The 144,179-nt window shown below is 39.1% G+C and overlaps 1 protein-coding gene and 1 non-coding gene across 2 annotated transcripts; one reads left to right on the top strand and one right to left on the bottom strand.

The window, feature by feature from the left end:
• Positions 1-12,700: 12,700 nt before the first annotated feature.
• Positions 12,701-62,139, bottom strand: LOC128579264 (p53 apoptosis effector related to PMP-22-like). Its single transcript, XM_053581435.1, has 4 exons — positions 62,075-62,139; positions 60,411-60,555; positions 59,165-59,411; positions 12,701-13,484 (listed from the first exon to the last, which is right to left on the bottom strand). The coding sequence occupies exons 1-4, from the start codon at positions 62,137-62,139 to the stop codon at positions 12,841-12,843; spliced, it is 1,101 nt and encodes a 366-aa protein (XP_053437410.1). The 3' UTR covers positions 12,701-12,840.
• On the top strand, positions 45,830-45,936 carry LOC128579291 (U6 spliceosomal RNA). The gene has a single exon (XR_008378117.1). It is a non-coding gene; the product is annotated as a U6 spliceosomal RNA (small nuclear RNA).
• Positions 62,140-144,179: the final 82,040 nt, after the last annotated feature.

Genomic DNA, 144,179 nt, shown 5'->3' on the forward strand with positions numbered 1-144,179 from the left:
ATTTGTACTAATACTGTATTTTGCAAGTATCAGCTGTGTTCTAGTGACTTGACTTGTTCTAGAATGCAAAGAAACAAAGCATAACTTTTGCCATCAAAAATAATTACTACCCTAGAGGTGAGAGGTAAATAGATGAGAAAACAGGTGGTTATACGACCAGGTACTGACTACTAGCATATCAAGAAATTTTGATTTAGGAAAAATGACTTCTTTTTTTAAAGTAAGTAATAAATACTATTGAAAAAATACTAGAATCAAGAAAACTAGATTCTAGCACTATTTATTCCACCATTTCTTCACCTCAGTTTTTCACCTATAATATGAAGTAACTGGACTAGATAGACGGTTTCTGTTAAGTCCTTACAGCTCTAATATTTTATGTGTCCTATTAAATTACTCCTGAAATAATTCATCTATCTATCCCTGTCCATCTAGATAATGTAAATATTGCTGAATCAAAGAGAAATCTGTGTACTTAAAAGGATTAAACTATTCCTGAACAATAACAGAAATTTCTTATTCAATTAAGATATTCTGTGTGTGTTTTTGTGTTTGTTGATTCTGTTACTTTGTTCCTGCTTTTCTTTACATGGAGTGTCATTAATCTGGATGTTCTATAGTATGAATGTAGATGGCATTTGGCCCATTGTCTCACAGAACACAGCTGGGTGCTAATGGTCTGATTAGCAGGCCCTTATGTGTACTAATGGTGTAATAGAACTGGGGTGTTTGACTACTGAAGGAAGCTCATTTTAAACATTATGAGACTAACTCAAAATACATGTATTTGTTCACATAAATACCCTCATACGCCTTCTAACATATTAGAATTTGTTCAATAATATCAGTGGGAATGGCTGGAAGATGGAACTAATAAAATGAAAAGGGAGGGCCGGGTGCGGCGGCTCATGCCTGTAATCCTGGGACTCTGGGAGGGCTGGGCACGGTGGCTCATGCCTGTAATCCTAGGACTCTTGGAGGCTGAGGCAGGTGGATACCTTGAAATCAGGAGTTCAAGACCAACCTGAGCCAGAGCAAGACCCTGTCTCTACTAAAAATAGAAAACTAGCAGGCGTTGTGGTGGGCACCAGTAGTCCCAGCTACTCAGGAGGCTGAGGCAAGAGGATCACTCGAACCCAGATTTGTGTGAGCTGTGACACCACAGCACTCTACCCAGGGCAACAGTGTGAGACTCTGTGTCAACTAAAAAAAAAAGAAAAGCGAAAATGGAGGTACCATTTTACAAAAACCACTTTTAAGATCACTGATAATCTAGCTGGCCGTTGTGGCGGGCACCTGTAGTCCCAGCTGCTCGGGAGGCTGAGGCAAGAGAATCACCTAAGCCCAGGAGCTGGAGGTTGCTGTGAGCCGTGTGACGCCAAGGCATTCTACCAAGGGCAGTAAAGTGAGACTCTGTCTCTACAAAAAAATAAATAAATAAAAATCACTGATAATCTCCTTTTTTCCCCTAATCCAGTGTTTTCCCCCCAATCCTTTTCTTCTCTATAAACACCATCTTAGATGCATAGTATTTTACCAGTACAAAGAGCGTCCCCAGCTCGTCTGATACTATCTTCATTCCTATGCCAGTTAGTATCTTCTCTGCATCATAACTATTGGTTACGTAATCGATAAGACTATGAATTTTTTGAGTCCAATAACTATGTTTTTTTCCTTTCTAGTCCACCATATAACCATACTAGAGGCTCAATAAAAGTTGTTAAATCAGAAAGTTGATGTAGGATTACAAGGAAAAATTCTAGAACTATGCTTACTCTTCTAAAGAAATATCTGCAATTAAACAATCAAAAACATTATTCATCCCCCCTTCCCCGCCACTTGTTCACAGCAACCTGAAACTGTTGAGCTTAAGCCATTCTCTGGCCTCAGCAGCCGGAGTAACGGGCTTGTTTTTTTATACCATGTTGCCTGATGTAGTGATTTTTGTCAGACTATTTGAATTTTCTACTCCTGACTGTAGCTCGTGTTTGAGTGATTTAAGTATTATCTACACACCCCTTTAATTAAGGTTTAGAGTGTATGCTAGTTTTTTTTTTTTTTTTAAAGAACATCTCAAAGGATGTTCAGGGTTTCATTTTGCTGATAACTTGACCTAGTTCATCACTGGTTGAAAATTCATTGTTTAAGAATCTGACAATTTTGTATGCACATGAGCATTCTAAATGTTCTCTACATTAACTTGAAACTAAAAATAAATGACAGAACAAAGAATATTATAACCATTGCCTTACATACCATAATGAATTAAAAAAAGGATGATTTTTTTTTCTTTTGTATATACAATGACCAAGATGACATTACCTGTGAGGGTCTGACATTTCTCTTCAAAATTTGGTTCTTGATTATATAAATTTAAGACAAGAAAAATGTCCTTCTGAATAAAAAGTAATTTATACATTCCAGCATCTTGAACTGGAGGAATATATACAAAAAATAGTTCAATATCCGTGAGACTTTTCATGTGCAGCGTCAGTCAGAAAGAGACTGCTCCCTCATCATGGTTTTATTCACACCCTCTCAGGATTCCAAACATAGAGACAATTTCACTCTATGAGTATAGAATCTGTTGTCTCAGCAATTATGTTAGTCTCGTTTTTTCTTCTCTCTTTCTAAGCAATTCAGAAGTTTTTGAGAATATTCTGAAACTCCATTGAATTCATTATCTATTTTTTATGTGCTCCATAGAAAACCAGAAGTGATTCAGTCATTCATTCAATGACTATTTTCTTAAAGGCTCTTTTGTGACAGGCAGGGATTTGGGGACTATGAATCCAGCATCCCAGCAGACAATCCCCAGCTCATATTAGGCTTACACTCTAGTGGATTGAATTTAAGACTAAGGTTGAAACAATATTTATTTCATTAAGGGTACACAAATTTACTAAGCAAATTTCTACTTGATAAATGTGATAGCACTTTAAAAACAGTGTATAGAGGATAAATGTTAACCTGCAAGATAAATATTTCAATGAGCCTGCAGATCATCCAACAAAAAGCAACAAAAATGATAAATATAAATTATCCCAAAATTTGGGTATTATGTTTCTTTTACAAACTATCCACTCAGCTTACTCTGATGCTAAAGCAGATAAAGATAAAATTTTCTTCTTCTATAGTAAATTATCAAATCTTTTCTTTGAATGTCCCCTGGTCAAAGTAGCAATTGAAAAAATTGCATACGATTTAGTGTTTACAGTAAGCAACATGCTTAAGTTAATCAGTCACTGTATAAACGAAAAGGCCTTGAATTGGGAATCCCACAATCTATTTCTAGACTTAATTCTGCCATATGTACTTCTTACCCGTTAAACACTTTCTTAGTCTATGAAATCAAAGTTAGACCAATTAGTTTTTTTTTCACGTGTGTGTCATTTGCAAAATTGCAAAACTATAGGTTTGAGTTTTGAAACTGTATGAAAGATTCAGATCAGGAATACCTACTGTCAATAACTAAACACAATCTCCCCTCCCTGCCTCTCTCCCACTTGACACTCACCATAGCCACACACACTATCTGTTAGTTATTCTTTCATACTTTTATACTTTGCCACAGCCAAAAACTAAATTAAATGCATAATAAAGTATACTGGGAAAATACTCTGCTGCAGAAAGACTTAACTTACAATAATTTACATGGTAGAACATGAATTTGAATGTGAAGTTTCTCAGGTAACCAGAGAGTTTAGGTCAGGTTACAGCCATTCCTTTTACTCAACATGTACTTTAATGAATATAATTACAGAACAAAAAGGTTTATAGAGTTTTCAGATACTTTTATAGTAGGGATTCTTTAAAAATTAAAGAATGATTTATAATAGAAAACACAACTTGTCTGTGTTTTGTTTAGAAGAAGGTTAAAAGAAGATTGTCCTTTATTCTGTAACTACCACGATGAGAACATTGGAATATGGGTAACTCTCCTTTAAAGTGGACACGTTATTCTAAAGTGCATGCATGATTTGATTTAACTTTTTTTTTTTTTTTTTTCAGTTTTTGGCCAGGGCTGGGTTTGAACTCGCCACCTCCAGCATATGGGGCCAGTGCCCTACTCCTTGAGCTACAGGTGCCACCCGATTTTATTTAACTTTATATGCACTAAAAACCTTAAGAATACCTTTTTGTCTTTAAAAAATAAAATAACTAATCTGAATCAAACAGGAGATGAATTAAGAGTGAAAGTGGCATACTCTTAATTTCCTCTTTCTTATAATTTTTCTATTTACTTTAGGGGAAAAGAAAAAAATTGTTTCCTCGACATGAGACTTAAGAATTCTAAGTCAATTGTGTAAATACATAAGATGAAGGTGAAAGTTCCAAAAGATATTATTTAAATACATTTTTAAAATTTCTTATTTTTTTATCGTTTGGGATTAATTGAGAGTACAAAGAATTAGGTTATACTGATTGCATTTGTTAGATAAAGTCTTTCTTAAATTGTGTGCCGCCCCCAAGAGGTGTGCCATGCATCGTGCCCGCCATCCTCCTCCTTCCTTCCCTCTCCCCACTTGCTCATTCCCCTACCTCCCCGTTTTAGCTCATCTGCTGCCTTCATATTACAATTAAGTACACTGGATCCTTGCTTCTTCATTCTTGTGATACTTTACTAAGAAGAATGTGTTCCACCTCCGTCCAGGTTAATACAAAAGATGTAAAGTCTCCATCTTTTTTTAGTGGCTGAACAGTATTCCATAATATACACAGACCACAGCTTGTGAATCCATTATTATGTTGGTGGGCATTTAGGCTATTTCCACATTTTATCAATTGTAAATCGAGCTGCGATGAACAGTCTAGTGCAAATATCCTTATGATAAATGGATTTTCTTCTTCTGAGTAGATGCCTGGTAATGGGATTGCAGGATCAAATGGGAGGTCTAGTTTGGATTTTTTGAGGATTCTCTATACTTCCTTCCAAAAAGTTTGTATTAGTTTGCAGTCCCACCAGCAGGGTAAAAGTGTTCCCTTCTCTCCACATCCATGCCAGCATCTGCAACTTTGGGACCTTGTGATGTGGGTTAGGTGATATCTATGGGTAGTTTTGATTTGCATTTCTCTGATGATTAGGGCTGATGAGCATTTTTTCGTGTGTCTGTTAGCCATTCGTCTGTTTTCTTTACAGAAGGTTCTATTCATGTCTCTTGCCCAGTGATGTATGAGATTGTTGGGTCTTTTCTTGTTGATTAATTTGAGTTCTCTAGTTGATTAAGTTTCAAGCTTTCATCCAATTCGTACTATGCAAATATCTTTTCCCATTCTAAAGGTTGTTTGCATGGTTTTTATTTCCTTAGCTATACAGAAGGTTTTCAGTTTAATTAAGTCCCATTTGTTTATTTTTGTTGTTGTTGCAATTGGCACAGAAGTCTTGTTCATAAAATCTTTCCCCAGGCCTACATCTTCGAGTGTTTTCCCCACACTTTCTTCAAGGATTTTTGTTGTTTCATGCCTTAGATTTAAATCTTTAATCCATCTTGAGTCAATTTTTGTAAGTGATAAGATGTGTGGGTCCAGTTTCAGTCTTTTACATGTGGTTATCCAGTTCTCTCAACACCATTTGTTGAATAGGGATTCTTTTCCCCAGTGTATGTTCTTGTTGGTTTTCAAAGATCGGGTGGGTGTAAGAGGTTAGTTTCATCTCATGGTTTTCTATTTGGTTTTCTATTCTCATGGTTTTTATTTTCAAATGTCAAAGTCTCCAATTTTGTGCCACTATAATGTTGTTCTGATCACTATGGTCTAGTATAGCCAAAAGTCTGGTTGGGTGATACCCCTGGGTTTGTTATTATTACTAAGAATTGCCTTAGCTATACAGGGTTTATTCTGATTCCATACAAAATGAAGAATTCTTTTTACCAAATTTTGAAAGGATGATGATGGTATTTTAACAAGGATTGCATAGAACCTGTAGATTGCTTTGGAAAGTATAGACATTTTAACAGTGTTGATTCTTCCCAACCATGAGCATGGTACGTTTTTCGATTTGTTAATATCTATTCCTATTTCTTTTCTTAAGGTTTCATAATTTCCTTTATAGAGGTCCTTCACCTCTTTTGTTAGGTATACTCATAGGTATTCCATTTTATTTGAAACTACTCTGAGGGGAATTGTGTCTTTGATTAGCTTCTCATCTTGGATGTTATTAGCATATACAAAGGCTACTGATTTGTGGACATTGATTTTATATCCTGAGAAACTGCTATATTTTTTATTACTTCTAGGAGTGTTGTGCTTGAGTCTTTGGGGTTCTCTAAGTATAAGATTATATTGTTGGGAAAGAAGGAGAGTTTGACCTTCTCTGCATCCATTTTGATGCCCTTCTTTCCTTCTCTTGCTCAACTGTGTTGGCTAGAACTTCCATCACTATGTGAATAGTAGTGGTGATAGAGAACAATCTTGTCTGGTTCCAGTTCTAAGAGGAAAAACTTTCAGTTTTACTCCATTTAATATAATATTAGCTGTGGGTTTATCATAGATTGCTTTGATCAGATTCAGAAATGTGCCACTTATGCCTATATTCTTAAGTGTTCTAATTAGAAAAGGATGCTAAATTTTGTTGAATGCTTCTTCTGCATCTATTGAGATGATCATATGGGTCTTTGTTTTTGTTGTCGATATGGCAAATTACATTTATGGACTTGCACATGCTGAACCAGCCTTGCATCTCTGGGATGAAACCTACTTGATCATGATGAATGATTTTTTTAATGTGTGGCTGTAATATATTGGCTAGGATTTTATAGAGAATTTTTTCATCTATATTCATGAGTGAAATAGGTCGGAAATTCTAATTTTTAGTTTGGTCTTTTCCTGATTTTGATATCAGGATAATGTTTGCTTCATAGAATGTGTTGGGAAAGATTCCTTCCAATTTTTTTTGAATGGTCTCTGAGGTATGGGTATAAGTTCTTCTTTCAATGTTTGATAACATTCTGGTATGAAGTCGTTTGGCCCAGGGCATTGTTTTGTTGGGAGATTTTTTTATTGTTTCTTCCATCTCAGTTCAGTTCTCAAAATCTGTCTGTTCAAGAGATCTATTTCTTTTTGATTAACTCTAGGGAGAGGGTGTGATTTCAGGTATAGTTCCATTTTCTCCACATTGTCAAATTTCTGGGCATAGACTTTCTTGTTCTCAGAGATCATCTCTTGTATCTCAAGCATCTGTTGTCATGTCACTTTTATCATTTCTGATTGGGGTTATTGGAGATTTCACTTTTCTGTTTCTAGTTAATCTGGCCAAAGGTTTATCTATTTTATTGACTTTTTTGAAAAAACAACTTTTTGTTTCATTAGTTTTCTGAATGGTTCTTTTGTTTTCAATTTCATTCCTGTATGATTTAATTTGGTTATTTCTTTTCTTCTGCTAGGTTTGGGATTAGATTTTTCTTCTTTTTCCAATTCCATAAATGATTCTTGAATTTCTTGATGCATTCCCTTTCTGCTTTTCAAATGTAGATATCTAATGTGATTAACTTACCTCTTAAGTCTGCTTTTGCTGTTTTCCATAGGTTTTGGTAACTTGTATCTTCATTGTTGTTATGTTGGAGGAATTTAACAAGTTTCTCTTTTATCTCTTCCTGAACCCAACTATATTGGGCATAAAGTTGTTTAATTTCCAAGTCTTTGTGTAGGGATGAACATTTTTGCTGGAGTTAAGTTTTACCTTTATTGTCTTGTGGTCTGAGAAGAGGTTTGATTGAGGTTTGATTTGTATCCTAGGAAGTGGTTGATTTTGGAGTATATATCATGGGCTGACAAAAAAAATGTATATTACTTAGCTTTGGGATGGTGTATTCTGCATATGTCTATTAATCCCATTTGTTCTTGGGTCACACCTTAAGTCCTTTGCATCTTTGCTTACTTTCTGTTTTAGAGGATATGCTCAGTTTTGTAAGAGGGATGTTAAAGTACCCGACTATTACGGTGTTATGGGATATAATACTGCTCAGGCCCATCAAGGTCTGTTTCATAAATCTGGGAGCACTTAAGTTGGGTGCATAAACATTTAAAATTGAAATGTCTTCTTGTATTGTTCCTTTGACCAGTATAAAGTATTCATCTTTATCTTTCTTAAAATTAGTTGCTTTTAAATCCACTTTTATCTGAAAATAAGTGTGAAACCCCTCCTTTCTTCGGATTTCCATTTGCTTGAAAACTGTTTTACATCCCTTAACCCTCAGTTTTTATTTGTTCTTCAAGGCTAGGTGTATCTCCTGGAGACTTTTTTTATCTAATCAGCCAGCCTATGCCTCTTTAGTAGTGAATTCAGTCCATTGACATTTTGAAGAGAATGGATAAGTGAGGTGGAATGCTATTCATCTTATTTTGTGTGGTTTTTTCCTTTGTGCCATTTGGATACTAAGTGTTGACCTTTAGCTTCTGGATGTTTACTTTTCTGATGGTCAATTGTGATGTTCAGTATTGACAATATGTCTAAGTATTTCCGGTAAAGCTGCTCTTGTGGCAAATTTCCTTGGTGCTTGTATATCTGCAAAAGAGTTGATTTCTCCATCAATTTTGAAGCTTAGTTTAGCAGGATATAGAATTCTGGGCTGAATTTTTGTTGTTGTTTAAGAATATTGAAGGTGGATGGCCATGCTCTTCTGGCTTGGAAGGTTTAAGTCGAAAAGTCTGCTTGTATCCTATTGGCTCTGCCCTGGTAGGTCAGATGGAGCTTACACCTGCTGCTTGCAGAATTTTTTTCTTTCATCTGGACATCAGACAGGTTCATTCCATTATGTCTTGGAGAAGTTCTGCTTGAGTTGACCTAGGATTCAAAATCCATCTGAAAGGACTGTGTTGGGTTCTTTAGTAAAATTTGACTTTTCATTTATGATAGTCTCCAGTATTGCTTCCGTTCCTATGGGACAAACTTCTTGCCCTTTAGGATTCCATATAATATGTATGTTTGAGCACTTCCTGGAGTCTCATAGTTCTCCAAGCACCTATTCTGCTTTCTCTCTCTTCTGCATCTTTAACTGCCTGGATGAACTCAAAATTTTATCCTTTATCCCTGAGGTTCTTTATTTACATGGTCTAACCTATATTTGATACTTTCTATTGCATCTTTACATTCCATCATTGTCTCCTTCATTTCCTTAAGCTCCACCATACCTTTTCTATATTCTACATTTCTCTCATCTGACTTTTGGTTCTGTCTTTCCATTTTCTCCTCCACTCCTTTTATTGTCTCCATCGTCTACATTTTAAATTCCATTTCTGTCAAGTTCATTAATTCTTGATGGGTGGAGTCTTCCACAATAGCTGCCTCATGGTCCCTTGGGGGAGTTCCTTTATTTTGTTTGTTCATGTTGCCTGAATTTTTCTGTTGGTTCCTCCTCATGTTTCCTTCTTCTTATTCACCTCCTTGTTTTCCTTTTTTCCTTCTCACTGCCTCCTTTGCTTCAAACAGAAGTCCTTGCTCTTGATGACAGTATGTTGCAATATGTTGTCAGGACACCAGGTGGCACTGCAGTTTTTTCGGTGACAGAGAGCACAGCTCGCAAACTCTATGGTCTATATTCCAAACTTAGTTGCCCTTGGTGGTGATCATCTGATTGTTTCCTCAGCATTCAGACCCTGCCAGGTTGGGATCTTAAAGCTCACAAGAATCCTTTAGGGGCAGGTCTCACGTGAGCCCCTGACACCAGTTCCTGTGGGGTGTGGGAATCCCTCAGCCTGTCCCAAGAGTGGAGTTCTGATCCTGGGAGGCAGAATTAAGATGGCTATGCTTTATTACCTTGCTAAGACCTTCTTACAACCTTCCCACAACAGAAGCCCTCTAGCCTCTGAGACCTTCTCAGTATGGCTGCCTTGCCAACCACCAAATCTATGGCAAGTCTACTCCAGCTGATATTCAAATCTGGTTGCTGTATGCTGTTTGAGTCCGCCCACTCTTCCAAGCTTTCCACTCAATGTGCAACTTCCTCCAACAATTGAAAGCTTCAATAAGGCTTCTTCCCATCCCAGACCACTGCAGGGGCCAGGCAATCCCAGCCAATAGCAAACACTTGCCTAATCGATCAGATTTTCACAGCTCCAGATCATACGCTATATCCAGCTCACCACCTCCTCACTGTGTTCCTGAGCTATGACTGGGTAAATTCCCTGCACCATGTATGGCTGGGGTCTCTCTTTTTCCCCAGTCATTCCAGGACAACTCCGCTGAATGAGCCCTCTTGTCCACTATCTTGCTGCAAATATATTTTAGATGAGATCATAACATGCATCACAGTCCTTTTAAATAAATGAATATCATGTTACCCAGTAAGTAGGTGAGTATGAGGGTCTTTAGAGCAATTTAGAAACTAATTATGTATTGAAGATCCCTTTCCCCATATGAATATTATTATTTTGTGGACGGTCTAAAAAATCCAAATCAGAAATGCTCATTTTAACCTGAAGTTATGTGATACATTGTTCTTTTTTCTAACTCATGAAGTCATCAGTGGGATCATACCATGCTGTCTGAATGCTGGAAGGTCATGATGTATAGATGTTGATGAGCATCTGTAAGGTTTTCTTCCTCAGTAAGGAGGGAGATGGAAGTCAAGTGTTAAAAGTCTAGGAAGCTCTCATGTCTTGCCCCCATAAAGTGTGACACACACCAAGGCCCCACCCCCCTCCCTCCATCCCTCTTTACCTAACAATTGCAATCAGTGTAACCTGGATTATTGTACCCTCAATGAATCACCAACAATAAAAAAAAAAGTCTAGGAAGCTCTTTCATAAATCACAATACCACATTAAAGTATAAAACTAATCATATCAACTAAATTTATGTTTCATGGAAGAAGCTGTTAAAGAAAACTGCAATTACTTTTTCCCAGTTCATATTGTTTTATTGGTGAGATTGTATTGCCATGATTTTACTTATTTACCTTTCAGAGTCTTGGGCATCATCGTGTGGAGCCAGGAGCCAGTATCTTGGTTATGACACATGCTGAACACGGGTTAGTTACTCACACGTTCTTCCAGAGTATTTGCCATATTGACCAAATGGACCGAGAACACATGCTTAAGGCAGTTAATTCATCTTTAACATTATTTCTATATACAGTTCTCAGCATATATAAATAACACCAGCATAGATTATTTTGAATTCTAGGAAATTATATTTACTTTTTCCTAAAATTTATAAAGAGATATTTTTAGATGTTATGTTTCATTTATTATAAAGATTGTTTTTTTAATATTTCCTATATGATATCACTTTTTAAAAAAATAAAGTAATTGTGTGTCCTAAATAGATAAATATTGTTGCTATATTTTGTTTAGTAGGACCTAGAAATGAGACTCATAAGAGCTATATATTTTCTTTTTTTTTTTTTATTGGTATACCTGGTTTATTGGGAAAAATGCATAAGGAAAAATTCAATTGTGTATTCCACAACTTACAAAATAGTAATTTGATATATAAAATGAGTTAGTTTTCATTATGTAAGTATAAATGTTAAAAAAAATACACAAATCATATATATGTCACTCAGAGAAACTCACATCCCTGAATTCTCCTGTTGCATGTTTTACAAAAGACATTTTATATCTGTTTACCCAGGAAGACCAGGCATTTTTTTTTTGGAGATAGAGTCTCACTATGTCACCCTCAGTAGAGTGCTGTGGCATCACAGCTCACAGCAACCTCCAACTCTTGGGCTTAAGCAATTCTCTTGCTTCAGTCTCCGAAGTAGCTGGGACTGGAAGACCAGGTTTTTAATTACATGTAGTTTCTGCTTATAGCTGCCATCTATCAGAAGTGGTGTCTACATGATGAGGGCCCAGTTAAACCTGATATTTCAACAAATCAAGCCACTTCTTCAGACGGTTTTAATGATACTTCAGTGATAGGAATGGCTGCCCTAATGCTTTACTATACAATCTAATCAGAGCTATCAGTCATGATGTATTACACCCCGTCCATCTTTCAATCAAGTCAATGCTGGTTCTGCACATATAGACACAAAACAGTACAGATCTATTAATAACAGCATTTGCCCACACCTTAACCCCATAAAGAAATTTGAAAGAGAAAATTTCATCTTAACATTTCACCATTACAAAGGCCTTACTATTGCCACAGGCTTTGACTATGAAACAATACTTTCCTAGATGACATATCAGAACAACATGAAGCTTAGCAAAAACATAATTATTCAGAATATTAACTATAATTGTCACCAATTGATATGCATTTAGGAAACTATTTTGCTTCTTTAAATAGTGAAAGGCTTAAACACACACACTTTTTTTGCAGTTCTTTTAGAATGTTTGGTCACTGACACTTTTTACCAATTACATCAGTCTTCTTCTTACCCCTACTACACCCAGTCCATTCTATGTGGAAATGAACAGAAACTTGATCAGATTATTAAATCTTGGAACACTTCCCATTTTCCCCTTATCAAATGGTAAGTTTCGTGTTCGTATTCTCTTACAAGTGCAATATAAATGTTATGGAGAGGGCGGCACCTGTGGCTTAAGGAGTAGGGTGCCGGTCCCATATGCCGGAGGTGGCGGGTTCAAACCTAGCTCCGGCCAAAAACCAAAAAAAAAAAAAAATAAATGTTATGGAGAGATATAAAGAAATGTCAGCATAGCACGAGTAGTTAGTGAAAAGAAATATCTCGTTTAACTCCACACATATATAAAATGTGAATGTGAAAATGTAACACTAATTAATATTTACTCCTAAATTATTTTAGCATTTCTGACTATTTACTTTTATGAACACTGCCAAAACATAGATACAAAGTAGGCTGGAGGAAACAGTTTCGTTCTCTGGAAACCATTTGACAGCGATGATTTTCTTCCGCTCCGGCTCCCATGTTAGGCGGGTGGGTAGAAGTACCTGGGCTTGGCGTTGCCCAGAAAGTCGTCTTGGTAGTTGGGGAGGCAGCAAAAGAAGAAGGAGCAACCGATCAGGATAATGGTGGCTGCCCACCCAAAGCCGTAGGCCCAGTTATAGATGTAGGTGACAGCCGGGTTGGCGTGAAGGTTAAAGGTCTGCGTGTACTTCACAGGGTAAATTATCAGTGAGATGATCTGGAACACAGCAGCCAGGGCCAGCAGGCCTCCGATCACTCTCAGGAAGACAAGCATCTGGGGTCCACAGACGGCAAAGAAGGACAAGATGAAGCAGATCACCAGGATGATAAAGCCACAGAAGAGCGTGGCGGCGGCTGCTCTTCCCCATGCGAAGTCCATCAGGCTCTGGCAGCCATTGTCGTAGGACCCGCTGCCGCCGCCCTCATGGAAGCATCTCCACCACAGCGAGGACGTCTGGATGTGGTCGCTGGATTGCAGCCAGCCGCGGCCAGACAGCGCGAGGATGTCGAAGGCGATGGCGCTGAGCAGGAGCAGCGGCAGGATCCACCTGCAGCGCTCGCAGGCCAGGCCGCAGCGCAGCACGTCAACGGTGGCCGCGCGCAGCGGAGGAGCGCGCTGGGCACGGGCGGCGCGGAGAGTCAGAGCTATATATTTTCAAAAGGCCCACTTCATAACTACCTTGCCTGTTGTGCACTGCAATTGATGTTGTACTCATATGAAGCCAGTAACCTATTGTTTATTATAGACCCATTTTGTCATTTTGATGGTACAGATTCCAAGTATGGCAATCTTTTCTCTCTCTGCTTCACTGGCTACATGACTTCCCTCGGCTAAGACCATATTCAAACATACGCTTGAATTTCATAAGTTATGACAGCCTGAGGACTGAATGGGAATCCTATTAGCTGACCTAGGAGATTAGGGAATGATAAATCCTGATGAGCACTCACCGTGCATAGCTTACTATATTAAACAGTTTTCTCTTTAACATACTCAGAAAAAATTCAAGTAAACATAATTTAAATGCATTAAATCATATTGATAAATTGATTGAACATAAAAGCTTTTTCTTATAAAACCACACATACTCTACCCCAATAATTGTACCATCTGCTTAAACTCACTGCATAAACCTTAAAACGACTCAGCGAGACATCTTGGGATCAATCAGCTATTTACTGTAGGGAAGAAGGAAACATCACAGATGATTTTTAGAAATATTATACACATGATTATGCTCAAGGCCAATAGCAATAAGATGAGCTGAATATTAACTGTTAGAACACAAGGGGGCAGAAGAAAAAAATGTAAGTGGAAGAAATTTAAGAGTATAAATCAAGTAAACCTTAACAAAGAGTACATTTTGATCAAAAGGGATAAATTTTCAGTTATCAGATGAATTAAGTTCTGAGTATCTAACATTCAGCATTAGGCCTATAGTTAATTATACGGTATTTTTTACTTGAAATTTGTTAAAACAACATATTTTAAGTGACCTTAGAACACAAAGGCAACACACAGAAAAAATCATAATTAGGGGAGGTGATGGATGTGCTAATTAATTTGACTGTGGTACTCAGTGCACCATATGAATGCATATCATGTCATCACATTGTATACCTTCTATACATTTTTATTTGTCAAATATTCCAAAATACAAGAATTCAATCCTGAATATCATGGATTATGAAATTCTTCTGTTTGGCTTAACCTCGCCTCTACATTCCATACTTGTGTATCTAATGACCAAGACATCTAATGGATATTTCAGACCCCATATATGCAAAACTAGCCACTGTCTTTCCACCACAAAGTTGTTCCTCCTGCCCTCCACTTCTCAGAATATGGAAGCTCCTCTTTCAGCGAATAAGAATCTACACCCTAGAAACACCTTTGGCTCATCTAATCCATCCCATTAAGAAGTAATTCAGGTCAACTTTTAAACAAAAGTTTTATTGTTTAAAACTTTTCAACGCCTTTTCCACATTACTAGAAAAAAAAAAAAAAAAAGCCAGAGATCTTCCAGGTCCGCTCCACGTCATCTGCTCCTTCCCCTCTCTGTGGACAATCTCACCACACCTGGACAGGAAGTTGCTTTTTCTCAACCACATTATTTCATCTCCCTGTTTATTTTTCTTTCTCTCCACCTTGAACACTTTGCCTCCAGATACTGATATACCAATGTTCACTCTTTGGCCTCCAGTCCAGCTCTCAGTCTCTTATGTTAATCACGTCTTTACTCAAAAGCCTTTTCTGGTTATCCTAACTCAATTTGCTGCTCCTTATTCAAATTTTCTAGCTACCTTTCAAGATTTATTTTTCTTCTTAGCACCTATCACTATCAAACATACTTTATGTTTTAAGGCGATACCTTATGTATCGCCTCTCTTCTCACTAGAAGGTGAAGTACAAAAGAGAAAAGCATGTTTTTGTTGTTGTTTTAACCTTGTATTTGATGCTGGATACCATCCCTGGTACCTGGAACAGTATTTCTCATAGTAGAGTAGTCTATGAATATTTGTTGGATGAATGCTTAAAGAATACTCTTTCTTCCTGGGACAGCTCCCACTCATCTGCCTCAGTTACTTAGAAAGAGACCCCTGTTCTCAGACATACACGTTCACCCTAGCTTTGTAGGACTCCTAAGTTTTCAAAGGGCCTATAAAAATGTTTAAGTCATAAATTACATTCCTGCATTAACACTGTGAAAAGAAATCTGCAATGTCAAATTGATAAATATTTAAATAAGTGCCTACAAGGAACCACAGCAACTCAAATTACGCCATTGTATATACTTACAATGAAGAAGTTTAAATCACAGGAATGAAATAAATAATCTTAGCAAGTCTCAAATTGTAAAAATTATAAAACATCCTTTAATTATCTTTTTCATAAAGCAAGCAAAATGTTAATGTTGTGTGATGGTTAATTTCGTGTGTCAACTTGACTAGGCTAAGAGACACCCAGACAGCTGATGAACATAATGGGGGTGTTTCTGGAAGAGAAGAGGATTTGAATCGGTACACTCAGTAAAGAAGATTGGCCCTTACCAACGTTGGAAGGCACCGTTTAACCATTATGGCCCACAGAAAAGAAAGGCTGAGCTGGGACGTGCATCTTATGCTCCTCTTGGACATCAAGTCCCCTGGTTCTTGGCCTTTAGATTCAGACAGAATTACACCACCAGCTTTCCTGGTTCTCCAACTTGCAGAAAGCAGACCTTTGGACTTCTTGGCCTCTATAATCATGTGAACCAATTCATGAAATACATCTCATTTTTATACACATATAATATTTATATACACATGTACATATATACACATATATACATATTTACATATGCATTAAAGTTTCCCCTCATTAAAATGAGGGTCTCAATTTGCTGTCCCGATGTTTTCCACGCCTCCAAATTCTTAGCACAGTCCAACGCATGTCAACCATTTCCTTCTTATTTTCCACTCTAATAATAATGTGCTTCTTACTGTTTCCTGCATATGCTGACCCTCAGCACTTCTTGGGCAGCTGACTCATTGTCCTCCAGTCCAGCCCTTAGTTCATAGAACAAACTTAGTGCCCCTAAATATGCTATCGTCATAGAATCCTCATCTCAGCCTACACACAACACATGCTGTATTTTACCTCTCTTTCCAAATTCATCCCCTAACACTGTCCTTCCGATATTCTATGCTCTGTGCCCCAGTTTTCCTTCTGCAGTCTAACTAATTACAGCAGGAGAAACTTGGCCTTTTCTGGGGTTTCCTCCTAGAATGCCTTGTCCCTGGATCAGATCTTGGAATGACTGATTGTTAAGGCTGATGGATAAATGGGCCCGTAGTAGGGCAGTCTTTTCTGATGGCCTAATTTAACGTATGTTTTCCAGCTTCTTCTCTGGGTGTAACAATATTTTATTCACAGTACTTATTACTCTCTGATGGAACCTTTTCTGTTTTGTTTCTTTGCTCCCTACATACCTTCTTTTACCCCTATAGAAAGTATAATCACTACAAATTAGAGACGCTCCTGTTTACTATGTCCAGTCCCTGTCACAAGACCTGGCACCTAACGGGTGATGACAAGCCTTCTGAACTGTTGGGGATGTACTGCTGGTACACGGCGGGTTCACAGGGGCTCTACGGGAACTGATCGGTACACTCTTTCAGAACAGAAGTCTATGCCTTACTCCTCTCTATAGCTCTGATATCTGGCCTAGGGTAAATTACAATCAGCAGTTAATGATCTCTGTTTTGGGCAAAATATGAAGTATAGACAAATTTTCTGACCTAATACATTTAACAGATAGAGGGAAGAGAAAGAAGAAGGTAAGCTCTCCAAGCCATGTCCATTTCTCCAATCATTTCATTATTAGCAGTTGTGTCAGGGGAAAGTCCGCAGTGCAGAGAGGCAGGAAAGCAGGTGCCTCAAACTGTCAAGGGTGTGTGTGTCTGTGTGTATAGAGAGAAATGAACACAGTCCTCATGCTTAGAGAATTTCACAATAGTTATTGAAATGAATACCCTAAAGTGTTAGAAAATTAGTGTTTGAAATTTTTGTTTTAATGAATGTAACTTTTTCCCTTCATCTTCCTTTTATATTTTCTTTCTCCAACCCCACTTTCAATTTGATCCTCATCTTGGCAGAATCAGAGGCAATGAACAAGCAGTCACTTTGAATGTCTAAGTTACTCTCTTGGAGTGAGCTAAGCACTTAAAGAGATATATTAACTTTCAGGCCACTTGGGTACTATTCAGCATAATGGTTTAAAACACTAAATAATGTATAACATAATTGGAGAATGCCTTAGGCAGGCTCATTGTGTAGTAAACATAATAAAACAGTCTCTTTTTAGTATCAATTGGAAGTACATTATTTCCCCCATCATTAAGACATAGCAAATGAAGACAAAGATCACATCATTTGCATATTTCATATAGCTATGGTATATTTCACCTCATTTAGATTTTAATCACTCGGATGCTTCTTTATCAATTTTTTATTTATTAGCACCTTTAAAGGTATGAGGATTTGTTTGGTTCATCACTTTTATGGTGGATCCCATTTTAGCAACTCAGTGTTATAGTAAACAGCTATTCCTTTTATTAAAAAATAAAAAAAGTGTTTTATCAGAGAAGGCAAGTTAGACCGAGTATGTTTGATTATGAGAGAATCTGATTCTCTTGACCTTATTTTTAACAAGGCACTTTGGTTATTTGTTATCTCTTTCTTGTCAAGAGAGTCACTTCTCTGCCTCTGTCCTCTCAGCTCAAGCCATCTTTGGCTTATCCTTCCCTGAAGGAAATAAATGAAATAATCAGACTGAATTGGAATAATGTTTTAATATTACCAAACAGTGCTAAAATTACTAGCAGGATATAAGATTCTTGCCCCTGCAACCTCCTCTAACCCTTCAACTGCTTTCTTGAATTGTTTCTTTGCCTTTAACTCTGAGAACTAGATATCTTTGTTGAATGCTTCCCAGAATTTAACTGAAGACTTTAATTAAACGAAGATCCTTGGCTCAGTGTTTTAGTTTGTCCTTATTTGCTGATTTGTTCCTGGTAAAAGTCTACATTATCTATCTCAACTGAGAAGCTTAAGTCAGAGAAGGCAAGTAACAAGGACAAAGAGCGTGTCCCTAATGTACACGAGGGTGACCAAAGCCTTGCTTTCTTATTTTGCTAATTTTTGGAGGTACAAGGCTAGAAAATATTCCTGGGAGAAACTCAGGTCATTAAAAAAAGAAATCTGCCAGACGTAGTGGCTCACGCCTGTAATCCTAACACTCAGGGTGGACTGCCTGAGCTCACAGAGTTCAGGACCAGCCTGAGCAAGAGTGAGACCCCATCTCTATTAAAAAAAAAAAACAGAGAAACTCGCTGGGCATGGTGGCTCAAGCCTATAGTCCCAGCTTCTGTGGAGGCTGAGTCAAGAGGATTGCTCAAGCCCAAGGGTCTGAGGTTACTGTGAGCTATGAACATGCCATGGCTCTCTATCCAGGTGACACAGTGAGACTCCAGCTCAAAAAAAAAAAGTGAGAAGTTTATTAAAATACTAGTGGAAGGACCGTGATTTCAGAAATATTATGATCTACTTAATTAAAAAATACTCAGAAAGAGCTTAACTAAATAATGATATTTAATGTCCCACATACTGAGCCACATCTACCTGTCTCACTAGAGTCTCTCATCTTCTGCCCCAATTCAACTGTACTTTTCATTCACACTGGATTGTTGACCCTGGCTCTCTGACACCTCACCGTCTACTCCCCGTCCATCTGTCATGTCCACTAAGTGCAGATTTTTTGACCAACATTTCCTCCTACTTTGGGAAGCTTGCCAGCTTCCAAGGAGACAGCTCTTTCTCTCTTCAACTGAAGAGAAAATGATGGGTCGCCCCGGAGGGCTCTGAACTCGCTGGTGGAACCAGCAAATCAGATTGCTTTTTTTGACACAAGAACTGCATCCAGAATTCTTTGGCATTGCATGGTCATTGGAGAAGGTATGTAAGTACTTATGTATGTAAGTACTTACCAAACACATACATACGCTGAGTATGAAGAGAGAAAACAGTTCAGCAAGAAGGGCCAGCCTGAGTCAGCTTTCAACATTGCACACTGCACTTCACAAAATAGCCAGAAATGCCGCAGCAGCAGCTCATGTTTTATTTTACCAGAGGCACAAACAGGTCCTTTTCAAACTGTTACAGCCCCTGAGTTAAAGCTTCATGACTTGAGATAGCTTTAGGTAAACATCTGCTAATCGCTGTATTTATGCTGACTTGAATGTCATTGTTTGTATGATACCAACTTGTTAATGAGCTAGACATTTTAGTTGCTGTGTGCGTCCCCTGTTTTATTGCATTACGCAAAAATATGCATCTCAATAGCTGTGATTAAGGATAAAATATTAATGAATTGTCTTTTATGTGCTTTTCTCTGGTTTGGATTAATATTATCAGAGTTTCCTAGTTCTTACAAACCTACGACCTCATTTAAATCATTCACGATTTTAATAAGCAGAAAGATGTTCTAAATAAAACAAAATTAGACGTAACTGCTGACTAAATGTTCATATAGAACAATCAACATAAAAGGGTAGTCTGGATTTATGTACCAATGAATAAAACTCTAAGAGATTATATAAATATAATTTATTGTTTAATTTCATTCACTATGGCAAAAACTTTGGAAGTAAAACAAAAATAATACAAAGCCACATATCATCCAGAAACCCCTTCACTTCAGGTTTCTAAAATTGTATAAAATTATTACGGTTTTCAAAATTTTTGTTCAATCAGTAGTATATTCATTTAATGAATCATTTCTGTAGTCATTGATTCATTGACTAAGTCATAAATTTCCTAATTGTTCAAGAAACTATGGAGAATATAAAGATAAATTAAATGTGAATTTTCTCTTCAAGGATTATATAGTGAAAGTGATATTTTTATATATAAATATATCTTATACATATATGAACCTATAATTTGAGATAGGATTAGGTCATTGCCTGAAGAGAAGTAAAATTAAAATGCCATGGGACCCCAAAAAGAAGACAGAACTTCCAGCTAGTGAGAGAGGAGATTTTACAGGAATGCAAAATTTTAAAGCCATCGCAGAGAAGCACACACAGCTCAGAAATAGATCACAGTATATTCTGGAATGAATGGATCACTAAGGAGAGATTTTAATTCATTTGAAAAGCATGGTCTAATTTAGTAAATGTGTTTTACAATTGACGATCCATTAAAAGAAAATACATTGGATCACTGTCACACCCAATACCAGTTGATTAAAGATGCAACTATAAAACAATAAAAACCTTAGAAGACAATTTGAGAGATAATAAATAATAATATAAGGGATAACAACGATAAGAATAATGCAGATAATAAAAGGACTATTATATATTAGACACGGAAAGATTTCAAAATTAATACCAAGAGCTGACATCAAGGTAGGAAAATGGGCCAGAGAATAAGAATAGACAATTGACAGAGCAAATGAAAATCGCAGTAAATACATGGAAATATGATGAACCACCCAAGGGTGTGAGGAATCGCAAAGATATCCTAATCATAGATAGCCTTCTTTCCCCAACAGACAGGTATATGTTCAAAAGTGTGGTAATAATGTTTAATATCCCACATGTAATAGAGGATTTTCATGCACTGCTCAAAGAAATGACCATCACAAAACTTTTAGAAAGAAATGTGAACTTGTGGTCAAATTAAAAAGACACATACTACACTGTAATCTGTTTGTCTGTCTACTCAGACTGTGTCCCCTAAAGAAGGGAATATGATCTTCTTCATGTCCATATTCCTAAAAGCTAGCCAACATCCAATATACACTTGGTATACCTGTTTCTTGTTTGGTTGCTGACTCTACCATGACTTCGGGTGGTTCTTTTTTTTTTTTTTTGAAGACAGTTTCACTTTGTTGCTATTGGTAGAATGTCATGGACAGCTGACAGCAACCTCAAACTCTTGGGATTAAGCTATTCTCTTGCTTCAGCCTCCCAAGTAGCTGGGACTACAGGCGCCCGCCACAATGCCTGGCTATTTTTATTATCTTTTTAAATTTCAAATTTAGTTTAAATTTATGAGGAACAATGACAGGATTACAGACAATAGTTTTATAGATTATTGATATTCTATAACAAGAATAACGATAAATATGTGGCCATTGATTTTACAACTTCACAGTAATTTTCAACAATCATTCCTTAAGTTCCTATTCTTCACATGCAAAATATGCTACAACCAAACACAAATAGCACAATGTGTACAGTAAGCAGATTATTTAACAGCAATTAAGTTCTAAAGAGTCTACCAAAAATAATCGGAAAAATTCATTGAAAGTTGTCCTTAAGATTCTATTTACATTGTCATGAAGTGAAACCAAATGATATGTGGAAATTGACCATGAATTCAGACCAAAAAAATTCTGTCATAGAAGATTCAAGTCATGGCTGCATTTTCAGTGTAAGCCACCACTAAAGGTTTTTCTGACAAATGCAGAGACATACTCATTCCTCCATATTGAGGTCACTCATGATTGTCAATAATACAGTAAAACCTTATTATATAAGTTTGTTATTCAACTGTGTCTGCTTTAATCAATCAAAATCATGTTTAGTCTGGAAAGTACATCAGTATACTTGCGTAGAAATGAGAAGAAAGGATTAATGTTACCCACGTAACATCCTATTCCAATCTCTTGTCACGGGTCATACTGCCCTCGAAGGTAGAGATAATCCACCTTACTAAGTTCCATGTGCACTGTCGAGCCCAACCAAACTCATGTGTAGGTACTGACTCTACCATTTAACAAATAGCATTACTTTAGGTAACTCTCACCAACCCTGTAAACTAGAGTCATTGTTGACACCATATGGGTGAAAGCAATGAATGCTGCCTCTAGCACTTAATAGGTTCTTAGAGTTTTAATGTCTCATTTTCCATCTAAAACAGCACTGCCTATTTTTTGGTTTTGTTGCTTGGGAGGGTTTTTTATTGTTTGTTGCCCAACATGTTTACCAAATTTGTATCCAGATGACTTTGGACTGATTCAAGCAAGAAGACTTGTCATGATGACTTTCAGATGAAACCCATAGGTTCCCTAGGCAACTCTCCAAGAGGCTTCTCAAGCCGTGTGGGCAGTGAGAGCAGCTATGGAGTAAATGGATAAATAATCAGAGGGACCACTTTGAAAATGAACTTTATGGACACCCTGTGTTCTCTCATTGGATGAAAGAACTTCATAGCCATCCCTTACGTGCTGCCTGATGGAATCTTCAGGATCATATTTTGTTTCAATAAATTTTGCTTTAAAATGTGAAAATAAAAGAAAAAGACACATAGTAATGTTTCCATTCACATAGAAGAAAAATCACTACTTTGTACCAAGAAGTTCACTGGTGCTCCATTTTGGTAGCAAAACTATTAAAGAGAAATGAATGTTTGTTAATAGAGAAATGGTGAAGTAATTATGGTGTATTTTTGCTGCGAAAGATTATGAATTTATTTAAAAATGAGGTAAATCTCCATCAGCTGATAAGGAGGGCTGTCCAGGAGCTGTTAAGTTAGGAAAAACAAGATGAGCAGAGCATAGAGAAAGTACTGTTATTTTTCAATCCAAACAAAAACTTGAAATCTATGTGTGTGTTTGTGTGTGTCTGTGTATAATTATATGAAATGAAAGAATAAGGAAAAATGCATATTAGGAAGTTAAAATGAAATCCTAGAATATGTGTGAAAAAGAAAATGGTGAGAAAGGGAAAGAAAATGTGGAAGGTAAAAGAAAAATAACGTTTAATATGTTTGGGCTGAACCTCATTCAAGTACCTAGGTGAAAAACTAATAATTTATCAATAAAGGCAGTGAATCTAGGAGATATCCCAGTACAAATGGGGCTCACAGTGTGAGATCCACAGGAGAAGATCGACAGGTCTCTCTGCAGTAATCTCTTAGCCACACTGATGAAAGGTTATTACCAGTCCCCTAGGAAGGAAAAATTGAAAGCTGGTATCAGAATCTACACAGCCTTGATTTGTTTAGCTGCATGTAATGGGGCACAGTGAATGCTTCGCTATCTTTTTTTTTATTCTAATGTAAAAATTGAGCTGGCCTTAAAGAATTATTAATATTCTATATAAAAGGAGAAAGGGCATTTTTTTGTGATATAAAGTTGGCTTCCTTTGGTTCAAGGATAAGGATATGCCACAGAAAACAGAGACATTTCTGGAAAGACTCATTTGGAGCTTAATAGTGGAACAGAGTGGCTGGCTAAGCAGATGGGGTTTTCTCTTGTAGGCTATAGATTTCTGTGGATGATATAAATTAGTAGAAAAGCTACAAGATCAATCGGATCAGGGTTAGGAAACTAAGAGTAGTATTAATCAATTGAGAATTTTAATTTCAAATAATATCTTGTTTTTATTGAAACTTTCAGTGGATTTTTTTTATTTTTAAAAACACATAAAATTAGAAATTCTAACATAATAAATTAAAATATATTTATTGCCTTAATTTGCTTGAGTTGCTGTAAGAAAAAAAGAAACTTGAGTGTATGGCTTAAACAACGTACATTTATTTCTCACTGTTCAGGAGGCTGGGAGGGCTCCCTTTCCCCGTGATCTCACAGTGGAGAGACGCTCAAAAAGCATTGGCCAGAGGAATCCCCTTCATATAGTTTTTGTGTATTTTTTCCCATTGTAGTTTTTTTAAGTTTCTATGTTTTTCTATTTGCTTTCTGACACAATACACATCGCTGACTCATTTTGAGCATTTATTGACTTAGATCTGTAATCAGCCATTTTTCCAAGAAGCTGTTTCCTGTTTATCAGAAGTGGTATTAAGAAACCACAGCTTTTATCCCCATCGATTCTACTATGTCATCATTTCTAAGCTGCTTCAGTACACACAGCTAGATATATACATTGGAATGTATACATAAATATATATGCATATATATCCTACACACTGAAATAACTTACCCATTTGCTTTATCTTATTAGATGTAATAGATGTATAAATGCGATTGGACAAAAATCTCAAGACATTAATGCAGATATCTTGAACAATTTTTTTAAAATATCTTTTTTATTTATTTCGTTTTTTTTAGAGACAGAGTCTCACTTTATCGCCTTCATTAGAGTGCTGTGGCGTCACAGGTCACAGCAACCTCCAACTCCTGGGCTTAGGCGATTCTCTTGCCTCAGCCTCCCGAGTAGCTGGGACCATAGGCACCCACCACAATACCTGGCTATTTTTTTTGTTGCAGTTTGGCCGGGGCCAGGTTTGAACCCACCACCCTTGGTATATGGGGCCGGCGCCCTACCCACTGAGCCTCAGGTGCCACCCAACAAGATGTTTGGATGAAATTTATGACTTCTTTTTAGGATGAAAATACCTTTCAAGAAAAAAAGTCTAATTTAAAAAATCAACATACTACATGTAACACAAATGCCTTTATTGTTAATATGTCCTATTTTACCAAGAAATATAATTAATATGGCAATTGAATCAATATGCAACATCGTCAGTTATGCAAGCAGCATTTTAATTAAGAATGTGCCAATAGAGAACAGAAATGAAACCTGTAATGCATGAAAATTTGCTGAACACCCCACATACGTGTACTGAGCACAGCTGACTCTGCCTTTGACAATAAAGTTCTCAAGAAGTGAGCCCAAGGGGAAAAAATACGTCCATTTCACATTGCCCTTTATGTGTTCTAATCTTGGTTTAGACCTTTGTTCTTAATTACCAGTTAGATTTGCCCTTTACGTTTGCTCACTCAGGCTGAGGCAATGTGTCTGTTATTTGAAGACGGGATCCCAAACGCGGCCCTCGGTACTCTAACCTCGCTACTGGGTCTGGCAGTCGGTCTGCTCCTGCTTCTGCCCCTAAAGCCAGTTTCACTTCAGGGCTCTCGCCCCCACCCATCCAGCACTTGGCCCGCTTTGAAAACTGGTCCCAAAGTACCCACAGCATTTCAAATGTCAGGTGAGGTGGGAAATACTTTAAATTCTATTTCTATATTAAAAATATATAGATAACAGATACGCACCCATGGAAAGAGAGTGGGATGCTGGACAGTGAGGCGGGGGTGAGACGGGGAGAAGGAGGGGAAAATTAGTTAATGGGTTCGATGTGTGTTGTTTGGGTGACGGATACCCAGAAAGCCCTCTCTTAACCTTTGCATAATCTATTCATGTAACAAAATTGCACACACACCCCATAAATTTGTGCAAGTAAAAAATAAAGACATAACAAACTGATGTCTCAGTAGTACTTCACAGAAAAAGGGTTCATGTTTTAGCATCTCATCTTTCTGCCACTAGTTAATAGGAAAGATCATAATCCAAACATAAGAACCGTGCAATAATTCATTTTCTTGACCTTGGATTTGGTATTAAATAATGTAATAGATAACATCGGTATGATATTAACATGATGTCATAACACTGATAGGAATTTACAATACAGATAGTACAGTTTTGTCCCAGTTTTTAAAAAGAGAATAAATATATTGCAAACATTCATTAAACAAAATCACCAAACTACAGCAAGTATAGTACCTACAATTCTTCCTGATTTCTAAAGTTTTTTTAAGCCAATACTATCAGGAAAGTTGATGTTCTTTTTTTACACAATGATCTTCTCTTAAACAATTAAGCCCTGCCTTGATCTGAGAGTTTCATCTTTCAGAAATAGACTGCAAGTTCTTCGTCTCATCTTAGGTGGCATCTCATAGTACATTTGTGGTAAGTGATTGAAGGTGACAAATACCAAAATTTATGTGTAAGTTATGTAAAGTGTAATGAATGGCGTGCTGGCATATACAATGTTTTAAAAAATAGACTTTCTGTACATGGACATGTGTGATACAAATGAAAAGAACGAGGAGAAAGAAAAATATTAGTATAGACTGTAGGTGCTTAAGAAGCTTCAGACTTGGTCAACATATATGAATATTTCCCCATGTTCGTTGCATCTGTGATAGAACTATTATTCATTTTCCTACAGATGTACCATGTATTCATCAAATATTTTGATTGAGTTCCAGCTGTGTGCTAGGCACTAAATCCAGGGGACACAGCAGTGAACAAATAGGTGAAGATCCCTTACTAACAGAACCATAGGGGGCACTAATAATAAGCCTGATAAATCAGTTATACAGCTACACGGCAACAAAACCTACAGAGAAAAAGTGCAACAGAGCAAGGAGGATAGGGAGGACATGGCCATGTGACTCCACAGAGCATGGAGCTTAGTTATAGAGGGTCAGGAGGCACTTGAGGCAGTGCCCAGGGACCACACAACGCAGACACTGGAGGATCAGCATTCTTGGGAGAGAGAATGTCACATAAAGGACCTTAGGCTTGAGCTTGCCTACTCTGAGGAAGAATGAGACAATTATGCTAAGGGAAGAATCTGAAGAATGGAAAAACAAAAATCACAGGTACTGTCCAATACATCGGAACTATACACACACAGATGCACAGAGGGAAGTAAGTCATTGGAAGTTGAGCAAAAGTGTAGGGGCGGGGAGGAGAGGAGGAACAAAACCCACCTAACAGGTATGATGAACACTATTCAGGTGATGGACACGTTTATAGTCTTGATTTGAGCCATGTAACAAAAACATTGTGGTCCCTTAAAAAATTTTAAATTAAAAAAAATGGAATGAGGACACTAGTACAGCTAAAGGAAAGTGAGAGCAGGGAAAGACACTCAGAGATTAACAGCAGGTAGACTTTAGGAGGCTTTATGGGCTATTGTTTGGAATTTGACTCTTGTGCTGGATGGAAAAGAGTGACTTGGAGGGTTTGAAAGTAAGAAATGCAATTATGTGACTGAGGTTGGAATATAAGCACTCTAGCTACTGAATGAAAATTTGGCCTAGAGGAGCAAGAACAGCAAGAGGGGACCCAGTTAAGGTTGTTTGAATCCAGGTGAGAGTTGATGATATTTTCGTTCAGGGTGAATATAGTGGGGAAAGATTAGATTCCAGATGTGTTTTGAAGGGGGAGCCAACAAAATGTGTTGGTAGACTAGATAAGGGCATGAAGGAAAGATGAAAATCAAGGACGACTTGGAAATTTTTGGCCGGAGCCACTGGAAGTTTGGAGTTAGTGTGAAGCAACTGTGCAAGGAAGTGCAGTGTAGACGTGTTAGGTCTGAGGTGGCTGTTGAACATCCAACTGGAGGAAGGATATAAGCAGTGAAATTTCAAGTCTGAACTGAAGGACAGGCCTGGAGCAGAGATTCAAATTTAATTCATGATACCAATTCAAACCAGGATTCTGGATAAAATAAATAAGGGCGTGAGTACAGCTTTAAAGAGAGGAAGTTCAAGAATTGAACCCAGGCTGGGCTTTTCCTGTCATGTTTAAGTAGAATGAACACATAAGCAGGCGATTATAGTCTAGGAAGAAGAGCAAGGCAAAGAGAGAATTGTTGCTTGGCTCAATAACTACATTGCTGGGTGGAACTGAAGAACACATTATATTTGGAGCCTTGAGAATAAGTTGGGGGAAACTGCTGGTGGCTGGAGAGTGCCTCTTTATAAGCAAGGGGTGCAGGGGTGCTGCCCATGATGCGGTATAGGCCGTGTCTCTGGGAGTGAATGGGACAGATGAGATGAAAGGAGATGCACTTAGATGAATGGTTTACATATGAAGAACTGGGTATGTTTTGCATATTATAAGAAGCCTTGTTAAGAATGAAATTCTACAGTTTTAAGATACCAGAAAGTATTTGTTATCTGCCCCTTACAGACCTGACAGAAGAAGTATTTGGCATTACAGTAGTTCTCTAGATAACTTACATTCATAAATGAAATGTTGAGGATCAGAAAAAGTACAAATACACTGTATGTGGTCTGTGGGCCTTTCCAAGCCTGAGAAAGAGATAGTGATTCTGCCACTTTCCCTAGAAGACTCTTCTCCAGCTACGCTAAGCCAGTCATGGGAAGACACAGTGTTTTAAGAAGCACAGGCCTCTAAGTTAGAATAAGGTTCAAATCAAATGAAAAAATCATATGGTCTTTGTTTTTTTATTTTATTTCTGTGGTGAATTACACTTATGGATTTATGTATGTTGTACCAACCTTGCATCCTGTGATAGAACCCACTTGATTATGGTGCATAACTTTTTAAATGTGTTTCTGTATTCTGCTTTCTAGGATCTTATTGAATATTTTTGCATCAATATTCATTAATGATATTGGCCTATAGTTTCCTTTTTTGTTGGGTTCTTTCCTGGTCTTAAAATCAGGATGATGTTTGCTTCATAGAAGGTGTTGGGGAGGATTCCTTCCTTCTCTATGTTTTGGCACAAGTTATGTAATACATGAACTAATTCCTCTTTGAAGGTTTGGTAGAATTCTGGTGTGAAGCCATCTAGTCCAGGGCTTTTCTTTTCTGGGAGATTTTGTATTGTTGATGCAATTTCAGTGCTTGATATAGGTCTATTGAAAAATTCTGATTTTTTTCTGGTTGAATTTAGGAAGGTGCTACGTTTCCAGGTTTAGTCTATTTCTTCTACATTTTCAAATTTATGGGCATAGAGTTTTTTCTAGTAATCATTGAGAATCTTTTGTATTTCTGTGGTATCCATTGTTAGTTCCCCTTTTTCATTTCTGATTAGGTTTTAGAGATCTTATTTTTCTGTTTCTGTTTAGTCTTGCCAAGGGTTTATAAATTTTATTAATCTTTTCAAAGAACCAACTTCTTGTTTTGCTGATCTTCTGAAGGATTCTTTTGTTTTCAATTTCATTTAATTCTGCTCTGATTTTGTAATTTTCTTTTCTTCTGCTGGGTTTGGGCTTGGACTATTCTTCATTGTCTAGTTGTTTGAGATGGCCCATTAGGCTGCTGACTTGCTCTCTTTCTGTTTTCTTGATGAAGGCTTCTAATGGAATAAATTCCCCTCCTTTGCAGTATCCCACAGATTTTGAGAGTTTGTGTCTTCATTATCATTTTATTCCATTTTCTTTTTAATCTCATCCTTAGCCCAGCTGTCACTCACCATAAGGTTATTTAGTTTCCATGACTTTGTCTGAGGATGAAGATTTCTGTTGCTATTGAGTTCAACTTTTATCCCACAATGGTATGAGAAGATACAAGGAATAATTTCTATTCTTTTGAATTTGTCGAGGTTACACTTGTGTCCTAAGTTATGATCAATTTTTGAGGATAACCATGGGCTGATGAGAAGAATGTGTATTAAGTTTTGTTAGGATGAAATGTTCTGTGTATCTCTGTTAATTCCATTTGTTCTAATAAGGATAAAACACAAAAATAGTTTAGGAAGGAGGAGAAGGGAGAGGGAAAGAGGGAAGGCAATTAGATGGAGGAGAGAGGGCATCTGGAGAGTTCTCAACCAATGTGCACCAAGCAAGCGTATTCAGCATACCTCTGGGTGAAGAGCTCTTCTACAACTTGAACTTTACCTTGGAAGTGAGAACAGTATAACCTAAAAATTTGTACCCTCATATTAATTTGAAATTAATAATAAAGATTGAAATCACAGTTCTGAGGTTTTACTAGATGTGTAAATTTGGTCAAGTTATTAACTCCCTAATCCTCAGCTTCCTATGTGTACAAAAGGGAAAGAAATCTTACTTGAAGGATGGTTTTGGGAATAGCCTAAAATAACAAATGTGAAACCCTTAGCATCATGCCTAGAACAGTGTTTAGTATTGTTGTATTTTATCCCCAAATCCTCTTCAACATTCATGTTTCTATGGCTTTCCTGCTATTATTCTCTCTTGAGGACATGGTCTTTCTTTCTTGTATACAAAAACATCGTTGATCTGTTTTTCTAGACTGTTCCTACATTGGTTGGAAATCTGTGTCTTCCTCATGTCTAATTCATAACATCTCAGGCCTTGTTCACTGTGGTAACTTAATTAAGCCTTATTTGAGTGAGCTGGATAAATGGATGCAACACGCCTGCACTTGGGGAAAATAAGAGCTGCACTTGGGGAGAAATAAGAGCTGCACTCGCATGTTTCCTTGTACAAAAACGTGGCAAATATAGGCATATAGACATGAAGCTATGTTCTGAAGTTCTATAAAATTAATAAATGTTAGATTAAATAAAATTATGATCATCTCTTTTATGCATTAAGCAATTGATAAACACATTCCTCATGTCTAATTCATAACGTCTCAGGCCTTGTTCACTGTGGTAACTTAATTAAGCCTTATTTGAGTGAGCTGGATAAATGGATGCAACACGCCTGCACTTGGGGAGAAATAAGAGCTGCACTCGCATGTTTCCTTGTACAAAAACATGGCAAATATAGGCATATAGACATGAAGCTATGTTCTGAAGTTCTATAAAATTCATAAATGTTAGATTAAATAAAGTTATGATCATCTCTTTTATGCATTAAGCAATTGATAAACACACTAAATGTTGTTGTGACCCTTTGTGGCAAGCAGCAAGTGGAGATGAAGAATATTTAGGCCGTTTGAAACTGGATCTTATCAGTTATTGCCTTTTCAAAAAAGTAAATAGTTTGTCCTTGCACAAACTTCATAAGTGGCACACTCCTATTACAGACATGTGCTTATTCCAGTGACTCCAGAATCATATTTTAAAGCCTGAAGCTATACTTCTATAGTTTGTGACCAGAACTCACAGACACGGAAGCATGTGCCTCAACAATTAGCCCTCTAATTGTTTTTTGAAATACGTTCTTCTGTAACTTTTATGCTTAATGTGATTTTTGTTCCAGCTGCTTCAAACTTTTTTAAAGCACAGTTCTTTCCATTGGCAGTTAAGTTGTGCTGAAATGTTCTAATGATCCCGGGGTCAAGTACATTACAAAGAACTTTCCTGGATTTGAATTTTTTTACATACATCATAACTTTTAGAGTTTAGACCTCAGTGTAAACTGCAGGAAGATCTGCATTTGCATAAAAGGATTATGCACCATCTAAAGAATTAACTACAGGGAGGTTGATTTATCTGCCCTTCTGTCCAAAGAAACCTCTACTAACTCTATTTCTGTGGTGTACAACAATAATTAGTGTGCATAATGATTACTTTGAGGCACAGAAGTGTATTCTGAATTCTCAATATATATAAAATTGTTGTAGTACATATTCAGTATTGCTTATAATGTACTGCGCTGTAGTTCTTGGAAAATCACCAAATCCCATTCAAAGTATAAGCTACTGTTTTGTTAAGTTTTGTTAAGTACAAAATATAACATTCTGACTATGCCCAGGAAATGAGCTTTCCACCTTAGTTCAGTGACCTCCAATTTGCAAAGGTGCTGCAATCCAGTGACATACTCTGACCAGGAAATTCATTACGTTAGTTTAAAAAAAAAAACACAGGAAGCATAAAGGTATGGTATTAGGGATGAGAAAATGTTGCTGCACTAATATCAGTAAATATGGAGCAAAATATAGTCACATAGCCTGGACAACATGAAATAGGATTCAGCAGAAAGTGCAAAGTATTGAGCAGGGCAGCAAGAAGTGGAGGGGAGAATGGGTTTGCTACAGAGGAAAGGCACAGGGCAAAGAAAAACTCCTTTCGTGCGGGACCTATCAGGGGAGGGCAGGTTTCACATCCTGGAAGAAGCCTGGGATGGGATGACAAAGTCAATTCAGTCCAGTTGTCCAGCTGGAAATCTGACCAGAACAGGAAAAAATAGAGGCAGGGCACTAGGGGCACACTTCATCACAGTTTTACTCGGTTTGGGAATTCTTTATCTTCAGCTGAAAATGAATGAATGAAAAATATACAAAATAGCCAGAAACATTTCCACTGCTTGGACAACTTACTGTTAATAAAGATTTCATTGCAATATAGTCACCCTGTTTGAAAGAAATTATTCCCAGAAAACCAGATAATGAAGGAACACTCCATTCTTCTTTAAATTAATATGCATGAACAATTACTGAAGGGTGACAATATGTTTAATGGGTTGCAATTATCTTTGCTGGAAGATAAATGTTTTAGAATGTACATTGTAATATCATTTCTTTATTATCATTATTATTATTATTTGGTAGAAACACTAGTTAAGGAAATGGAGTCTTACGTGTAAAATAACGATCTTTGATATTGTTTCAAACTGGAAAGCTGACCTTTTATTTTGGAGAGTAATCTTTCTTGTTAATTAAGTTAACAGTTATGGTTTGATAGACATTCAAGTTATTCACCTACATGGATTAAATTTACCAGCAAAGTGTTGGATGTATTACATACTACACAGTATGTAATCAAATGTAAAATACATAATGTTATAATTAGAAGAGAACCTTTGAGAACATTCAACTAGGACAACCTTCTCATTTTACAGATGAGGAAAGGGAAGCCCAGAAAGACAAACTGATCCACCCAGAACCAAAAGGGCTCCTAATATCTGTTCAATAGCCCTTAGACTGAGCTATTCGATCATAAAGAAAAATGCCTTTGTAAATCAAGCAGGACATAAATCATTTTGTTATTTTACACCAAGACTTTATGCCAAGTTTTTTTTCTACATTATAGCAAAAAGGTGCTTAGGTGAAGAAATTGGCCTGGGAGAATACTTTATGAGGAGGACTGGCAATTGAAGCAACACCAAAAATACATTACTGGGATCTGATCAAACTAAAAAGCTTCTGCACAGCCAAGAACACAGTCAGTAAAGCAGACAGCCCTCAGAATGGGAGAGGATATTTACAGGTTATGCTTCTGACAAAGGTTTGATAACCAGAATCCATAGAGAACTCAAACTTATTAATAAGAAAAGAACAAGTAATCTCATTTCATTGTGGGCAAGGGACTTTAATAGAAGCTTCTCTGAAAAAGATAGGCACATGGCCTATAGACAAATGAAAAAATGCTCATCATCTTTAATCATCAGAGAAATTAGGAGGGACGAACGGAGGGGGGTGGGGCCTTGGTGTGTGTCACACTTTACGGGGGGAAAGACATGATTGCAAGAGGGACTTTACCTAACAATTGCAATCAGTATAACCTGGCTTATTGTACCCTCAATAAATCACCAACAATAAAAAAAAAAATTGTGAATCAAGGATCAAGATTTTTTTTTTTAATGTGATAAACCCAATATGTTAGCTGGCAACAAAGACCCTGTGGGCCAAGGCTGCTTTTCATTTTTATTTTTTATTTTATTATTATTATTTTTTTTTTTGTAGAGACAGAGTCTCACTTTATTGCCCTCGGTAGAGTGCCGTGGCCTCACACAGCTCACAGCAACCTCCAACTCCTAGGCTTAAGCGATTCTCTTGCCTCAGCCTCCCGAGCAGCTGGGACTATAGGCGCCCACCACAATGCCCAGCTATTTTTTGGTTGCAGTTTGGTGGGGGCCGGGTTTGAACCCACCACCCTCGGTATATGGAGCCGGCACCCTACCATCTGAGCCACAGGCGCCGCCCCAAGGCTGCTTTTTAAATTGCTGCTCTGGAAGTTCTAAGTACTGAGAGATTCTGGTCATATTTACTTGCTTTTTCTATGACTCCCTCATGGTTCATATTCTGAAGTGTCCTTGTGCAGTCCAGGTGGATGGTTATGTCACACAGTGACTGTCATTTCAGCTGTCACCTAGAGTTGACACGTCAGCAAAAAGAGGAGTCAGCCAGCAGAACAGTCTAGAACTCACCACTTGCTCATTGGGGAAAAAAATACAATAGGTGTGGTTTCCCTTTAATCAGTTTTGTTTTTACTAGCTTACATATTGTGTATCATGAGAATGCACATCTCAGAATTTGACACCTTTCTGAACTTTAAAATCCTTCCACACCTATAGTTTATTTTCACTGCGTATTTTATTACTTGTTTTGTTCACTTAATGCTGAAGGTAAGACAAGATTCTTCTATTTGAATGTCAAATAGAGGCAATGGAAGGTAAGGGCCGTGGACATGCCCGATGAGACAGCCCTCACCTTCAAGTTCCTGGAGTTAGATTTCTGTGCTGGAGAGGAGAGGATGCCATAGTAGCGTGTTTTCCTTCACAGGCACCTCAAATAAGACAGCCTGGTAGATTCATCCTCTTTGATTATTAATTTTCTTCTTTTATAGGATAGCTCTGCTTTGAGAATGGATTTCCATTCAATGGCTCTGCATAAACCATATACATGTAGTTCTGTACGAACATGTTACAACATGCATTTGAATCACACAAAGGCATTTTGGCCCATTGGATCATTTGAGATCTGTGCTAGAGGACGCAATTCCTCAGCACAGGAATCAACTCCACACCCTTGAAACAGAGACCTGGGAAGACACTAGCAAGAGCCAAATTCACAAGCAAGTCCTACTTTAGTAGTACCATTAGCTTTGAACGCAAGCAAAGTAGCAAAAGAGCTTTGATGCGTACTTCACCCTGATTGATTTTTGTCAGCTCTGCAAAAGCCTACACATTCCGCCTACTCCTAGACAGATTCACAGCCATCTGAAGGAGCTGGATGGTTCTATGCCCTTTACATATTAAGTTTAGAGTACTCATAATCCTTCAGTATAGACTAGAAGTAGGATTACTCACGTATATAAGAATTCAGATTATTCTTCTTATATGTCATTAGCCTAGATTCCACCCTAAGGCAGACTGCTTCTCTTATTTCTCATCACAATGTATCTGTCCCAAGCTATTTGTCCCTTTTATAAAGCAATGGAATTACAACCAGAAGAGTGTCAATGGAAAGAGTAATTTAGGTTTCAATGGCTTCCTGAAATGTGTCTGGTAGCAACAGACCTTTGCAAAAGGAGGAAGAGCTGGGACCTCTGCCTGCAAATGCCCCACGTCCTCCTGATTGTGAATAGCTGTGTTATGTGGTATCCTGGACTCAGGGTGTCAATGCGCACCACACACCATCTACTAATAATATAAATTATAACCGTGTCTGTTAAGTTTTTCCGACTTAGATGTTAAAGTTGTGACACTTCCTTTCTTTCCTTTAAATGTCTATGTGTTCTTGGTAGGGTTGCTGAAAGCTAATCCATTACCATGTTTTGGTGAAAGTCTTCCCCCACTCACAGACTTAGGTTTATGGCTGTCAGAGCAGTCACACAGGGATCACGCCCCGTATGCTCTTCCAAATTAATACCCATTATTCACAGCTCCCTCCTCCAGGGCTCTCAATGTTTGTCATTTTTTTTCTTTCTCTCTTTTTCCCTTCCCTTCCTTTCCTTTCTTTTTTCCTTTCTTGCTTTCTTGTTACTGAGAATGAAGCAACTAGAACTGGGGCTTTGGAGTGGGTGGGATGATTCTGATTTTTTCAGCTGAAGGCAAAATACATGCACCATATTTTAAAACATCCTAAAACAAGTGTGTGAATCAAGTTCCAAGCTAATTGTTTTCAAAGAGAAAGCACTTACATTTTTAAAATAATAATTTCAAACCAAAAACTGCCCCCCTATTCCCTGGTGGTCCTTATAAAAGACAACAAAAAGCTTTTAAAAGAGGAAAAAAATTCATACAAAGAAAAGAAAGGAAAATAGCACTATTTTGAAATCTAGAATGCAGAAAAACAAGAAACAGATCTTTGCTAAGAAAGTTGATTCCTACGTCGGCAGGAGAGAAGGTCAAAAACCAACTCAATTTGCGCAGTAGAACTCCAAACGCCCAGGAATTGGCAGCACAAGTAGCTGGAAGGATGAGGAAGGCGAATCTAAAGATAGAAGAATTGTCTGAAACTCTATTTGAGAAGCAGAAGGATCCCTAGATTCCCTCAGCCCCCCTTATCTTAGATACCACAGGGAGTGTATTCAGTACTCAAATACACCATGAGCCCCCAATGCTCTGCGATGTCATAGGACTTTTAACTCTACATGTTTTCCATGACAATAATAAAAATGGACTCCTCTTTTTTTTATTGCATATTTTTTCAAAGCATTTTACCATTTTTCGTCTAATTTCTCATCATAATTGTTTGTGGTAGGAAAGACAAAATGACTTCCTCTAGTAAGTATTTTTACTTTTTAAATTTAAAAAGTGTTTAATTATCATAGATACATAATAGCTGTGCCTATTTATGGGTTACACGTGGGGTTTAGACAGGGATACAACATGAAATGATCACATCAGTGTCGCTGGGGATCCACCACCTCAAGCATTTATCATTTCTTTGCATTGGTAACATTCTTCTTCCGCTTTTTATTTTCAAATATGAATAAATAAATATAATATGTTGTCAACTATGATCACCTATTTTGCTGCTGATGGCAGATCTCATCCCTTCCCTCCAGCTGCATTCCGGGCCCGTTAACCCTTCCCTCTTTCCTCTCCCTCTCACCTCAACTACCCTTTGCAGCCTCTGGTAACCAACATTCTACTCTTTATCTCCATGAGTCTGATTTCTTTTCTTTTCTTTTCTTTTTTTTTTTTTTTAGATAAGGAAGATACTGAGGTGAAATTATCAACTTACCTGTTGTAAAACCTGGGATAGGAGTATCCAAAGCCTTCAAGTCTCAACTACCTTGTGACTCAGAGTCCCCTGGACCTCTTCCCCCAGGGACTACTTTCCTAAGAAACTGACTTCCATCTTTCGTGTTCATAACAGTCCTTTGAGGATGTCAAGTAATATAATCCAGTCCTGAAAATTCTGATTGAAACTATGCTGAGGACCTGGAATATAAATTTTAACAAAATTTCAGGTGATTTTCATGCAGGTAGTGGCAGGGACCATTTTTTAAAAATACTTCATTAAATAATCTAATTGTCACTGAACACAAGGCAAGATATCGAGACCACATTAGCTGAGTCTCACCAAAAAGAAACAAGCAAGCAGTGAAATTACCCTAAATCAAAACCAACTGCACTTTCCCTCGATTGTACTCACATGGTACATCTTTGGTTGAACACAAGGAACAGCTCTGTATGTTTTGAAAGGCTCCGTAGAAAGTATTGTTTCTGCATAGGTAGGAACTATCAAATAAATGCTTTTCAGAGTTCAGGATATAAAAAAGAAAACAGTAACCAGTTTTTTTCCATGCTAGATAGTTACTGTTCGGATTAACCTGGAGCACTTATTTTAATCAGTGATTCTTATTTGAGCTATCTTTAATGATCTTATTACACTACACACACATCTTAAAATCATTTATCTTAAAGTCATTTGGGGTATAGGCAGCGTATAAATTATAAATAAATACACCCAAGAAAATGAAGTAAACAAATTCAAGCAGAAACAATTTTAACATGAAGAAAGGACAAGCAACTCAATGTTTGCAATGTAGATTTCTTTTCAAAACACAGTGCCGCACCCCCGGCATCTAGCCGGGGTGAAGTGGCGCTGTCCGCATTATAAAATGCGTGAGTAGGTGGTATGTGCTCCCCGGAGCGAAACCCCCAGCCCCCCTGGTTTGCGACAGCAGCGCATAAGTTGCCTAGCATGCCTTTGTTTGAACGTAATGACTCACGAGGTGCGGCATAAAAGCCTAAAAAAACCTTTGCTCTGAAACCTGTCTGTTCAGTTGAATGCCTGATTATTGCCTGATTGTCTTGAGAAACTAAGAATAAACACAGTGACTTACTGATCCACAATTAAACACAGCAAGTATGGCTGTGCCGGACTCAGTGGCTCCAAGAGAGCCTGCACAACAGCACGTCCCTACCATAAATGTCAGTGACTTGAGACAATGCAGGCACAGCAAACAAGATGTTTCAACATGACATGCACTATCACCGCCTGCAGTAAAACTTTACTTAGAAAAACATCTTACTTCACTAATTTTCATATGTAATACAAATCAATAAAGTAGTTTAATGTTTAACAAGCAATTAATTATGAATCAAAATATAGTTACTAATAAGAGTAAAAATACATAAAAATATATATAGAAGTAGTCAAGCATTATACATAAAAGAATATGTCCAGCTATTTTAAAAATAAGATCATAAGAAACTGAAAAGAGTTACAGAACTGAGAGAAGTTGCAAACCTTGACATTCCTAAGAGAGTAACCAGGTGTTACTGATAAAACCACCTCCCTCCGGAGAGCAAAACCTTGAAAAGATAAACCACCTCCCTCCGGAGAGCAAAACCTTGAAAACATGTAATGCATGATAAACCACATATGCAGGCACAAAGATAATTTACAAGCATAAGCAAAGTAATGATTACATTGTTTTAACCCTGGAAAGAAAATGTATAAATACCAGACTTAAAAATCAATAAAGTGCAGCTGCTTTGTGTGGCAGTCTGTCATTTCAACCTGCGTCGACCTTTCAATCAACCTGAGCCGTTCGCCCTGAGCACCCTCGGACTGAGGCCCATCGACTGGCGGTCCGCGACAACACAGTTTTTTTAGACACAGTTGGTAAGTACACCTGTCATACATGCACCCGAAAATGTAATTCAAAATGATAATGGACTGGAAGAGAAACACATTTTGGAAAAACCAAATTCATTTGTTAGAACCAGTTTTGCTTACACTCTGTCAAAATATCCAACTGTACCAACATGTGTACGTAACAGAATTAGTTGCTGTAATATTTGGGTTTGGGAACTTTCTAAAGGCTTGGAAACTTTGCAGAAGCACCGTTCAGACGTGCTACAGAGATGCTGAGGCAAAGGAACAGCAGCTGGTTAAATAAATCCTGTGACAAAGTTGCTGCCCTATATTTTCTGTCCTTTCCCCCCTAAAATACTTATTTAGCTTTCCCCCTTTTCAAGTTCTTCCCTGCCTTTTAACTTCATTTAATTGAACTCATGATTGCCTGATTCATAGTATATGCAATTACTTGTGCCTTATAAGTATTAGCTGTTGAATACTCCGGCAAACAAGAATGTAAGCCAAAATTTTCTAGGCTCTGCTATGGAAGAGCCTAGAATCTGAACCCAAGTAGTTTGACTTCAGCATCTATGACCACTCTTCTGACTGCTATCTATGTATCTATCTATCTATGTATCTATCTATGTATCTATCTATCAATCTATCTATCTATCTATCTAATCTATCTGTCTATATGTATGTAATTATATATATATACATGCTATATGATTATATATATATGGCTTAAAAAGGGCAATGCTTTAGCAGAAAAATCTGAATACTCCATCCATTAATTTTTTACCTTCTTTGGAAATTAGGACATCTATCTACTGTACCAGCCATTTCAAACAAAATTCCTAAAGAATCTTCTTGCAGTTATGGGACATCTATCTATAGACGCTAATTTTAGTTTGGAAAGAAAAGGAAAATGTTTCAAGATGTGTATATAATTCCTCACTGCTGTATTCTTTTTTTTATTTAATAAGAGCTTTGGGGGATAGGAGAAACTCTACATCAAACATACACGTCAATCATAAGAAGCATCCAGTTTGAGAAATACTAAAGTATTAAAAAGATGCAATCGTACCAAGAAATAATTAGTTCCTAACTTTTTATTTATTTGTTTATTTAGACAGAGTCTCACTTTGTTGCCGTGGGTAGAGTGCTGTAGCGTCACAGCAACCTCAAACTCTCGGGCTCAAGTGATCCTCCTGCTTCAGCCTCCCAAGTAGCTGGGACTACAGGCTTCTGTCCCAATGCCTGGCTGGTTTTTCTATTTTTAGTAGAGACAGGGTCCCCCTTTGATCAGTATCAGGTACCAGCCCCAACAACGCTATGATTCCCACTCAGTGGCTTGATCGAACCAGAGAACAAAGAAAATGAAAAAAACGAGAGACAGAGGAAAGTCTGAGGAGTTGAGCTGGGCCAGGAGACCCAGCTCAATGGGTCTAACACAGATGCAGCCTCTAGCCCCAGGCTAGCTCCAGTTTGTTTCACACACCATGGTTTTAATCTTAAATCTCATGAAGGAAAGGCAAACAATTATGATGTGGCTCTTGCTGTGCTTGCATTTCTCTAACTGAACTATTTCTTTAACTAACTATGTTAATTGAATGGATTTATCTTTTACTTTTATTGCTTTAAGGTATTTATGACCTTTAACACAAACAGAGTTGGACTAGTGAAAAGCAATCCGAGAGCAGGACGTCAGCGAAGACCCCAGTTAAGCCGCACGCAAATCACAGCAGTGACAATTCATACTCAAGAAGCTTGTTACTCAGACAGATGGAGGTTTCTGGTTCTATCAAGGTGACAGAGAAAACAGATATTTTTATCTCCTTTTCTGGTCCAGAGCAAATCTTGCCTTCTTTAACAAAGTTTAAACATTCTGCATATCTAACTTTAGGAACGCACTCCCTCTCTCAGATGGAGAATAGCCCACCTATCGGGCCAGTCTTGCCTGTTTAGAGACCTCTGCAGTCCAGAGCGCTGGGAAAGGGGTGAAAGTCCAGCAAGCTGCTCCTTAAGCTTTAAAGGTGCCAGGCCTCCAGTAGCAGGTTGGGCTGCGCTCAAGGTTCTTTTGAATACACTTCTCTACTGTTTCTGTTTTTCCTTTGCCCATCCTCTGCAATCATTTTCTTAATTCAATTCCTAGCCTACTTACAACTAATACTTGTATTTTGGTTTTAATTTTATAAAATCATTATTACTAGCAATGCAAGCACATCAAGATATGACTCTCTCCTTAAGTAATTCCACATGCACCTGCAGCTCAAGCTGGTCTTGAACTCCTGAGCTCAAGCAATCCACACTCCTTGGACTCCAGAGTGCTAGGATTATAGGTGTGAGCCACCAGCCTGGCCCCCTACTTATTTTTATAGAATTTTTTTCCTTCTATTTAATTAAGGGACTTGATGCATGGATAGCTTTTTAACTGTGTTACTTATTTGAAGAAGATAAGATAAAAGTAATACACAAGTTGATTTTGTTAGAACTTATTCATTCTTTTAACATAATTCTAAGGCTAGGCTATTCGGGATTAATATTTTATAAGACGTTATTTGTATTATTAATGTGTTTTAGGTAAAATGTTTATTCGAATAAATTATACTGCAATCCTCTCAATGTTCTTTTTTTTTTTTAACTGAATAAGGTAGGGAAATAAAGGTATTAAGAAATTACAAAGGCATCTTACCACAAGGTGGGAAATGTGAAACATACTTGTCTAGTTTTAATTCTCCCTAGGGAAACTTTTCTAACTTAAAAAAAACCTTTAATAATAATTTCTTTTTCTTTCTTTCTTTTCTTTCTTTCTTTCTTTCTTTCTTTTTTTTTTTTTTTTTTTTGAGACAGAGACTCAAGCTGTCACCCTGGGTAGAGTGCTGTCACATCATAGCTCACAGCAACCCCCAACTCCTGGGCACAAGTGATTCTCCTGCCTCCGCCTCCCAAGTAGCTGGGACTACAGGCACCTGCCACAATGCCTGGCTATTTTTTGTCAGCCGTCATTGTTGTTTGGTGGGCCCAGGCTGAATTCAAACCGGCCAGCTCAGGTGTATGTCGCTGGTGCCTTAGCTGCTTGAGCCACAAGTGCCGAGCCTTTCTTTCTTTTCTTTTTTAAAAAAATCTGCAATTTGGGTAGAACTTTATAAGGATAATTCATCTTTATTCCATACAGCGTCAGCTGCAGCAACTCTGTTAGGGCTAGAGGATCGACCTCCCTCTAAGAACACTCTCTCACAAGGCTGCCTAGTTGGTAGTGGCTGCTGAATCAGCCAGCACTGGTGACCAGGGTCTTTGATTCCTGTCCACCTAGCCTGTCTCTGGAGCTACTTAAACTTCTTCAGAGTGTGGTGTCTGGGTCTCAGGAGGTTCCAATAGCCCTGGAAAGCACATGTGAGACATTTTCTGCCCTATCCTCTAAGTCCCAAAGTGTCACCTCTGCAACATTGTGAGAGATAAGCAAGTCGCCATGGCCAGGACAGATTCTAGGGAAAAGAAAACAGACTCAGTATCCCAAAACATAAGCAGCAAAGAATTTGTAGCTATATTTTAATCAAGCATAGCAATACATAAATTAAACACAGTGTTTATAAAAATGCCAAGTTTTCATTTTCTTAAGCGCAAAGGTTAATGTTAAAATTACATTTAAAGAAATAAACATGGGAAAATAGCTAGAAAATCCTCAGGAAAAAAAATAACATGGGGTCAGGAGGGTAAGGCAAGAGGATCTTTTGAGCCAAAGAGTTTGAGGTTGCTATGAGCTATGACGCCACAGCATTGTACTGAGGACACAAAGTGAGACTCTTGTCTAAAAAAAAAATAATAATTAAAAAAACGAAAAAAGCAAAATAAAAACAAGAGGTGGTTATGGGTCCTGCAAAATAGAAAAACATACTTTATAGCCTCTGTAACTAAAGCCATATAATGTTGCTCTACTGGGACAAAATGGATTAACAGGAATAAATTTAAGGATGTGTGGCAATTCAATGCACAGTAAAAGAAGTATCTCAAATCATAGAGGAAGAGATAGATTTTTGTAGTAAATTCAACTCAATCAACTGGATGGACATTTCGAAAACAATCAAACTGGCTCTGCACCTAAAATCACTGACCACAATACATTCCAAATGCAATGGGAATTTAATGAAGATGAAAAGTAAACCACATAAGCACTAGAAGGAATTACAGTAGGTGAGCGGCTTCCTTTATAAACTGAGTGTGGGGAAAGTTTTCTAAATTATAACAACATTTGGAAACAATGAAACTTTATAAATTTAAATACAACCATAAAAACCACTTTGTGTTCTAGGATATACCAAAGGCAAAGAAAAAGGAAAATTCTACTATAAAATGCTTTCAATTTATGTCACAAAATACACTGTATCCCAGATATGTAAAGTGATCCTAAACATCAGCACAGAGAAGAGGTCCCAAGTCTTTAGACACAGTACAAGGTGATCACCTTCATCACCGCACAGATTCAGATCCACCTCACAACGTGATGCCATTCCTCATCTGTCACATTTGCAAATTTTTAGTTTGACAACATATACACAGGCAAGGCTGTGGGAAAACAGGTACAGATGGCTAGAGGGAGTGCAAAGTGTGCAATGTCACAGAGGTGAGACTGGAAAGACCTTCCATGACAAAAGAGATTCCCTCCTTCTAGAAATTTGCCCTAAAGATAAAACACACACACACACACATATACACATGCACACTCACACGTTTATATGTCTTAGTATATAAGGGGTATATAAACTTTTATGCATGTATGTATGCATATGCAAGTTTATTCACGTACCATTGTTTGCAAAATCAAACTAGTGAGAACAATCTATAGGATGCCATCTATAGGAAACTGATTTGAATAAAGAATGATGGAAGAGAAGTATGTAGCTGAAAATGAATGAAGAAGAGTCTGTAAACTGTGTTACACCCAAGATGTATTGTTAAGTAAAATAAGCAAGCTGCAAGGGTGCAGATAAACAGAGAGACAGGTACTGCACACTATGCCGCAGCTTATGTAAGAAAAGAGAAGAAATGAGTTGTATATATACACCTGTACATATGCATGCAAATAAAAATTTGCTTCTTTTTTGCAAAAAGAAATTTTAAAAATTATTTTCTTTCTATGCAGGTAAGTGAAAATGGAGCATGAAGGAGATTATTACGGGATGAAGATTTGAATATATGTTTTCACATAGTTTTTTTGGGGGCATATAAATATTTTACAAAAAATTAAAGGTGGGCTCAGCACCTGTAGTTCAATGGTTAGAGCGCTGGCCACATATACCAGGGCTGGACAGTTGGAACCCGGCCTAAGCACGGTAAACAACAATGACAACTACAACAACAACAACAAAATAGCCGGCTGCTGTGGTACCTTTAGCCCCAGCTAGTTGGGAGGCTGAGGCAAGAGAATTGTTTAAGCCCAAGAGTTTGAGGTTTCTGTGAGCCGTGATGCCACAGCACTCAACCAAGGGTAACAAGTAACTCTGTCTCAAAAAAAAAAAAAAAAAAAAAATTGAAGATGATGAAAAGAGGCCAATCCTAAAGCTCAATCTAGACATAAAGAAATGTGCTGCAGGCGGCGCCTGTGGCTCAGTGAGTAGGGCACTGGCCCCATATGCCGAGGGTGGCAGGTTCAAACCCAGCCCCAGCCAAACTGCAATAAAAAAAAAAAAATAGCCAGGCGTTGTGGCGCGCGCCTGTAGTCCCAGCTGCTCGGGAGGCTGAGGCAAGAGAATCGCGTAAGCCCAAGAGTTAGAGGTTGCTGTGAGCCGTGTGACGCCACGGCACTCTACCCGAGGGCGGTACAGTGAGACTCTGTCTCCACAAAAAAAAAAAAAAAAAGTATCTGTTATATAATTAAGTTAATAGTCTATTGATCGTCTTTGCTATTCTTAATATTTAATTTTTAAGAAATTAGAAATGGTGTCAGCTAATCTAACTAAGAATGAATCAACCCCTGTGTGGGAATATAGTCCATGTACAAGGAAATAATTGGAGCCTTCTGTCTAGAAACCAGATCAAATAAAACCAACAAGGTATTCTAAAGCCCAGGTATGTCCCTTCACTGTTATGATTAAATGGAAGAATAAGGAAAAAGATAAGGATTGTGGGTATCCCTTATCTATAGAATTGCTTATACAGTAATTACAGTTATTTGTATAGTGCTGCATAATATAGAAAGTACTATGACCTGACTTGGCGCTCATAGCACAGTAGTTACGGCCCCGGCCACATACACCAAGGCTGGCGAGTTCAAACCTGGCCCAGGCCAGCTAAACAACACCAACAACTGCAAGAAAAAAATAGCAAGGTGTTGTGGTGGGCACCTATAGTCCCAGCTACTTGGGAGGTTGAGGCAAGAGAATCACTTAAGCCCAAGAGTTTGAGGTTGCTGTGAGCTGTGATGCCACAGCCCTCTACCCAGAACAACTTAGTGAGACTCAAGAAAAAAAAAGTACTATGACCTCACTGAGAGAAGAAATTAAAATATTACATTTGACTTTTTAGAATAAAATTTAAAGTTGTTTCAGATCTCCAAAAGTTACTGTACCAAAGAAAATGAAGGTGCAGTTTAATCTGTCTCTAAGATTCTTCCCAGTTTTAAGACAGTAACTAACAATGTTTTATATATTGATTGACTATATATTTAAAACTTTAATTTGCAGTATTCTCTAACCTTTCTTCTTTTTTTTAATTGAGACGGAGTCTCATTATGTTGCCCTTGGTAGCATGCTGTAGCATCACAACTCACAACAACCTCCAACTCTTGGGCTCAAGTGATTCTCTTGCCTCAGCCTCCCTAGTAGTTGGGACTACAGTTATCTGCCACAACACCTGGCTATTTTTTTTTGTTGTTTGTTTGTTTAGCTGGCCCAGGCCAGTTGGAACCCACCAGCCCCAGGGCACGTGAGCTGGGTGCCATCTAACCCTGTCTTACAAGCATGCAGTTGGATGCTATGGTTAGTATGGAAGGCAAAGCCTATGGCATTTGTGCACGCATTACAGGCCGAAATGTCAGAAATAAACACAAAATAAGAGGGAGGGATTTTTCTACCTCCAGCCTCCCTTCTCCCCACCACCTAAGTGAGATGAACCTGAGGTTGATGACAAAAGACGTTTTCACATCTATAAACAAGCACAGAAAACTGTCTCCAATAAGAACAGCATGTTATACAGCAAGGTCATCCCAGAGGGAGGAAGAAAAGACCTTACAAAGGGTGCTCGCTTCGGCAGCACATATACTAAAATTGGAACGATACAGAGAAGATTAGCATGGCCCCTGCGCAAGGATGACACGCAAATTCGTGAAGCGTTCCATATTTTTAAGCATTAAAATGGAAAAAATTATAATGCAAAAAAAAAAAAAAAAAAAAAAAGACCTTACAAAGGACTGCAGGGCTCCATGAAACTTGGGAATCATGGCAGGCCGGGCCCTGTGTATATGATAGAAGGGGAGCACAGGAACGGACAGGAGAGGATCCAGCATTCACACCAGAGAGGAGATGCGGAGGGGAAAAGTTCAATGTGCAAATCCTGGCATCAGATGCAAGGTCAACATAAGCTTGTGGGAAAACAGCAAAAGAATTCAGATAATACATACAGATTTCCAGGAATGACTTATTTTGCTGAATGGGTGAAACATAAAACAGGAAAGTCTCACCTGGATGAAATATACAGTTGGCTGTTTGAACAACTTAAAGCCTAAGTCCTTGTAAGAAAAAAGCATACCAAATAAATGTTCCTTCCTAAAGATTAGGAAAAACTCAGACTATTACTCAGAAGATCAAGGGTAAAATAATAGTGGCTTTGGTTTCACACCAAAGGCTGAAATGAACTCATTTGCTACAAACAAACAAACAAACACCAGCAGTGGGAGAGAAGATGCACACAGCAAGCAGAACTCTGGCTCTCGGGCTGATAAGCTGGAAAACTACACATCTCAAATGTTTCTGTATGACATGTTCAGCAGAAAACCACGCCAGATTCCGCAAAAAATTCAAAATAAAACTACCATATGATCCAGCAGTACCACTTCTGGATATATATGTATATATATCCCCAAAGGAAATGAAGTCACTCTCTCAAGGAGACGTGCGCACAGCCAAGCTCACTGCAGCACAGACAGGAATCAGCCCAAGTGCTGCTGATGAATGATGGGTAAAGAAAGTGTGTCATGTACACACTCACACACACACACATACACACATGCCATGGAATACCATTTAGCCTTTAAAAAAAGAAAGAGATCCTGTCCTTTTGACATTTGCAACAACATAAATGAAACTGGCGAATATTATGCTAAGTGAAATAATCAGCCAGGCACAGAAAGACAAATACGACATAATATCACTCACATATGTAATCTCAAGACGTCAAGCTCACAGAAGAAGGGGTGGGATGGTGCTTGCCAGGGCTGGGGGCTAGAGGAGGGAAGGTGCTGGTCCAAGAGCACAGCCCTTCAGTTATGTTGAGGGATCGTTCTGGAGATCTACTGTTCAGCTTGGTGCCTACAGTTAGTAATACACTATAACCGTATTAAATTTTCCAGGAGAGATTTTTATGTTGAGACCAAGTCTCTCTCTGTCACCCAAGCTAGAATGGTGTGGCGTCACAGCTCACAGCAACCTCAGACTCCTGGGCTCAAGTGATTATCCTGCCTCAGCCTCCCCATTAAGCTGGGACTACAGGCACCACCACTACTCCCGGCTAATTTTTCTGTTTTTGGTAGAGATGGGGTCTCACGCATGCTCAGGCTCATCTGAGAGCAAACCTTCAATGTTCTTAGATGCCCTTCCATACCTAATGAAGAGGTAACTATAAGGGATGGACAAGTTTAGGTAACATGACGGTGGTAATCATTTCACATGCATGGAGGTACATCAGAACATCACATTGTACAACTTACAGGCCATGTACCCAGCCAGCCACGTATGTCTCTTATTTTTCATATTACATGGCTGGATACTTTCTCGACAGCCCCTGTATGTATAAGTTTTGTCAATTATACCTCACTAATTCTGGAAAAATAAAACAATTGAACCCAGAACCCATGGTAGATCCCTGTAAAGGATATAGGACAAGAAAAAAGACATGAGTCTACTTGTGAACCAGCCCTATGAAAATGTTTTTGTTTCCCAGTCAGCAATGTTTAAGAGACCCTAAGTGAAATTTACATTTCTCTCCTGCTAGGATAGTGTTGCCATTTCCAGTAACAGATAATTTTTAAAATAAAGAACAGATTATGAATCATCAGTACAGTCTTTGAAAATTATTCGAAAAGCCAATAGTTATAATGGTGAATTTTAAATCTCAAAAAAAAAAAGACATGACAAATTTATAAATCAAGAATCACAAAAGCAACTAATGAAATATCCTTGAATAGTGAAATCATTTTTTAAGGACCTGTTCTAGATTATCTGGGATATATGGCACACACCAGTATAACCGTGGAGGAAAATACGGCAGATATGAGTTCCAGAAATAATAAAAAAATGAGTGTTACCTATGAAAAAATATTTGCCAAAGTGCCTTATATAGAGAACAGACTATTTTAAAGGCTTTTTGGTATAATTTTGAAACATTGATGATAAGATTTCAGCCAAAAAGAAAGAAAATTCAAAGAGCCAGATGAAACAAATTTTATATAGTCCTATTCTACAAAGGCCTGAAAATAAAAATAAACTGCGCTTGACATATTCCTCTTGAACAAGCACCTTTCCTACGACCGTTTCTAGCTATTATCTTTTAAATCCAAAAATTGTCAAAATGCAGAGACTAAGATTTTATGCACATAAGGTCTGCGAACTAAGTTCACGAACCCACCCTAGAAAAAGTGCTGCATATGTCATTGCCTAATATCCTTATGGTCCCCTCCAAAGTGCTCCCCTTAGGACGCTGCACCCCGATGCCAGGACCTAGTCCACCCATTACAGCAATTTGCAACTCTTTCCTAGAGTGGCCATCAGAGGCATCATCACGTAGGTCTGACAATTAAGTTTGTAAACTTATGCTAGGAAAAAGTGCTTTGAAGGGAGGACTAGATGCTGGCATCAGAGCATAGCCTCCCAAGGGGAGTACTTTGAAGCTGACCCTAGTGATATGTAGCAATAAGGTATGTAGCAATTTTTCTAGAATGGGTTCATGAACATTATACATTTGAATATATTATGATATAGTTGCTTATAAAATTTTAATCACCAAATCTATGCTGCTAGTTACATGAAAAATTAAATATACTAAATTTCAAAGATGTTTCTATCATCCTTTCTAGAATAAAGAAGTACAAGGCTCTAACAGTAAGTTTATTTCTATTTTGTACTGATTGCCAGAAATATGGCACAAGTCAATTGATTTGTATCTATAGATTCCTTAAAGATTTCTTTTGTTGCATTAAGCATGCGGGGATTTCTCTAGTAGATTCAAATGAATAGTTCAGGCAAGTTGAATAAATACCCCTTCCCCTTATCATTTTCTTAGTTAATAATTTCTCAATGTTTTGTCAGTAACCAATACATAAATTTATTCCTTACTCTATTAACAGTGCATAGCAGGGATTTAATAAACACTGTTTATTGAATGTCAAAGCACTGTTGGAGCAAACACGTACTTGAGAGAAGGGAGAATCTGAAAGTTCCCAATTGTGCCACACTCCATGTACTTGAGAGAAGGGAGAGTCTGAAAGTTCCCAACCATGCCACACTCCATGTACTTGAGAGAAGGGAGAGTCTGAAAGTTCCCAACCGTGCCACACTCCTTTGGCACTTACACGGGAAAGGATGCAAAGACATGATGATTACATGTCCATGTAGCTCCATTTAGCCAAATTTACTTAAATCAGTTAGAAAGCTAAAATGCGTTTATTCAACTGCCATCTGAGCAAAAGTACCAGGGCAGTGGGACAATCACAAAACTCTTACACACATATCAAAACACATCATATGAATTTTAATTCAGACTGAAGGCATTTTCCCAAAATTATAAAATCCCTTCCCTTTTCCTTCTTCACCTTATATTACTGCCCATTTTTCCTGTAAATTTAAGAAGAGTGGTACATCTGTCAGGGGTATGCCAATTGCCTGATGACTCGAACTCTGCCTGCTAAATACTATTTAAACACAGTGCAGTAAATCCAGAAAGAGTTGATGACTCCCTAATCACAACTAGGGAAATGGCAAGTTGGTAGAATTAAAAGTATTTTACTCACTCCTTATTTATGTCTGTCTGACCAAACTGACATGGATGAAATCATTGACAATTAATGGAAAGTTCAAGAACGCTCCCATCATCCTCCTATAAACTATCTAGAAGCCCCCATGAAAAATATAAATAAATAAAGATAGAATTAAATGTGAAAAGAAATGGTGAAGCATTATCATCTTCTTATTAAAAAAAATATAGCAAACAACCTGTGAGCTATACATTAGTCTTTGGCATACTATCATTGGTTGCTTAATATCCTCTACATTCTATTAGAATTTATCAAGTTAATTGAAATAGCTTCTGCTTTTTCTTACTGTATGTAGTAACTGCCTTGCATTAGTGTTTTTTAAACCCTACACAGTACAGCTGGTTGTTTTAAATTATTCTCTGACAGATAAAACTAAGATACAGCAATATTACACCACAGCTAATTTATTTAAATGGGCATTCTACGTGTTCTTAAACATAAAGAAGAAAATGTCTCTTTAATGTCTCCTTAACTCACTGCAGGACGTGGGAGCAGGCATCTGCATGAGTTCAGCTTCTTGGAAACAGGGGAAAACAGCAACAGTGGCATGACAAGAAAACTTTAAAGACGGCATTTAAACTGTGGCGACAAATGAAACAAGCTCATGCTACATTAAATCCATGCATGAAGAATACTCATCCTCCTCACTAGAATTCTTGCCCAGTCAGTGAAATAGGCAGGAGAAATGCAGACAAACCTTAAACTGGTTACATATTACAATTTCCTTTTTTCCTATAAAAAAACTTGAAAATGTTGCCCACAGCCGTCCCCTGTCAGAGAGCCAGGGCCCTGCCCCTTGCCCAGAGGACCGCCTCTGAACTGTAAGCAAGTCCTTCACTGAAAAAGAAAAAAAAAGAACAAAAGCTATTACTGATCATTATTGCCAACCCTTTGGAGCCTTTTAAATAGATATCAATGGGACTTCAAGAAAATTTAAATATTTATAAGATTTTTAAAATTACTGATCAACTTGTCAGATGACACAATTGCAAAAGCCCACGATTTTGTTCAAAGCTCTGGCGTCTTACAACATCAGTTTAAGAACTGCCAGATTCATCTTCGTAAAACAGTTTTAATCATGCCTCTGTCTTATGCACAAATGTCTGGTAGCCTCCTTTGCCTACCAAATTAAATGTAAAGTCCTCACTGGTGTTTAGAGCCCTTCCTGATATCACCCAGGCAGTCCTTCCTTCACAGGCTCAGCCTCAACCACGTAACTGTCGTGGCTCTTTCCCGCCTCCACACTTCCCTTTTCTCTTGTTGACACACATTCTCTTTCCCCACATTCACCTCTCAAAGTCTTTATTATTCAAGATCATCTTAAATCCTAATGTTTTCTGATTTTCACTCTATCTTTTCTTTCTTTCTTTTTCTTTTTTTTTTTCTTTTTTGATAGAATATAACTCTTGTCAGCCTGGATACAGTGCGTGACATCATAGCTCACGGCAACCTCAAAAGCAATTCTGTTGCTTCAGCCTCCCTAGTAGCTGGGAAAGCAGGTATGCTCCACCATGCCTGGCTAGTTTTTCTATGTTTAGTAGAGACGGGGATCTCTCTCTTGCTCAGGCTGGTCTTCCAATTCCTGAGCTTAAGAGATCATCTTGCCTTGGCCTCCCAGAGTGCTAGGATTACAGGCGTGAGCCCCAGCACCTGGCCACTCTAACTTCATGCAAATGTACGTGAGATGTCATCCCTCCTCTCTTTAACTCTCCAAGTTTTGTTTTTCTTGTTCGTGGATGAGTCACGCTGCCTTAATTTACATTATCTATGTGCCTGTTCCAACACCCTTTTCCGTTAGACTGAGCTCCTTGAGGATAGTCAGAGGCTCTACTTCTGCCGGCATCCAGCAGTACTGTTGCCCGGCATGCCAGAAGGAGTTAAGACAGAACACATAGGAATGCGAGAATGATTTAAACTTTACTAAGATGAACCTTCACTGAGATTCAGGTAGAGGCCATCTTACAAGCAGCTGAGCAACATGGAAACAGCACGCAAGGTCAACAGCCAGGTGCAAATCCCGCATGGTGCACTTGCTGCTGAAGAGGGCTGAAGGGGCAGAGGAAGGGCACTGACTTGTTTTTTCTTTGCTCTCTCTTTTTTGTTTGTTTATTTGTTTCAGGAATCATGATAGCCCGGTTTTCCATTAAGTTTAGGTTCTCTGGGACTCAACACTCCCTCGAGGAAGGGGACACATTTAGAAGTTCTGTTAACTCTTTCGGCATCATCAGTGCAGTGAAGAAGTCATTTGTTCAATGATCTGGAAGGCCGTGAGCGCGTCCCTAAGGCCCACATCTGTTACTGGGCAGGAAATACAGCAACTTGTTGTATATACTAATTGGGTCCGTTAGTAATTTTGTTCTCTTTTATTTTTCATAAATGACGAAACAACAATTACTCCAGTTGAATCATATTGTGATTTATTTTCACAATTTGTGCCTCAAAGATACTTCTTCAAAATGCTAAAAGCCGTGGGTGTGGTATCTGCCCCATTAGACTACATAAGGTGAAATAACATGTTTCTGATGCAATCCTGGCCTTAGCATGACCAGCTGACAAGCATAAACTCGTATCCATCTTCCTAGGCTCTCACAGTTAGTTCTATGTTTCCCTCCCTTTTTTCCTGAGACTATTTTTTTCCTTCCAGCATGGAGCACAATCTGGGCCTTCTGTCATGCCCAAATATTCCCAGATGCTTCTGTTACTGCTTTAGATAATTCTCTGCTTCATGTCCCACCTCTGTCTTCTCAGTCTTTCTCTGAGGTTTACGTGGTTTCAATGATCTACATGTGTGAGTCTCTGGGAAAGTCCTCACCAATCCCATCTGTAATTCTCTAGTACGACTTGTGGTTTTGCTGCTTTCAAATTCTTCGGTCCATTCCACTTCCATGCAGAGAAACACAGCACTTGCTGGGAACAGTTAAATAGCTGGAAAAACAGGCTGAGTCTGTGTAATTGCCTTTGTATATGTTCCCCAATCTTGGCATGTCACAGAAAATTATACTCACACCGCCTACGGCAGTGAGTAGCCTTTTATTATTTGTTACTTTTTTTTTTTTTTCCCGAGGAGTATTATACATCCTATCACTTTCCCTTTTGGAAAACTACTACTACACACAGTTCAGAAATAACAATAATAGAGAAATTTTAGTGTAGAAGATGCATTATCTTTTTCCCTTCTTTAATAATAAAATGAAAATAGAATTTTTCTTTTTTTTTTTTTTTTGTGTGTGTGGTTTTTTGGCCAGGGCTGGGTTTGAACCCACCACCTCCAGCATGTGGGACTGGCGCCCTACTCCTTGAGCCACTTGTGCCACCCGAAAGTAGAATTTTTCAATGCATTTCTTTGAATTGATGAGGTTAATATTTTATTTGAACATCCTACAAAGGCATAAATAGGTTTTATATCTTTATACTGATATGAATAAAGAAAATAAAGGTAAATTCATTCATATGATCAATTTTTTCTGTAAATTTCACAAGCTTGTCTATCTGTGGAGTAGATTTGGAAATATGATTTATTAACAGCATAGTTTTCCTCCCAGCCTTCCTGGCTCCAATCTGTTTTCAGCCTCACCAATGTCTCCTTGCTCATCGTCCACCCTGTATGCAGTCACTTTGCAATCTGCTCATTTCTGCTTTGAAATGTCTCTCCAATCTATCATCTTTTCCATCATTCATCCCTCCTGTCAGCCCCCTTGCATATAAGCTGTAGCATCACTCCCTCTTGTCCATTCTCCTTCCATTTCTCCACCTTTCCCATTCCTCCTCACCATACTTCTTGTTATCATAACGGATTGCCCCCAAATCATTAATTCAGACTTGTTGATAGTAAAACCCCTCATTTTGGTCTTCTAGACCCTTTAACGTTTTACCACAATTAGTGTTTCTTCCAAATTCAATATTTTCTATAATCCAAGCAATTGGACATTTACTGTTCCCAGACTTTACTAGCCACAAAAGTTTAGTACAAAACTTTGCTGAACAAAAGCTCTACATCTCTACGTGGTGAAAATCTACCCCTCCTTTAGATACAACTGATCTAAACATTTCTCTTTTAAGAAATCTTATCCCCCCAAGCTAATGAGTTATTGCATTCTTATGAAGATCTATGATGTTTCTCTCCCCTCAATGATCTCTCTAGTCTTGTAGGATACATATTTGATTATTTGTAGTTCGCTTGCACATGGGAGTGTAGTATTTGCACATCTGTGTGTCTCTAATTTGTAAAGACTTGATTTGTAGTTCAGTACCTAGTATGGAGCCTGCCACACAGTACCTGCTCAGAAAACACATCAAATTCCATCAATATGTATGTTCTGACTTAGAAGTGTTCTCAAAAATTATGTCCATGTGCCTAGTCATTAATAAAAACCTACGTGGATTACGCCCCTGCCTGCTCTTTCTAGCAGCGCACATTTAACTAAGTGCTTCTGCTTCTTCACAGCCGGCAGTTTTGATTTTGCTGTCTGTGCACATACTTCTCGTCTCCAGCTGGCCCAGCCCTGGGTGGGCTGCAGAGCCGTTATGCTGTCGCTGCCCCGCTTCCCTGGGACCTGCCTCTGTCTTGTTCTGACATAGTTATCCCTCTCCCAAGTTCTATTTTTTTGCGCAGTTTTTGGCTGGGGCTGGGTTTGAACCCGCCACCTCCGGTATATGGAGCCAGTGCCCTGCTTCTTTGAGCCACAGGCACCACCCTCAAGTTCTATTTTTAAAAGATGACTCAGTAAAATGCATTAATATTTGTGGTATTATTTTCAAGAATTTGTCTTAAATCTGGCAGGTGGGAGATTAACAACTTGTTCATAGTTTATCCAGCCCTTGTGCGTTCTGCAGACTTTTTTCCTCTGCTGTCAATACTTTTTGCCTTTTCTCCAGCTTAATTTTTTATTATCCCGAGTCATGTTTAAAAAGGTTGGTTAGGGAAAGTAAGGGAAGCAGGTTGGCAAGGAAGAAGGAAGGTGCTGGGCAGAGACCCCCTGGAGAAGTGGTTCTCAACTTGTGGGGCGCGACCCCTTTATAACAATGAAAGTACATTGTGGCATTGGAAGGTTGAGAACCTCTGCTCTGTGCTGGGGTCCACCCTTTGCCCAGCCCTCCCCACAGCCAAGCAATCTTCAAACACTATCCACCTGCACAGCCATCTCTCACCTTCACGGCCCCTTTCCACCCCACGACTGTTGCTGTGGGAGGCCCTCATTGTCACTGGCACACATCATTGTAGAAAACTTCTGGTTAGTCCTTACCGTGCTTTATCACCATTCTTAGAGCTCATCATTTATTCTGCTGTCAGAAAGAATATTCTACAGTGCTTGTCCGATCATGCCAGGTATTTACTTAAATCTTCAATGACTTCCTGTCACCTAGAGAAAAAGTCCCAGCTCCTGTATGGTGGTGCTAGCGCTCCAGGCTCACCTGTCAAGTGAATTCTCTGATTCACAGGGTGTTTGCTACCTACCCCTCTCCAACTGGTTCTTAGACACCTCCTCCTTGGGGGGGGGAACCTCTCCTGCTTGATTCACAGTCTCTGTCAAGCATGATTACAAGGATAAAAGTGTCTTTCACCAGCTCCTATCCAAGAAAGAGCTGGCCATTCCCTCCCTGCGCAGCATCCTACTGCACAGACGAACTTATTCCCCTCATATCCCCTCTGGCATCTGTTGCACTTGGCAGCCAAGGGCACGGTCAGTGGAGCTTAACTGCTGAACTTTGAATTCTGCCTCTGCTTCTTTGTAACTGTGGAACTTTGTGCATTCCCCTCAGTAAAGTGGAAACACAAATAGTAACTATTTCCAGGGTTTATTTCAACTACATAAGTAAGTTTATAAAACAATGCCTGCCTGCAGTGGGCACTGCACAAGGAGTAGCTACTGCAGTAATTATTTCTATTTCCCTGGCTGGATTGTCCTATGGGTAGGCTCCATGTCTGGCTGTTTTTACCCTCCAGGTCCAGCACAGGTTCCAGAATTTATCAGGCCTACAGTAACTTTGGTGATAGGATGAAAAGAAACATTAAAACAAAAATAAGAGAATAAAAGACCTTTTATTTCCCCAAGTGACAACATGTGGCTTTCTTATTGTTCCCCTGTGATGCGAAAGGAACTGGCAAGGTACAAACACAAATGTTGGCAGTGTTTCACTTGAGAGCTTTCATCCAACTATCCAAAGTGCACAGTGTTTTAGTGGGGAGTTTTTATTCCACTACCTCTCAGAATTTGATGAGCCCCAGCAGGGCGGGCAGTCTGAAGAAAATGCCAGAAAACCAGGAAGCAAGACTGGCTGCATAAATTGTGGGGCCTAGTGCAAAATGAAAACGCAGGACCCCTTATTCAAAAATCACTGTGAATGTCCAGATTGTAGACCACGTGTTCAAGGGTGGAGCCATTCTGAGGCCGGGGGTGGGAGGTGTGGGGGTTGGTTTGACTGCACAGGTTTCCATCCCATGAAGGCAGCCCTGCCAGGAGGAGTCTGTGCCCCCATGGCCTCTGCAGTGTTTGGAGACACAGATCCAGGGCATCTCACTGCCAGATTTACCAAGAAGTTCTAGGTCTCTGAGGCTCAGACTATGGCTTTCCATCCCCAACTATCCAAGATTCAGCTTGTCCCATCCACTAGAAAATCTCTGGGATCTGAGCTGCCTATTTTGCAATCCCATTGCTGAGCATCTACCCAGAAGAAAAAAAATGCTTTTACCACAGGGACACTTGCACTGTTTATCGCGGCTCAATTTACAATGGCCAAGATGTGGAAACAACCTAGATGCCCACCAACCCCAGAATGGATTAACAAGCTGTGGTATGTGTATACCATGGAATACCATTCAGCCACTAAAAAAGATGGAGACTTTTACATCTTTTGTATTAACCTGGATGGATGTGGAACACATTATTCTTAGTAAAGCATCACAAGAATGGAGAAGCAAGAATCTTATGTACTCAATTCTGATACGAGGACAATTAAGGTCCTAGTACACCGTAGGGGGTGGGGGGTGGAGAGAGCTAAGAAAGAGAAGGAGGGAGTGGGGGGACAAGGAGTGTGGTTCACCTTTTGGGGGGTACAATTATAAGAGGGTCTTTATCTAACAAAAGTAATCAATGCAATCTAGTTCTGTGTACCCTCAATGAATCCCCAACAATAAAAAAAAAAAAAGACAAAGTTGTTCATTTATTAAACAAACTCTGCCTAAGATGCAGTCCATACAATTGGGATTTCTGGATTTTCTCAGGAAAGACCATAGTTGTTAATATCTAATAAAAGAAAAAAGAGCAAAATAATAGTGTGACCGCACGTGTGTATGCTAATGGTGATAGGAACCAACAAGGGCAAATCGTGAGGGATGAATCCCCAGCACTGGCCACTGGAGGAGCTGTTTCATGCTACATAAGAAAGTCTTGAAATAAATCCCATTAGACAGCTTCTCAGATCATCTAGTACTCCTGATCTGCCCCTCCAGAACTGTAACTACACTGCCTTAGAGAAAATGGTACAAGACATCCTACACATACCACAGAGGTAAGTGGTAGACAAATGGGAAAAAAGAAAATAATTAGAAAAGAGGATATATTTGTTAGGGGAAGTAAATTGGGGTTGAGCAAGAGAAAAAGGGAATTAAAATAGAAGGTGGGAAGGGACAATGAAGCTTCTGGCCTGGAAAAAGAGAATCACTCAGCGCTTCTGTTACACAGATGCATTAAAATAGAAGCTCAGTGTGGAGGCAGTAAGCCTGGAGGTAATGCACACAGGCAGAGAGCCAACAGGCTCGGCTGTTGGCAGCCACTTGGCCTCCGGTGCCGCTGCGACAGTGTCCAGGTTGTATCTGTCAGACACTGATCCACTGAACGCTGCTATTTCTTAGTTAAGGATCCTGATGTTGGCTTTGACATCTTCGTCGTTTGAGTGCCATAAGCCAATGGTGATTGCAGAGTAGAAAGGAACAGGATTTACTATGTGTGGCGAGGGATGATAGCGAGTGTAGTATTACTCAAACAAATGCTGGTGGTGGGCGATGAAGGCTCTTGCAAACAAATTGCATTGTCTCTTAGGCTATTTATGTTTTCAATGACTATTTATTGAATGTCTTGTGAGTGCTGGGCACATAGCCGTGAACAAGAGAAACGCTCTTCCTAGGCAGTTGGAGAGTAAATAACTAAGCACATAACTGAACAAGATAATTTCAAATGGAGATAAAAATGTGATTTAAAAAAGGAAAATGGGGAGAAGTAATTGAATAACTGTTGGGAAAGGACTATATTATATTAATAGAGTGGTCAGCAAAGGCTGCTCTGACAAGGTGGTAGCTTGCCAAGAGCTGAATTATAAAAGACACGCAAAGAGGCAAATATAACCCATTTAATGTAGTGGGAACAGCATGTGCAAAGGTCCTGAGGCTAGACAGAGATTGTCATTTTGGTAACCAAAAAGAAATCAGCAAGGCTAGAAAGGAGAAAGAAAGGAGAAATATATGGAAGGGGATGGTACCAGCAGAGAGAAGTCATGTAGGGAGTTGTAGGCCACAGTAAAGAGTTCTACATTTATCATTTATTTTAAAGGCAACAGGGAATCTCTGCGGGGATTACAAAAGGGGTGATATAATCTGATTTCAGACTTTAAAGTCAAATCTGAGCTTCTGTGTGTAGTATAGATTTCAGGAGCAAGATAGGGAATAGAAGCCCCGTTGTGAGGCTGTCTAGTGGTTCGGCCAGATGGGCGGAGGACATAGACTGGGCGTAGGACGTCTGGGGGGCAGTGGGAGGAGGACAGGAGGTGTCCGGACTCAGAAGGAAGCAATGCTGTGTCTGTGCAGCCCTGGGGGGTCACGTCCTGAGAGGAGGGTGGCAACCAGCTTCCCAAATAGGAAACACCTCGTCTGTTTGAAACCTTCTCCCTCGGCACCTTCAGTGTTCAGAACAGAACACTGAAAAAGTTACTTTCGAACCAAGTCTATATATGTAAGTTGCCATGGGTTGTCACAGTGGGGATTCTTATTTCCAGCCTACATCTTTTATTTCGTGAGCAAGATTCGTGTTTCTTTCAAAGTGCGGGCACTCAGCTTCCCCTGTTGCAGATACGGTCCCTCGTGAGTGAGCAGGGAGTGTCTCTGAAGCCTGGCCCAGTGAGGTTATTATGAGCAAATAACTGCCACCTAGGTAAAAATATCCACAAATAAAAACGTAAGAGGAGACTTATACACATGCACACAAGCAAACAAACATTTCAAGTGAGCATTTGAAGGGATGTTCATCTGGAGTAACTCAGTAAAGTGGCCTCACAGACTGCACCAGCCTTCGAAGGCACAGAGAGGCTACAGTGCTCGTCCTTGAGGACTCACTGTCAGAGTCCCTTTCTACTTCAGAAAATCTCTTAGCCACAGACAGATACCTTCCCTGCGCGTTCCCAGGCCGGCACTCACTGCTGCGATTTCGTTGGTGCCGCCTCCCACAGGAGGCAGTGGGATCCCTGCCCGCAGCTCCTGGATGCTCTCTCCATTTCAGCATCTCCAGGGCCTGCTGGGCCCCGCAGAGCAGACCTTCAACAGGAGGAGACAGGGCCCAGAGCAGCAGCCTGTACTCCAGCAGCTGTTGTGTCAGCAGCCAAAGGATTCCATTTCTACAGGTACGCGATAGGCTTTTTTTTAAAAAAACAGATAAACAGATGGACAGAAAGTTTTAAACCATTGACTCTTGGCAGAGACATTAAGATGGGCTCAGGCATAAGGTCGGATGTAATTATAATCTTGGTTATGCCTGGTATACAGGCATATTTTTTGTTCCATACACATTTAAAGATTTAATTAAATGTTTTATTATAGGGAACCACAGTGCCCAAAATCAGCATCACTACCTTTTTCATAATAGAAGCAGCTATTTCCTCATTTTGTTTTGAGATTTGAATACATATCAAGCTTACTTTTACTTGGTAATATCAATATGGTCATCAACAAAAATGTCCTGTTTCCTGTTATTAGAAGGGCATTATTGCAACGCAAGCTCGAGGCAGGCACATGTTTCCCCCAGACGGGCACTTTCTCTGATAGAAGGGACAGTAACACAGGGAAAACAGAGGCAGTGCCCTCCGCACTCAGAAAACAAAAGCAGGTATAGCAACATCAACACCAAAATCAGCATTAGTAAGAAAAAATAGGAAAAGCACTAATCGTCATAGTCAATATTTTCACCTAGTGACAGTCTGAAGCCCCAACAACAATTTCATGAAGTTTTACGTTTTCTTTCCTTGCCCTTTTGGTAAACCATTGGGTGAGGGGTGGGGGGTGTGGGGGGTGGGGGATGGGAGAACCTCAGAAAAAATATCTCCTCCCTGGCCTTTCAGAGTCATTTGGACTACAAAATACTGTAAGTGGTCATTAGAGAAAAAACGTCCTCCTCAGAATCCAAATTTATGAATATTTCAGTTTTCACTGAAATGGAGATAATTTCCTATATAAAACACTTCCTTTTTTTTTTAACAACAGCATCCCTTTTGCCTTTGAGGGAGGAAGGGAGTGAGGAAGGAGCAGAGGAAAACTAGAAGGGCGAGGAGAGGGAGGAAGAAGGGAGAGTGTGAGGGATGGAAGTTACCTGGTCCCTGCGGTGCCCAGGGGTGGGGGCCTGGGCGGCTGGGCTGGTGGGAGTCAGCGTGGGGAAACAGAGCCACTGAGGGGCTACCAGACCACCCAGAATAGAGCGGTCCGGAGTCCTCAGGATCTGCCTGGCTTGTAAGTTACTGCGTAGAGAAGCATGTCAGTTCTTTTAGATGAAAAGTTAGAGCTGCAAAGGAAGGCCTGGCCTGCTCATGGCCAGGGAGGGTGGTTAGCTGAGGAGGATGGTGAGTGGGAACTCAGTAGGAATGGAGAGTTAGAGCAGGCTACAGGCATTCCTCTCTCCAGAGACCCCCATGGGACAGATCTGCTCCAGGGGGCCCTAGAAGTCCAAGTCACAAAGCATATGTATGTTCTTAATCATTTTACCCAGGGCTCCCTCCTGCTTTCCTGGGAGCAGCTTTATTTGTAATTCCTGGGTGAGATTAGGTCATTTGTCCAGGGCTCATTCTGTCCATACTTATACCCTGCCCCTCTCCTCCACCTGTCACTTCCCAATTGAAGTCAGATGCTGAAAAGAAGATTTATAAGAAAAGCCCCAAAGCTTTTAGGGGAAAAGACAATGTGAGTTCCTTTGTGAGAGAAAAAGAAGAAAGGAAAGGTTTAGTATCATTTTTCTAAAACTAGAAGACAGGCTCGGTGCCTGTGATTCAAACGGCTAAGGCGCCAGCCACATACACTTGAACTGGTGGGTTCAAATCCAGCTTGGACCCGCCAAACAACAATGATGGCTGCAACCAATAAACAGCCAGGCTGGGGCTGTGCCTGTGGCTCAAAAGAGTAGGGTGTCGGCCCTATACACCAGAGGTGGTGGGTTCAAAAACTGCAAAAGAAAAAAAAAAAAAAAGCCAGGCATTGTGGCAGGGGCCTATAGTCCCAGCTACTTGGGAGCCAGAGGCAGGAGAATCGCTTGAGGCCAGGAGTTGGAGGTTGCTGTGAGCTGTGATGCCACACCACTCTACCCAGGGTGACAGCATGAGGCTCTGTCTCAAAATAAATAAATAAATACAAATAAAACTAGAAAACAATATATCCTAATTTTGACATAACTACTCCAAAGATATTTACCTCAATAAAAGGGGGGGAGAGGGAGAGAATACTGCATACTTCTTCCTCAATCCTGAAACGAGGAGCAGAAAATTAAGACCACTGTTGATAAATCAGATATTTTTCTACTTTTCAAAGTTATAATTAAGATTGCAATAACTTCAGATTCTTTTATTAAGATTGCTTTTGCTCAATGTTTAAATCTGTTTTTTGCACATTTTACAATGCCTTTTTTTTTTAGTGAAAAACACATTATAATTAAATTTCTCTAATGTTATCATTACATACATTCCAGATGAATAGGATTACAGTAAACTATTGGGTCTTAAAAATTATTCTTAACAAAAAACTTCCTTCCATTGCCTAAATATGACAAATGAAGCAGAAATGAAAAACAATGGTACTACAGTTTTAATTTGCTAGCATCTTAATTTTAAATAAAACCATGTATGCATATAAGCAACCATCTGGATAAAATGTTTAAATTCAATAAATCTATTTTAAAAAGGAATCATTTTTGTTGACACAAAGTCAAACACTTGTGAATTTAAAAGCTTCTAGACTAATGCCTAGTACCCTATCTCAACAGAAAAATACAGAAAAGCAAATTGAAGAAACTTCTCAAAAGAGGAGGGAGAATCCACATTTGTAGGAGGGGCCATCGTGGTGGAGGCAGGTGCCACAGGAATGGGGGGTCCCAAAACTCCTGACAGTCCGGTGACCCAGGCAAATTATTTAACCCCAATAAGTAATCATTTTGTCATCCCATACAATAGGCATAAGGATGACACCATGGTAAGATCATTCTGAGGATTCAGTTTGAAAAAAGTGGACCTGTCTTCTGTATCCCTCATGAATTTATGTTTATTGGACGATTGGCAACAGGAGGGAGGGCATGAGGCGGGATCTCACCCAATGCGCACATTGTATATAACACGCCCCCTGGGTGAAGGGCTCTTCTACAAATAGAACTTTACTCTGGAAGTGAGAACAACTAACCTAAAAATGTGTTCCCTTATATTAATTTGAAATAAAAAATAAATTTAAAAAAGAATTTATATTTATTGGGGATTTCAAAATGTTACCTTTACAGGCTGAATTGTGTCTGCCCCAAATTCATACATTAGCTTCCTAACTGAGCACCTGAGAATGTGACCTTATTTGGAAACAGGTTTGTAACAGATGTAATCAGTTCTGGCAAGGTCATCGGGGTGGGCCCCAATCCACTGTAACTGGTGTCCTTATGAAGAAGAGAGCTTTTGAGTACAGACACACACACAGGGGGAAAGTTGTATGGAGAGACTTGGAGAACACAGCCGTGTATAAGCCGTGGAGGGAGACGCAATTCTTCCTCACAGCCCTCAGAAAGAAGCAGGGCTGCCCACACCTTGATTTCAAGCTTACGGTCTCCAGAACTGTGAAACAAAAAGTTTCTGTTGTTTAAGCCAAGCAATCTGTGGTCCTTTGTTCTGAAAACCCAGAAAACTAACATGATGATCTAATCTGGAAGAATATTTCTGCAAATGTAATGAAGGTGAGATCATACTGAGCTGCGGTGGGCCTGTGTACACAAGCAGACCACGTGAAGCCGCAGACACTCACAGGCACCCACGCATAGGACGAAGCTAGGTGACAACAGGCAGAGACAGAGTGATGGGACTCCAGGACACAGAGCACACAGCCCGTCAACAACATGAGTCCATGCTCCTGCAGGGCCTCAAGCCCTTGATTTTAAATTTCTCTTCTCCAGACTTTGAGAGGATGAGTCTCTGTTGTTGTTAGCCAGTTTGAGGTCATCTGTTACTGCAGCCCGAGGCAACTCACGTGGAAAGGGTCACACTGTAAGTACTTAGTCCACTTAGAAAGGACTGTGTGAAGATTTATGATTAGAAATTATGCTTCCACCTCCAGGCCAGAGTTTAAGATTACCAAACCCTGAATGAGCTTGTGTAATTGCTACTAGGATATTGATAACCGCAGAGTGTGATTTTTGAATTTGGTCATGTCCTAAACTACTGCTGTGGGGATCAGAGGGAGAAGAGTTTTCATAGGAGAAATAGTAAGCCCAGGATACTACCAATGAAATCCACAATGGTAAGTAACACAGAAGTCAATTAAAGCAAGCATGTTAACCTCATAAGATGGTCTATGTGCGGAAACAACACCTAAGGAAAACTCACCCCCGACAAGGATGGGAGAAAACTACAAAGAATTTACTGTATAGCATAACTCTTAAATGTTTTCTACTTCAACCTCAGTTTCTATAAGAAAAAAAGTATCTATTCTCCAAAGCAATTGAACTGGACAGCTGTAATGGTCTTTCAATCATCTGCTTAGGGAGACTCTCCCTGCCTGTCAATCAACAATGGAACAATTGATGTTATTCTTTTAAAACTTTACAATCCTTTACTTCTACTTCATTTCAGAGCTCTCACTTAAGCTGGCTGGCCTTTAAAAGATTTATCTTTATCCTGTTGATGGCTACTAATTCAAATATGAAGCCAAATGTCTGGTTCAATCTAGTTCCCTACTCATCTTCAAACTGCATAAACAAACCACACATTCTAATTATTTCAGTGTGCAGTGGTTCTTCTACTAGCAAATTGGCCACCAAGTTTATTACCTATTTATGTGGAATACCACATATACAGGACTGTTAATGTTGCTCTTGTGCTGTTTTTGGTTTTGTTTTAGTTCCTCCATTCTAAACAGTCCTCTGAAAGGAAACAGTTTGTTGATCACCGAAAAATTATGAATATTTGTGTAAGATACTTTAACTACTTTGGTCCTCCATTTCTACACCTGTTACATGAGGATAAAAATCTCACAGGCTTGTTGTGTTATCAAATAAATTAATAAGGCCAATGCCTACACCATAGGAAGAGCTCAGCAGTGTTAATTCTGTCTCAATTTCCCTTAATATTACACGTCAATTAAAAAGAAACCATGGGACCAGGAATAGCGTCCCACCTCTGCTTCTCCCCATGTACATGTAAACTTAAGTCATCTACCCATATCATTTTGAATACCAACCCTGCAATGTTGTGTTAAATCCCATGGTTCTCGTGCACTTGAGGACGACGTTCCAGCAGTTCTACCATTCTGTGTCTATATTTTATATTGTTCCCTTTTAACTATGTGCAAATATTTCTTTCTTTCTTTCGTTTACCCTACAGTAACAAAATCAACATTTATTGTCCTCTCTCATATTTTTCTTTTAAAAGAGAAGGCTGGATCTCTTTCTCTCTTATTCTCTTCTTTTAAAAGAGAAAAGCTCCTTGCTAAGCAACTCCAAATCTCCATTAGACCAATTCCACTGTGTAAAGGCCACACCACCCACAAAAGAATTTGGCAGAGTTGATTACTGTGTCTACTTGCAGGCATTTTCTTAATTTACAGATAATACACACATCTTGGTTCTCCTCCAGTCCCATATGTCACTCTTTCTCTGTCTCCACTTCATTTCCTTTTCTTCCCAACTGCATAATGTTGAAATGGCCCATGGACTAATGCTTAGTGTCTTACTTCTCTATTTTCATTCACTTCCTACTTTTATTCAACCTCAAGATTTTAAATCCTTACCTTCTATATCAACGTGACTACCCCATTTATATCTTCACCTAGACCTCTCTCCTGAACTTAATTCAGGTGTTGGTCAGGAACCTGGTTCCCTGATATCTACCTTTGAATGCCTATGGGTCACCTTGAATTTGACATGCCCCATATTTGACACTTACCATCTTTGCACTCTGCTTCTTCTCAAACCCTTGCACATCCCTCCTTTTCCACTTAATTTGTGGCAATTCTGTTCTTCTAGGTATTCAGATGAAAAGTCTAGGTATCTTCTTTGGCTCTTCTTTTTCACACAACAACAAATTCACTGAAAAATGTGATTTTTCAAAATACACAGAGAATCTACCATGCGCATCGTCACCACCCCAGTCTGAGCCTGAACCATGCCCGGTTCTTGCACGAAGCACGGCAGCTTCCTGTTGCTCTCCTCATTTCTCCAAACTCTGAAAAGCTGCTCTCAATATGCCCACCAGAGTGTTTTGTAAAGAACGAAGTCAGATCATTTGGAATCTCCTTGTCTACCTCTCTGTCCCCCTTTCCAGATATGCTGTACCTCCACCTGCTCTTTAAATATTCTAGGCAGACTCCCACATTAATGCCTTTGCACTAAGTCTTTGCTTCACGGTTTTTCCAGATATCCAGCTAATACCCTTCAAGTTTTTGTTTAAATGAGACGACCATGAGCATCTTATTTTAAATTATCTTTGCTCTCTACAAAGGATGCTCTCGATCCTCCCTGTATCCTCTGGTTATTTTTCACCTTTGTGCACATTTCTAATTTAGCTGTTTATTGTGCTACTCATTTACATGCTGTCTCTACACGCTAGGATGTCTTCAGGAGGGCCGGCGATGTTCCATGGTCCTCTTTTGCTCATTGATGTCTCCCTTGAGCCAAGAGCATTTAATCGGCTCAAGTAAGCACTCAATAAATATTTGTCAAATGGATAAGTAAGTTAGAAATGTATAATTGAGTAGAAAGAATGAATGTACTGCAATGTAATCCCCTTTAAAAGTCTTAATCCATTGATGGCGATCCAAGTCATTACTATACATGTTTAATTAGGGAAAAAAAAATCACTCCCTCTGTGAAATGTAAACAACCAACCAAATAAACCTACCTCAAATTTGTGGAAAAGGCTCTGGAATTAATTCAACATCACCTCAGATAGAGGCTTTTACCTAGAGGATGCAAAGGTAAAATACTTTTGAAAACTAGAAAAGAAAGGCTCAAGGAACAAAGAATTGTACCAGAGACATCTATAAAGATTTAAATTTCTGTATAACAAAAATTGAGGTTAAGCAAAAAACAGGTGAATAATGTCTAACAACCACAGAAATAAAAGTTAATTCTATATTCATCTCAGAAGAGTTATGTAAATAAGAGTCAAAGTGCTGGAAAAATATAAGACTATATAACCCCAGAGTATCCAGAGCCAATCAATTTGTTTGTGGACTCTCTGGGTCCCTTGTTCCTACTACTGCTGTTTACTGCCTAATATTTGACCACTCCACTGTTTGTTAGCAACTCTCACAAGAGAGCAACCTAGAAAAACAGAGGGAATCTAAACAAGTAAAAGCTCCTCTTCGATAACAGCTGGGAGGAGCATGCCCAGATATTGGTCTGGACAGTGGGAAAGCAGGTGCAGCACTATTAAAGTCTTCACTAAAATGAGCATCAAGCACGTTAGGGGGAATTGGTTGCTATCATTGACTTAGTTCAACTCAAGTAAGATGAGCATGGACTTAGTCTAAAATATGGTCAACTGATAGAATCGAAAAAAATCATGACATCTTTGAATGTGCAAAAGAAAGAGTACAGAAAGAGTGGAGAGACCCGACTCTCTCCTACAGAAACCATCACAGAAGGTAATTCAGCATAATGGGACACGTCCAACAGAGGCAGGAACTGAGGCCAAACCTACCTCCACCACCTACAAGCTGCAGAAATGGGGTCAGAATACCCAATTTCTCAGAGCCTACTTTCTTACTTGTAAAATAGAGATAGCAATATCCCTTGCTCATAAAGTTGCTGTGATGATTAAATGGATCAATTATGCAAAACATCTATTATATAAAAGCAGACGCCTATCCTCCAGATCAAAATTCCAGTCTCTATCACAGTATCTGCCTACTTGTTCACGTGTTGGTAGTCATCTTGTTCTAAGAATTCATTCCTTTTTTTTTCTATTTTGTCAGGATGAAATCCTGAGGAAATATCTAGAGGGTAATAAACATCTGCTTAAAACTATCATGGAAAATATAAAAAGCTAGATTAAAACGTGCAACTGGGACCTGCTTTATCACCCTATTGATAAAAATGAGTTTCCCACTTCAATTGCAAAGGAAAATATTGTAAAAAGCTCTTATTTAAAAAATCATAACACAAGATTTCCTGGATAAGGGACAGACTTTTTTTTTTTTTTTTTTTTACAGTTTTTGGCCAAGGCCAGGTTTGAAACCGCCACCCCTGGTATAGGGGGCTGGTGCCCTACTCCTTGAGCCAGAGGTACCACCTGACTTTCTCTTTTTTTATACAGACCAAAATACAGAAAATTCTTAGTTACTTGATTGTAAGATCTATGGAAAGAGCGTTCTTTGTTTCTTTCATTACTGATCCCCTTGAATAGTACATGGTTTATAATTGGCAAATAGAAGGTAGTTCTAAATGAATACAGTGCGCACAGATTGCGGTATGTTTGGTACAGAAATGCAAATCCATCCTCTGCAGGTGACCGTACACACTTAAAAAAAAGTAGGTTAAATAACAGTAGGGCAGAGTTTTATTAGCATCTAGACAAAAGGCAAAGCAACTATTCTCACAGTTCTGAATCATTATTTACAAACTAGAATTATGGAGAACTCGTAGTACATATGAAATGTACATTAGTGTGTAAACAGGTACAAAATGACTAACAATTTCTTGGCCAAGATAATATGATTTCCTAAAATGGCCAGAATAGACACTTCATAGTAAAAAAGAAAAAAAGTTGAAAGTTGGGGGAAAAAATTCCTCTACTTTACTTAAAGGCTAAGCTACAGTTTTTGTTTACATTAAAAATACTATTGATATAAAAAATTAAATTTGATTTTTTTGTTATTTAGACTTTGGGATAATATACAAAAAGTTAATATATAAGCAGAACTTATTTAATAATAATAGGATATGTTAAATTCCCGAGGCCAAATAACATTTTAGAATGCTTAATTTATAATGCATAAGCACAGTAGATTTGAATGGTAGTCCAGGAAGTCTCAAGTGGATGTCTACAGATGTTGGCCCCAAATTATGAGTAAGTGCAGAGCTTGAGAGGGCAAGCAGCAAGCCCATGCTGTCTGCCAACTCGCTTATAAAGCACACAGAACAAGCAATGCAAAGAACAACAAAAAGGATTTTTCTAGGAAATTCTTTTCCCTCTACAGTTGTATAAGAAGAAAGGTCACTTTCTCATTTAAGAGCTTACCTTTTTGTGTATTTATCTTTTTCTTGATCATACTTATTTTAACATACTATGCTCTACTTACACATTATTCTATAGCATCTTTATTTATGATTTTGTGAATCAACATCTTTGTGATAAGAGTCAAAAGAAATTTATCTAATTATACGTACTTGAAAGGTGCATAGTAATAACTACTGCAGTATCTTACACTAGTTGAAGGCATGTAAATTATTGCAGTTGTTTTCTTTTGGGGAAAAATAAGAGACTTTTTTAAAGTTGTGTAAAACATCTTTGTTACCTCCATACTCATCTTAAGTATATTATGCTTTTAACTCAAATCATGGCATCAATAAAAAAATCAAGGTTAAATCTCATTCTACCAGTATTGTTTGAGAAAAGAGAGGAAAACAAAACAAAACTCAATTTACTTCAAATACTTCTGATCAATGATTAAGAATTTTGTCGTATGGAGTGTCTTCCTTGCAGCATAATCCTGGTAAATCAGAACAATTTAGACACCCCTTGCCAGGAGGTTACACAAGGATGCTGTAATGAAAACTGACTTCGTTCCCGCCAGGAGATCAGATGTGCATAGAGAGAGAATATGCAGCACTAGAATATTAATATGACTTCTGTATGAAGACCAGAAATTCCACAATGTTATGAATAAGGTCAAAATAACACTTAGATGATTTACTGCCTTAGAAAATCATACTCTGCTATGAGTGATTTACTGAAGTGTGGACAAGCTGCATTCAGAGGCAAGCTTGCAGCTGTCAGTGTCTACATGTGCTCAATCTGACTAGAAGATGATTTGAAGGTTGATTTAATTGTAGCTTCTGAATCATGCACTTCCCTATGTTTTAAATTGTTTAACATAAATATAAAAATGTTAAAGTAACTTTAAGACTGTAAATATTCAGTATAAAATCTGCAAAATCTCATTCTCTTCTGGAAGAGTCACTGAAAACGAATAGACTAGAAAAAAATCCTGTTGCTTAATAATGATACTTCCCCAATAGTTGTAACAAATTTACCCTTATGATGAAAAATTCATACGGTTTACAGGAGTCAAGAATGCACCAAAAAACTAGGTTTCTGACTGATGTAATCAGTTTTATGAGAAACACAACTCTATCTGTAGAAAAGAGTTCAGAGATCAGAGCAACCAGTTGGTAAGACAGCCTTGTTTTGGTTTCTCCTAGGAATCCTAACAGCCTAAATAACTTTCCCTCTATATCCGAGCAGAGATTCAAGTCTTACCAATTCCGCTAGCACTAGAACACAGGGCACCACCAATGACTTTCGCCAAAGTTATCTACTCAGCTAGAGCTCTCCTTACTCGTCTTTCTATCCCTTGAGAGACTTCATTATTCCCAGTATCACCTAACCATTCACTTTCCAGCACCAGCAAATCATCCTTGGGGAGAGTATCTTATTCTTCCTCTGCAAGCTTTTCCCCCCATTTTTTATATCCACTTTTATACATACCTCCTTTTCTACACATTTTCTTGCCGGGTTTTCTGGCACATTCCTTGGATATTCTTTTTACTGAAAAATGAATAGAAGACTAGAAAATAACATGGCGCTCCATCCCAGACCGCCGAGCATGCAACACGCTACCTAACTGCGCCGCTCTGGTGGCGGAGCGGACTGGCCCTGGCGGAGCCTGCACAGGCAACGGGGAAGTGTTAATGCATCTTCTCTGAAGTCATTCGGTAGGAAATGGAAATTAGGGACCCATTTCTACCTAACTACACCTGCTGTGGAGTAAAGAAAATGAGTAAGCACGGAAAAAAAAAAAAAAGAAAGAAAAATAAAAACCAGATACACTTTCAGAAGTTACTGTTCTAATAACAGTTATTCATGACTAACAATTAAACTGAAAAGCTTCTGTACAGCTAAGGAGACAACAACCAAAGCAAATAAACAACCTACACAATGGGTAAAGATATTTGCATAGTTTGAATCAGACAAAAGCTTAATAACTAAAATCTACAGAGAACTCTAATTAATGAACATATTAAGAGCCAATAATCCCTTAGATCACTAGGCAAAAGAGATGAATGGAACCTTTTCTAAAGAAGACTGATAATGAATAACAAACATTAAAAAATGCTCATTGTCTCGAATTATTAGAGAAATGCAAATCAAAACCACCCTGAGATACCACCTAATCCCAGCAAGAATGGCCCACATCATAAAATCTCAAAACTGCAGATGCCGATATGGATGTGGAGAGAAGGGAACACTTTTAGACTGCAGGTGGGACTGCAAACTAATACAACCTTTTTGAAAGAAAGTATGGAAAACCCTAGTATAGAACTCAAACTAGACCTCCCTTTTGATCCTGTACCACAGGGACACTTGCACTAGGCTGTTTACTGAAGCTCAATTTACAATCGCCAAAATGTGGAAACAGCCTAAATGCTCACCAACCCAGGAATGGATTAACAAGCTGTGGTATATGTACACCATGGAATACTATTCAGCCATTTAAAAAGATGGAGACTTTACATCTTTTGTGTTAACCTGGATGGAAGTGGAATACATTATTCTTAGTAAAGCATCACAAGAATGGAGAAGCATGAATCCTGTGTATTCAATTTTTATATGAGGACAATTAATGACCTAGTTAGAAGGTGGGGGGTGGGGAAGGGGAGAGCAGTGAAAGGGAAGGAGGGAGGGAGGGGCGGGGGGTCATGGTGTGTAACACACCTTTTGGGAGCAGGACGAAATTATAAGAAGGTCTTTATCTAACAAATGAAATCAATGTAACCTGGTTCTTTGTACCCTCGATAAATCTCCAACAATAAAAAAAAAAGAGTGAATAGCACATAAAAACTTGAAATGAAAAAAAAAAAGGCTTAGTTAAATTACTGAAATTTAAAATATGTATATGCCTAAAAATAGAGTCTCAAATTTCTGGCTGTTTATTGGTGCTTCCTTAGTGTATAGCATATCCTTAGTTTTCATGCAGTTACATCTCATTTACAACAATGCAGTACAATGGGTGTAATAGTTACCCCATTTTTACTTATAAAGAACTGATATTCAAAGTGGCTAAGTACACTGGCTGAAGTCTCTCAACTACTCAGTAGCAGAACCAGGAGCTGGTTGCCATCTGATGAAAACCATCTCATCTTTGGATCACTGCACATGATACAGCCCCCCAATTCACAATTATCCCTTTTTTAAAATATTATTTATTCTAAATTGAACTGAAAAAGTTCAGGGGACTTTTTCTTCAGGGGACAAAGTCTGAGTAAATACTTTGACAATTTCACTGAAGCAGAAAAATAAAAGTGATCTACTTCCAGCATGTCCAACTTGTAGCCAGTGGGCCACATGCAAATTACTTGAGATCTCTTTTGCTTATCTTTGGTGTTGGATATCGAGAAGATTATTCACACGGATCTTTTTGTTGCTCATTAGATTCCCTTAGTGTTTGTGTGTTTAATGTGTGGCCCCCCAAAATTCTTGTCCTTCCAATGAGTAGTAGAAAAAAAAAAGATTGGACACCTATTCTTATTGGAAGTTTAGATTGTATTTGCTACTTTTAAAATATCTTTTTTACTCCATTTATTGAAGCGATCAGCTGTTTATATGTGATTACACAGCTCATGTGAAATAATTATTTGTGTAATGATTTTTAGTAATCAAAAAAATCCTATAATAGTCTAAATATCTATTAATAGATACTGATAAATAAATCATGATATATTCACAAATTGAAATTCCATATGTCAGCAAATATAAGGGAACTAGTCCTAAAACATTAACATATATAAATCTCAAAATTTCTGAGCAAAACAAGTTTCAGAATAGGTACAGTAAATAATCTTTAAATAAAGCTTAAAGTATGTCAAACAATACTGTATATTCAAAGACACATAAATGCAGAATAATAGGGTATCATTTCTTGGTAAGGAAGAAAGTAAAATTAATTCCAAAAATTAATTCATTACTTGAAGCCTGGGATTGATAATTTGGAGTTTAGGCATTAAAAAGCTAGCAATTAACTACAGCAAGTTTGAAAAAAACCTTAGTATTTGACAGCATTTGGTGATAAACACACACAAACACACACACACGTTATTATTATGGGATTCTCTGTATTTTTCTGTATGCTTGAAATTTCTTAAAATAAATACATTATAATAAGGGGTCAGAGAACTCTTACTCAGTGGACCAGGCAGCATGAATCCACACAGGACCAGCCTCACCTGACTTTGCAGAGAGTGGGAATACTAGCTCATAAGTTCCTCCATTACTCTTCCCTTAAGTAAAAGCATGTACATCTCACAGAAAAAATAATAATGAATAAAGTTTAAAAGGGCTTCATAAATGGTAATGTATTATCTCATTCCCAACAGTTCTAAAAATAGCTAGTCCCTCAACTAGTTTTTTTCCTGAGTGACCCAGGAAAAAAGTAGAGAGCACCATCTGGGACATTAGATAAGGAGAGTGGGTGGCCATATTCATGCACTCTTTCAATCACTCCACAAACATTTATAGGCTATTTGCAACGTGTAAATTATTTACTAAATGTTATGGAGAGTTTAAAGACAAACATAATCTACTCATTGCTCTCAAGTATCTTACAATATTGTGAAGGAATAAGTAACATAAAAAGTGGCTTTCGGCTCAGTGCCTGTTGCACAGTGGTTAGGGCGCCAGCAGGATACACCAAGGCTGGCAGATTGGAGCCTGGCCCAGGACAGCTAAACAACAATGAAAACTGCAACAAAAAATAGCCAGGCATTGTGGTAGGTGCCTATAGTTCCAGCTACTCGGGAGGCTGAGGGAAGAGAATCACTTAAGCCCAAGAGTTTGAGGTTGCTGTGAGCTGTGACGCCATGGCGCTCTCACTCTATGGAGGGATGACATAGTGACAAAAAAAAAGAAGTGTCTCTTGGCAGGGTGGATGGCTTGAGGCCAGGAGTTGGAGACCAGAGTGAGAACATCGCTCAATAAATGCAAAATGAAGGTGGGAGTGGGACCTGCACGAAGTTTCTGACTTGCATCTTTGCACAGCCTTTTTATATGTCTTTTTAAAACAATATTACCTCTTTATTCTTTAGCTTTGGATTTATTGTTTGTTTTATTGTTGATCCCAACTCCTCCCAACTGAATTTCATATTTGAGGGAGAGGATTTTGTGTGTGTTTTTTAAACAATATCTTTATATCTGTCATAAAATCTACATGGAAATCCTTTACAGAGTGCAAGCCTGGGTATATCTCAGTTGGTCTGGACTGACTGCACGCTTACCTCCAGAGCTGCCTGGAGCTTGGTGATGACCCTTAGCTGATCCTACAAAACATGCAGCAGATTTTATAAAGTTACCAAGAACACTAAGCGAGGAAACACAGATCCAGCATTCCTAGAAAAGTACACATACATATGTACATATATAGACATATCTCACATAGATTATAATTTTAAACCCTTAAAACAACTCATCCTGGTAGATTTTATTTTCTCTCTTTTACAAAAGAAAACCTAAGGTTCTGAAGTGGTAAGTGCCTACGGCCACCATAGTAACAGGTGCCAGAGTTAGAAATCCAAACCCCTCCAACTGGTCCCTGTAAGCACTGCTACACCCTGCCACCACTACCTCCAACCTCTGTTCATAGACTTGGAACAAGAAGGCAGAGGGATGCTCTGTTGAGCATCAGTGGAGAATATGTTCATAGGGTGACTCAGTGTTTTTTTTCTGTATTGCTTATATCTATAGAATGACGGTGACAGTGCCATATGTATTAATTTTAGGATTACAAATAAACATCAGTGAATAGGCAAAGTTGCAAATATAGAAACCAAGAATAATGAATATTATTTGTATTAACTAAAGACAAATAATGTTTTTTACCTACAGCTCAATGAGTTGTTTCAAAGTCAGACCACACCACCATGTCAACCATGCTTATAACAATTGAATATAATAAATGAATTAAAGTAATAATAACAACAAATATGATAATTCAATTTAATAATTACTGGTTTCAATGGAATATGGAGGTTTTAAACAGCCAAGACTGGCCCTGTTGGAGGGATGCGCCTGTGTAACGGACTCACTCTAAGAGAACCCGACCAGCGGCAGATTTGAGCTTCCTGTACCAAGATGTTCCATACACACACTAGTGGTGGTTCAAGGTCTGGGGACTGAGGTGTCCTGTGTGACACAGCAGCAGTAGGGCAAAGAAGCTTGGGCAGTGGGAGGACAGAGTCTGAGATTTGGGGCTCCGGTTAATGTGAAGCCTTCTCCTGCTGTTGCCATGCTGAGTTCCTTGCCTGCAAAAAAGCTGTCCAATGAGTATATCTGAGATCTTTCAGCAACTGAATAGTTAAAGTAACTAATATATAATTAACTCACATAATAAGTACTTAAAATGGGATAAATAAGCAAATGAATGCAATTGTACAAAATGATGTTAGGCTTTAAAAGAAAAGTTGGGTCTACCTCCAGCTAGTGAATTAGAAAAAGTTCATAAATCAAGGGGAACTTGGGGCTTAAAAGAATAAATATAATTAGGAAAACCACTGATGATCACAGAGGGGATCTCGGACAAGGCTTGTTCTAGGGGCAGTATAAAGAATGTGCAGTGGCTATTGTGGGGTTCACCTTCCTGGGTGACATGCTCATGACAAAGGCCTGGGCTTGTTCCTCAGTGACAACAGCTCTAAAGGCCACTGCAGCTCCCCAGGGAAATGGGCAGAGGCAGGAGGTGATGGGGTCCCCTCACCTCTTGACAATTATGCTTCCCAATAGTGCTCCCCAACAAACTTCTTGCAGACAAACCTCTGCCATCTGTCCCCCAGTCCCCAAAGCCTGCCTTGTGACAGAAAGGACAGAAAGAGGCTTGTCTGAGGAGGGTTCAGTCTCGTTTGGCCAGAATACAGAGCAAATGAAGATGAACATTAGATAAGACTGGAAAGGCAGGCTAGAGTCACATCAAGCAAGCCCTTCATTAAGAGACTAAAGAGCTTTGATTTTCTTCACCAGATGATGAAAAGGCATTAAACATTCCTAGCAGGGGAAAAGTATTTTCAAATTTAGTCACAAGAAAATAAAACTGGCAATATTATGGAGCAGCAACCTCTAAAGCAGCATCACGAGATGATCAGACGCAATGAGAGAACTAAATAGTTGAACTTCTATTTACCAAATTTTTTACATAAAAACAAACGAGAAATTAAGCATTCCCAATATACACATAGAGTCCACGCCAGTGTCTTCACATTATTATGTCATATGCTTGCATGTGAGGACTTGTTGGGAAGGTCGATTGTTCTAGAACACATTATATTTTCCAACAGTATCGTTGTCAATGCTCATTTTCTTTTCTTTTCTTTTTTTTTTTTTTTGTTGCATTTTGGTCAGGGCTGGGTTTGAACCCCCCACCACCGGTATGTGGGGCCGGCACCCTGCTCACAGGGCACTGCCCTCAATGCTCATTTTCAATGTATAGCATTGTGCTATAGTTTGCATTACTGAACAACCAGATTTATAATTTTTTAATCTAGTTGTAATTAAAGTAACCTTTATAAAATGGACTACTGGATTAAGTTTTTCCCCCATAAAATACGTGTAGATGAAAGGAAATACAAGAAATACAGTTTTAAGTTAAGACAATAAAAGGACAGAAATGAAACTTTTCCAAATTTTAGTACAAGTTCCTCTGCAGCTATAAGATTAAAAACAAAGACTATGTAATCAGGTATAATAAAAAGTCAGACAAAAATATTTGAAAACAGCCATCTGGGCACAGTGGCTCACACCTCTAACCCTAGCACTCGGGGAGGCCAAGATGGGTGGATCACTTGAGGCCAGGAGTTGGAGACCAGCCTAAACAAAGTGAAACCCTGTCTCTAATAAAATTAGAAAACCTAGCCGGACATTGTTGTGGTGCGTGCCTGTAGTCTCAGTACTTGTGAGGCTGAGGCAAGAGAATCATTTGAGCCCAAGATTTTTGAGGTTGCTGTGAGCTATGATGCCGTAGCACTCTACCCAGGATGACAGAGTGAGACTTCGTCAAAAAGAAAGAAAGAAAAAAAGAAAGGAAGGAAGGAAAAAGAAAAGGAAGAAGAAAGGAGGAAGGAAGGAAAGAAAGAAAGAAAGAGAAAAAAATTGAAAACCTCAAGAAGATAACTTGAAGTATGAATTTACATTCATTTCATTAGCTGTGAACAGTGCCTGTGCTTTAAGATATTAATTAATGATTGAATAAAGGCATGAGAATTTACAAGACATTTAAAAATTCTGATTTTATCCTTCCTATCTTCTTACTATTTTTGTGTATGTTTTAAAGTCTGTTTATAGAAATATTTATGTAGGAATATATGTATATATTTTATACATTTTAGGGTTTGGTTATCAAAAGTATAGATTACATGATCACAAAGGTGTGGGAACCATTAATGTAGTAAATAGTTTGGTGAAAAAGAATCCAAATAAAGCTTTAACTCCATGTTCAGTTTAAAGTATTAACAGGATACGTCTACAATTATGTGAAAATGACAATGACAAGAACAACCATTATAGATCACCACCAATTTACCAAGTACTATTCAAAAACTTAGTCTTCATAAGAAACTTATTAAGCCAAATACTCTTACAAATAAGAAAAATGAGGATTAAGGTGGTTAGATAACTACCAAGCCACAAAGCCAGCAAAAGGAAGAGCTAAAAAACAAACCCAGGACTAACTCACTCCAGGGAACATGCCCTGAACCCTGTTCTTTATGATACAGAACATTTCACTTTTATCCTCAATGAGACCAATTCAGTGAAGTCATATGCTCAGTGGGAGGATTGGAGGAGAAGGAAAAACTCAAGATAACAACAGGTGAAAAATAGAAAGGCTCTGCTCAGCTTTCTCGGCAAGTTAACAGGCACGATCTGCAGCACCTTCAACAGCACTGAAACTTTCCCCAGCATTCACTAGCCTGTGGCAGACAGCAAAGTAACAGAAGTCAGGATTGGGGTAAGAAAGGCAAGGATGGTTGAAGTGCAAGGAGCAAAATTTACAAGAAATGGTACCTTTTGTGCTGAATAGATAAGTTAAATCTGAGTATGGAGTTATGCAGTGTCAGAAAAGTGCAAGAAGGAAGAAAACAAGAATGAATTTGGAACCAAGGCCAAAAAGGGTCTATTCTGTGAAAGGAATATCAAGGTTCAAGACTGTCCCATACAGAAGTTCAAGGGATGCCAGGCCCATGCTAAGGCCTTATGGACATATAGCTCTGGAGAACTAATGTTGTGACAAGGGCCTTCTGCCATGAGCATCATCAAGTGATGACTGGACTAATGGTGAGCACCGAGTGAGTTTGTGCAGGGCTAGATGCCCAGCTGTTTGCATCACCTCCTTTAATTGTCTCTAAACACCACCAAGGTGGAGCTCTCATCCTCTCCTTGTAACAAATAGTTAAATGGAAGTCACAACATTCCTCAGTAAAACAAGAGCACAGTTTACAGATGCTGCAAATCAAAGGAAATAAGGCAAAAGCTGCCTCCTTGTCACTTCTGCCCAGGGCCTCCTGGGAGAAAGGATGGGCAGATTTTTAAGAGTGTTCTAGAGTTATGCACTATTCTCCCTTTTTCTTCAGAAAACAGAAAGAGTTCTCTTTGTTCCCTTTCCCCTAGGGATAATTCCACTCTAAATGTACCTCTAAATGTAAGAAAATAACAGAGAATGTTTAAAAAAAAAAAAAAAAAGAAAAGGCAAACTAAAACTTGACAGTAATAGGAGAAAAACTTTACCAACAAAATATTTTACATAGTTACAAGGAATAAAACATGAGTCCGTTGCAGAGATCACAGCTGCTAGCAAACTGTCTTTGTGAATAAATAATACTAATGCAAGGCAAGACTGAACGCTAGGAGCAGCACTCAGTGAATTAGCCTGACTTGCCCATCAAGATCTTCTTTCCTAGAGAATACTCCCCCCATTGGTGTTTTCCCAGAGGGATGCAAGCTCACGGCCACCAAGACCTGATTCTAAGGTCAGTAGGTACATTTTTTTTTTTTATGATTAATCAAGCCATAAAATCACTCCCTTCCTTTATCTCTCAAAACACTTAGTACCTTTCTTTTAAGTGAATCAATAGCACTTATTTTTCATGGTAATTTGTAATCTCAGCTTCTACCTTTGTTGTTACAGTCAGCAAACATTTAGTACCAGGCTTCAGAGAGGCCGATGTGAATATGATAGGAATGGTGCTGATTCTCCTGGACATTACTATTCAAGGGCAGAGACCAACCTTATGTAAAGTCAATTACACAGGTAACTAGTCCTAACTGCTGCACCAGAGAGATAATGCAGGGTGCTCAGAGGGGAAATGTGAAGTCTGGAGTGAGAAGAATGATCTTCATGAAGAAGTGAGCTAGGTTCTGAAAGATGAATAGGGGTTGTTAGTTGAAGACCCGGAGTCAGAATGTTTCAGATAGTGGCAAGAGGAAACCCACTTGCCTTGGAGCCCAGGGCTTCCCAAAGAGATCAGTGTGACTTGAGGGAACAGTGGGACAGGCTGGAGTGGAGAGAGGAGCTGCCAGCTTAGGAACATGGAGGCCATTTTAGGTGTGTGAGCTCTTGTCACAGCATGATGACAGCGATAACAATCATAAAACTGACAAGATCAGGTCAGATTCACTATTTTAGAATAGAGGCTATGCCCTGGGTTTTTTATAACTATTCCCCCCAAAATGCATTACTTCCTAGTGGTCCTAGTGATTCATTACTCTTTGAATGAATGACTCATTAATTCGTTATACTATTTTTCATCAATTAACACAACACTCAGATTTTATTTATCCATCTATGATGCCTGACCTCTGTGAAGGCATTAGTTTAGTTAGACTTGCAGCAAGAAAGAGTGAAACTCAAAAGAGGTGGAAAGTAAAGTACTAAGGAAATTTATCGTGCAGGAATGTGCATAGATATCTATGTAGACTGGCAGCTAATTCGATTATTGTTTGGGAACAAAATATGATTTTAAGATGCCATAACAGCTTTTCTGACAACACAAAAGCAAAAGAGATTAAACTGACAGCATTTCTTTCTGCATTACACACTGAGGTTTTCTGCTATAACCATCATTACAATTATTACAACTAATAGCTAAATATTAGAAAGTTTCTTCTTTGCTTATTTATTTATTTATTGGAAGAAAAGGGGGCTAAAAAAACCCACTTAATATTAACTGTATAAAAGAAATTTTACTTTATATTTACTCTGAACTTACTTTCAGGTAGAATCTCTAAACACTAGAGTCTATTTAGGAAGCCTGATTCCAAATGTACAAGAAGGTGGAAACTGTGAAGGGGTAAGAATCAATGAGACATAATGTTTTTGAGAAGTCACAGGCAACAATTTTAGTGTATATGTAAAATACTGCGGGACATATTTTAAAAACTAATTGGTGACCCTGTGATCCCCAGGAAGAAAATGAATAATCACTCAAGAGCTCAGGAAACACAGCCAGGTAGAGCTGATTACCTCCCTTGATATTAAATTGATGATTTTGTCTGAAAGGGGCCACCAGTGGGTCACAAGTCATTGCTTACCGAAGCAACGTAATTATACCTGCCTGTGCCTTTATAGAGCAGCCAGAGAAGAGTACCATATCCTCAACTCACTCTGAAGCTTATTTTGTTTCTAGTGAGTTGCTGGTGCCTGAAAAGAGTAGAAAATTGCCATTCTTAGTGCCCTGATTAATTAAAGTCCTCTTTAAAATTCCCTTGTTGCCAGAGTATAGTACAACGTTGGCAAAGATAGTGCTAAGTCTCTTGGCATGGCCCTGTGCCAAGGTGACCCCTTGGAGGATGATTAGCAGAGAGACAGTAGTTAAACCTTTGTACCCATTCAGTCCCAGGATTCTGCTGAAATTGGCAAACACTGTAGTGACTATTGTTTAAGGAGTAACTGCCTACCAGAAACTGGACTAAGGCAGCCAAGTTTTCTCACATAAGGCACCAAGTGACAATCACAGCTTCCCGTCAACCCTGACCTGGCTGAGAGTCTACCTGTGGTCCCAAAGAAAGAATATTACAAAAGCAATCCTCGGGTGGCGCCTGTGGCTCAGTGGGTAGGGCGCCGGCCCCATATACCGAGGGTGACGGGTTCTAACCCGGCCCCGGCCAAACTGCAGCCAAAAAATAGCCGGGCGTAGGGCGGCGCCTGTGGCTCAGTCGGTAGGGCGCCGGCCCCATATACCGAGGGTGGTGGGTTCAAACCCGGCCCCGGCCGAACTGCAACCAAAAAATAGCCGGGCGTTGTGGCGGGCGCCTGTAGTCCCAGCTATTCGGGAGGCTGAGGCAAGAGAATCGCTTAAGCCCAGGAGTTGGAGGTTGCTGTGAGCTGTGTGAGGCCACGGCACTCTACCGAGGGCCATAAAGTGAGACTCTGTCTCTACAAAAAAAAAAAAAAAAATAGCTGGGCGTTGTGGCGGCCGCCTGTAGTCCCAGCTACTCGGGAGGCTGAGGCAAGAGAATCACTGAAGCCCAGGAGTTGGAGGTTGCTGTGAGCTGTGTGAGGCCACGGCACTCTACCAAGGGCCATAAAGTGAGACTCTGTCTCTACAAAAAAAATAAAAGCAATCCTCTTCAGATAACCACAACTCTTTTGCTTCCTCATATTACACTTCTGTGAGTACTAATAACAATAGCAAAATTCATGGGCCATTTGTGTAAAGACAATGAATAGAATTGAAGAAGATTTAATATACACATGGAGTATATGTTGCTAAATAAATCCATTAAATTCAAATTAAATAACAGAGATTATAAAGTGTTAAATGGTAAAAGATATAAAGTGGAAAAGGTATGACGTGTTCAATGATAAAAACACTTGCCCATCGTTATATTTTAAGTCTATTGCCTAATTGTCCATGTTCTACCCAGTTGAAATGATTTTAAGTAACTCCAGAGTTCCTTGAGACATGTTTTCTTCATGGAGGAAAATAATTCTAATGTACCTTTCAGTAAATTATAACAGCAGAAATGATCCCATTATACCTGAAAGTCTTGATTCAATAATTTATCAAATTCAGTAAATAAACTCTATATGCAAAAATCATTAAAAAGTTTCAATTATAATCTTTCCGACTAAAAGTCAATATTCTAAAACATGACATTTTCTGTGTGAAATTTTGTACATTACTTCAAAGTATTCTTCAATTCAGATAACTACTGATTGTACGTTTAAAAGGAAAGTAAAAATGAAGAGACCAAGTAAGTAAAGAGGTTACAAATGTTATTGCTAACATCCTAGGCTGGAACCCAGGTCTCTTCAGTCATTTACAAAAATTTATCACTCCCTAGTGATGTGATAGACACTCTTCTAGGCACTTGGGAGAAGCACCCCCAGCTTGGGACAAACAAGACAAAAATCCTCCACCATCATGGAGGTTATACAGACTACTACTATATTATTCTTTCAAAATGTAAAATGTTTTCTTCCTTAGATGTTGTTATTAAAACCTACAACTCTGAATAAGAGAAACTTTTGGCATCGGTCTCATCCTAACATATGTATTAAAACACTCACCAGGGTTAAAAAGGTAATGAAACTGGTGACTTTTTTTGCCCATAAGAGAAAGGCTGGATGGCACTGCCACTTGTGTGTAAAGTTTTGGACAGCTAAGTAATACAGATTTAAATTAAAAATGACAGATGCACTGACTTGAAACAAAACGGTTGCTGAGGGAACTTTTATTCCTTTTAGCGCTATGGTTAAATATTAAATGGCTCATGTATTATTTTCAAGGTATGAATATTGTGACGATTGGTCAATGCTGTAGGTAGCAATCACCATGTTTCCCAGTCAGTTCTGTCATTGGAGGGATGGTTGCCTTATGGGAAAGATTTATAATAGTGATAATCTCAACTTGGTTTTTCCTCGATTTCATATTTGACCTCGTTGACCTTCCAAGTATAGTGAGTACTCCATATAACAATATGAAAATGTTCACCACGACTATATATATATTTAAAAGCAACAAGCTTTGACTCACTTTAAAGCATTGCAATTAACCTCCTTTTTTCCCCTGAAGAGAAAAGAATCACCATTGTTACATATCTGTATAAAAAATGAATTAGCACATCAACTGGATGTTTCCAAAAAGGCAGTTGTTGAGAAGCACAGATCTTCACACCATCATCTGACTTCTTCATTATTTACAGAAAGTGTGTGTGATTTAGATACAGACAAAAATGTAAGAAAAGTACATTGTAAGAAAATAATATTGTATCTCTTCCCCAAATTCTGCTCCCCATCCCCACATTGCCACCACCAAATAAATAAATAAAAAGTAAGCAAACAAATAAATCTACTTATTTCCTAAATTTTGACAATAATTAAACAGAATCATATGTATAGGAAAAAAAGATAAATACATAGCTCTCCTAATGAAGCACCACATGCTAAACCTCCAAAGGGATGACCTGGGCTCCAGTGGACAGCTGTAATCTTAGGTACATGCAGTGCTCGAAATTAGATTTATGAAAAAGAAAGTTTGTGGTCTAGTACAAAAAGTGTGGCTGGATACACAGTTAAAACACTAAACTAAAATTGGTATGGAAACCAGGGAAAAGTGAAAACAACATAAAAAAAAGTATATATTCTGCTACTTTATAAGGCAAATCTGAGTTCATTAACTTAAAATCAAGTCCTAAAATGTAAACTGTATTAAGTTGTTCTAGTCTCAGGTTGGAACTTTATTTCCTGTTATATATCACTGTGGTTTTTGATTTTTCATCTGTAGTAGTAACTTAACTTGCATTTCTTCCAAAATGAATTTCATGCTCAACTTGTTTTTCTTGATTAAACTTCCTTTAGCAGTCCCTAATATGTGTGCTATTGAAACTCATTAGTCCCATTCACACTCGCCTGTCATTTCTTTCTTTTGCCACACATCCATATATTAAAGTGCTCTGCTGCTATACATAGGAAGAAAATTAAATAATAAATATGGGACTTGAACGTTTTATGAGTGTCAGGATGAGAGAGTGCCTGCAAGGCCCATAAGGTTTCACACAAAAGAGGCATTACTGCTGGAGCTCACATGCTGACCCATCTCTGATCTATAAAGTCTGCAGTAATGGCAGCAGTAAAGCGTTTTGCCATTGACTAGGATTTCTCTTACACACAATGGAAATAGGCACAGAAGAGATTGACTGTTATAAAAGAAATTCATATCAAAATCCCCCCAAAGTTAAATGTCTAATAATTTCAAATGCCTGGAATGATTTACTAGTTTTCTCCCATCTCAGTTCAGCTTAGAGTTGTCAGTCTTTCTCTCACCCAGATTTGCTGCTTAATGTTTTTTTTTTTTTTTGGTGGGGGGGTTTGTTTGTTGGGGTGGTTACTTAAAAGCAGAGATAATTTACATTCTTTTATAGCAACTTAGCAACATGTGACTTTATCAACAAGATTTCATTAATAAGACAACCAAAGTACCCAAACAAACTCGTTACCATTAAGGAACCATTCTTAAAACCAGTTGAGAATGTTGTTATCCCACAAGATTAGGAGGTTAGCTATCTCAAGGTGTTTTAAATTATCATTTGAAAAGTAATAAAAAAAGTATAGCTTAGATTGATTGCGAGTGTTCACTGATTTTTTATTGCTCTGGCATTTTCAAATTTGAGATATTAATAATTTAAATTAATTGAAAGTTGGGTTCTTATTTATTTCTTAATAAAGCAAAAGAGATGGAAGCTTTACACTTTGGTGTGCCATGTGTCAAACTAACAAACTGCATTAAACCATTAAGAAAGAATCGCCCTTTTCATTTTGCTTTTAATTAAGAGCGTGTGGTAATTTCCTTAAAAAATTCAGTGAATGTAAAATAACATTTAATGTGGTTAATTGCATCAAAAATCACAGAACTAAGATCCATAGCCAATGTGTTAGCCTTTCCTGAATACTGGGCCACTCAGAACACATGGGAGGTTTTTGAGGGACAGGTGTATTTGTCAACCAGAGCTTCAGTGATGGCAGTATCAGTTTTTCCATAGTGATAAGCTTTGGGGAATTTAATCATTTTTCTTTTCACTTATATTAGGAACTGTGCTTGCAATTTTTAGGGTTGAGAGCTTCTATCCCTTTATCTAAAACTACCATATTTTTTTGTGTTACTCTGACACGTAATTATCATATCTGATGAAGGCCACCATGTTCTTTTTAATAATTATTACCAAAAACACATAATCTGGAGAAGATGGAGCTAAATGTAATTAACTTTCTAGGTGAACTCTACAGAGTTTTCCATCGTTCTTAGAGTGACCCACTCTCAGAGGGATCATTTCTCTAAATGTATACTTCACTATTCATTTACTGCCCATAGCTTCTAAAAAATTTGTAGGGCATAAGTTTTGTACATATTTGTTCACATTTTTAGGTCTTCCAAAGTGGATTTACTACCCACACAGTTCACCAACGTTTTGTGAAAGGACTGCTTGTAGAAACTGAGAACACAATTACCCCACATGATAATAATACCGAACAATAGGTCAAAATTTCCCCCTTTTCATTTTCACTGACAGAATGTAATGAAAGTATAAAAAAAATTCATTGTTTTTCACAGAAAAATACTGTCTGGCCACTACCAACGTTATGTTCAGCTAAGTCTTCCATGCTTGCATTTTGGCATGTGCAATGACACTGATTTAATGGTTTCAAAGTATGTAAAATAGCTCTTAAAAAAAGCTTCTTTTCTATGTTTTATATTCTCCATCCATATTTATATTAGCAGTCATATTCTTTACAAGCTCAAAAAGAGCAATTCCAGCCCACTTACCATTTACCTTCATTATTTATATGCTATTATCATTTACTATGTTATCTGCCACAGGTCATTTTTATCAATTTAATCTCTGTAAAAGATGTTGAATATTACTGGGCTGTGCAGCCAGAATAATTGGCTAGAGTGGACCAATACACAGAACATCTATTCTTCACATGAACCACGTGACTCACAACAGCACAAAAGAGGCAAAACTAGTCTCCCAGAAATCTCTTTAAAATTAACAATTTTGCTTGCAGAAACTATTTTGTGCTACTTCTATAATCTTTAAATAAGCATACGAAAAGTCTGTAGAAATAGGAAATATCTAATTTTCCACTTTAGAATTCTTGGGAGACAAAAGATTTATATTTTTCTACTTCATCTTCAAAATTAGATGTTAAGAAATGCACACACACACACAAATCCAGGAAGAAAGTTTGGTGAGACCCATCTTTTAATAACCAGAACGTCCCAAAATAAGTGCTGGAGAATGAATGTGCTTCAGATGACATTGAAGAGTTACCTTTTGACAAGTTCAGGGGTAATGGAGAGATTTGAAAGCTGGAACCGTAACGGTATCAGCACACGATTTCCAATCTGTAAGCAGAGACCCCTTAAAAAATACTTAACGGTCTTGTTCAAAATACAAGATGTACAAGGTGCAGTATTTTATCCTTTAACAATTATCTAGCTTCGTTTTATCTCAGTGCATTTGAATGTCTGAACATTTAAAATGTAACGAATTGGCCCCAAATAGAAAAAAGCCAACTAAAATTGTGACGCTGAAGTGTCAGAGCATTTCAAAGGGGAAATCGTATTAACACATTTAACCCATCTATATACACCCCTTAAATAAATCAGTCGCGAATATATAATTGTTCTGAAGCTTTGTGGACTCCAAAATTAGTTCAGAATAAAAAATGCTTGTCTGGATTCCAAAGCAACTTTTAGTTTCCTGAGTCAGTTAATAGTCACTTAGTGATTAATCAAAGCTGCAGCAACTGACTTCTTTCTGCAAATAAAAATGAGTTTTCCTGAGAGACAGACAAATTTTCAAACATTTTTAGACAGAAAAATGTAATTCCCCGAATTTCGCTGCAAGAAAATGTCTGAGAAGTTGACTGGCAGCTCTCAGCGGGGAGGAGAAGCCGGCCAGCGAGCAGGCGGCCCGGCAGGGACGCAGGGACACCACCGTCAGCGAGCGGCGGCCGGGCAGGGGCGCAGGGACACCTTGGCCAGCGAGAAAGCAGTCTCGCAGGGAAGCGGGGTCACCGCGGCCAGCGAGCAGCGGACGGGCAGGGGCGCAGGGACACCGCGGCCAGCGAGCAGCGGCCGGGCCTGGTCCCGCGGCTGCCGCGGTCTCGAGCTGGTCAACTCGGAGAAAGTTCCCTCGGACTGGATGGGGTAGTCAATGCGAGTGAATCACAAGGCCGCTGGTGTGGCCACTGGCTCTGCCGTCCCTACTCCATGCAGTGACCCTGTAACCCTTTAGCGTCTGGCTGAGAGAAGCGGGAGGCGGGAAGCGGCAGGAGGAGAGGCAAGGAGAGGAGACAGCATGAAAATGGCCAGTCCCCCGGCATGATTTCCCGAGAAGCCTAGACAGCCACAGACACGGAGCTGACGCGGCCGCCGGGTCCCCTCGGGCGATTCCCCCACCAGCAGGTGCACCCGGCGGCGCCGCCGCCTCTGCCTGAAATGTAGCTGGGAGAAGGCACGGATTCCGGAGGGAGGTCCCCACGGAGAGGTTTTCGGGGCAAAGTGGCGATCGTGGAGAGCTGCTTGGCTTCCCCCACCGACGCCACAAAATACGGCTTTTATGCCCAAGGAAGGCAGCTCCCCCGCGATCCCCCGGACGCGAGAGCAGGCTGCGCCCCCTTCTCTCCAGTTCCCTCCGCGCGGCGGCACCGACGCCCCGGCAGCCCCCCACCACCAGCAACAGCGTCCCGAACTTACCCTCGGTGAGACAAATCCACAGCCGGAGCCCCTTCATCGCCCCCAGCCCCTTCCAGTAATTCACGGAGACGGTTTCTACGCCAAGTCGCTGTCAAATTCAAGCCGGAATGGTCGAAGTATTTACCAATTTCTAGCTGCCTTTTTGAAATCTCCAGCACCCGGTGATTCTTGTTTCGGGATTCGAGACGCTTCTTCTTCTTTTTTTTCTTTAAGCATCCGCAACCCGGGCTTTGCCACCCCCTCCTTCTTATTCACCCACGGACACTTCCAAAACGTGTCGATTGATCCTTTTTTCTTTCCAGATGCAACCACGATCTAGAATCCTGGCGACCCAAAGCCACCTCCATAGAAATCCAACCATCAGGCAAGAAATACAAATGATCAAACGTTACTTCTTTCAGCTGCAATCAGATAATCCTACTAATCCAATAGATTCATCTCGATTGGAAATTGACCTCAAAAATGAATTCTCCGTGCTGGCGTCCAGTGGAACGATTTTGTAGCCCTGTTCGGGAGACCGAAAAACTGTGGCTTCTTTCTTTCCTTTTAAAAATCTTTTTTCGGATTCTAGGTGCACTGCTCGCAAAAAATGCCGAGGACCCTGGTTTTACCCTAATATAGGTTTCTACTTCAGATCGGTGCAGGATGAAAAATGGTACAAAGGTACCCCTAGTGGCCGGAGGCGATATTGCAGGTACTCGCTTTCTCCCATCCCCTCCTCACCTTTTTGCTCCCCCCAGTAGATAATGGGGGCTGTAGTGAGAAGTCAAACAGGACGACGGAACAGGAGGGGACTCCAATGGCACAGTACTACCTGAATACGCCATCTGATTTTTTCTTTAATGCTTAAAGACTGAATTTTCTGTGCTACTTTCTCTTCAGTATTCTATGTTGCTTTTTTTTTTTTTGTACAAAATTTTCCCCAATGGCACTTAGTAATTAAAATGCCAAGTTGAGGCAACTGGGTGATTTCAAAGCAATTGTATTTGTTTGCTTACGCTGCTTGTAGAAAAACACTGAACATTTTGTGTCCTTTAAAGAAATATGATTATGGACATTTTTTAAAGACAATCTTTTCTTATTTTGGACTTTTGATGTTCATTCAGTAAGGCAGGTGATAGCTTCCATGCGCCTGTAGTCACATGGTCGCAGGACCTAGAGGCTATTTTCTAGGCCTCAGTGTTGCTTACCTGCGTCCTTTGAAATTCAATGACCTCATGATTACCACTAATACTTTTTCTTTTTTTTTTTAACACTAGTATTTTTTGACAGGCTTCAGAGAAAGAGTCAAAGCAATGAATTTCAGGACTGTTTCGCTAAGCCATCTGAGCACACTTTGATTATCAAGGGCCTAGTAAACTAGAAAAGTTGGATTTTTGTAGATGCAAGGACTCCAAGATCTTCATTCTTCACTTAACTATTTAAGCGTTTTTGTTGCGCAAGCACTTAGGGGGTCAAACACCTTCCAGCATCCACTGGCTTTGTTATTAATTGGCTTTGTGACTTTTAGCAGTCACTTTTTGTTATACAGTTAATTTATCAATTGAAATTAAGGAGTAAAACCACATAAGTTAACAAATATACATCTTCCTCTAAGGAAGAGTCAAAATTGTAAATTGATCTGTAAAATGAATGTAATTATTATTAAGATTCCAGTCCAGTTCATCCTGGAACCTGAAAATTTAATTCTCAAATGTATTTGCAACAGCAACGGGTGACAAGTTTTCATTACAGTCTGAAAACAAGATTCTGGGAGTTTCTGTATAAACTATTAAGGCTTAATATAAAATGATAGTAATTAAGGTAATGTAGCTTTGGTTCAGGGATAGAAATTAGTCCAATGGAAAAGAATAGAAAAACTTAAAAAATTACTCATGCATTTGTGGAAACTTGATGAATAACAGGTGGCATTTGATGATTGTGAGGAAAAATGAATCATCTAGACATTAGATACAACATATGATAAAATGATAATGAACTGAAGTTCATTTCACACCTAAGTATGTATTTAACATAGATTAAAAACCTAAAGATGCACAGCAAAACTTAAAAACTTGGGCGGAGCCTGTGGCTCAGTGAACAGGGCGCAGGCCCCATATACTGAGGGCGGTGGGTTCAAACCCGGTGAGGAACTGCAACAACAAAAAAATAGCCCGGCATTGTGGCGGGCGCCTGTAGTCCCAGCTACTCGGAAGGCTGAAGCAAGAGAATCGCCTAAGCCCAGGTGTTGGAGGTTGCTGTGAGCTGTGACGCCGCAGTACTCTACCTAGGGAGACAAAGTGAGACTGTCTCTACAAAAAAAAAACAAAAAAATCTTTTAGAGGGAATTAGCTTTACGATTTAAGGTGCTGAGAAGGGTTTATTAAGCAAGATATAAAAATCCAAGTCTGTAAAAAAAAAAATGCTAAATTTGTTATATTAAAATAAAACATTATGCAAGTCAAAAAAGTCAAACCATGGCCTGAGAGAAGATATTTGCAATGGAAGAATTAGTATCCAAAATATGTAAAGACTTTTTATTAATCTGTTTTAAAAGATAAAAAATATGGAAAGAAGAATGGGCGAAGGAGATAACAGTTGATTGACAAAGGAAGAGTCTCAGTGCCCAATAAACATGTGGAAAAGGTGATACAATCTGCTTAGTCATTAGAGAAATATCAGGTACAATGATGAGACTTTCATTTACAGTTAGGATATTAGCAAAACCAAATATTGAGGAGGATGTGGAGAAATCATGGCAAGTACGTAATAATACTAGTTTAGAGAGTAGTTCCGCAATTTAATAATAGTTGAATATTCTTATGTCCTAAAATCCATTCTTTCCATTTTTAGAAATACTAATTGCATAATTACTTGAAAGAGGAAAAAAAGGAGGTGATCTGAAACCTTTAGATAAATAAGTGGGCAAAAAATTATAGAATATTCTTATACTGCAATATTAGAAGCAGCAACAAGAAAAATGAAAGTATTATAGCTACATGAGTGAGTATGGATGAATCTCAAAAATACATGTAGTGAGCACTACCTCTAAAAGCAGGTTGTAAAAAGAGCCTGTAGGATAGCATTTATATACAAAATTCAAAAATAGGCAAAATAATTATATCTATCACATGTGGGCACATACATATGAAGCAAAAGTATATCAACATGTGTGATCATGTTAAACATAAAATTCAGGGTAGAGGTTACTGCTGAGCGGAACGGGGGATAGTGGATTGGGAAGGCAACTGAATCTGCGGGGCTCTATTTCTCAGCCTGAGTCTTAAGGACAAAGGTCATTCTAATATTACTGTGTAACACTGGAATCTGTCCCTATGCCATAAATATTTCATTAAAATGAAAGACTTGGGCTAGATCATTTCTGTAAACCCTTACAGAATTATAAAATTTACTAAGTATATGTAGATATGAAAAAATAGTACAATGGCTCAGTGCTTGTAGCTCAGCGGCTTGGGCACCAGCCATATACACTGAGCTGGTAGGTTCGAATCCAGCCAAGGAATGCCAAACAACAATGACAACTACAACCAAAAAGTAGCCAGGCGTTGTGGCCAGTGCTGTAGTCCCAGCTACTTGGAAGACTGAGGCAAGAGAATGGCTTAAGCCCAAGAGCTGGCTGGGGTTGATATGAGCTGTTGATGCCACAGTAGTCTACCTAGGGTAATGTAGTGAGACTCCGTCTCAATAAAAAAAAAGGAAAAATAGTACAAAAATTTAAAATATCATTATATGATTTTCGTAGAGTTGTTTGTTTTTTTCTTTTTTTGAGATAGAGCCTCAGGCTGTTGCCCTCGGTAGAGTGCTATGCCATCATAGCTCACAGAAACCTCCAACTCCTAGACTCAAGCTATCCTCTTGCCTCAGTTGTTGTATTTTTATTAGAGATAGGATCTCGCTTTTTACTCAGGCTAGTGCCCAACCTGTGAGCTCAAGCTAGTCACCTGCCTCGGCCTCCCAGAGTGCTAGGACTATAGGAGAGAACCACCATGCCCAGCCTTTTTGTATAGTTTTTAAAATTATACTATTTTATTTTTCTAAGAAGCAGAAATATTGGTGCTTATTTATTTCTGTATTAGGATTTCCTTCTAGCAAGCAAAATCACCTCCCAAATGAGAAAAGTTGTGGTTAAAATATGAAAGAGGAAAAAATAACCATAATCCTCAACTAGGTCTTTCTTGCATGTCTTTTGATCTCACAATAGTAGCAGGGTTCTAATACTGTGAATCAGGCAATTGAATATGTTCAGTCTGACCAACTAGAAACCACCAAAGCCAGAATAGCTGTAAGGCAAACTACAATACAAAAGAAAATTCTCCCCAAGTATTTAAAATATGTATGTAAATTCAAATAGGGAGGCTTTGTAGATGTGAAATATGAGACGTGGGTATCTCATTTCAAAGTCTCTACACATTATTTTCTATAATTCAGGCAAAAATTGAGAAGTTACCAAATATTAGAAAAGAATTTTCTAGAAACCAATCACAGAAGTACAATGGGCAGTTAATAACACTCACTTCATCCTGGACTCATGAAAGATAAAGCCTGAGTTAATTGTCAAACAGTCAATTTGCCGCCATTCAGAAGAGATCCTGGAAATAACCAAAGCTGCTTTGTGATAAGGAAACATGAGATGCCAATTTAATTTCCTTTGATGACAGCACAGACAAGAGGGAAGAAGTAGATATAATATTTCTGAAATTTGGAGAGGTGGACATATTTTCTCAGCAACCATTTATTGAATTGCTCCTGAATACTGAGCACAGTTCAAAGTGTATCACAGGAGATTTGACTTTAAATCAGCCAACTACCTCAGATCCTCAGCTTGCTGTTGGTAATTGATTTGTTGTTTGTAAATGACAAGTACTTATTGTTATGAGGATACCAGCGTTCATCCCAACAGGTGTTAGATATTAATAGCGAACTGAAGGTTCATTCTCAGTGTGTGTCAGTGTGAACAAGTTGACAGGGAAAGACAGTCAATGGAGGAAGAAGAGTAAAAGGAGAAGAAGGAGGATAAGGAGGGTTAGAGGAAAGAAGGCTGAGGATAAATATGTGAACCAAATCCATTTCTCTCCCTGGGACTAACTTTACAGTCAGGATAGAAACTTAATCTTTGTATCCCTCATGATACAAATGATTAGCAAATAAAAGACTTAATATACCAAGCAATGAAATGAGTTGGTACATGAAGAAAACAAATTTATTCTTTATATTGAATGGGCTTGCTAATCTCTTCAAAAAATGAAATTAATAGAGGAGAGAAGTAAAAAAATTTCTATGAATGAGAATAATGGGAAATAAAAGGCCAAGACTGGCCAACCTGAGGGCTATAGGGGATACCAATTTAACCATATTGCTTAAATTTCACCCCCGGTAAAAAACATGGTAGAATTATATATCTATTTTGGTTTCTATATCAAGTAAAATTATTAATTTATTAATGCCAAATTGATCATGTGATGAAATAGTATGATTCAACTAACAAATAGGTAAACAAGTATTTCATCATTGGTTTTTTAAAAAAGAAGTAGTTCTGAAGAAGTTGGGGGATTTTTGATAAACGACATAAATGCACATCTTTTATTACTGGGTCAAATTAATTACGTTCTGATTGGTAGTAAGCTTATTATGTAAGAATGTTGTGAATGATCATTGTTCAACATCTGAAGAAAAGAAATAACCTATAAAATATCATTAAACAGGATTCTAAAGAAAGTCTGGAGAAAAAATATGCCTCTACCATCTTCTGAATTCCCCTAATGTAACCTCATCTTAAGTGCTGAAGACTTAAATATGAATGAATAGCAATTGGGAATTATGAAAGACATAAAAATAGAAAGCGTTGTAACATTACAAGGTCTAACTGCTGCAAAGGTAGCTGTTTACGAAGAGGTTCCTTCAACAGGGAAGAATCTTCTCACACAATCCTGCTTAATTAGAAGACAACTCAGAACACCTGAGTGATGCTGAATATTTCCGGTATGTTGGGACAACCCACCTGCTTGGATGCTAAATACACAGACGCATCTTTGTAGTCCACAGACTGTAGACTGGTGATGGAAACTAAGGGAGTGGTGATGGAGACTGGATGTCTCAGTATGAGACCACCACATGCAGAATTGGGCCTTCTTCACTAGTGTTGGGTAGAGACGCTGAAGTGTATTTTCCAGCAAACTCTTAAAAGGACTTAAATCAGAAATAACTCCAGATGTTCAAAATAAACTAAAATCCTTCTGATATGTTAAAATCTTCCAAATATTGGTGCCATTATGCTAATAATTAGGATTCTGTTTTGTTTCTATTTGAAATAGCTCTTTATTAAAATCTATAATTTATACTTATATTTAATTGGTACAAGTACTCTTTTATTTCAGAATGTTTTATTTCAAAATATGTTATGTTTACATACTTTATTTTTGGACAGACTGAGTCAAAGTAATAAGTGTGCCCATCACCCAGATAGTATGCACCCAACAGGTGTGATTTGCCTATCCCCACCTTCTAGCTCCCCCCATATAGATTTTCATTGAGATCTGTTTCCATACGGGCATGTCAATTATTAATCAATTGGTTCCAATTTGGTATTGAGTATAAGTGTTCGTTTCTCCATTCTTGTGAGGTTTCACTTAGAAGAATGGTTTCCAGTTCCATCCAAGTTATTAATAGATTGATAACAGATTGACTTTTTTGTGGCTGAGTACAAGTATTATTTACTAAAAAACATAACTTTTCAACTTCAAAGATTTCAGCTAATCAAATTGTTGGGATGCCCTATTATTTTGTAGAATATTTCATTTATTTTGGAATGCAGATTTTCATATAATAGTTGTGAGATAGGATAGTATTTATGCTGAACTTCCGTAACAAAAACCTCAAAGCATATCTCTTGATTTTTTAGTGACTTTTGATTTCATCATACATGATTGATTTTAACATTGCGGTGAAGTCTAGAATGAGTTAAGTTGTGCAAATTGTATTTAAAGTATCCTTTAACGCTGAAGAAACACTACCAGAAAGCCATCGTATGGAATATTGTTCATTAACAGTTATTGAAGACTATTAGTTTGTTTGAGTCTATGTTTCCAATATTAGTAAAAATTACTGTAAAATTTGACCTAATGGTAGGAAAGCCACATGAAAATTAACTTTCTGTAGTTCAGGCTGGAAGAAAAATTAGTTTTCTCCCTGGCATTGTCATCAATGACTTCACAGGCATAGTGTGAGTGCTCCTCCTTTTCTGGATAAGATTTTATCCTAATTATACAATGGATGGTAAACACTAGCCTAGATTTTTATTGTCATTCAATAACTGATTTAGTTAACATCTCTACCTTTCCCAAAATATTTGGCTGTATAATTTCCAAAATATTAAATAAAAGAAACCTTAAAATGACATCTCCTTAAAGAATGGATCTCTCTCTCTCTCTCTGTCTTTCTGTCTCTCTACCCATCTATCTGTGCCTCTATCTCCAAACACATAAATCTGCTTCTTTAGTTAATTTTTGATTATGCACATCAAATTGGGACATATGTCACAAATGTTTCAAAATGGCATTTTTCCACGATGTTTGGTTTTGGAGTTTGCATTTTGCTTGTCTGTGAATAAAATTTTTTGATGACCAGGAAACAATAAAATAAGGTAATTAAAACCATATGACACTTAATGGTAAGAAGTTGTTCAAGTTCCCCAAAACTTCCCTTGAGATAATCAAGCTAACAAACAGTATTTGTTACAAAAGATCAAATTGGTCCTTTGTTTCTAAATTGTACTAGGAGGAGAGAAGGCCAAAGGAAAATACTAATTTCTTAAAGTAGTTGCTTAAGTAGACTAAGCAGCAAAATGTCAAAAAGTTCAAAGCAAGATTTTCTATGAGTCACAGATTTTATAGACTACTAGGATAGATAGTTTATACGTTAACAAAAAGTTAACTCACCATATGATAGAATGTGTAATACATTAAACCAATTCATAATTCATATTCTTATCATTCATAAGTCTGGGGAAGACACACAATACCTTACTACTGAAATTCAGCTTACCAGGGGTCAAACTAATCATTAAATCAACCAAAGTATATCTGAACAGTAGCCAAAATAATTGCATTTTTAAAGTCTATATAGATGCCAAAGATATTCTTTTGTTAAATAGGGAGAGCCCAAGAACAAAAATGATTTAACTAAGGTCACACTGCCAGTGGCATTGTAGATGAGACCTCATAGCGCCCTGTCACTTCTGACTTATGGATTTTTATGTTTGCTTGTTGATATTAAAGTTTTGTTGTTAAAAAAATAGAAAAATAATAAAGTTTCATTATGTTTTAAATATTATATTATATAAACATGGTTGACCACAATGTATAGTTACCAAATCCAGAAAGTACAGCTTAAATTACTTAATATAATACCTGGAGCAATGCTGTCCCCCAAAATATCCAGGTTCTAATGCCTAGAACCTGTGAATATTACTTTACACAGAAAAAGGAACTTTGAAGATGTGATTCATTAAGAATCTTGAGATGGGAAGATTATTCCGGATTATCCAGATGGATCTAAGGTAATCACAAAGGTCTTTTTTAGAGAAAGGCAGAAGGGTCAAAGTCAGAGTAAGATGTGGTGACAGAAACAGAGATAAAAGAAGAGAAAAGAAGTAGAGAAAAAGAGAGGGAGAGACTTGAAAGCACTACACTGCTAGCTTAGAAGATGGAAGAAGGGGCTGCAAGCCAAGGAGAACAGGTGGCAGCTGAACAAGGAAATGAATTTTCCCCTAAAACCTCCAAAAGGAACACAGCCTTTGCCAATCCGTTTAGACTTGTGACTTCCAAACCTTAAGATAATAAATTTCTATTGTTTTAAGCCTCTAAATTCGTGGTACTTTGTTATACCAGCAATAAGAAACCAATATACATAATGTGAGAAATATTCTGGGAATAATCAATGCTGCCTAGAGAAATATAATATAGGCCACATGCAATGTTTAAATTTTCTAGCATCCACATTAGGAAAAGAAGAATCAAGTCAAATTGAAATTAATAATGTAAATATATTTAGCCCAATATGTCAAAATATTATCAACATGAAATCAATATAAAAAAATTATTGAGATGCTTTGATTGTTTTACTACAATGTCTTCAAAATCCAATGTGTAGGTTGTACTTAGAGAACCTTGCAACTTGAACTAATTCCACTTCAAAACTTGACAGGGCTGCTTTAGATTGTAAAACACAAGTTGTAAAAGAAATTTTGTGTTATCCTATAGATCATTCTGATATTCCGTCACAATCTAGATCAAAGATCATAAAGATATCTAAAAGAACCAGAGTGATTATACAGGAAATTTTCTGATAACTTGTATTTGAGACTTATACAGGTATTTAAAAAGAAAGATCAGAAAAGGAACAAAAATGAAAAAGAACATGAAAGAAGAGAGTGATTACCCCATGGTATGGCACTGACTGAGGTCTGTGAGGAATGTCAACAATTATAGACAGAAATTTCCCATGTATTTTCAGAATAAAATGTCAGTGAGAACAATATAACCTAAAAATTTGTACCCTCATATAAATTTGAAATAAAACAAATTTATTATATATTTACTCAAAGTTCATTTATAATAATAAATATCATCTTAAATTACTTCATCTTGTGGAAAGAAAGTACATATTGGAATAAACATCATGAAAAAGTTATAGATAATTTCTAATGGCTTGAATAGCCTTCAAGAAAGAGTATTCTATTTCCTTTACCTTCAGGATACTTGCTACCGTTGATTCCTTTCTTCCTTGTTATTGTTCAAACAGAGCTGGAGAACTTATGTCTTAAGGCTTTTGAAGAATATTGTGTCCTAGGGCCAGGCGTGGTGTCTCATGCCTATAACCTTAGCACTCTGGGAGGCTGAGGTGGGTGGATTGCCTGAACTCATGGGTTCAAGGCCAGCCAGAGGAAATGTAAGACCCTGTCTCTAAAAATGGCCAGGTCTCCTAGCACACGCCTGTAGTCCTAGCTACTTGGGAAGCTGAGGCAAGATAATTGCTTGAGCCCAAGAGTTTGAGGTTGCTATAAGCTATGACACCAGGGGACTCTACTGAGGGTGACAAAGTGGGACTTGTCTCAAAACAAAAAACGAACAAACAAAAAGAAAATTGAGTCCTATATTCATGTTGCAATAACTGTTTGGCAAATCAAATCTTGAGTCCTCAAGATAAATAGATTTCAGATGTGCCTATGTCTTATGGTTTCTATTAATTTGTGTACTATTACTATAATTTAAATACAAAAGCATTAAGTTGCCATTCTTTCTTTGAGAGAGCTCTTTAGCCTCTTGATTATATAACTTTGACAGCTCTAATTATGTTTAATTGGGTTATGCTTTGCAGAACATCAAGCTGGGCGTGTCTGGCAATGGCGTGTTCATCTATAAGAAAGAGCTGACGTTCTGTCGCTTTGACTGGGGTAACATCTCAAAGGTCTCCAGTAAGGGCAGTGAGTTTTTACTCAGACTGAGGCTCGAAGAGGTAAGCAATCGTTCGTCACCGTTGGCATTTCTAATCGCTTGCGTCAGTTTGCTGCTTTATAGCCTTGAGCTAAATAAATTCTTTTCCACTAAAATTTTAAGAAAATGAACTATTCTCTATTCCATTATAAAAAGGTCAGTCTTTTTGACCATCAGTCTGCATATACCTAGTTTTGTTACTAAACACACACAGACATGCACAGAAAAAGTCACAAATCTTAGCACACAGTAGGGAAGGAACAATAGGTTTTTGTTGTTAAATTAATTCAGTGGTGGAGATGAATAGGAATGCAATAAAAGGAGTTTAGTGGACACTGAAGTTGGTCGGTTGGTTGATGTTGAATAACTTCTACTTGATTTTCATAGAAAATGGTGTATCAATCTCTGAAAAGTCCATTTTGTATGAGTACATTAGATATACAATATTTACCTTTTTCAAGAAGAAAGACTTTTTATAGAGCCATCTAAATCCATGATTCTCAGTAGCTTCTCATCGCCTTTTAAGGGAATATGCTGATAGATTTTGTGTATTTATTCCAGAGAACAAATTTAATGGCACCATTGCATTTAAAATGCCATGTCCCCAGGCAGCCAAAAGGTTCTGGAAGCAGTGTGTGGAGCAACATACCTTTTTCAGGTAATTTTAGAAATGTAGTGTGGTATTGTCCTTGGTAGCCTCTACTGATTTAGAGACAGTAACATGGATAGTATATTAGGTTCATCCACCCTGGTGTCCTTGGGTTCTCTAATCTACTCTGTGCCTTATCTCTTTTGTCTGCAGTCCCTTCCATGTTCATTTTTGTGGCCTAAAGCCCTGTCTTGTACTCAGCCATTCAGACCTGAGTCACTCTGCAGCTGTCCAGAAGTCCACTTCCTGACTCAAACCACTTTCCTCCCACCACTACCACACTGCCCTGCACCTTCTACCTTTTTTCTCTCTACTGTCACTCATCTTAGCTTCCATTTAGATGATCTTGTCAGCTCCTTCTTGGCTTAACTTCTTTCCAAAACCAGCCTGAGGCCTGTCATCTTGCCCCCTGGCTACATCGTCAGAACAGTCCTTTCTCATGCCGAGACCTGTCTTCACATTGACCTTCCCAGTCTGTTGGTCCCGGATGAGTCTTTGTGCTGACTGTACCCCTTCTGTACCTGTGCTACCAGTTCCACCTTAAGCAGCACAGTGATGGCAACACAGGCAAAGTATTCTTTGTAACAGAACCTAACACAATTCTGAGGATTAGTGCTATTACAGATAAGTAAGTCACAGCATAAGCCAGATCCTCAGTGGAACTGGACAGTCAAGCAGTCTTTTTACTTCCTTTGCCATTCCAGATGTCCACAGTCAGCTTGAGTTCCTAGTCCCCCCGCCACTCTCCTCTGATGCCGTCCATCGTGTGGGTCACTTTCGGTAGGAGCTGTGGGTCATGAGTGTTGTCAGTGTTGTGCACCTTCTCTTTCTCCCCCTTTCCCCTGACCTAAGCATCATTCCTCCTCTCTAACTAGCTTTCATTCTTTCCTGCATCTCCTGTCACAAAGAGGAGATAGCGATTTCTATGCCTTGGTCCCTCATTTCGTGCCTCATAAAGAATCCTGCTTTATATAATAAAATTTTTACGCTCCATTGCATGCATTTGGCTTCCTTGCCCAATAAAAATGTTCATGTCTTGATTTTTTACAAACAAACAAATTCCTTTGACTAACTATCCATCTTTAGCTATGTCCTATCTCCTTTCATACTTCTCTTGAAGGACATCTGTTTATATGTAGTTTCCTTATCCTTCTTTTATCCATTTCTGCAGTTTTCTATCACTGACTGTACACAGCTTTGTGTATAAACCATTCGTCTTTAAGGTCTTTGCTCTGGGCTTTGGGGCTAAGGCTGTTCTACCGCACACACATCTTGCCTCCTGGCTACATCGTCAGAACAGTCCTTTCTCATGCCGAGACCTGTCTTCACATTGACCTTCCCAGTCTGTTGGTCCCGGATGAGTCTTTGTGCTGACTGTACCCCTTCTGTACCTGTGCTACCAGTTCCACCTTAAGCAGCACAGTGATGGCAACACAGGCAAAGTATTCTTTGTAACAGAACCTAACACAATGACTGTGACCTAACACAGTCACACTAGCTGTGTGACTGTGGTAAGTGGCTCAGCCTCTCTGACCTCCAATTTCATCATCCATCTTTGGTGATAACCATAATATCTTTCTGATAAGATTGTTCTGAAAATCAAATGAGGATAAAACACACAAAACAGAATTATTTTTAGTGGTTTATACAGATTATCATCATTATAATTATCACAAATTTTCTTAGTTTCATAACACAGTTTGTTATTTTGAAAGTGAGTTATCAGCTGGCACAAATTACTCCTTCGTAACATTAAAATAACCCATATTTTTGAGACTACTCATCCATATTTCTTTTGAAGAAAAATGTAACTCATAACAAATCCTTGAATCCATCTGACTCAGTTACACTGATCTGATAATTCTTTGACGAGTTGATAATTTCTCCTGGTAGCTATGACCAATTTCTGCTCAATTCCACACTAGTCTCCCTGCTATAAAGCTAGTAAATGACATTTATGACACAAATGTAAGACAGATGACAGCAGCTTTTGCTGTGCAATAATGTTAATAATAGCAATAATTCTTTTAGAAAGGATTGACATATGCTAACATACATTGAGAATTGCTTGTTGTCAGACACAGAATTGATTGGTTTCTAGTACGATGATTCATTTATTTCTCAGCCCAGGCAAGGCAGCTGGTGCTTATAGGCAGGTGCCTGCAGAAGAACACAGCAGCCAGGCACTGAGCAGAGACAGAGGCCCAGCCCTGTGACTCTAAAGCCCACACTTTCCACCACTGTGTTGTCCTCTTCTTACATTCTTCTAGCAAGAGTTTCTGAGATATGTTAGCATTTTTCCCCTTCGTTATTTTTGCTAATGTACCATGGACTCCAGTGTAAAAGTAAACCAATTTGATCCTGCAAACCATTGAGATAATGGTTAACAACAGCCCTTTTAACATTTCAAACTTTGTATAGCATTGTATTACGTAACAAAGCTTTGTAAAACAGTATAGATAACACAGAAAAGGCAAATTTATTTTGTCTACCGATTCCTTTGAATCAGATTAGTGATTTGCCCTTTTATCTAAAATTATAGAGGCTTGCAGATTGAAGTCATTAAATAAACAAATCTTTCTGTTGATAGTAGTGGAATGAGAATATAATAAAGCTGCTTCTTGTGATTGGGTATGTAATGGAATTGTAAGTGTACAAGTATCGTTTTGAGGTTTATATCAAACCTTTCCATATGGAGAGAATGAGGAACAGAAGAGCTATGAAACATGCCCTAAGGTAGTAAGTGGTGGATGTAGAATTCAAACCCAGGTAGTGTGGCTCCAAGTGTTTGTAAACATATCCAGGTTGTTATACTGCTGAGTTGTATTAACAGCAGATAGGATCCTCTTTGTATTTTTCTTAATGCCTAAATTGTTCTTATTGTCATTTGAACTAGAGATTAACACGACAGTCTTGTAGCTTAACATTAAACTATCTCTTAAACTTGGCATTGTAGGGCCGGAGTAATCCCATGTGTGTTGGTGTCGCTGGTGGCTTCATGGAGAGCTCTGTGGAAATACTTGTATTAGTTAAATGTATGATTAACTTTAGTAAGTAAGTGGATTTTTATTTAAATTGAAACCGAGTCTCTTTACGTTGCCCTCGGTAGAGTGCCGTGGCGTCACAGCTCATAGCAACCTCAAACTCCTGGGCTTAGGTGATTTTCTTGCCTAAGCCTCCCATTTAACTGGGAGTACAGGTGCCTGCACAATGCCTGGCTATTTTTTTTGTTGCAGTTGTCATTGTTGTTTAACTGGCCCCAGGCTGGTTTCGAACCTGCCAACTTCGGTGCAGGTGGCCAGCACCATAACCATTGTGTTATAGGAGCTTAGTCAGATAAATGGATTTTTAAATATTCTTCTATACTCCATAAAAATTCTTAATGATATTTGATTTATAATGGCAAGATTTAAAAAATTCAAATGGTCATGTACTTCTTATGTATGAATTCCTTTTTGATGCATCATTGATGCACATCTTGCTCAAGGCCTTTAAACTTTTTATAAAGGTTAGTCCTTTTTAGTTATAATTATAATCCCAAAGTGAAATGATAGATGTCTTTTAGTGATTTTGAAGTTACAAAAGGAGTCTTGTAACAAGTCTACATTCCTGCAGTTCCAGCATTCTCATGGGAGACTTTTCAACGTACAATTGGAGGCACTGGCCATTGGCAAATTGCACTTCTCTGTAGCATCACCTGTGTTTCCTTTGAAAAGCAAGAAACACCTCTGCTACCCTCCATGAATAGATACAAGCCAGGAAAGCCAGAGTGTATGGGTTCTTCTTTTATCAATTAGTTCTGATGTGCTGTTTGTCCAGGTGAATATTGTTGATGGAGGATCCCTTCTTGTATTTATGACATTTAGACTCACCTGGAATTCCAGAGCTTTCATTGCAGAAGATTTCTAAAAAATCACACAGAAGGTCTAGTAATACTTGAAATGGTAAAGAGCTCTTTAAGCAATCACTCTCTTTGGGTAAACAATAGTAAAATTTTGAAAGAGCTCTCCATACTCTTGTGTTATCAGCTGAAGTCTTATTTAATGAATTGTACAAGAGTTCTGAGACTGTCTTTGTTTAGTAAGCTCTTGATCACATAATGAAAACAAAATAATGTCCATTTTATTCCAAAAAGATTGTCTTATTTACGAAACATAAACCTTTAGAAATGTCTGGATATATTTGGCCTCAAGAAAATTTGATTTTATTGTGAACCCAGGGTTTAAAAAGTAGAATTGTGCTAACAAGACAGGATCTTGCATCCTCCAGTTGCATCAGTTGCTTCTGTGCAGAGCAACTTTGTTGTGTTCTTGATGGGATAGAATCAGTGGATGGAGCAAATTTCCAAGTTAGGTGTTTTTTTCCAGAAGAAATAGACTTAAGTATTCAGAAACACTAATTGTAATGGACTGCTACTTAGCATGTACAGCTGGCAGGAAGAATTAAAATGGGTATATATGGAAATGATTTAATCTAATACAAATAAATAACCTGTAATAAACAGTGACAACCTCTGCTCCTTTGCTTAGGCTGAGAAAAACATCTTATTTGTGTATCCACAGATGCAAATTTACTCACATTATTCCTGTCATAAAACTGTCTGTTTAGGAGCATTTATAATGTTCTTTTCTCATGAGAAAGCTTAGGTAGCATTGTTTTTGAGATATTATCAAATTAAGCTATGTACTTTTAAAGTTTATTTAAGCCCTCACATCTAACTTAATTCCTTTCTTTCCCATATAAGCTGGAGCAGGCACCGAAAGCCAGATTTCTCACCTGGTCCAAATTTCAGTACAGTGGCCGGACCCTGGCACAGGTCTGCCTGGCAAACGCCTTCATCTGCAGGGAAACAACAAAGGTTAAGCATACTCCTCCCATGTACATCTATGTGCCTTTCATTGAAGGTAAATACATTTATGATACTTTTGGATTTCACTTTCCTTTCTTGAAACTAGTGAGGTGAGAAAATTTTGATCTAGTTAACAGTGTCACCAAAAAACTTTAGAGGGATAGCCATTCCTTTCCTTGAGTAAAGGAAATGCTCATTACACATATTCCCAAGGAAATAATTTTGTAGTGCTTTGAAAATGTCACTCTAAATATACATTCTCTTAGTTCAGATTGAACATCCAAATCTGAAATCCAAAGTGCTCCAAGATCTGAAACATTTTGAATGCCAACAGGTGTTCAAAGGAAATGGTCATTGGAGCATTTGGATTTCAGGTGTTTGAACTGGGAATGCTCTGCCAGTAAGTGTACATAATGCAGGTTTTCCAAATCTGAGAAAATCCAAAATCTGAAACATTCCTGGACCCACACTTTTGGATAAGGGATACTCAACTTTGTTCTTAGTGAACAAAAATATTCCTTCAGAGTTCTTTCTTATGAGTTGTTAGACTTGATAATGTTGTGGTTTATTTGGTTCAATTTCTAGAACTTGAATTCAATGATAAATGAACTTGAATTAATAAATGAAATCCTAAGGGCTTTTAGCATATGCACCTTACTTCAAATTAACATAAAACATTTCTACCATTATCACACTTTTGAGTTAAAAAAATTCCTACTGAAGATTATAAGACTTCCCATAATATGAAATGTTCATTGTTTCAAGAGAATAATTTTAAATACAGCATTTTTACAAAAAGAAAGGAAATCAATTTATCTCTGCAGAGATCTCTTCAACCCAAGGGGAGATATGTTTAAATGTGAATATTTTTCTATTGCAATTATAATCAGCTACCTATTTGTAGTTTTATATGAGTTACACACGGAAATAAACCGATGTTATTTCATATGTGCATCTCATTACCTGGTCTACTGTGGGTTTAATATGTTTTCTATAAAAGAGTTAAAAGTGGATTTATGTTAGAATGCCTTGGGTGGCACCTCTGGCTCAAAGGTGTAGGGTGTCGCGGCCCCGTATGCCAGAGGTGGTGGTTTCAAACCCCAGCCCCGGCCAAAAACTATAAAAAAAAAAGAAAAAAAAGAATGCCTTACGAAGGACTTAATTTTTATTTCTATGTAAGAGAAAGTGATTAGTATGGACAAATACTGTTCATTAGAGAAATCTTTTTGATTATTTCTTGATATATTTTAGAGTAAGTAACAACTTATATTTTAAATAATTAGGAAATATAGACCAGATACTGCTAAGAGAGAAGACAGCTGTCTCATTAGTGCAGTATTAGCATCCATTGGTCTTGATCTATTTTTCCTAGAAAACACCTTGATGCAGGTGGACACATAGAGACAGATCTATCCTAGAATTTGTTGCTGGGCATTTTTGTATATAGTTATTAAATCTTGATTCTGGTTAATCTCCCATGTAATATCATGCGGCCACATAAAATCTATACAAGGCCAGGTGCAGTGGCTCACACCTGTAATCCTAGCACTCTGGTAAGCTGAGGCAGGTGGATTGGTTGAGCTTTGGAGTTCAAGAATATGCTGAGCAATTGATGTCTTCAAGAAGAAGACATCATTGCTACTAAAAGTAGAAAAAACTAGCCAGGTATGGTGGCACATGCCTATAGTCCCAGTTACTTGGGAGACTGAAGCAGGATGATGGTTTGAGTCCCAGAGTTTGAGGTTGCTATTAGCTATGATGCCACAGCACTCTACTCAGGAAGAGAGAGTGAGACTCTGTCTCCAAACAACAAAAAGGAAAAATGTAACTATATAAGGGAACCATGAACCATGCTTCAAACAAATGTCCATACTTGCAAATAGTAAGGACTGAAATTCAGTGAGTTATACTCCCCCAACTAACAGGCACAACGTAAAGGTATATGGCAATCCTCCTGGGTGTAGAACACAACTACAACAGGGGCCTTACCTAACTAATGTAAACACTGTAAACTAATCATTTGTACTATAGTATTAATCTGAAACAAAAAAAGAAAAATAAAGTGAATTACGAATGTACTACATCTGTCAGAATATCTTTTAGCTCATTACCAACTCTGAGCCCTTTTTTAAGGAAATAAAAGTGCCAATCCATGTAAATATTTTACAAGCCTTACCCCTTTATACAGAGAATTTATGCAAGTGCTGAATCAATGAAGTCAATGTTGTTTAATGCCCCATGAGGAAATATTGCTCTTTCTGGAACTCTGTTTTCAGCAGTTATTTGAAACTCTGAGGCTCTGTAACTACTATATGGCGAATTTTAGTGTTTAAGAGAATAATAACCCAATGGATTTTTTTCTCTTTGTATAAACCATGCTCAGGGAAACCAAATATGTCGTATGGGCAGTTAGCACAGAGGGTGACAGAAGGTCTGTATCTGAAAACAATAATTTTTATAAGGAAAAGCAACGACAGCATAGTAATCCCTTATTTTTCCAGTTGTGCTTGGGACACTGTAATTCTTCTGATGAGCAAATCATCAAAAGCATTAGTGTTACTGTAAAAAATAGAAAGTCAAATTCAGGTGCCCTCTCCCATACGTTTGCCCCGGTTCCGTAGCACAGTGGTTATGGCGTCAGCCACAGACGCCAAGGCTGATGGATTTGAGCCCAGCCCTGGCCAGCTGAACAACGACAACTGCAACAAAAAAATAGCCGGGCATTGTGGTGGGTGCCTATAGTCCCAGCTACTTGGGATTCTGAGGCAAGAGAATAGTGTAAGTCCAAGAGTTTATTGCTTTAAGGTTGTGAGCTGTGACACCGCAGCACTCTGCCCAGGGCATCATAGTGAGAATCTGTCTCCAAAAAAAAAGGAAGGCTTTGATGCCAACACATGACCAAACAATCAGTGAACTCTTGGTTTAGGGCTGTGTTCTTTTATTTACCCCATGCAAAGCTAGGCAGTAGCCTGGAACTGAGCATTATTTTCTTCACCACCTCTAAATAATATTACCTTTATCTCTCATTGACGTGTGCTGTTTTTCCTTTTTGCTGTTCATATAAGTTAGGCTAGAATAATTTAAGTATATAAATAATCCTCCGACTGAAGTTTGGCAAGGTAAAATAAATCCTCTAGTAATTATATAGAAAGTAAAAATAAATGTTCTATCTAAACATCAAATATCAAAATAAAAATCAATGTAGATCAGCAATTTAAAATGGCAAATCCTCCAAGATTAGAAAATTGAACTAAAAACAAGGCAAGTCAACCATTTAAGAGAACAAATCACCAAGCTGCATTGTGACCGATGGGGTGTGCGAGGGAAATAATTTTCTGAAAGTAGAAAGTATGAGCAGGGGCGCTACTTAGACTGGATCACAGAGGAAGGGAGGCCTACTGAGGACGAAGCAAGTCAGCTGAGACTTGAAGTGTGAGAAGGAGGCAGCCAGTGGAATGGCCGGAGTCTCTAAAGCATTGTAGGAAGCAGAGGTGGCAGGACTAAGGGAGTAAGTGAGGGAGAGCTGAGTGCTTAAAGGATGCAGAGTCAGCATTTTGTCAGCTTTTAATTTGACATTCCTACAAATTTTAATATGTTACATTTGAACCTGTATTAGGTCTTTTTTATTATTTCAGAATATTACAGGGGTACACATGTTTTAGTTACATAATTTGCTTTTATACATTTTAAGTCAAAGTTACAAGTGTGCCCTTCACCCAGAATGTGTGCATTAGACCAGTTCGGTTGAATTTACTCAACGTCTTTTTCCCCTCCCTCCTACCCGATTTCTATTTAGTTCCAGATGTGCACGTAACTATTGATCTACTAGTTGTAATTTAGTGTTAGGTATATGTGGTGTTTTCCCAATTCTTGTGATATACCACGTGGAATGGCCTCCAGTTCTACCCAGGTTGTTCAAAAACATAGATGATCACCATTTTTTAAATGAATGATCACTACTCTATAGTATACATATATCATATTTTATTATCCACTAATAAATTGATAGGCACTTGGGTTGTTTTGACATCTTTCCAGTTGTGGACTGTGGTGGTATAAACATTCATGTTGCAAGTGTCCTTTTGAAGAACGTGCAGCCTAATCTGGCTGTTAGTGCTTGTTTATGGGCATGTCTCTGAGACTGCATAGATTGGATCCTGACAATGTGTGAGAGAAAGGGGCTGGTGTTGAGTTGCCTTTGGGTTGCTCTTGGCAGTGACATGTGTGAGAAGGGCAGGAACAGAGTCTGTTTGCAGGAGTACAAATAGATGCCCACCCTGGGCAGAAGGTCCATGTTCTGGAGTCAAGCAAATTACCTAGAACCCTGTGGATTTCACAGTCTGGGCTGGAGAAAACTGTGTGTGTGGAAAGAAACAGAACAAAACCTGAAGAATTGAAGAGCTCTGAGAAGGACAAAGGCCCAAGATAGGTAGAGAAGCAATATGGCACCTGCCATCCCATTTTGAGTCTCTGGGGGCAGAAAGTGCTCTCTGTGGGTTGGGAGGCCTGTGACCTGTCCACAAGCAGTTCCCAGCTCACTGGTGGCAGCAGCTTGTGTGCTCATGTGGGGAGAAAGTCTCTCCAGCAGGTACAGAGCCCATCAACTGCCAGAGATGTGGGGGAAAGAGAAGAAATTGCTCTCTCTACCCTTCTCACTGTACACTAGGATGTCTTCCTCCTTTGTGTTCTACTCTACAACTTTGTCATGGAATCATCTATAGGTTCTGATGCTTTTCTATAGAAATTATACCCAATCTGTGATTGATTCTTTCTTTTTCATCTAAAATACTTTCTCAGATGATCCAGCATTAGTGTATCTGGTCAGCCATCTTGTCTCTCTCTTTATGGCAGTGGTTCTCAACCTTCCTAAAGGCTACGTTGTTACAAATTGAACAAAGGGGTCATGACACAAACATTGAGAACTGCTGTGTATGGTATATTTTTTCATTATCCAAAGATTCCTGAGTGTTTGTAATAGGTGCTTTGAAATCATAACCATAAGCTAAGGAGTTAATCATGGCAGTACAAATAATTTCCAAAGGAAAATTATTAAAATATTATTAAAGTTAGAAAGAAAACCTCTGAAAATTTGTTAAGGGACAGTGAGTTCTTGAAAGGTGAAGTGGAACTAGAAAAGGGAAGAATGGTTCACATTCAGAAATGTATCCAAGGACCCTATTGGACATGATGGTTATGAGGGATGAAGAAGAGGCCTAGAAAATGTCCAGGTCCCTGGCCTAAGAAAATACATGAGTGCAAAGATGAGCGTAGCTTCCCTATGGTGTCATCAAGTAGGAGAGATGAAGAAAGATGACACGAGTGCCAGGGATGCTGGGCGGGGGAGGTGGCTATATATTAGATTTACTGTCCATTGTATTGAGGCATGGAAGAGAGAGATTTAAAAAATGAAAAATATTAAACATGAACATAGTTAAATTCCACAAATTCACCTTGGCTTTCTTATCTTTTGAATGGTGTTCACATTAAAAATGGCCTTATGGAGTAATTTTTAATATTTATTGAAGAGAATCATTTTAATAATTATATAACTATTTGTTGCACTAGATAGATTCAGAAGTATATCCAGGCAAGATCAATGCAACTCCAAAGAATTGTACTCTATAATTGTAATTCTGAAGTTTTGCTCAGATTGTGGTATTTCAGTTGATATTACAGACCCTCCCACTCTCCAGCTCCAGGATCAGGGTATATCCTTTAAAAATCTGTGATTCGAGACCCTTATGTAGTTCAGTTGGTTACAATGCAGAGTACTTTCAGACTTTGGTAAAAATCTAAAACTGAGTTTCTTTTATATAGTGTCATTTTGAGAACTCAGTCAGTGTTTCCATTCCTATTAATTGTTTATATGCTGTCTGTTGATCTGTTTAACGGGGATTTCCATAAAATGTTAAGATTTATATATTCCAAAGTAATTGAAAATTTTAGTTCCGTACTAGATGAAATCGGTCCTTTGGACAAGTCCGATGAGAGACGTTCCTGTCTGTCCTGGAGAGATAACATCAAATGGCCCTGGCATCATCATCATTGCCATCGCATGACATAGGGCCGGCAGAAAGACACTGAGAAGACTAAAGTCCTGCACTTTTTGAAAGGTACAGAACATTAGTACCATATGTGGTTTTAAATGTTTGCCTAGACTCAAGGTTATCTGTTGCATTTTCTGTTTCAGAAATCAAATATTAAAAATTAGCCATTGTATATTCTCTAACTGATAAAATTTTCCAACTTTCAAATGTGTGTAGGCTCTTGCTGGCTCTCACTGTTGTCTCTAACCTTTTTAGCAAGATATTTTCATGCAAATTGTGTTAATGCAAGTAAGTAATTTACTGGACTTTTCAACTGTCTTCATAATCATCTGACAAGATTTCTAAATTATGAAAGCTAAAATGATTCAAAATGTAGCTTTGGTTTGTTACAAGTACATTTTAAAGTGAACCCTATGACTTGGTGATTTTAATTAAGTTGACTTCAATTTTCAAAATGAACAAAGATGATCTTTATGATAAATTTTAAACTATAACTGATCAAGTCATCCTTAAGGAAATGTAACTGTTTTGTGAAGAGTGAGTAGAAGAAGGTGTGTTGCCATTGGCTTTATTTTGTGCATACACCATAGTGAATGGACAAGTAACCTATAAAGTGTTTTTCAAATACCACTAAAATCACTGGAATATTGATTTGAAGAGTCTTGGATTTCTTCAGATCTCTTTCCCGTGTCTGCACAAAGTAACTTTTTTTTTTAAACATAACATGGGAAGTAAGCATACTCACACACACACAAAAAAAAACAAACAAAAAGCAAATGACATCAGACTGTGCGTTTATAATGTTTTCTAATACTAATTGAAAATTTTAAAGACGTGCAACATGAATTTGTAGTGAACCTGTTAGATAAAGTAGCTGCCAGTGCCCGAGGAATCTTGTACCAGTAGCCCCTAGTATGCAGCATGGAGGAGGTCTCAAGGACCATGTGGACCTTGGCTCATGCCACAAGTACAAGTGCTTCATATAGCCGGAGACATTAAATTGTTTGCATTTCACTGTAAAAGAATTTTTGACTATCATCTTGAAATATTATTTGTTTAAACATTAGATTTGAAAACAATAGAAATTCTGTCCAATAAGGTGGTATCCCTCAACTTCTGAGACACTGTCAGAAACATGTTTTTGTAATCATTCCAACAAGGCACCCAGTAGAGTAACTCCTTACATCTGAAACAGAAGAGCACAGCGTATCAGGAAGTATCTTTTTCACTTTGCCTACTTAATTTAAAGCACCTCCACCTTGTCTTAGGTCATCTACTCCCTTCATATGAGAATTGAGTGCATTGGATTCTTGCTTCCCCATTCTTCTGAGGCTTTACTAAGAAGAATGTGTTCCAACTCAATGCAGGTTAATACAAAAGATTAATACAAAAATTAATTAATACAAAAGAATATATCACACCTGTGGTGCATATTACAGGGGTACTTGCGAAACTTGGCAAATGTAGAATGTAAATGTTTTGGCACAGTAACTGAGATAACGCCGGAAAGGCTATGTTAACCACTGTGATAAAAATGTGTCAAATGGTTTATGAAGTGAGTGTATAATGCCCCATAATCATATCATTGTATACAGTTATGATTTAATAAAAAAATTAAAAAAAAAAAAAAGAATACTATGGCTGCATAATATTCCATGGTATACATATACCACAGCTTCTTAATCCATTCCTGTGTTGTTGGGTATTTAGGTTGTTTGCATATTTTGGTGATTGTAAATTGAGCTGCAGTGAACAGTCAAGTGTAAATGTCTTTATAATGAAAGGATTTTTTTTTTCTTTTGGGTACATGCCTTGTAATGGTATTGCAGGATCAACTGGGAGGTCTAGTTTGAGTTCTTTGAGGATTCTCCATACTTTTTTCCACAAAGGTTGTATTAGTTTGTAGTCGCGACAGCAATATAAAGTGTTTCCTTCTCTCCACATCCACACCAGCATCTGCAGCTTTGAGACTTTGTGATGTGGGCCATTCTCACTGGGGTTAGGTGATGTCTCAGGGTGGTTTTGATTTATATTTCTCTGATGATCAGGGATGATGAGCATTTTTTTCAAATGTTAGGCATTTGTCATCATCAGAGAAGGTTCCGTTCATATCTCTTGCCCCGTGGTAGATGGGATTGTTCATTTTGTGTTGATTAATATGAGTACTCTGTAGATTCTAGTTATCAACCCTTTGTCAGATACGTACGTTACAAATATCTTTTCCTGTTCTGAAGGTTGTCTTTTTGTTTTGTTGCTGCAATGACGGCTGAAGTCTTTGTCCATAAAATCATTCCCCAGTCCAACATCGTCAAGAGTTTTCCCCACAGTTCCTTCCAAGATTTTTATCATTTAGTGTCTTATATTTAAGTCTCTTTTCCATCTTGCATCAATTTTTGTAAGTGGTGAAAGTTGTGCATTGAGTTTCAGTCTTTTACATGTGTTTATCCACTTGTGCCAGCACCATTTGTTGTAAAGAAAGTTTTTAAAGATCAAGATCTATTTCATTCAATTTTTGTATATTGCTGGATTCCTACTCTAAAGAGTGTTTAATTTTAGCTTTTCCTTACAAATTTATGACTCATTAAAAAAATGAAATGTTTATCTGATAAAAACAGATTCAAAGAACTAAAGTAACTGTCAGAGAATATATCCCTACACATTTTTCTCCCTGTAGGTTTTCAGGTCCTGGTAATATCAGGGGTTTATTTTCTATGACATCATCTAGGCTGGGGAAGTAGAAGCTGTGTTCAACAAATGCTGCACATTCACTGAGCATAGAAGCACAGATACCACCTTTCAAAGAACAGGAACAGGCAGGAGGACTGAAGGTCTCATGTAACTGCCAAATCCAATTTGATCAGTAGTTTTATCCATTTCCCCGCAGCATCCACCACTTTCCTTTTTATAGTTGCTATCCTGTAAAAAGAGTTTGTGTTTTCCTCATTGATTTTTTTCCTTTCTTACAATCAAACATATGTACGTAGGGGAATGTAAAAGTGTCTCCCTAGAAGTCTCTTAATTTTCTTTTTGCTTCTTTCCTAAGTGTATGGCCTCATGTATGTAACCTCTACAACCAACCTCTGATTTTCATACAGTAAGCTTTGGTATTCAGTGAGGCATGAGGTGATCAACCAATGATACCCTTGGTGTTCATAACAGTGACTATTTCATATGGTACCTGGACTCTTAAGTTTTGTCCCAAAGTCACCTTATCAGCCTCCTGCAGTAGTACGGCAGGGGCTACATGTGTTATTAGGTATGGAGGCCATCTCTTCGGGCCCTTGGCAAGTTGCTTAGAGAGATAAGCAACTGGTCTTGCCAAGGATAATACATTTGGGTTGAGCACTTCCTCAGCTGTTCTATTTCTTTCTGATATGTATAGTTCAAAAGGGCTTGGCCAAGTCAGGGAGGCCTGGCACCAGGACTGTTCATAGTTCTTCCTTTAGCAGCTTAAAGGGTTTTGGTTGGCTGATTTTTACTCAATTGGCCCGTTTTCTCCTCTCTTAATAATTTCATATAATGGCTGGCCAGTTTGTATGTTTCATTTAGTCTTTCACAGAAATTATGAGGGCTTTTATCTGGCTTCTACCTGACCTCAGCCACCTTGCATATGTTTGCGGCTCTCTGCTTCTTTATACTGACAAGGACATAGTCAAGGTTGGGTTCAGTGTAAGAAAATGAAACCATTTAGCATTTAACTATAAATATCGGGAAGTTCTGGATTTCAAGGCTAAGATTCACTTGAAATTCACAGTGAGAACATTAGTATTCTTATCTACAGACTTAGCACAGTTTTTAAGATAATACCTAGGTTTAAGAGTCCTATGGAACTGATCCAAAGTTCTGGACAATTCAAGTGAATATTCTTGCATATCAGTTGAGTATTGGGCCATTTATGCGGCCATGTTACATTCACATCATTTACTGGGAAATTCTCATTCAAGTTCTAGTTTTTTTTTTTTTTTTTTTTTTCTCAAGGTATCTATATAGACAAAACAGATAACGTTTAATATTACACAATTTTTTTCAGAATGGCCAACAGGTGACCTTTGTTGATACTTAGGTCTTCAGAATAAATATAATTACTGTATATAGCTTTATATTCTTTGGCCCGTCTCTTAGTCCCATTTAACGGATCAGTTTAGTAAAACAGCTATGTCTCATTTTATGAGCTGGCATGGCAGACAAGGCTGGAATCTAATACAGGTGGGCTACTTTTTTTTTTTTTCTTTGAACTATTTTCTCTCTCTAATTTTTCGCTTTACTAAAAACAAATGATAGCAGAACTAATTCAATTGCCAAAATAAGCTGTACTTTCACTAAACTGTGTGTGATCATTTCCATAAAGTGCAGCAAGAATAATTGTTAGTTACCTAGGCCTTTCTTCCCTTTAAAATTGCCTTTGCTGGAACTTCTTATAAGGAAACTCATGTTAGACTTGAAAGCCTTCCATGAGCACAGATTTCATCTGTGCCATTGGATAAATACACGCATTGGATAAATTCTTTGTCTTTTGAGGTCCCCAAGCAAATTTTGGTTCCCAGACCTGTCAAAATTGACATTCTTTATTTAATACAGACCAGGAAATGTTATTCATGTTTATCTGTCCAGGTTTTTCAATGAACTTATTTTTTATTGGCCTTATAACGTCAACTTTAATTCCTTAAGGCTGTCTGGACACCTCTGAAAATGCTATTCCAGTCAAAGCCTTGGTAAAATACCAGTGTTTTTATAATATCCTATAGAACCAAATATATTCTTATTGAACTTATGCAAATAATTATATTGTCAGAAATTAGGAATACTTACAGATGGCTTTCAAATTCAAGAGAAATCAAGGAGAGAGGAAAAACAGAATGTTTCACATTCTGCCTATAAGTATATACATTTCTGAAGCTCAAAAGACAGAAAATGGTTTTCTTGACTTCTGGAAGACAGAACACAAAAAGAATCAGCAATGTTTAAAACAAAAAACCATAACAAACCAGCTGAGTTCCATGTTACTGATTTTTTTTCTGAATTTAAACTTAGGATAAGAATACTTATGGACTGGTTAGTTTTCTAATTAAAGTTTTAGAAGTTTGCTTTTAGAACAATGCTATTTAATTATCAAAGACACCAAAAATTTGAATTGGAGAGAATTCCTCAGTCTTATATAATAATTTCTCTTGAAGGATAAACTTTTAACTCAGTCAGTTGCAAAACATACTTTTTGTGATGAATTAAAATTATTACTGATAATATATATTAAGACAGACCAATATTTTATATATTGGAATATACACATAAATATAATCTATATAAAATTATTTCATATTTGACAATATTTTCTATACATTTTTGGTATATTGAGTAAGTTTAATATTTCTTTCTCAGATTTTCAGAGGTCTTGATATTTGAAAAAGAACAAATTTAGAGTTTTTATTTTGGAAGGTTTGTCAAATATTACAGGCTGAAAACATATTTTTAACAAGATGACAAGTCAAAAGATTTTAAAGGCAGTACTGGATAGTCATCTGGATTATATGTAAATTCTTTCAAAAAAAATTTTATGAACTTTATTCAATCCTGCACAGACAATTTAAAAACATTCTAAATGTTCTAGATTGTCCTGCCTTTGACGTTCTTAAATAATCATTCTGTTTCAGGAGAAAATTTACCACATAAGATCATTTTCTTACAAAATGCTATTTTCATTTCTACCTATTTGTTTTTTACTCTCAAAAAAAAAAAAACTACTTATTAGAAAACAAGATCACAGTTTAGTATGAAGTTAATTATTTACTTGGCTAAACTGATAATTAGAAGATTTAGAAGGCAAGAATCTTATTCTTTGACAAAGACTCAATTTCCCAAATAATTTAAATAATCAAATTATTATGTTTTACAAAAGAGAGACATTTTGTGGAATATAATATTGATACAGGATTCTTCCACTCAGGCTAGACAGGGATGCCCCATTTTTTAGGCTCAGATGAGCTCAGAAATCACATTCCCATTTCTAGGCACAAACAGGCTGCACCCTGCAGACTATACCCTCTGAACTGAGCAAATCCAGGATGAAAGCAGCCTGAACAAAGAGTAAATATCGTAATCCCCTCCCTACAATAAAAACCTAATAACCTAGCCCCAGTGAAGGGACTGCATTCATTTATTTGTTAAAACACTTAATCAGTTTTTAAAGGCATCTTCCCATCTACCAAGTCCTGGCCAAAATTTATCTTAGTGTCAATATTAATTCTAGAAAAAGGACCCATTCAGGAGACATCTGACTTGGGCCTCCTCCCCACGACCAGAATCTCTGGCATTTTTCACTCTGTCTGCATGCCCCTCCCTCCAACAAAATCCCAATTTATCATTGATCTGTGGCCCATAGGCTTAACTCTTAGTCCTTGAGACTAAGGATTCACTAAAGAAAGAAACTCCAGCAACAATACCATAACATAAATATTCTTTCTGATGTCTTTTCATTGTTCCCTTAAGTCAAACATGGCCACATAGTAAAGATGGCCATCAAGGACAGGATCTGCATCGAAAACAGAAAGCAGAAAACCTGGAACATCCAGTTTCTTTCAGAATAGCCAGTGGGAAAAGTTGGAGAAGGGAAGAAAGGAGCCATGTGGACTAGTCTGTACCCTGAAGTTGCTGGCCTAAGTAGGGGAATGAGCTCACCCAATTCAGAGATTGAAAATCAAGAACACAAGCTCATGGTCAAATCCAGCAAACTTAGAAATATTAAAGAGGTAGCAGTTCTATAAACTTTGAACATTTTAACTTTAGTAACATGTTTAAAACAAATTCTATCTTAAATAATACCACAATCACCTGAACATCAGGACATGTAAGTTATTCTTGTTTAAAGTTTTCAGTCTTCCCAGAGACATGTGGCAGTAGTCTCTCCACAAGCCCTTTTTCAAAATCTTTCAGCACAGTTCTTAATCGGGCAGGCTTCTTCCATGTGCTTCTAATCCCTTTCCCTCAGACAAACTGCAAACACTTTATAGACAGGGATACAGACAGCAGCCAGCACACAGTTATTTTCCCCATGAAAAGGGGATGGGGGCATGAACTCCTCCTGCATATTATTACCTATCTGAGTTAGTTTCCAAGCATTCACATGCACACAATTCCAACACATGTCTTAACTTGGCCCTCAATTTCTCACACAAACTGACATTTAGCCACAGAACGTAAACCAACACTCTCCTAGGATTCAGGAGGGGAAATGGGGAAGTCTACAGTTGGTGTCCAGTCTCAGTCCCACAACACATACCCTCTCCAATACCTCTCACCAATCCTGCCAGCAATCTAACATCCAGGGTTTGATCGACACCTGACTCCATTAAAATAGTGGGGACCCTGGATCAATTATACCTTGTCTTAGACATTTCCCAGTGCAGATGCCAGTTTCTGCCAGTCAGTTGGTAGCTACCAGGTGCATCTGAGCCTATTCTCTCTTTGAGTGGTCTCGCTTTGTTGTACCCACTGCACATACACAAAGCCAGGGAAGGGGATTATGAACTAAAATCAATCACTGATCAATGTAGGGGAACTGGCCCCGGGTGACCTGGCTTCCCAGTGACCACTCAATGGACCACAGTCATGAGAGTTGGGTCAAGGGAGCCAGCAGAAGGCCACCCTACATTAAATATGGGCCATTCAACTTCACAGAGGACTCAGAGATACTTCTTAGAATACTGGACTCCATACTTGTCAGAGAAGCCAGCAGTGAAGTTCTTTGACACGCATTGGAGGGGTGTCCGGGGTTCACTTTATTGAGTTCCCACAATTGTGAACCCAATCAAAAAGAATAGAAATCAGAACAGACACTAAGAATAGTCAGCACACTGATGACAATAATGACAAACAAACTCATGAACAAAGAACAAATCAAATGTGCCTCTGAGGCTGAGGCTCCCCACTGGCATCCTGTTGTTTTCAGGAACCTGGGAAGGTCTATCTAGCATGAGCCAACCCTCAGGAGCTCCTATCTCTCCCTCATGGGTTTCTTCCGGGCAGCCTTCAGGAGTCCTTGTGCATCCTTCTTGGGTGCCTGTCATTCTTCCTGTGCACTAACGTGGCTCCCTGGGGCACTTAGCAGCATCCCGACGGCACTGGAGTCTCTGTGACTATTCGGTGGCCTGTTCTTGGCAATGTAAAGTTACTTCCTGAATACAAATAAAGTACACTTAGAAAAAGAACACTTAGCTCTTGAGAGGGAGTTTCAGACCGAGGATTTTGGTGGAATTCATCTGAGTTTCTTCAGAGCCCTCAAGAAGAGTTCAGGAAATTACAGGGCCTGGAATGTATCAGGGTGCGCCTCACCTTAATTTCTGCCTTCTCCAGGGGGCGTCACAGGGAGTCGGACACTCCAGCTAGCGAGATCTCACTGGGGTCTCCAAATGCTGTACCCAATGCAAGTGGAATTATAGAGAAAATGCCAACACACTGTTTCAATTGAGTATCGGGTCCTTTATCGGCTGGACGACGAAGAAAGGTTCACATCTGGAAATTCTCTGCACCTGCATAACAAAAGAAGATAGTTTTTATACCTTTCTTTCAGTTGGAGTGGGGAAGAAAAGCAAGCCTTTGCCAGGTTAGATTTACAGGGTTGGGTGTTGGTTAGTTACCAGGGGAACTGAGGATAGGAATGCCCTTTTACAATGATCTGCTGTAAATTTGGACTAATCCCCTGTCTCAGCAGAATATGTTTATTTAATAGCCCATTTCTGCAAGCCTATGTGCTGAAGGGGGTGCTGAAGAGGATGGGGAAGAGAATGCAAATTAGGGTCTGTTTGGCTTTTCATTCCCTACTTTCTCCCTCCACCTTAACCGCTTCCTCATGGGGCAGGGATGGGTCTGCCCAATCTGACTATGAGTCCCCAAAGTCCACATTCTTTTCCCCATGGTGGCTCAGTGGCAGTATCATAGATCCCATCACTCCTGTACACATAAATACATCCATCCTTCCCAAAGGTTACAAGCTGGAGCCACAGATTTATTTTTACTTTTCTGTCCCCAAAACTAATAAAAAAAAAAAAAAGTAATGAATGGGCAATGTTACCTTAAAAAAAAGTCCAAAAAATTGGGCGGCGCCTGTGGCTTAGCGGGTAGGGCGCCGGTCCCATATGCCGGAGGTGGCGGGTTCAAACCCAGCCCTGGCCAAATTAAAAAAAAAAAAAAAAAAGTGCCAAAAAAAAAAAAATCACATAACAACATGGATTTCCATTTTCTCCAGAGAAGTGAAAAGGTCTGGCAAGATCTTTCTGGAAGCAGCCACATAAGTGGCAGGTCCTAATGATAACTGCTGCCTGGCATCCAAGTGGCATCTCTGCTGGGCTTCGGCAGCCAGGCATCTGTGGTGTTAGAGTTTCCAATCTCTGCTTTGTAGCACCCTTGTCTAAATATCAATGTCAGGAGAAATGCGTGATTTTTTGTGTGCTTTTTTCTCTCAGCAGAGGAGTTGCCTGCCTGTACACACCCAGTTAAATAAAGTAGTGGGTGATCTCTACTGGTTCAATCATTTCCTGTTTTGCATTGTGTCACTTAAAATGACCACATCAACCCTTAATTGTAGTTTCTTTCATCATACAATTTTAAAATGGGAGGGGAGCCAATATTGTAACTTGGCTTTTGGCAGGTTGTGCTGTGAACTGCCTCCTCCAAAATGACACATGAGGTAGGAGCAGACCTATGAAACCACCAACACAAAATGCTTTAAGTAAATAAATATCCAGTCCACTGTAAGCTGATACCCAAGGTTATTTGCAGATAATTTACTACCTGTGCACATCTTTCATGAAAACATTAATGTATTTTTTGGAGCCCATATGGGTTGCAGTCATCACACCAAAAACAGTATCAGAAGAGCAGTTACATTTATCAACATTCAGGGCCATTGTATTGTTTTAATGTCAGTCTATTATGTGTGAGAGGGAATGGCACATCTCTCCTTTCATAAAGAAATGAGACACTTTGGTCCATACCCTCAGTCTATATCCATACAGATGGGCATATTGGATAAATTCAAAATAGTTACTCTTTATCATGCCCAATTCTACAAATCAGTACTGTGAAGAACAGAGAATTACAAAATAAAAGGGGATGATGGGGAAGCATAAACTTTTCAATGTGCAGTCGTCGTGGAGCACTACAAATGTTAAATTTTGGGATAACTGGCCCAGATGCTAAGTCTGTCTTTTTTGGCATGTGTATGTGGGGTGCGGGACAGTCGAGGTGTCCTCCTAGTACAGAAAGAGGCTGCTAAACTCTGCCTGTCCAGCCAGTCAGCCATCTGGATTAGTTTGCTTTTCTAAGATACTGGGGATTTTGTTCGGGAGGCATCTAGTCTACACAAATTGATCTCCTCTACCTGCCCCGTAAACTCCTCTGCAAACATGTTCTTCTACCTTTTGTAACTCAGACTGTTAGAAGCAGCCTCATTGACCCCCCAACCCCAGGTCATAAAACTCCTAGTAGCCAGCCAGTATATTCAGTCAAGCTATGGAAATCCTTCAAAATGATTTACTAAAATGAAAAGGAAAAAAGATCCAACATTGCCAAAAGGGGGAAAAATTATTCATGGGTGGGAGATTTTTTTAAATCAGATACTATCTCTTTGTTTTAAGAATGGGATGAGGGATTGTGTGCCATTCAGCCCTCACACCACCCTAAAGGTAAGTCTCATTATTATGATCCTCCCCTTTTTCAGGTGCAAAAACTGAGGAGGAAAGACAGTGAGTAATGTGCCCAGGTGAAGCAGGAACTGGGGCAGCTGTTGTTTTAAACCAGGCATTGTGGCTCCAGATACTGCCTCTCTGAACTACCAAAGAAGCCCATGATCCCGCTTTACAGGTGAAACCTAAAGGCCGAGATTTAGCTCCAAGGGATCAAACAGGAAAATGTACATGATCATTAATAAACAACCAAAAGACAATTTACTTTGCAAATTAAAATATTTCTTTTCTGAATCTCAAAATAGACACAACACTAAACAGAGAGACAGATTAGATATGAATGAGATGTAAATGAGCCTCCATTACCAACTTCATTGTGAAGGTTGATCATCTGGGACCAAGTTTGGGACTGGCCCTCTGCTTTGCAGGGAGAATCTTTTCTCCCCAAATGTAGTCCTCTAGCACACTAGTCCAATCTTTCTGCTATTTGTTTCCACCCACTGAATATGTAGCAAACATCCTGCACCCACTTTGTGGTTGGTAAATAAATCCCTGTAGTTGGATTAGTGAAGAGGTCTCAAGGATGTCCATTATGCTTTTATAAATTGTAACTTGTTTTCCAGACTTCCTTAACCTGAAGTCAATTAAGATACTGTTTACACACACAGTTTCGCTAAAATTGGGGATGGGTAGATGTTTCAGGAAGGAAAGAGAGAGCCTCATTTGCTTTCAAACAACCAGTAGTTTATTTTATTTTTTAAATACATGCGAAACAAAAAGCCACACTGAAATTTTCAATTTCTAGTATCTAGAAATAAAACATAATTGTGTTCCTTGAAGCCCTGAATAAAAGAGCATGTCAGCCTTTCTTTTTTTTTTTTCTATTTCTTTTTCCTTTCACCATCACTATTAGCATCAGGCTGTGTCACTTGCTAAGAACTTTTGCACACACTCTTCTGCATGATGCACAGGGATGCAGCCTCAGGAAGTCTGATCCTGGTCACTGATGATCACTACAAACACACAAGTGTATCCATATACCTGACCAAGGCCCAGGCTGTCCTTTTTTTATTTCCTATCTGACAGCCATATTGTTGCAGCAATAACCACAACGAATCAGAAATCTTACCCAAATGGTTAAACTCTCTAAACTCCTTTCCCTCACCCCTATCAAAGAAGCTTAAAAAGCTGGAATGGGTAAAGAGAAATGAGCATCCCTCAAAAAAAAAAAAAAAAAGCCTCTTTTTTCTCCTCTCTCTGCAAACACAGACAAGTTTTCAGCATACTATGTGTCATGGATAAACATCTCAATGAATCCTCAAAACAAGAGGTTATTGTCATGTCCAGTCTTATCTTGAAGCCCCAAATTACTTGAAACACATTCAAAAGATTGAACTGGCTAGGCTACCACCATTGTGGATTCCCAGGAGCAAGGAGAGCACCTGGTTCTCAGCTTGGGAGACAGCTAAAGTTCCAGCACTTAAAAGGTGCATGCCCTTGAGCAAGCTCCTAATGCCAAGACTTCAGTTTTCTCATCTGTCAAAGGTACTAATGCTTGCATATTTCTCAGAAACAGAGGCCAGGTCCAACAGACCAACACCGTTATCTGTGGCTATGGCCATAATGTTGGCTGCTAATTCAGCATTCAAGGACAAAGACCTCCTCATGGTGGATGATGCCCTGTCCTGTACATGGCAAAAGGCTCCTATCACAGACAGAGCTGAAATTCATCAAAGTGTGGATTTCACTGGTTTCTCAAAACCTTTATGTGGGAATATGGCAATGTGTAATTTATTTCAATTAAATTTTGTTTCACATCCTCTTTTGTAAGTCAGGAATATGGGTCAGATTTTTCAAAAATGGGACAAAATAAAGAATGGAAAGAAGTTGCAGGGTCTGATCATTGCATTATTAGCAGCCCAGTGTTTGCATGGCCTGGGTGGAAGCCTATCTTTGGAATACTCAGCTCTGTGGAGTCCTCCTTGCCCACAGAATCACAGACTCACAATTTCCTGGCTGAAGGGCCTATTTTTCTGCTTTAAGTGAAATCTCTCAATTCTCAAAAGTCAGTGGGAAGGACTGACTTGCCCTCCTGAGATGGGAAGGATCAGATAGACTACTCCAAATAAGTTTCACTAATCAAAAGACATGATGTAATGTAATTAGTATTTTACAAATAAGGGAGAAAAGATGGAACTAAAAGCCACCTGTCTCTGCAACTCTCAGTACATCTTATAATCACTCGATGCATCCTCCTAAACTGGGGAAACACAGCTTTGCCTCCAGTCCTCAGTTCATGGTGGGATCATGGGCAACCCCAAAACTTGGGGGTGTTCTAAGAGTTCCAATTATTATTTAATACCCTGACTGCCCAGGTTAGGAGTAGGTGAGACCCATGGCTTGGGGATTTGAAGATGTGGCTTTTTTGCATTGGGTGGTCCCCAAGCTCCTTCCTCCTGGTTTTCTCAGCAGTCTACAAAAGGCCACACAGGCTCCTTTCTCTCACCTCCACTCTACTTTTCTGGGACTGCCCTGCCATTTTCCCTTTTCTTTTCACGGTCAATTATGAAAAAATCACTTACAGAAGACACAGTGGAGGGACCCCATCTTCAGGAAAGCCTCCTCTAGGAAACAGTTAATGACTGTCAGAGTCCACACTGGCTAGGCTGACACCATTGTGGATTCCCAGGTTGCTATTGTTTCTCACACAGTGGAAATGACATCAGGGAAGGGGGGGGTACCAAGAGACTGTAGGATGGAAAGGGACCTTGAAGACTTAGCCACTTATGCTCCTGAGTAATTAGGAGCCATCAAATGAGAAAAAGTTTGCAGGAGTCTCCAGCCTCCTAAACCAGACAACAGACTGGCTTTTCGGAATCCTAATGATGACAATAGGAGACAGAAGATCAAGGAAACCATTTAACACTACCAGCATCTACCAGGCAGAGTGCTGCCCTAAAACCTGCAAGGAAGAGGCCTTAGAATGCCCATCCAGCTTCCACACTAGCATCCCAGGAATAGCCAGCTAGAAATAACAATAAATTTGAAGGCGTCATGTTATCAGATTTCAGATTATACTACAAGTCTATAGTGCTCAAAATAGCAAGGTACTGGCACAAAAACAGAGATTCAGATCTATGGAATAGATTAGAGAATCTAGAGAGGAACCCAGCCACATACAGACATATGATCTTGATAAGCCTAACAAAAGGACCCACTAGGAAAAATAATTCTTGCATAACCAACGATGTTAGGAGAACGTGTCAGCCACATGTGAAAGACTGAAACTGGACTTGCACCTCTCACCACTGAAAAAGATTGATTCTCACTGGATAAAAGATTTAAATTTAAGACATAAAACAATAGAAAATGTAGAACAGAGTGTGAGGAAAAAACACTTCAAGATATTGGCCTTGGGAAAAACTATATGAGGAATATACCCATGGCAAATCTAGCAACACTACAAATAAATAAATGGGATTTGATCATGCTAAAAGTTTCTGTGTAGCTAAGGGTACCACAAACAAAGCAAACAGATAGCCTTAGGAATGGAAGGAAATTTCTCCTGTGATGAATCTGACAAAATCCTGATAACTAGAATTTACAGAGAACTCAAATTAATCACCACAAAAAGAGCAAACAACCCCACTTCTATGTGGTCATGAGACATGAACAGAAACTTCTCTGAAGAAGACAGATGAATAGCCAACAAACACATGAAGAAATGCTCATTGTCTTTAATCATCAGGGAAATTCAAATCAAAACCACTCAGGTGAGATATTACCTAACTCCAGTAAAATTAGCCTACATCACAAACTCTCAAAACTGCAGATGCTGGTGTGGATGTGGAGAAAAGGAAACACTTTTACAGTGCTGGTGGGATTGCAAACTGATATAAACTCTATGGACGTTCACATTGATCTCACAATCCCCTTATTAAGCATCTCAAAATCATTTTATCACAAAGACATTTTCACCAGAGTGTTTACTGAAACTCAATTCATAATTGCCAAGTCATGAAAGCAACCCACACCCTCATCAACACATGAAGAGATTAACAAATTGTGGTACATGCATACCATGGAATACTATTCAGCCATAAAAAGATAGAGACTTAACATCTTTTTTTTTTTTTTTTGTGGTTTTTGGCCGGGGCTAGGTTTGAACCTGCCACCTCCAGCATATGGGACCGGCGCCCTACTCCTTGAGCCACAGGCGCCGCCCGAGACTTAACATCTTTTATGTTTACCTGGATGGAGATACATTCTTATTAGTAAAGTATCTCAAGAAAAAAAGTCCTATGTACTCAATACCAATATGAAACCAATATATAAACAATTACACCCTTATATAAATGACAAAACAAAAATATAGTGTAGAAAGGGGGAGAGGTGAGGAAGGAAATGGGAGGGGTATGTGGGAAGGGCAGTTGATGGGAAGAGAGAAGGTATTTGGTGGATCCCACCTAATGTCCACCATGATACAGTGTTTAGCAAGCCACCCTGGTGAAGGGTTCCTCTACATCTTGAACTTTACTTTGGAAGTGAGAATAATATAACCTAAAAATTTGTGCCCTCATATAAATTTGAAATAAAAAATTTATTAAAAAAAAAAAGAAAGAAAAGAATAGAGGGCTAGAGACACCAAAGAGGGACTCTTTGCACTTTATGCTAACAGCTGTTAGGCTGTGCTTTCTGCTGGGGACACCCGCATCTCCACAGCTCACATGCTCCCTCCAGGAAGTCCCCTCTGAGTTCTCAGCACATCTGGCTCCACATCCCTTGCTGGATCCGCCCCAAGCAGAAACCTAGCACACAGATCTGCATAAAGCTTGATGAATCAGGACCTTTCTGGGTTCCTTTTCTTAAGAAAAACAGAGTAATGACCCTCCTGGGCACCCCCTTCCTTAATCTAGATGTTGCCTGTCCATAAAGTATACAGGCCTATTTGTCCCAGATCTACAAAGGTTGCCTTGGGGTCTGCACACCTCGGATGGAGAGCCCCCCAGCAGGCCAGGGATCTGTAAGGATTGTAGAAAGACATTTGTCAAATGGGCCTATTGAGCGACAGCTGAGTCTACAGATGGGTCTCCGCCTTCTCCCCTCTTGCTCCTGGTATAACAGAGCAGAGCCAGGATGGTCACCCAAGCCTCCAGACCTGCGAGTGTCTCCTTTACTCCACCTGACAGCATCCACCACAGCCTTGTCCCATGTTCCCTGGCTTTCCCTGCCTCCCCTTAGTCTGAGTCTTTCCCAGTGGGTGAAGAAAGACCAGATGTTCAGGTGGCAGGAAGCCCACCCACCTGAGCATATAGCATGTAACTCTGGTTCCTGACCTGGTCTGGGTGGAACTGGGCACCCAGAGCCAGGCCCTTTTTGTCAGAAGGCCAGCAGCTCTGGCTGACCATGGCTCATCAGCCAAACAGCTTGAGGGCCCAAAGCCTTTTGAAAGTTCCCAAGAAGCCAGAAACATATTTTTATGTGAAATCCCTAGAGTTCTAAACATCAACCACCAATTCCAGGCTGTCAGAGGCTCTGGGTGAGTCAAGCCAATCAAGTCTACAGATTGTTAGGAGTGGACACACACCTGCCCTTGACCTTCCTGCTGAGACTGCCTGCCGCAGCCAGTTCAGAAGCCCGGGCCCCCAGGACCCCCTTGGCAAGGGCTCAGCCTCCCCCATTCAGGGTGGGACTGTTTTTGCAGGAGCCACACTCAAGTCTTGGCACAAGCACCTGGAGCCTCCCGCCCAAGGCTTTCCTGGTCTCCCTCTCTAGTTCCCTGGTCCCTGTAGCAGCCAAGAAAGTCACTTCTGCCTGCTCTCCTTCCGTTCATCACCCTAGGCCTCACTCAGTAATCTGGCTATGGATGTGAAATCACTCTGTTCAGAGACATTTATGGAGCAGTGATTAAGGGGAAGAAGCTATTGATAACCCACCCCGTGGATGTATTAATTTTCAAAAATAAAAAATAAGGACAATGAATGGATAAAGAAAGTCCTGAGCTTTTACTGAATGGCCATTTTGCAGGGGGATTTAAGGCCTGGGCAGTCACTCCACCCTTTCTTCTGCATGGAAGAATAAATCATGTGTTCTTCCACCGGCTCTGTGCTTAAGAAGGTACAGCCACTCTACAACTATTTCCTGGGACTAGTTAAATATTTGGTATGTATTTCTCTTTATTTTTGAATAAATATTTAACTGACAGATGGCCAGAGAACAAAAATCAGAAGTAAACCCCAAAGCAGTAAGGGACTAAGGGTTTGACCCCCAGGGGGCTAACAAGGAGCTCTGAGGAATCCTGGAAGTTTCAGTAGTGGAGGATGTCCCAGTCCTCTTGTCCCCTCCACAGATTTTGCTGCTGAGAGGTCCAGTAGCAGAAGATCCTGGGTGTGTACCCTTTACCCTGCATTTCCCCAGTGCCTGGGAATAAATAAGAACCATCCATCACAAGAGACAAAATGTAGGTCCCCAGGCCCTCAGCATTTGGACTTCAGGATGTGTGGTAGCCTTCAGGGGGTGGTTCTCAGCATACATCTGATTTCTTTCGAGGCTCCCTGTCTGGCCCCAAGGTTCCAGCAACCAGAATAGTGACTCTGGAGGATACCAGCTCTGCCCAGGATCTACAGATTTGAAAGCACCTTGTAGGTGTCTGTGCCTACAGCCAGAGTCAAAGGCTGGACTGTACCATCTCCCCTTTCAGCTACACCAGGATCTGAGTCTCTTTGACCCTGCACGCGCACGCACGCGCACACACACACACACACACACACACAAGGTGCCACTCCTGCCGCAGGTCCTGAGCACCCGCCAGTTGTTGTCATAAGTGGCTGAAACTTTGGGGGATGAAAGCCCCCTGGGAGGCTTCTGTAGGCCCTTAACAAAAACTTCCCTTTGCTTCTTCTGAGCCATTGGTAATTATTTCTAGATGCTGTACATATGCTTTTTGTGGATCATTTGCAGTCTGATTTCTCACCTCAAACACTCTTGAAATATTTTTCTTTTTAAATATAAACCCTGACTGGACACTCAAGCTTTTGACTTTCTCAACCACAGCAGGGAGAAGTGTCTAAACTCTGCTTCTCCTGCTTCCATGGAAGGACATTTGGGGAATCAGGGTGATGGCTGGGGGACTACCTGTGCCTGTCAGAGTGCTTCCCTCTGCTCCAGGGCCCTGAACCAAGACGACATAGAGACCCCATTCCCTTTCTGAGAGCCTCTCCTCCCTTTCCTGGGCAGAGTGTTCCTGGGGTTCACCAAATCTCCCCTGAATCAGAGGAGCCAGTTCACATCCAACACTCGGACTTGGCTTTTTCTTATGTGACAAGCACTTCAAGGGATTTTAAAAGGGTTTCTAGATTCCAGGGAAAATAAATTCAGAAAAGAATCAGAGTCATTGTTTATCTTCAGTTTGTAATAACATACGATTCATAAATTAGTGCAGTTATCTGTATCTGCAGCATCATAAAAGCAGAGCCAGATAGGGCCACAGGGTCAGTGTGTTGCCTACTTCTCCTGTTACTTTGGGTCTCCTTCGCTACTGAGGCTCTGGGCCTTGGAGCTTTGGTGAGTGCCCCTGGGAAGGTACACTGTGCTACCCTGGGAGGCCCTGTGGCCACAGCCCCTTACGATGGCAGATGGTTGAGTGCAGCTGACTGTGGCCAGGGAGGTGAGTGTCAAGGACCCTGTCCTTTCAGCCCGGGATGCACTCTGTAGGTGCACGACAAGACAACAGGGGACCTTTCAGAAGTTAAATCAATAGGACCAAATATGACACCCGCACACCAGTCACCCAGCTATTAAGATAAGATCTACTAAAGTAAGACAAAATTTAGACATGAATGATCCAAAGGTAACCCATGCAGAGGCCCATGAAACCAAAAGCAACTGCCAGTTGCCTGTTTTTTGCACAGATCCAGCTGGCCTGGTCCCAGTGTGATCCAGGCAACCAACTGAATATCAGCCAATGTTTACTCCAATTGGACTCATATCCTTAATAAACCATTTCTAGTAACTTCAGAAATTTCTTTAACTGTAGAAAAGATTCAGGTCATTCTCCCACAAACAAGGCCTCGTTCTTAAAAACCATCCACCTTGGTCTCAAAATGATCTTCTGTTTAAGTCCTATTAAAGGAGTTTCCTTGCAAAATACTCCTCAGAAATATAGTTAAAATCATATTAAAATCATTTTCATAAAATGTGTTTTAAGAAAAGACAAGCTTAATTCTCAAAGGCTCCATTATTGGAAAAAAAGTAATAATTGTACAGTTTTTAAATTGAAATAAAATTGCAAAGATGCAAACATCAACTTGTATCATCATGTATAAACCAGTCACAAATGTTACATCAACTGTAAAAACTATTTAAATCTATTTAAAACTATTTAAAATTACATGAATAATTTTATTAACTGATTTGAAATCATATTTTGTGCTACCTTCATTTATTAACCACTTCTCCAATAGCAATGAAGTTATAGTGGATATTTGCAATACAAAGATTTCCGATATAATGCTGTTGATGACAAGGGCGCCCTCTCCTTGAGGGGGAAGGGAGAAGCCCATGACTTTCTGGTATATGGTGCAGAGAATGGACTTGGAGAGTGAAAGCCACATGATTTACACATGCACAAATTTGCCATGGAATCTCAATAATCATGACTAAGACTTTATGCACAAGGTTTTACATTCAGATTGTGCATAGTTAAAAGCAAGGGAATAATTATATGGTAGCACCCAAAATAGCCTACGTCAAAAGACGCTAAATGTCAAGGAATTTCTTAAAGCATTTGGAGTTTGAAAGCAGAAGACATTTCTGTGAACCCTCACTATTGAACACCCCTTTCATAGAGAGAAGTTCAAAGGGTTGTCATCTCTGTTGCTCTAAACATGCCTTCTTGGTAAAGAATAACTAGACAAAAAGTCTACAAATATCTCATCTTTCTTTGGGGTACCAGGAGACACAGGAATTCGAGTATTCACTACTATTGCCTCTGAACATGAAGCAGAAACAGAAATCTCACACAGAGAACACTGTAACTAAGGTTCTTTGATTGTCCCCCACCTCCCTCTCTGAGCTTTCTGCTCACTGTCCTGCTGTGGGACAACAGAAACCTACTTTGGATCACTAAGGCTCTAGGCTCATTGCACCTTGAACACTTGAGTCAGCAAAATTGAGGACAGATTTGTTTGTCTATTTACACAGAAGAAATGGAGATGAGCTGTGCTAACCCTAATAAGCATCTCTATCCCAAAGTTTAAATGCCATATCCACATCCCCAGAGATGAGAGAAAACAATTCTAAGATTAGTAGTCATCATCCTATAGATAGCTACAGGAATCAAAGCCAAATAATATAAAGCCAGGAGAGAAACTGAGCTTTGTACTGTTGTATGTGTCTCCCAGCCTCCTTCAACTTCCTAAGTCTCTCATGGAATGTGGGGTTGAGGAAAAGGTGGGAAGGTGGGCAGTGCAGTCCAGCCTGACACCCAATGACCTGCTCAATCGGCCTGGTCTCATTCTCCTCCTTGACTGCAGGCATGTCTGGAGGGACAATGTCTGAGCTGCCCTGCCCTGTCTACTTGGTCCTCATGTCTAAATGCCAAAAGCCACCCACTGTAAATGCCCGTATGACCACCTCACATGCTACTAGAGGCTTTTTTTGACTTCCCAAGGATACAGAGACAAGCCTTCCCAAAAATGGGAAGTGCCTTGGAGTTCATGTCTACGGTTCAAGTTGGCCTCCTCCAAGGTGGGTGGTGATTTGTCTGGAAAATGGACTGTCCTCATCTCTCGGGTGGGGTAACTCCTGGAGTCCACCAAAGCTCCAGCTGCCCACTGGGCTTGACAGCACACACATTGCTAGCCTCTTTCCCTTCCTGAGAATAAGTTATTGGTCACATCAGGTCAACCTGAATCCTTAACTCCAGTTCTGCTTCCCAAGAATTCACCATGAGAGCAGGACAAGCAGAATTCCACCAAAGGAGATGCCTTCACCTGACATGATCCGTGCCTGATTTGGCCTAACACACAGCACAAATGCACCCTCTCCAGCTTCAAGTGGTTCATGGTGCGTTGTGTTTGGTGCATGGCACAAGACTCTTGGTGCCAGCAGAGAGCTCTGTTTACAGGACACTGAGTGATGCCCTGCCAGCAGTCCCTGTTCACCTGGGCCCCTATCAAACTGCTGCTTCAATGCTGCCAGCCTGCCTCCTCCACATAAATGTGTCAAGAGTTGACTCATCTCTGAAACACACTATCTGCCTCCTGGAGAAGTTGTGTGACCTTGCACATCATTTTGCCCCTAAAGTTAATTTCCATGATGGATGCAATATATTCAAACTTGTGAATCTGTCTGAAGGACTCAAATGATGAATTATTGACAGCTGATGGAACCCAAGTGCAGAGATTAAGGGAGTTTTATTATCTTATTCCATCTAAATGATGGAATGTTAGTATTGATCAAAATATAATGTGCTACAGAACCCAACATAAATCTAAACTATTAGATTAACACAAGCATTCAAGTAACGTAAAATGGCAATGTAGGAGAAAAGGGCTGTGTGTTGGTCACTGGGAGTATTTTAGCCATCAAGATGGGGAACCTGAAATTGGGGTGTGTGCTTGAGTGGGTGTTGGACACACCGGTGTGAGTGTGTGTGTTTGTGTGTGTGCGCGTGCGCACGCACGTGCAAGCATGAGGATGGAGGTACACTCCAGGGGGCAGGGACAGGTTGTAGCACTAGAGGCACTAAGGCTTCAGCCAGATGAGGAGGAAAGACTTGCTGTGGCTTCTCGGTTTGACTCTAATTTTCCATCATTTTCATTTTAAACTTGCCGGGATTAGCAGGGCAATGGAGCTGTGTTGGTGGTGGCGATGCCAGTGTCCTGTCAGGTGTGAAGACTAAGACCTGAGTCAGCTCCTAAAAGACGAAGAGAACACTTTTTGTGGATTCAGGACCCCACTGTGGGGCATCTGGAATTGTCCCGGCTAGAAGAGGGCAGATAGCTAAAACTGAGCAGGAGTCTGGGAAGAGAAGACCAAACAGAAACATGACGAAAGGAAGGTAATGTCACAATGTCATGCATGCCTCTGCGGGACCAGGTAAAAGACCCCAGTTTCCTTGGGTCTGACCCATATGGTTCCCATGAGGGTCCCCAGCAGGACTGAGGAAGCTACTGTGAGACTCCTGTGTTCCCTGTCTCACATCCCCAGCCTCCCTTCTGTACCCTGGGATCTTATACCCCACAAAAAACTGCCTATGCCCAAATCTTTTTCTCAGGATCTGATTCTAGAGGAATCCAGGAACTAAAATCTAAAGTCACAGAACTCGTTAAGTGGAAGAAAGTAGAGGTAATTGTGTGTGTGCTCAAACCAGAGGTTCTCATCAGCCTCTCATGTTCTTATTAACAGATTCTTGAGCTAGGAATGCACAGAAACCAGATTAAAACATCATTATAAACAAGGAGGAGGTTTGGAAGCTGAGCTTTCAGATTTGACCTTGTTTTCTGTATGGATCCAAACATTCACTTTTCTGTAGAAGTAATGCCCATGTTTAATGTGAGGCCAGGCTAAGGTCTGTAAACTTTTGTTGCATCTAGTTTGTATTCATCAATTTACTAGTTCATGTTCATGTATTATTATATAAAATTTTGCACTTGAACACACCAGCTTGGGAATGCCCAGGATACCGAGGGTGGTGGAAGCCCTGGGGATGACCTGAGTTTCTACATTATCAGCACAGTCTGGGGTTTCCCAACACACAGGCACCGCCAGAAAAGGAGGAACCATTGGTAATCACTTGTCAGAAGTTGAGTCACAGAACAAAAAGGGAAGTTAATTCCTATGTCCTGGTTTAGTTTCTCTGGCCAAGTAATCTATTATATTTTTCTTGTGGAGAAAATATGAACCCTAGGCTGAGAATGAGGTGACCAAGTGAATAGCTGCATGACCCTAGAGCAGCGGTTCTCAACCTACAATTTGTAACAATGAAAATAGATCCTGCATATCAGATATCGACATTAAGATTCACAACAGGAGCAAAATTACAGTTACAAAGTAGCAACAAAAATAATTTTATGATTGGGGTCACCACAACATGAGGAACTGTATTAAAGGGTCGCAGCATGAGGAAGGTTGAGAACTACAGAGAATGGCACAGCCTTGGCTGGGTGGGGGAGGTGTCCCAGGGTGCTGAGAAGTACCCTTGGGACGCAAAATGCTGACTGGACCCATAAGAATCCCTCTGACAAGAGACCTTCTGGGCTGATTATTAGCAGGTCCACCTCCCTCCTAGAGGCTCAGACCCTAACAGCAGCCCTTCTAATCACATCAGGCCCAGACAAATGCTCTGGGGAAGCTCACCAAGTGAGGGTCTTGGCAACATGCCAGGGTTGGAAGAATGCATTTTGGAATTGAGACCCATGGAGCTGATGCCATTTGTTCAACACTGCAGCAAATGGCTACCGTTTATATTTAACATCCCTTCACGAGACACCACAGGTGCTACACACATGAATTAGGCACATCCGAAGGTTGCTGTGAACTGCCCACCTCCTGCTACCTCTGGGTGCTGAAAAAGAGCCACCTCTCTCCAGGCTGAGTCCAGGCCCCTGCAGTGCTTGGGGTCTCCACTCTGCCCTTTCCTTTTCTGCTCCAATCACGGGTGCTCTGCCCTGTGAGTCCCAGAGCCACCTGGATGAGGTGGCCATCTTCATAGCATGGTCACTGTCTTTCTCCAGCCCTGCTCCTTGTCCATGCCTCCACCCCTCCATACCCTCTGCGTCCTCTCCAGCCTCTTGGAGCATGGAAGCCTCCCTGAGGGATCAGAGAAATCTGCTCCCAGTTGTGAAGGCCTCGTTTGTGTCACAGGCACTTAATAACTTCCTCTAGGACTCAGACCAACCCCTTCCCCTAAAACAGGCCTGAACAGGTGTCATGGGGACACTGCCTAATGAATTGTAGTCACCCAGGTACTTGTCTGCCTACCCCACGGCCATCTCCTGGCAGACAGTAATAAGGATTTGTTCATCCTTGCCCTGTTGGGATCTGTCATGGGCCTGGCATGCATGTGCACTAATTGAGCAAGTAAACAGATGATCGAATGAGAGGGTGAGTGGAAGGGAATGGTCGGTCTCAAGGAAGTCTGAGGCTGGAACATAAGGATGGGCAGGATCGGATGGGGGAAGAATGTAGGATAGAACAGCAGGACAGTCTGGGCCCTGCAATGGGAAATTGTCCGTTCACCCCAGAGAATGAACTGTGCACCTTCTGTATGCTGGTGCTGTCTCAGCCTCCCTCGCGGAGACACAGCTGACAGGTGGACACTGCCTCTACTTACTCATGTGCTGCTGGCACCAAATCCAGGAATGGCTCTTGTCTGTGGGGACATGGGACCAGATCAGCCAGAGGTTGAAAATCCCTTCCCCAACAAAACCAAACAAAATTCTTTTTGAATCTCAGAGTGAAAAATCCATTAGCTGGTATCAGTCTCTTCAGAATCTCAGTTTCAAACCTGGCAGAGCGTAGAAGATAAAACAATAGGACAGAATAATAGCCTGTGTTCAGTACGGGCTTACATGAGCTAGGCACCATGTAAAGAGCCTTCTTTGGATGGATTTTCTTATTCAATCCACATGGCTATCCCTATGCGAGAACAATAATTATGACCACCAATTTCACAGGCAGAACACTTCAGCTCACAGGAATGCTGGAACTTTCCAAGGTCTCATAGCTAATGGGGACAGAAGACAGGAGATTTGAACCCAGGCAGCTTGACCCCAGTGCATGCACTAACCTTCCCTCCTTATGCCATCTGGAGAAGCCATCCAGCCTTGTTCTAGGAAGGAACTGGAGCCTACAGGGATACCAAGTTAGAGGGTAGCCTCTGACACTAGGTGTTCCTGAGCGCATGCCAGGCCCCATGCTAAGATGCCCTCATGTCCTGGGACCATCCTCTCCCATCTGCACAAAATGAACAGAGAGGGACTGGCTGGTTGGAAGATGCATGGGTCTGTGTGACTCTGTACCCAGATCTTTTATCCGTTTTCTTCTCCTCTCTCCTGTGAAAAGAAGGAACAAATTGACCTCACCCCACATTACACCCTCAAGTCTTGCATATAGCAGGTGCTCCATAAATGCCCGTTGTCTCAGTGAAGACATAATTGAACAGAAATAAATTGAGGTCTTTCTTCTTTTACATTTTTTCCAAGAGTAAAAGCATACTTTACCCTCATATATGTTCCCAATGCCCTGATGATGATAAATCTGGAAATTGGTCAGCTGAACCCACCCACCCCCACCACCACACGCAGCCCATTACAGAACAGTCTCCCAGGTTTTCTAAAATGGGCAGCCCACTCCTTCATGTGTACGGTACCGTCTTGGGGTACCTCAGGATTCCTCCAATTTGGGAGGCATTTGGGACAGCAGATTCTCCTGGGGTTGGGGACAAGGAGGACTGGGGACCTCCATGCCTGTGTGGGGAAGCGTCCAGGCAGCCCCAGACTGCTCAGGGGCCTGCCCCATGTTTCTTCAGTCAGGAGGAGTCCCCAGGGAAGCTGACCAGGGACCAGGCAGCCATGTGAGGATTTGTCTGGAAAACTTAGTTGGCCCCTCCCTTGGGAACAACCCTTGAAGCTGTCTAGAGATTCCAGAGCTTCTTGAAATACATTCTCCACACCCAGCCTGCCAGAATCCTAATTTATGGGAACAGGTAAGGAAAAGGAATGGAGAGAGGGGAATTTGACCTGTTAAAAGGCATTTCCCACAGTGGCAGGTGTCATTTGATGCGCCAGCCAGCCTGCACACCTTCTCACCGTGACACTGGAACACTGGTCCTACTGTCCTCTTGCCTAGGAATAGACTAGCTGAGCTCTCAGAAGCCCCCAGGCCATTCATAGCAGTAACTTCGGAGGCATGGACCACCATGGCAAAAATGTCCCCAGGTGAGTGAGGGGTTGCCCACACCACCTGTTCCTGTTGCCCACATGGAGCCCACATGCCCTGAGCTGGTCCACAGTGGCATTGCTCCCTTGAACCTTCTGGGTCCTTCTTCTGGACATTCAGGACATGAGGTCCTTTCCCTAATTAACTGGAAGCTCCTCAGGTATTTTGCATTTGTGTCAACAAGGCCTGGGCACAGAAGCAGTCCTCAGAATGTTGAGCCAGGCTGGAGAGCATGGAATTTGTGGGCCTGTTGGTATCTCTCGGGATAACAGTAAAGAATGACTTTTCCAAAAGCTGGGAAGTGGGAACCTCCTACTCCACCCTCTCACATGGCCCAGAAGAGTATAGCAGCTATCATTTATCTTACAGGGGGTGTACCCGGAGCTTCTGGGCTGCCATCAGTGTTGCAGGAAGACAAGGCCCAACAGAGAGCAAGAGCACCTAAACACCACATTTATAAGAGGAAGGGCTTTATTCACCAGTCGGGAGCTTAAGGCATAGAAGAATTTCAAATGGCTGTGCTCCGAGACTGCCTTGGTCTTTCTCTTTTTATTGACGGTCAAAAGTTCCACCCCACAGTTACCCTTCTCATTCACCAGTTTGAATCAAGCAGGAGATGCTATTCCCGCCCCTACAGAACTACAGGATTTCACAGAACTTGGAAATTTCCAACTTTCAGGAAATTAAGTTTACAAATTCCCAAGAGCTGTGTCACCGTGGAGAGGACCCTCCATGTGTATCCTGGTGGTCTCCTTGAAAAGACCTGTTCTTCTAGACCTCACCCTTCTCGGCTATCCTCTCTCATCAGCAGTCAGAGGCAGGACGGAAGCTGCAACCTGCCTCCAGATGCCCCATCACAGATCGAGGTCAACACCAAAGCAACAAATTTGGGGTTGCTCTATCTTAATGGGTACCTGGCTGAAGTGTACTAAGTGTCCCTCCTCAGAGTTTTTTGGGCTGCAGAAACCCCAAACTGATCCCAGAGACCTTAGTGAGACCTCCCAGCGCTATATTTAGGAGGGTCCCCCACATACCCAGACATATCAGGACAATTGTAAGCTGGCATAGAATAGGGATAGGCCTAGTGTTGGAGAAAAATCTCTGAAAGTGTGAACTAAAATAAAATCTTAAAGCTCCCCCACCCTCACTGACTGATTGACTGGACTCCTTTTGGCCAAGGGGATCCCTAAAAGTGTGTTGCTAGCCTTGAGAAAGGGTATCAGACATTCCTCATCATACCCCCTCCCATTCCTAGAGATGTCCTCTGTGACTCATTAACAGGCCTAAGGCTATGCAAGCCTTCCCTGCAGGTCCTCAATATACACAACAAAACACTTGAGTGGCTCCAGTGTTCTGTCTCTGATTAACAGACCCTTTATCTTAAGCATCCCTTTTCCCTGACTCCTGGTCTTTTAGACAGAGCCTAACTCTTTCAGCCAATTGTCAGCTAAAGAATCTTTAAACTCACCTATAACCTGTGGGCTCCTGCTTTCAGATTTTCACCTTTTGGGGCCAAAACAAGGTATGTTTTCCATGTATTGATTTATGACCTCACCAGTAATTTCTGTCTCCCTCAAACGTATACAACCAAATTGTCAACCTACACTCAGCAAGGCCACTTGCTCAAGGCTTCTTGGGTATGACTCTTCCAATTTGGCCCAGAAAAACTTCTTTAAATTTTTTTACAGAGTATGGTTTCTTCTACAAGAGAATGGTCGCCTCATTGGCTCAGTTTCTCATTGGCTCAGTAAACAAACATAAAGTCAATCACACTATCCCAGCTGAGAGGAAAGTTACTTGAGTCAAGGTCAGGAATTCTCACTCTAAAGGGATTCAGAAAAACACAGGGGAGAGTCTCTAAGGCAATTATCTTAATTTTGCAAAATTGCATTTTCTAGAGAGAGAAAAAAGCATTGTCAAGCCCATGATTATGAACTAAAATATTAAACTGATTTATTTCTAATAACACATTTAACTTCTAAGAAGTATCCAGATAAGTTGGGGCATTCTGCACTTCTAAAGAGTCCTGAAGTCATTTGAGAGGCAAATCAAATGTTCATTTAAATAGAATGCCTTGAAAGGAGGGTGCCCTGCAGACCTGGCTTCAAATCTGGCTGTAGGGATTACCGGCTGTGTGACCTTACACAAGTTACTTCACCTCTCTGAGGTTGCATGCTCCCATCTGTGAAATGATGCTAATAATAATTGATACTTCATGAAGTTTGATGTTCACACATAGTTCTTAGCACATCATAGGCTCTGAAGACGTGCTGGGTATGTGTTCTGTATATATTATTACCTGCTCCCACTGGGATAGTCTACGGAGTGTTCCTGTACAATGCACCACACCACCACATGCTCAAGGGTTCCAGAGACATAGCTGTTCATTTAGTCTGGGAATATGAAAAGGTGAGATTACCTCATTTCTTATTACATAAGAAAAAAAAAGCTAGAAAGAAGCCTCTAGTTAAAAGCCAGTCTTCTGACGTTGCCTCATTCATGAAGTTTATCAGTTCCTTCAGTTAACCATGATCCAGGCCTTCAGGAATGTTTTGTCACCTTGAGGTCCACGAGCCATCATTTCACACCTTGCAAGGAGCTTCTGCATTGGCAAGACCTCCCAGATGAACACAGAGAGCAGAAAACACAGGTGAGAGGCTGGCTTGGAAGGGAGGCTCCCCCTCCACTCCCAAATTCCCCTTCTTGCACCTGAGGGCCTGGCAATGCAATAAGCCAAGCTTCACATACAAACAGACCTCTGCGCAAGTTGTCGCTGCGGTGCCAGTGGGGCAGGAAACAGCTCCTCTGAGCCTCAGTTTCCCCTTCTGTAAAATGGGGATAATGACATCTGTCCAAATGAATAAATGAACTTGGGCCTAATGCTGTGAGGCCGAGACCACAAAGACTGTGCCCAGAGACTTAGTCCTTGCTGACATTACACTGCAAGATGCTGATGAAATTCCTTTGACAGGAGGTCTCCAGCTCACAGAAGTTGCTTTGGGGGAACTTCCAGCTGGACAACACACTCATGGAAAACAGAAGACTTCATGTCTGGGTGAAATGAGTGGAGTAGGTGCACACACACCAAGGTGGATCTGAAAACACCTCGTCTGTTCAGAGAGACACGGGACACTGCTTTTGCTCCTATGCCCCAAAAAGCATGCTTCTGCTCCTATGCCCCCAAAAAGAATGCCCCTGCTGCCATGTTTTCTGAAATTCTCAGAGACTGCCTGATATGCTCTGTAAGATATCCTGCATTTTAAATACAGGAGAGGTTTTTGGTTTTGGTCAATTTTTTTTGTTTGTTTGTTTTGTTTTTCTTTTACTAATGGAGCAATGAAAAGGTGTCCTGGGGCCCCAGCTCTGAAGCAGAGAACTAGACCAGTGAGGTCTCCATGCTTCCCCTCCCCCCATTTGTGGGCTTCTGGGGATTCTGCTATCCCCAGGACCCAGTATGGTTCCTAAGAACACCACACCCAAAGCTCAGAAGTTCCAGCAGATCCTGTGGAGTTTTAACCCAAACAAAAATGTGGGTGCCATTGCTGCGGAGAGGCTGTCATCTACTGGTCTAAGGAGGCAAGAGCAGCCAGCATCCCCAGTAGAGGACCAGAAGAGAGGAGGGAGAAGGCGAGCAGGAGGGGAGAGTGGGGAAATAAGAAGGAAAAGAGAGGTCAGAAGGGACATGAGATACAGGAATGAATCCAAAAACAGGGGACTGACAGCTGGGGAGTTAAGGAAGAGACACCAAGATTCGCAGTTTTGGGGGGATCAAGGGGTAGAGCTGCACCTACTTCTGAAAGGGGACAGGCCTGAGTACAGGTGAGCCTGTGGCAGTGAATCGTGTTCACATGTGTGTCTGTGGCACATCTGCACACAGGCTCCTCTTGTCTCTGGCCAATGACCTCTCCTCCCAACTCAGCTCTCTGAGCCCAAGGGAAAGTCCCCCGTTGGCCCCACAGTTCTCTACACAGCTCCTGATCAATCCCCAGCCTGTTTCTAGGAATGTGCCCACCAAACAATGACAACTACAAGCAAAAAACAGCCAGGCATTGTGGCGGGCACTTGTAATCCCAGGTACTTGGGAGGCCGAGGCAAGAGTAATCACTTAATCCCAGGAGTTTGAGCTTGCTCTGAAGGTGATGCCACAGTTCTCTACCCAGGGCAACAGCTGCAGACTCTGTCTCAAAAGAAATATAAAGAAACAAAAAGAAAACTGTGGTGTTATAATAATAGTGCATAAACATTTTAATTGTGCTATAAAATTGGAAAGACAATAAAATTTTATACAAAAGTGATGTTAAGTTACACCATTTTAATGTACCTTATAAATAAATAAAATAAAACAACTTATCTCCTCAAAACAAGACAAACAAAACTCCACATACCTATCAATTCTCTCAACAAATGTGAATGGCTTGAATTTCCTGCTACAGAGGCACAGGATGGCTGACTACATAAATGTATACATCTTCTGTCTCCAAGGAATGCACATAACCTCTAAGGATAAAATGTGACTCAAGGGGAAGGGATGCAAAACAATATTCCAGGCAAATGGAAATCAGAAAAAAGCAGGGGTTGCAATCTTATTTACAGATAGAATTGGTTTTAAACAAAGAAAAATATCAAAAAACAACAATGGACTCTACATACTGGTCACGGGAACAACACAACATGAAGAGATTACAATTGTTGACCCCTGTCCACTCAATCTAAATGCTCCTAAGTATAAAAAAAGAATGGTAAATAATCTGAACAATATGATATCTTCCAGCTCCATAATAATTGGAGATTTCAATGTCCCTCTGACATTACTGGACAGATCCTTCAAGCAGAAACTAAACAAGTAATCTAGAACAAGTGGACTTAATTAACAAATACACAACTTTTCATTCAATGAAACTCAATACACATCTTTCATTATCAGCCCATGGATTATCCTGCAAAATTGATCATATATTAGGATACAAATGAAATCTCAAAAAAATAAAAAAAATAGAAATTATACCACGTATCTTCTCATGCCATCACAGAATAAAAATAGAACTCAACACCAACATAAATACTCAAATCCACATAAAGTCATTGAAGTGAAACAACCTTTTGATGAAAGACAGTTGTATTAAGGATGAGATTAAGGAGTAAATCATTAGATTTTTTGAACAAAATGATAATGATAGCCACAGGCTAATGAAACGTTTGGGATACTGCAAAGACAAGCCTAAGAGGGAAATTTATAGCATTAGATGTCCTCACCTAGAAAACAAACACAGAGAAAGCAAGTTAATAACCTAATGGGCCATCACAAGGAAATGGAAAATACAATAAAATCCCAAACCAACCAAAAAACAAACAAAAAAGAAATATATAGCTAAAACTAGAGAAGAATGAAATGAAATTAGAAATTAAGAATTATTCAGAAGATCCGTGAAACAAAAATATTTGTAATTTGAAAAGATTGGTAAAATTCATAAATGATTGCCAGAATGCAGAAAAGCAAGATAAATAACTTCAATCAGAAACAAAAAAGGGGGAAATAAGAGATACCACAGAAATACACAAGATCCTCCACAATTACTACAAACCACTTTAAGCCCAGAAATCTGAAAATGTAGAGGAAATAAACCAAAACTAGAATCACACCACCTTCCTAAACTCAATATGAAAGATCAGAAATTTTGAATAGACCTATATCAGGCACTAACATTACATCAAAAATACAAAATTTTTTAAAATAGAAAAATCCCGGACCAGATGCTTTCACACCATAATTCTACCAAACTATATTGAATAATCTCAACACAATATAGAGAAGAAAGGAATCCTTCCTAACACATTCTAAAAAGAAAATGTCCAAAACTTGATTCCGAAACTTGATTCCAAAACTAGGATAGCAGCCAACAAATACAAAAAAACTATTAGTCCAATATCATTAATGAGTATTGAGACAATAATATCCAGTAAGATCTAAACAAACAGGATAAACTACACATTAAAAAATTACACATCATAACCGAGTAGCCTGTATCCCAGGGGTGCAAGGTTAGTTCAACATAGATTAATCCATAAATGTAATTCATCACATAAAAAATATCAAAAGTGAAGACCAAACAATTGTCTCAATTTTATGTCTCAATGCAGAAAACCCATTTGACAAAATCCTGCATCCTTTTTGTGAGACGAACACTTAAGAAAATAGTCATAGTTGGGACATTTTCTAAACTGATAGAGCCCATCTACCACTAACCCACAGCCAATATCATATTGAATGCAGTAAAACTGAAGGCAGTTCCACTTACCACTGAAACCAAACATGGATGTCTACTGTCACCACTGCCATTCAATATAGGGCTGGTAGTCCCAGCAAATGCAATCAGGCAAGAGAAAATGATCAAGGGTATTCAAATGGGAACAGTGAAGGGAAAATCTTGTTCTTTGTAGATGACATGATCTTATACCTGGAAGGCCCCTGGGACGCAACTATACAGCTATTAGAGGAGATCAAGAAATACAGTAACGTCTGGATATGCAGAATCAATGTCCAAAAATTAGTAGCCTTCATAACATACCAATAATTGGCTGAGAGTCAAATCAAAGACCTAATGTAATTCACTGTAGCTCCAAGGAAAATTAAATACCTTGTAATATATCTAACAATGTATGTGAAGGATCTCTATAAAGACAATTATGAATTCCCAAGAAAAGAAATGGCAGAAGATGATAAAAAATGAAAAAACATTATAATCATCATGGCTGGGAAGAATCAACCCTGCTACAATGTCCATACTACCCGAAGTGATCTGCAGAATTAATGCAATTCCCATGAAAACACCAAGTAATATTTAAAGAACTTCAAAAAATGGTACTTTGTTTCATATAAAACCAGAAAAACAAACAAACAAACAACAAAAAAAAAAAAACGAGCGAATACAATTCTTAGGGAAAAAGAATTTGTATTGTGGGTATCCATTACATCTGGAGGCATCACATTACCAGACTTCAATTTGTACTACAAGTCTATAGTTATCAAAATAGTGTTGGGTTGGCAAAAAATAGAGGTATACACCTATTGAATTGAATAGAGAACCTAGGGATGAACACAGCCACATATCATCATCTGACCTTTGATAAACCAAACAAAAGCACTGAAGAAAAGAATAACTATTTAATAAATGGTGCTTAGAGAACTAGGTAGCCACATGTAGAAGATTGAAATTGGATCAGTACCTCTTACCACTGACAAAAATTGAGTCCTGCTGTATAAAAGATTTACATTTAAGACACAAAACCAAAAATTCTAACAGAAAGTTGAAGAAAACTCTTCACAAATAGACCTGGGAAAAGATTTTATGAACAAGACTTCCTTGGCAGTTGCGGAAACATCAAAAATAAATAAATCATATGTCATTAAGCAAAAAATCTTCTGCATAGCTAAAGGTACCACAGCTAAAGCAAAGAGACAGCTTTCAGAATGGGCAATGTATTTGCATGCTATGAATCTGACAAAAAGCTGATGACTGGAATCTACTGAGAACTCAAATTAATCAACAAAAAGAGCAAACAACCCCATTCATGAGATGGGAAGAAACCTGAACAGAAACTTCACTGATGATGACACGTGAATCGCCAAAAAACACATAAACAAAGACTCATTGTCCCTAATCATCAGAGAAATGCAAATCAAAACCTCTACAGATATTGCCTAATTCCAGTGAGGTCAGCACATAATATAAAATCCCAAATCTGCAGATGTTGGCGTGGATGTAGAGAGAAAAGAACACTTTTGCACTTCTGGTGGTAATGCAAACCAATTCAACCTCTATGGAGAGAAGTATGGAGAATTCTCAAACAACTAAAAGTGTACCTTCCATTTGATCTCACAATCCCATTACTAGGTATCTATGCAGAAGAAAAACAATTATTTTACCATAAGGACACTTATACCAGGATGTTTATTGCATCTCATTTCACAATTGCCAAGACATGGAAGAAAACCAAGTGCCCATCAACTCCTGAATAAATTAAACTGTGGTACATGTATACCATGGAACACTATTCAGATATAAGAAAAAATGGAGACTTTACATTTTTTATGTTTACTTAGATGAAGTAGAAACACTTTCTTCTGAGTAAAGAATAAAAAATTGTAAATTTGTAATGTAACAGTGTACTACAAAAACACTATTATCTGAACTTACTACAAGATTACATGTTATACAGATAATACAGAAAACATGTCCCACTGGAACAAAATAAATCTTTAGGAATTAACCCTTGAGGAATGGAGGTCTTTGCATTTTCAAAAAAGCATTAAAAATAACCATCTTAAACATACACTACATGCAAATAATTACACAGAGAATAAAAATCATCAAAATTATGCCTGAGGAAACTGAGATATTGACAAAGAGATAAAAACTATACAATGTACCCAATTTAAATTGCAGACCTGAAAAATTTAATACCTTAGTTGAAATATTTACTATGCATTACAATAGCAGAATCAATGAATCAGAAAAAAAAGAAAAAAAGAAGACATATTTGTTGTACAGATTGATTCACGGAAACAAAATTTTAAAAAGGAAAACTGAATGTAGAGTATAAAACTGACTAGACACAATCAAGTGGATCAATATATTTAAGAAAGGAATCCTAGAAGGAGAATACAGAGGGAAATGATAGAAAGGTTATCTGAGAAAGAAAAGAGCTGTGAACTTGAAATCTGCTCTTACTTAAGAACAGAAGAAAAATGAACCAAATAAGCTGAATCAGAAATGAACAGGGTAACATTGCAGAAATACATACTGCAGAAATAAACACCATCCATGAATACTAGATAAATCACTATACACATAATGTAGAAAACAGACATTTTCAGACATACAGTTGGATGATGGTTTGCCTTACTACCATATTAATGTTGATATGTTGAATTTCTTTTCAAACATATAATTTTAAAAATTATAAGCATTTGTTATTAAGTTCACAGAAACGAAATTACGTTCAAATTCTCAGGAATTAAGGACTAATGATAACATTGTCAGTTATATTTAATTTTTTTTTTTTTCCAGTTTTTGGCCAAGGCTGGGTTTGAACCTGCCACCTCCGGCATATGGGGCTGGTGCCACAGGCGCCACCCATTTATATTTAAATTTTGATGGCAAGTTTGTTACCTCACTTGAGGGGGGCCTTCCCCTTCCCCTCAGTTCTGAGAGACTACAATATGTATAATAAAACATTAATAATTTCAAAATTTTCATTAAAAAAATCATCCAGGAATACTAGATAAATCGCT

Source organism: Nycticebus coucang, unplaced genomic scaffold (genome assembly GCF_027406575.1).
Source record: "Nycticebus coucang isolate mNycCou1 unplaced genomic scaffold, mNycCou1.pri scaffold_43, whole genome shotgun sequence".
NCBI lineage: Eukaryota > Metazoa > Chordata > Mammalia > Primates > Lorisidae > Nycticebus > Nycticebus coucang.

Excerpts from the sequence above, each read along its gene's own strand:
- LOC128579264 (XM_053581435.1), bottom strand. The coding sequence starts at position 62,139 with ATGGCCCCTCCTACAAATGTGGATTCTCCCTCCTCTTTTGAGAAGTTT. Across the intron at positions 60,556-62,074 it reads TTTCTTCAATTTGCTTTTCT|TAACTTACAAGCCAGGCAGA; the intron begins GTATTTTTCTGT and ends TTCTCTACGCAG. Across the intron at positions 59,412-60,410 it reads CTGGGCACCGCAGGGACCAG|CTGCTGGAGTACAGGCTGCT; the intron begins GTAACTTCCATC and ends CTGACACAACAG.